Below are 144,179 nucleotides of genomic sequence, written 5' to 3' on the forward strand. Positions count from 1 at the left end.
TTGTTGGATTGAATATTCAGTGCAACTTTAGTCCAATGACAGACTGGAGGATACTCGTGCTCAATAGCTGCTCACATGTGTTTATATTCATACATGTAAATGAATTCTGTCAGGATTAGAGTATGTTGTGATTAGGGATGGCTCATTGCTTCAGGTAGACCATTAAACAACACAGTAAACTGTACCTATATTTCTTTAGACATTGTGTTAATCTTTAAATCCACATTCGATTCCAAAGACGACAACTCAAAGCTAATTAAAGGATTTTGCTCTTCTTACCCTTGCTTGAAAACCCACCACCTTAAGCCGGTCCGTTTTGAGAGGCCGCCTATTGATCACAGCTGCGTTTGTCAAGTGTGGAGCTGTGCTGCCGATGCAATCACTCCTGATATAATGGGCCCATGCATTTAATTGGTCCTGGCCTCAGTGTTCCTCTCTATTGATTGAAATCTCTGGACTAAGCCCCTAATCAAGCTCCAACATCGGTCAGACTATCACCACCTCCCAATAACACGTGAGAGGGTTTTTATGAGAATCTTGTCATATGTTGAATTTAAAAGGCCACCTTATTCTTTGGATTTCTTAGATAACACTGCAACACTTAAAAATTTCACTTTTTGAATGAATTGTAAAAGAATAATCAGTCTGATTAAATTACATCTAATTCAAAGAGCAAGTCCCATTTCACAAGAGCATTAAATAAAATGATCAGTTTGACGTACGTTTATATGCACCAAGCCATTCAGATTCTGTCAGTGGGCCAGCCTTATTAAACTGCACATTAGTTTGACACATGACCTTTACCATGAGGACCACCAAATATCGATGGTGAATTTGGCAGCTTGTTTTTCCATCTGTTTGGAAATTACAGCAAACATTCTGTCAGGACCGAGGGTGAACCCAAAAGCAGACAACTCGGGTATCCACAGGGATAATCCAAAGATGGGTCAAAAACACAGCGAAGCAGAGACAAACGCACACTGACGACCGAGAACCAGACGCTTCGTCTTCTAATAGGGTTCCATCAGGTTGTATACAAGGAAGTATAATTCATGATTTCATATTTTCACATGGAGACTGTAATGTTCTGATGTAGTGAGTAAAAATGACAGAGATAAACGTGTATGATACTTCAGGTGGCTATGTTTGTCGACTCGCACGCGCTGGGTACGACGGCCTCACAGGGACAAAATGCGCCGACGCTACTGAAGCCCAAGAACAAAAAGCGAACCATTCACAATACATTACAGAGACCAGAAGAGTGAAGAGACTTCAGAAGTGCTTTCACTATGCACCCAGCGTTCTGTTTGGCTCCAAAAATGGATTGAAGGGTGAAAACAGACAGACCCAAATCATAAAGCTCTATATACCACTGCTGTCTTTGCCTCTCGTACTTGTCGCAAACCAATAAAACATGACACACCGATTCTATACTGCCACGCTCACACAGCACATCTGGATGTTTCTCAGGTATTTTCAGACATTCTGTAAGACCACAGTGTCTCAGTCTGGTTAAAACCACTGCATCTCTCCCCACCTCACCTCTTGCTTATAGAAAGTGTGTAAGGAGAAAAGAGGTCTCTCCCTCTGGCCAATAGTCCACTCTTCCTGCCACTGAAGCTCCAGTTTTTCTTTAACTACGCTATTACATTCACTCTTCCCCAAAAGGATGGATAAATCTTTACCAGCTTTTGAAAGCGCTTCCTTTGCCAGAGAGTTTGCAGTTCTGAGCACCATGGAGGAAGGAGGCTTATATACATATGGAAGAGGGGAGGAGACCAGAGACGATTGGACAATGACATAATTGAAAGATTGAGGTGAGGTGGGGAGGGCAGGTGAGGGAACCAGGGAAAGGCAAGGCTACAGGAAGGTTGGGAGACCAGAAGGAAGCAGAGATACATGCATACACAGAGTCACAGAGGTGAGCACAGTGAGAGAGTCAGAGAGAAGCAGCGATAGAGGGACAGGCAGAGGAAACAGGGACATACAGAGCAGAGAGAGAGTCCTGACACGTTCTCCTTATTCACAGTACAATCAGTAAGCAATGAGCACAGATCACTCAAAAAACTGTGTGGCATCAGAAATGTTACACAACAAACATACACAAAGCTCCAACAGCAAGGGTGAAGCAGTCCAGTGAGTTACACCATCTCCTCAATCTGATTATAATTCCAATCAGACAGGACCAGTCCAATCAGGAGAGTGTTCACGATGCACGTTTAATTGGATCTGTGTTGAACTGGAATACTTATGGTTCATGTAAGCTCAGCTAAATGAATCAGGGATGGGATGCTAATCTCAGGGGCCACATGGAAGCTGAGCAGTGGAGGCAACTCAATTCCGCTTAAAGCTGATCAATACCTGTGAACTTTTTTTCTCAATGTTTTGTCTGATAATGACAAATCAATTTTATGTCTGTGAGCACAGCTGCTTGTTTTTTTTCTCAAACTCAACACAGGTTTATGCTCTCCAGTTGAAATGTCGATGGTCAGGGAGTCATGCTGCGCCTCTCCTGAGGTCCATGGCTGTCTCCTTCTTGGTTTTATCGTAAGTATGCTTTTTTTCTTTGCGTACAGGTTTGCGTGATTTCATTTCGCAAGCAATCAGTAATGTCAATTCATGACCTGGCATGTTCCCTACATCATTTACAGTTTTTCTGAAATGGAAAGACAAAAAACCTTTTTCATTTGAAACACCGTGCAAATAAAGCCTTAGTCGCATATAGTAAATGGTACTCGAGGAATGATTATTGACAACGTGTTACTTTTTATGTGTCACTGAAGTCTGTAGTCGCTGTTGTCACCCCTGATATAATGGAGAGTGAAATATTGCTGTCAGACTCGATGAAGACTCCATGAGGCTCACAACAGTATTAAAGGAACACAAAAACAATGTGCTTTACACAAACTTCTTAATCATTTTTACTTCTCATAAAATGATGTTATATGTTATTAAACACTGTCATTTTGCATAGATTCTGGAGTTTAGTGTTTTAGCTCAGCTTGTTATTTTAATGGACATGTCTGCGTTCCTTTTAGAGGACAGAGACCTCGATACACATCTGAATCAAATTAGGTTTTAACCGGAGAGGTCTTATCATCTTAATAGCTGTTAGCTGGCTGCCATGACCGCCATGAATAACAATGTGTTTAAAGTGAAAGAAGATTTCATTCAGTGACATTTTTTCCTAAATGGTTGCCACATTTAATTTTACATTATCCAGTATAAGTAACACCAGGTTTGAAAACTTAGGGAGATGCTTCAGCTGGTTGCCATACTTCTCTCTCAGATAATAGAGTTCTCCTTTATTGGCCATCAAATCACCACGAACAGTTTTTTTTTTAGAAACAAGTCAAGGTAAAAGCTTTTGGAAAATCAGTGTTTACCGCCAAGAAGACGTCACTGTCCACTGCGGACCTCTGAACATGATTACTCGCTGCCCGTAAGCGAATAACGTGCACAAGAACCATGTAATTTATTGGGGAAAGAAAACAATTAGTGCACTACTTGCCACTTGGTGGCCATATGCTTAGAATATGCTCTGTAGTTACAGGAAGTGCATCTATTAACTCCACGCTTTCACTAGTTTATGTGGTCATTATTCTGCGAAAGCTGTTTTTTGCTCAGAGTACACTAATGGAACATTTTAATGGTCTTACTAAATCAAAATGAACTTCTTCGAAATGTACTGTTGGTTGGCTACTGTATTTGTGGTGAATACAGAGTGAGGCTCGCCAGCGGGAGGACAACAGCAAAACAATATGAGTCATGTGAAAAACAAAATAACACAGTCTGCTTGATTTAGAAAAAGGAATAAACAAGCAGTAATATTATGTTATCGCGCTCTGGACACTTATGACAGACAAAAAGAAGCAACCTTCTCATCAATTATTCAACAGCACTTAGGGGAAAATAATCATAAGTGACTTCTGTGAGGAGCGATTCAAAGAACGGCACATTTGTTGCTTTGATGAGCCACTACATAAACACATTTACTGTTGTCCTGATGCTATGGCCAAATACTGCAGAGAATTCGCTGCAACAGACATGGGTAAGACAGTTGCTAATCACTGCCAAAACAACAAACATCACAGCATGTGCGCCTCCAATCACACTTATATTATTGTGAACTGAAATTCACAAGTAGTGACGAGCTGCAATGACAGAACTTATAAAATATGCATGATTAAATTCGTATTTCATATCCTCACATATATAAACAAAGACTGTGTGTCCTGTACAGTGTGTCTAAACCTCAACAGCGGTAAACTTGGTACATTTTTGGAACTTCACAAAACCCTGTGGTAGGTCAGTCACTGGAGAACATAGAGGGAGTTTCTGCTGCCTCATAAGTCACTGAGGCCCAGTTTCAAAACTCTGCAACAGGATCAATACTTCAATAAAATCAAGAGATATTGCACGGTGCACCTGGTGATTACTCCATGCTGGAAGGCTCATCTCGGGTCAGTGTTTTATTAACAGCAGGTGCTTCTGGGAATAATTTGTTATCATATGGGCGCATCTCAAAAATGCATTAGCGTCGGCTTTCTTTCCTCATTAGCTGCGTTGACGTTTTCCATCAGACTTCTTCGCCTGAATCGATTGGGGAAGCTGTCACTCCCAGCCGGAGCCATGAAACATTTTGCGGCCTGTGAGGGACAAAGGGCCTGGATGCAAGCTAAGAGAAATCACAAGCTGCGGCATTAAATCATTTATACTGCAACAGAGAATAATGAGCTTCTTTTTATAGGTGAAAATTCAAGATGAAAATGCAGCAAAGTCAAATTTCATCAAAGTGGAAGTGACGTTACTTTGAAGTCATCCTTGAACTTCAGCTACGGAGCGCACCTCTCAGCATGGACCGCTTCTGTGATGTTTGCTGGCAAATACTTCTGTCAGATCAAATAAAGGAAGCACAGAGGGCAGAGTAAGGAAGAAAAAAAAAAAATATTGGTCAAGAAAGGCTTTCTGTTTTCAGGGATTCCAGCTATCTCCCCGAGCTGTTCCGGGACAATCTTTTTAACTGTGGCGGTGAAGGCAGACGGGACATCTCGCTGTGGTGGAGAATCCCGTCGCCACATTACTGACAAAGACTGACTGCAGCCTCATTTCAATATTCCGGCTGGTTTACCACTTATCAAACCACCTGTGAACAGTTGAAAAGTAAAGTTTAATCTCTCTATTTCAAACATAATGACGGTGTGTTTATGAATAATCGGGTGGTAGAAAAAGTGCTAATGGTGTCAAAATTTCACATTTCCACTGGAAAAGTTGGAAAATTGCAGCTCAAGAAAGTGAATCTGATGAAAAGCCGATTGAGATGAAGTGAGTTACAGTTCCAGATGCTGGAGGTCAGATGTTTATTGGAATTAATTTGAACCAGGCGTAGTTGGGGCTTATGATCCCGTACCAGTATCCAGGCAATAGTTCAAGCCCTGCTGAACTTATCTGACAAAGTTTCTGCTGAAAGCAACCTTTGCAAAATCTGGGTTTGGGGTTACAGATTACATATTTTCTTCTTCTTTTTTTCTTTCTTTTTTTTTTTTATTTATTTAGGACTGACTGTAAAGTCTAAAGTCACAGAGGGAACAAAAGTCAGCCTATCCCAAGTAATGAAAGTCTCCTCTTCCAAAAACACTCCAGTGAGTGCTCCATGAAGGGTTAAACATTCGCCTCAGTTCAACTCACAAGCCACCGGATGGATTCCTTTTCCTCCCCTCCTCTTATGATATAATCACATTAGTCACTGGAAAACAGAATCAACCAAAGTAATGAAAACTTCAAAATTGTTTTTCATTTCAATAAATGCGCCCTTGTTCTATTCTATTCTATTCTATTAAGTAAATCAGCAAAATAGTTCCCTCTCCTGTACAAGTCAATTTGAGAACTTATACCACAGATTCATCTACCTTTTGACCAAAACCCTTCATATCGTGAGACGTTCGCATTGCATTAATAATAATGATGCTCATTGACACATCCTCCATCAATACTGAGGCCACATACAAACTGTTTTTATGTTTGTCACATCTCTGCCATTTGTTTCCGGACCTTTATCCTCTCTGGTGTCTCGTGTCTTCCTCTCCATGCTTCACTTAATCAAAGCCGACAGGTTAATAGTCAGCGGCCTGTGGTAACCGTAATGGCTTTCACATACATGAAGAGCCTCTGTAATGACCACGTCTTCATGCCTATTAGACTTCGACATTTCGCTAATGATCTTCCACTTTGAGCTGCTCCATCTTTTTACACCCGATCCTTTGAAGGGAAGTATGTGTGAGTGGCTGGGTATGGAGGATGTGAAATAATACACAACAGAAAGCGACGATCATTTCCTACTTGTGTGGGTTCAGGTTTCGGTAGGTGATCTTAAAGTTTCCATCTCTTGAGGAGCTTCTCAAAGTTCTTGTCGAGTCGTTTTCAAAAAGTTCCACCTTGGGAGCCATTTACTTTCATTTCCAGTGAAAATATGACACTGGTTTGCCATAATATGTATTCAGCCTTTGGGGATATTCAGTGCTCATCTTCATGTCAGTGAGAGGCTGGTTGCAACCAAATGTTGCTAAATTACACTGTTGAGTCAGATGTGAACATCAGGAGCCTGATGCAAAAGGAGAAAGGGGTAGAGAGTGTGAAGAATAGTTACTAGTGAAATTTAATTTTCCCATGATTTTGTCTAATATGGGATGTGCTGGAGAAATTATTATACCCACAAAAGACAAATGATCTGGTGCTTTTAATGCACATTCCAGATCCAGTCACTATGATAGATGATTTTTGTGTAGAGAAGTGCAACCAGTTTTCTTTTTCAAAAAGTTACACATGCATTTAAACAAATGACTGCTTTACTTTTCTGATGTTTCTTTTAGCTTATGACTTGCACGCTCACTTACGAAAGTCAAATCATAAATCAGTTCTGAGTTAATTCAGAGAACTAATTCAGCATGATATTGGATTTGGTAAATGCATTTTGAGACACATTATTTACAAATCCTCCACTTTGAGGACAACATGCTGCAGGCAGTAAATACATTTTTTTTAAGACTACATAAACACCAAAAACAAAAGAATCACATAATTATCAAAACCTTACACTCACGGAGCAAAACACGGGACCAGATTTTCACCACTATAAACACAAAGTCAGCCTCACACTTCTTGCAGAACTATACACACAGTCATTTGCAAAACACTGAACACACTTGTATACATTAGACACAGACGTATATCATGATGTCACTTCCTTGCAATTCCACAGCACTGATGGACAAATCATCACACCCGTGAGCCATTTGGTTAAACACCCACATCAGGTGTGCAAACACAGGATTGCTTTATTGTAGACACACCAATCAGGTTTGAGCACTATTAAAATGCAACAGGTGAGTTCACCTGCTTTCCACCAAAATGGAAGCAGCCGGAGGAAGACGAGTGAGGATGAGAGGGGGAATCCGTGGAGGACGAGCAGGAGGTAGAGGCAGAGATCGAGGAAGAGGAAGACCTGAAGCAGGAGGAGAACACCCTCAAAGAAGAAGAGGACCACATTTGTCTACTGAGATTCGAGCAACACTAGTTGATCTCGTCATGAATCATGGACTGACGCTGAGGGAAGCTGGACTAAGAGTTCAGCCAAATCTTAGCTGATTTACAGTAGCATCTGTCATAAGGACATTTAGACAAGACAAGAGGTTAAAAATAAAGTTGCCAACAGTTACAGTAATCAGCTGTTTGCTGTATTGTATGCACCATATTGGCACTTTTGATGCCTCTTCCTGTGTAATTTTACAATAGCTTCCATGTGGTTTTTTTCTACATAGGATTGAAGGGAGAAAACGACAAGGAGGAAGGAGACCTATTCACACCAGAGCAAAAGACAGAAATCTTAAACATGGTTTTAGCCAATAAGGCCATTAGGCTCAGAGAACTTCAAGCCAAAGTGATTAGTGACAACACCATTTTCAGTAATGCCCATCAGGTCTCCCTGACAACAGCACGCATCCTGAAAAAACATCAAGTTCACATGAAACAACTGTATGTGGTTCCTTTTGAGAGGAAATCAGAGAGGATCAAACAGCCGTGGCATGAATATGCGGAGATATGCATTGTTCACTTTAACATTGTGATGTTACATACTGCACACATAATGTTTACATGTAAATTTACTGCATACAAGACCTATGCTGAACTACACAATTTGTCTTTCACTGTATTTCAGAGAGTTTTACAGATGGATGCTGAGGAGATCCCACATGAATTTATTTACATGGATGAGGCAGGGTTCAACCTCGGTAAAGTCAGAAGGAGAAGCAGAAACATCATTGGCCACAGGCTAGAATTACTGTAATGTCCCAGGGCAACGTGGGGTAACATCACCCTTTGCACAGCCATTTCCCTGAATGGGGTCCTCCACCGTCATGCTAATACAGATCAAATGATCAGATTTTTGGACAGATTGCACAGCCTCCCCTCAAGTAAATAACCAAATGCACCAGGGACAGGGACAGTGTGTCCTTCCATCACTCTGCTCTGGCCCAGAACTGGTCTCAGCACCGTCCACTGTTTGCAGTCCTATACCTTCCACCATATTCTCCATTTCTGAACCCCATCAAAGAATTTTTCTCAACATGGCGGTGGAAGGTTTATCATCTCCGGGCTCAGATTCAGATGCCCCTCGTTCAGGCCATGGAAGAGGCTTGTGACCAAATTGACACTGCAGCTGTGCAAGAATGGATCCGTCAATCAGGATGGTTCTTCCCACATTGTCTTGCCAACGAAGATATTGCCTGTGATGCAGATGAAATTCTCTGGCCAGATCCAGCTAGGCGAAGAGATGTTTAGTATTTATTTTACTCAGATTCCTTTTTGTTTTCTTCATTTTCTTTAAATATTTTTAACCTGTACTGGTAGTACAGTATTTTTATGTTTCTATTTTATGGGTTTACAGTGTTGGGATGTGTTTTCTTGTGATTGTCTATGTTGACTGAATGTGGTTGTATAAAAAAAATTAAATCATATTTTCAAAAGTCTGCAGCATTGATCTTGTAATGTGTTTGAATTTACTATGTTGGATATTTGCACTTTCTCTGTGTACTTCACTGACAGTAATCCATTGAGGTCCAGAGGTAGAACTGTCGAAAGTGTTTTAAGTTAAATACAGCAGTGTGTAACTGGTTCAAACAGAACTAAGCCTTATGAAATGTGTGTTTTTCAAATGGTAACTTAGTATGTTTTTTATAAACATGTGTCTAGTTTTTAGAATAGTGTTTCATTTTGCACAGGATCTGCAGTGTTTTCCATATAGTGTGTGTGGTTGTGCTAATTGTGTGCAGTGCTTTGAAATTCCGAGCCCTGTTTTCTAAATCGTGTTTAAGCAATTGTAAGAAACTGCAATGGAGATCCTCTTGTCAGCTGAAGTAACTTACAATAAAAAGATATTGAGGCATACAGTTCAGATTTGGAGATCAAATTAACTTTCTATACTTTTCAAAGGTTAATCAGATACACAGTGAAATGCTTCTGGATCTGTTCAGTCATCCCAGCATTTCCTCTTCACTCTTCCTGTTTCTGTTGCCTGCTGTGAGAGGAGCCTTTCAGCTTTGCTGATAAAAGAGAAGGGGCATTTCTAGACAGTCTGGGGACCCAAAGCACTAAATCAACTTGTTTTTTTTTCCCCTCAGCCACATTACTTTTCCCAGGGTAGTTCAATCAAATTCGACAATGAGATTATATCTAGCTTTTTAGTTGGATTGACTTTTATGTCCTCTCTGGTGTAACAACAAGCTCTATTCAACAGCAAAAAAAGCTGTTAAGATGTGACACACAGGTTATTCACCCAAAAATAGTCTCCTAAAGAATAAGGGATCAAGAGTAAGGACTGGCTCTGACAAACTATTCACAGTACACAGTCAAGCTGGAGCGCCTGTCACCTCAACGAACGAATTCAGAGAAGTGGTCCGGGTTGAATATTGACAACCCAACTCGTGCCATGAAGCACTGCTAAAAGAGGTGCTGTGGAAATGAGGCTTTTGTCTCCGTCTAGGTCTCGGTCTTGGTTTTCGTCTGGGTGATAGTCCAGGACCAGGTGCAGGGGCTGGATCAGATTCTGAACCAGGTGCGTGGGCAGGTCCAGGTTCTGGTTCTGAGCATGGTCTGGGTCTAAACGGCTAATGCTGTTTCCCAGCAGACGTCATAGTCTGCAGTACAGTGGCAACAGTGTTTCCAGTTTTGGCCTGTTGTGTTGGAACAATGTCTGAATTATATCTCCTCATGTTCACTTTTTGAAACGTGTGCTGTGACTGAAAAGTGTGTTCAAATGAGCAAAAAACGTGTTCAGTTTTTTGCTAAAAGAGTGCAAGAGTTTTGAAAACTGTGTGCAAACGATGGATAGTGTTCAAGGTTTTGAGCAGCCGGTTGGCTGTGTCCACTGAATGGAATTTAGTGTTTTATTAATCCAGAAAAACTGTAGCGCCAATTTGAAAACATTTAATTGTTCAATTAAATCTTTTAAAATTAATTTGAATACATTCAGTTAAATCATAATTTCAATAAATGCAATTTCTTTCAATTAAATCATTTCAATTAGATGTCATTTTTATGATTGAAGCTACATAAAAAATAATCACAATACATAAGTGATAAGACTGATTCAACCAAAATTCATTGAATTAAACTGATTTGATTACCAATAAGTTGAAATGACAGAACAAAAAGTGAAAAACTTTTTTGTTTGCCTGTATTCTTGGTAGCAAATTACTTTCATTGAAAATTTCAATCTCGTTTCACTCTATTCTATGCGCTCACACCCGGGTTTCCATTTGTTGGACTGGCAGGTGCTGCAGGTGTATGAAAACAAAAACAGAACAGGCTCAGAAACAGTTTCTTTGCCAGAGACAAACCCATCCTTAATTCACACATTCACTGATTCACACACATTCTGCACGTCACTACATGTCAGCCATATACTGTGAAACAACTGTGAAACCTGTAGCTGCTGCTTCATTCTTTGTTATATTGCACTAGTTTCTGTTATATAGAGGAGGAGCTGCTCCTTCATAATGATAATGATGGAAATTCTATTCTATTCTTCTGTGGGTGAAGGCGGGTTGCCAGTCTACCACAGAGCTCTCATTTTATTTATTTATTTTATTTCCTGTTGTTGTTTCTCGATCTTGATCTGTGTTGCTTCTATCGGCATGAATGAATCACCAAAAGAAGAGTTTGACCCACAGATATCAGTGGACGTTTTGTGTCTTCAGCAGGCAGAATGCGTCTCAGCTGGACAGAAAGAGACCGGCGGAGCCAGCGGAGGATACTCCACACCACTTCATACTGAAAAGCTCCTTGGCGGCTGCAGGTTTGCGATCCGCTTCCAAGATGAAACTTGAGACAATGAGCTTTGAAACATTTGGCTGAACATGCGCACAACTCGCTGCTTTCATATAAATATGTGTGAAATGATTCAAACATGTGAAGGAAAGAGTGGTGAGGGATGTTTGGTGAAGAGGATCGAGCTCGAGGAGGGAGGAGAGAGGCTGCCGGTGAGGCAGAAGCTGGGAGGTCAAAGGTTGAGCGGCAGCAGATGTTTCTGGGCAGAGGTGTGGCTGGAGACATGACACGACACGGTGGAGGAACAACCGGAGGTTTCCAGAGGTCACGGGGAGTCAGAAGTTAGTTGGAAAGGCCGAAGCTCAGGAGGCACAAAGTGGAAATTTCACCGAGAAAAGCCTGCCTCTCTCGATGCATTTCTTCTTTTGTTTCACCTTTTATTTTACATCCATTCGAAGTAGATATGTGGAAGATCTGTGTAGCATCTTGTCAGAAAAAAAGAGAACTTTGTTCTTTACCAAAACATTTCACTGTTTATATGGTGAAGGCTGTTTGGTCCACTTTGTTCAATCACTAATCATTTCAAAGCACAGCCATCAAGATTTCAGAGATAACATTACCAGTTTGTCTCACATAATTTAGCCAACCGCTGCATGCAAGCAACTAATAAATTACTGAACCATAAAGCATAGAGATGTGGATTATTTTTGGTGGATGATGAAGAAACTGCAGATCCCTGGATGAGCCGTCGATGAGAGGGGAAAAAAAAACACTGACTCTGATGTGAAAAGAAGCCTTTGGAGCACTAAAAACCGGTGTAGCAATGTGTGTGTGTTTTTTTTTCCGCATCTTGAGTGCTCTTTCAGTGAATGTGGGACATGTAATTAATTTCCTGGACACTTCTTTGTATCGTGCGTCGGCTCTTGATACTCTGACTCCAGTTTAAGATTCTTCTTATGAAGCTTCTCCAGGCTCTTGGCTGAACTCTTCCTGACATTCCTCTCAGCTCTTGCCTGCCGCTTGTTCACCGCTCCCTGCCACACTTTATTTTAGTCAACTTTCATTATGTGCTTTAATGCCGCTGTGTCAACATCACCCCTTTCAACAGTTATTATCCGAGACCCGCTTCCCCTTTAGTGTGAAATGAAATTGACCCGCAGATTGATGGAATTCATACCGAAGAAATGTTGATTTTCTGAAATTTGCCATGCAGTCGTAACATTTGAGATATAATTGTTTTTGAAAGGTGCACAGGTCGTAATTATCAAAGTAAAGAAATGATCGGAAATGTTTAAATTAACTGTGTAATATACAACTAAACAATAATATCCAATTTACCAATTCTTATCATTTTATATGTTGTTGTGAGTTATCCAAATGGCCAAGATGAAACAGTTCTGTAAATCTAACAGAAATTTGAATTTTCTACCTGAAATCAAGAAGTTTTCACTGAAAATTTACCTTGAATTGCAGTATAACATCTGCCACTGCTTTGGCTGAGTGTTCTAGCAGAAAGACTGATCCAAACAAGAATTGCATTGCACCTCTTATTTGCTACCAATGTGTTAATTCCTGTGTGTGTGTGAGTGTTTTATAATAGTTACTATGTGTCGGGAAAAGGCTGTGATGGAGGTGTAAGGTTTAGTTGAAATAATTGACAAGAACTGAAAAGAACAAGGATTGTCTCGCAGCCCAAGCGGTGGGTGATAAAAGAAGCTCTGGCGCTGAATATAAAGGCATTATGCAAATTTTAGCATTTTCAGCATTTAAATATTGTGGGGGAAAAAAGAAGGCGACATTGACAGATCTGGCTACCAGTGTCATCTTTGCTTCCTCGGAGAACAATATCCTGCAGGATGGGGAAAACAAATAAGCCTGCGTTGACGGTGGCGATGAAGCCACAGGAGCAGGTGGAGATAAGGAAGATGGCTGAGGGGCATCGTCTGACAAAACAACCAAGTAACAGTTCAACACTCAAAGCCTCGATTCCCTGAGTAATGAATGTTCACCAGATAATATTCTGCAGAGGTTACATTAGTTCTATGAAAGCGAGGAGGTTTCATCAAATTACACTGGCCGGTATTAGACATGGAATGCTGTAACTATACATATATAGACTCATTCCCGCCGTCACTTTAAGCGCCATCATTGTTATTTTTCCTCGGCTCCATACTGTCTGGGGACGCATTGTGCTGCAGCACGGGCCGCTGCACTACCGGTTTTCCACTAACTTAATCAAAGTCCGAGCTTTTTATAGTCCTTGAGATTGAAAGTGCTTGTTGAGGCTGTGGACAGGCTGCAGGGATAGAGTCTTGCACTCTCGTGCGCTATTATGGGATGTTTAAAGTTCAGCAAACGAGGAGAGAAGTCGGAACTCGTGTGAATCAAAACTGTTGTGAATGCTGTCTTTCAAAAGCTGAAACCAGGAGTGTATGTATAGTTTTAGCAATTTTGTGTGGTTGTGCTGTCTTTAAATAATAGATATATTTGTCAAATCTGTAACTTACAAACAAAGTGGAGATATTCAAGCGGAAATGCAAACACTTTCTTTAAAACTATTCAAAGTTGAAATGCTGATATACATTTTTTTTTCTCACATCAAAGTGAGAATGCAAAGGTTTTGAAATATACTGAAGGTATAAGATAAAAAAAAAAAAGCATTTGCAGGACTTTTTAACTGCTTTTCTTTTAAGTCACAAACTTCAAACACCCACATGACTGCATAGATGGAATTCTGCTCTAACAGACTGGAGAGATCAAGGGACTTTTTAAAGAGGACCCACTTGAAAAGGTTGTATTTATTCCCCGGTGTGAACACGTTGCTTAAAGGGGAACAATTCCAAATATTTGTAAAACCATGTAAAAGTTCCTAAGTTCCTGTTGGCCATGTTGCCAATATGTCTCGCTGCCATATTCATTCAAAAGGTGCCTTTTCTACAAGGTCAGTTCTCTCTCTTGTTAGTTGCATCTTCCTTTATTCTTTCTTGTGCTTTGTTTTTATCTTATTACATCTTACTTTTACTAAAACGTTCATGGGCAGACAAGCTGCAACCCAAATACACAATTTCTTGGAATGGAGGGACAAAGTCAACACAGCAAACATGTCCAAAAGGCCAAAGTAAAGAGTAAAAACCTCAAAACAGGTAGAATGTGGAAGGCAGTGTTTCCACTGAGGTTGCTGAAGTGAGCCTGGAACCACATGTCACAGATTTAGATGTATTGACCAGGAAGACGTGAAAGTAAAACAACCTCAGAAATGGCTCTCCTCGTACCGCAACCATAGAATCACTTTTTCTTAAATTAAAAAAAAAAAAAAAAAAATCTATCAAATGTCAACCAACAGTCAAAATAAAAAGCAAGTGTTGAGCAGTGACAGTGGGAAAACCCGACATACTGCTGCAGCACGATTAACCAGGCCTGTGAAAAGACGAGATGGAAGCCTGATAAATGAAATTTGACAGACTGCACGGACTCTATCAAAAGAGATGTTTGCATTCAGGGAATTATATGAATATCAGCTTTGATGAGACATTTAAACTGTTTGCTGAGAACTCCAAACACTATATCCTATAAATACCAGTGTTATCATTCAGTGGATAATGTACAGAAAAACACACTCGCCTCAGCAGTATTTTTACTATGGCGCTTCTGAGGCAGGTATGAAGGATTGGCCAGATATAAAGAAACACAGACCGCGACACAGTTTCTTCAAGAAAATTGGTTTTAGAGTGCAGTGTCATGTGACTTCAATGGCAGTTCACTGGAATTTCTGGGATGTCTCTTGCTGTCCTTGAGGAACCCAGTCCAATATTACAAATATTAAAACCACATCTCTGGAGAGTCCTGAACACGGCAGTTAACAGACTTTTCCCATCGAACCATGCGACATTTGGAAGATTGTTCCATTTAAGGTAAATGAGATTAACACAGAAAAAAAAAAAAATGACTGATTAGTGGATATTGACTTGAGACTGATGTGCGCCATCAAAAAATGTGTAATATTTGATGGTATCTGAATACCTAATTATGCCAGACGATAGTTCCACTTCCAGCTAGTTCTACTGACGCATTGATTCGATTTCTTTGGACAACTTTGAAAGGCTTTGGCATCAACCACACAAACCTGTAACGGATGACGAACCTGTTTTGATCAGTTGTTTGGCAGTTTTAAATTCATATAGTGTAGATACTAATTATTATGCACAGAAACTTTTATGATTGAGAAATTAGAAATTAGAGTTGTCTGTCCGTGGAAGTGACAGACTGCATTAACTTTGAAAGAAGCTCTTCACGGGATTTTGAAATTGCCCTGTGTTTAAAGGAAACCCAAGCAGTGAACATGATTGGCCATGACTGCAAAAAAAAAGAAAAAAAGAAAGAAAACCTTGAATATTATCGTCCATAATGTATAATAATGTATTCTGACTGATTACACTGTTCAAGTGTGCTGCTGGAGAGAGTCAAGCCAGGCTGCAAAATTACTGGTGACTCACCTCAACGGCATTATAAAATCAGAGAACAGAAAACTAGCAGTACAGGATAGATGCAGAAATACTTAGATCCCCGGAGTTCCCCAAACCACTTGAACCTCTCCAAACTTAACAACCAAGCAGCGCAGGGTATCATCAGGACTCACCTGTATTCACGCTTCTGTCGAACTCAGTCGCATCTGGAAATTGCAGGAAATATGTTTGGGCTAGTGGAAGTTGGACCCAAAAGGTGAGACAGAGATGAGATGGGTGAATGAAGGGTTTGATGGTGAAGGTTGGATGAGCGGGTGATGGTGAGGAGAAGGTCGGTCCGAAGAGACGATGATCCAAGAGCGAGCTTTTACTTCCAGGGTGGACCAGCTTTCACATACAAGAAATGAATTCCCTCTTCCTACTATGACATTGGAGTTCTTTCTTCATCTCTTTGCCCTCATATTTTGAAGTTGTCTTCGACGACTAAGTGGCCACTCTTCATCAAAATGATTTTTAGCTGTGCAGTGCGCACTATAAATCCTCAGCTCTTCTCTTTCAGTTCATAGTCCTTGGCCCCCTGGGAGACAATTAGAAAATGTAAGACTTCACCTGATTACTCTTTAATTAGCTCCCTTGAGTGCTTTCCTTGTTAAATGAGCCAACAGTAGATAGAACCACCACTTGAGGCTTCAGTGGCTGCTCTCGAGCACGTGACAGCGGAGGCCTCGTCCACAGATTGGAAGCATTTGTAGCGTTTCACCCATATCACATGTGTCTAAGCGGTAGATCGTACCATTATTCCTCCCTCAGGTGCCTCCCTCTCGACTATTTCTTGAACTGATCTAAATAGAATTAGCAGAGAGAGGTGTAAACGATCCACTCTGCCGTTATGGAAAACACTTCAAATTGTTCTCTCTCTCTCTCTTTTTTTTTAATAAACCTAAATGCTCGACATAAATCCTGAGAGCTAAAAAGCTTTCCAACCGATCAGGCGAGCAAGACAATTGAGACAAGTGGTAGAAAGAATAATTACACAACGCAGGTTAAAGCCAACAGTGTGAAAGTGATGGATGGTGTTTCTCTCGTCTTCCAAGAGGTGCTGAGAGTGTGCGGTTGAGAAATTCCTAATGAACAGTAGGAGAGCGCGAGAGCTGCATCAATCTGCGCTCTACCTCCAACACTGTCATGTTAATCACGGGCTCACCGTATAACGTCTTCCTCTTGCACCGTTCTCCAACCTCGCTGTGTGAAAGTTTGCGAAAGTGTATTTTTGCAGCACAATTCAATATGAGCACAGTGTGCCGCCTGATTGAGACAGATATGTCGAAGGATGAGAGGGGAAGACTAATAACCCTCTCCCTGGGAGACACTGGCGGAAGTATCGACAACATTCTATTTTCTTCTCTTTTATATCCACAAAACTTAAATCAGACATGCAGTGTATCTGAGGCGTTGCATTTGCGTGTCAAAGTTCTTCCAACAAGCACAGAAAGCTCAACTTATTCATATTTTTATGCCAAAGGTAGAGCGATATATAGAGAGAGCAGCATGATGTGTTTCGTGCAGCTCTCTGCATGAATTTATATAACATTCGTGATTTCTTTCTCCTGTGCATCTGATCCAAGGGCATATTTAATCAAAACCATTCCATGACATGTGTCACATTTACTTTGATTATTACTAGCATATGAGTTTAAAAGTTTAAATCAAAACCCTTTTCATCAAAAAGAGAGAGAAAAAAAGAACTATTCACTTTTGGAATAAAAACTTCTTCCATGATAATAATAAAAATACATGGATTTTGCACAGCAGCCTTGAATACACTCAAGACACTTTATAAGGCAAGAGATAAAAAAAAGAAACAAGCAAAGAGTGTAGGTATGTAGGTAGGTATGTAATATCATAGTAATAACATATTAATATCTTTAATTAAAAAAACACATTCAGCCTAAACTTCCTACTTTGTAGTTGGTTGCTTGCATTTCACTCTTGAGACGACAGAAGCTGCAGCTTTGTTTTTGCTCAGATTTTAAAAGACATTTATTGATGTGTTTTGGTGAAGTAGTTCTGAAGGCAGCAATATATAACGTCACGTAAAACCTTTCTGGAACAAAAAAAGAAAAAAAAAAACTTTTCCACTTGAGTTATCGTACATATATGGCCCGTTTGTAATGTTTTATCAGATCGACGAACAGATTTTGGGACCTGACGCTTAATGTCAGCACAGTACTGTTAAAGCCACTGAACTAATAGCTACAGAAACCCAGTACAGATTCTAGTTTGCTCTGGACACAGGCAAAAGATTCCCATGCAGCGACAGACGGAGCCGGATCGTGTCAACCTATCAGCTGGCTGTCGCCTCCAATTAGTTCCCATCACTTTGGTGGACGCCCTGTCTGGTCCTCTGCTCATACAATATGGATCACGTCTTCATATTACTATTTTATTAGACAGAGTGAGACAGGACCAGCTGGTATTCCTGCCGGTCTACAGCAACAGAAAAAAAAAAAAAAATAGCAGTAAGATGAAAAATAATGGAATAAGTCTGAAGCGAGTGGCAGAAACCGGGCTGCCGCCCTCCCCTGTTGAATGTCAGAATACCTGCAGTCAATCGATAATTAGGTCTGCGTGATAATTATGTTAGGATTGAAAATTAAATTAGGGAGGTAAGAGAGCTGTGGACGTCAGTCGAACCCTTTATAGCTAATTAACTGCCGCTGTCTGAACCTTCCAATCGGCGAAATAATCCACAAGCATACAGTCTATTATGGGCAAGATTAATTGGTTCACTGACGTCCTGAGGCATGAAAGCTCCAAGTGAAAGAAACACACACACACATACACACACACACACACGCAGTTTTGCAGATGCGGTAGACTTCACATAAAGAGTGGAATGGAGGATGAGTTGTACTTTCTGTCGTTTGTAATTTCAGAAGCATTTGTACACAGTTTCCGCTGCTCACAGCCTCCGTCTGCTGACAGCACCGGCCTCCTTCATGTGGAAACTACCTGTTTTGACAGGCACGAGCTCCGAAAACCTGAGAGTGCACATATAAAAGGAGCGATTTTCGTTGCAAACTGTCGAAGAATAATTACTTAGAATTTATCACTCACAATCTCTCAAAGAATTATCCTTTTTTTTTTTTGTTTTGGTTTTTTTCAAGCTCAAGGTACTGTTCAAGGTCCCATTCAAACGGAACTATAATTATCCGTCTCTTTGACTGTCAGTCATTTTAATGGTTTTAATTATGTTGCAGTTTTTAAATAGATATCTTTGAAACAAAGAAGTTTATCTCAGTTTTACATCCAGAAATCATCATTTTTTTTAATTCCTCTATTTGATTAAGATAGGTTGATGAGGGAAAAGATAAATGACTCCAGAGATAATGACTTTTACCCAAGAGCCAATATGGGAAACAGAGTTTGGAAAAGTAGAAAGAAGCTGAGAATGATGCAGCTCCAACATTTTCAACACAGGAATCCAAGTTTGTGTGTTCGGAATATGAATGGGTGAACAGTAGAAAGCATTTTTAGTCACTTTTAGAGATGGTAGGCGATAGAAGTAAAGTCCAAGAACAAAAAGAAAACAGATATATAACAATTTGAAAACTATGTTGATTGTGTTTTCCTCTGTCTGCATGTCGATGCACTTTGATGAATGCTTTCTTAAAACATTACCATCTACTTTTTTACGGGGCATCCATAACTGGATCACTTTATTTCTGACTTTTGGTGAATGTATGCACCAATATTCAATGTCTCACTGAATTGGAAATGAACTGGATATGATGGATTTACGAGTTTCCTCGACGCACTTTCTTACCAAGGTGAAACATTGAGCTTCAGTATTGCATCGATGTAACACAGTAATACTTTATTTCTTTATATCTTGAAGGTATTATACTGATAAAGCAGAGGAGAGTTAGAGGTGGTAGTTTCTCCCAAATATTAAAACAAATTTAAGACTCATATCTTGAGACAGGCATTTTTTTTTCAAATATTAAATCACAAACAACAGAGCACCAGAATTGCTTTCTGTTGATAAAATTGTATCCCGACTTTGTTCAGGAATATTGTGGTCTAGCAACTGACTTCATTTGAGGCGCCTTTCATTAAAACTTAAATATTGCATTATTAAGAATCCATGAAAGAGTGTCATTTTCACAGCGCGGTAATATTCATGCAGCTTATTCAGTTCAGCAGAGATATTACAATAGCATGAGAAGGGATGCAATTGTAAATGTGAAGGACTTTCTGTTCCCTCGCGCTGCATTATTAAATGAGATTAGGTAAACAGCTCAGAACAGGACCGACGAGAGGAGAGCGAGGAAGGAAGCCGGACTGTTAATGACCTGCTCGTGGCGACCGAGGCTGGCAGATGAAGACCGGCTAATTACATTTCCCATGGCAACAGTGTGAAAGGGAGATGCAGCGGAAATATGGAAACTATTAAGACTGAAACACAGTAAGATCTCCGCACCTCACAAAGCACCATTTATCCGGTTGAACCGGCTCAAACTTTTTCCAACGATCAAAAAGACGACACTCGTCTGCCATTTCCCATGCTCAAAGCGTCCAGTTCTCCGACGGCACGTCGAAGTCAGAATCAGTCTTGTGTATACACACTGTATACTGACCCCTCACCCTGTTCTGCTTCAGTTGGTGCTCCAATGCCAAAAAAAAAAAAATAATTAAAGTGAAAAGCCACTTCCCCTTATGGTGTAATTACAAACGAGGAGAAAGAAAAGTAGCGGTGGATAGAGAGGCCGGGGTTACGCTCAGCTCTGACCATCTGTCCCCTCTACAGGAGCCTCTTGATCCATTCCATCAGAGGGGGAAAATAATGGAGCCTGAGGGAGGGTCAGCAATCTCGCAGGAGGGCGGGTCGAACGCGGTGGAAAGGTTGTTAGTGTTGCACCGCGGTCTCCTGACTCGGCAGGATTCGCTTGACCTCTGCTTGGCATGATGTGGGAATGCGGCCTTAGCAAGAAATCTAACCTTACATGAGACTTCTCCAGGAAGCGAGTGCTTAGGTGAGCAATAAAATAAGTCCATCATGTCTCTCATGACTCGCCCTTAGAGGGCGAGTCATGAGAGACATGATGGACTTATTTTATTGCTAAATCAGGATCTAAATCAGGTTGTAAACGTGCATCTTTTCAGAAGCCGGCAGGTGTGACTGTCAATGGGAAGAAGTGATGTTGCCATTGTAAGGTTTAGTCTGACCTGCCAGTTTCACACACTTCACTACCTTTTTGTGCCTAAAATACATAATGACATCTGATTGAGCAGTTCGTCCAGATTTTCACTGACTTGCAGTCATAATATCTAGCACTATTCTATACATAATGCTATTTGTAACCATCATGACAGTTTTTACTGGATGAATGAAAATGGGACTACTTTGAGGAAGTCAGCAAATGCCGTTTCCCAAACTGCACCATTGTGATTGAACACAATTAGATTCTACAAACAACGCACAATGTGTCCTCATCATTGGAGCATAGATTTTCACTGAAGCTGTGGTGTGTTTGGTTTCAGTTTAATTAGATTCAATTGATGCATCGCTTGTTTTTTGTAATCATTTGAATATAAAAGTAAAGTTGTATGAATTCCAAACACGAAAACTGCATCATACGCTGTACCAAAACATCTTTCCTTATAAAAGAAGAACAGCTGATCGATTGAAAAATCTAAATCACAACAAGTCTCTCAGATACAATCAGCCCATGCAGCGATGTGTGGTTGAACCTTTGAGTAACAGCTGGAGAGAATCTTTTTCTTTTTTCCAGCCACTCATCCAACACAACAAAGCTACAGAAATCCCCGCTGTTGCTAACAACCCAGTGATTGTGTCTCTCGTCACAAACGCTTGTCCAGCTGGGTTTTCCCTCACTGTTATTGAATAATCACATGTTTGGATGCATGTCTAAAGGGAAGGTTGCTTCCTGGAGATGGAGGGGCTCTCAGCTGCGGCGCCCCGGCCGGCAGCGTGAGTCAGCAGTCTGCACGCTCAGATCATCCTCCTCCTGATAAAGACGGCGGCCTTTTGGCCTTGGCCGGCCACTTGGGGACAGTCAGTGGAAAATTTAATAAAAGCGGGTTTGATGCGGTCGCTCCTCTCTGGCCCAGTCGCTGTGGCTGGAAATGGTCTAAAACTCATTGAAATTAAAGTGTGAGTGTAACGCTGGCGAAGGCCAACAGGAGGTTAGCTTCAGCCTGTGTCAGCACTTCCTCTTCTTCTTCTTCTTCTTCTTTTTAATCTGCTTGATCCTTTTAATTTGACTTTCCCAGATATTTTTAAAGATCACTTTACAACCTACAAATACATGCATGTATCTCTTCCTCTTCCTGTGTATGCCGGACGATAGAAAGGGGAATATTTTTGGGTTTGTCAAAGGGGCAATTTAGAGTGATCTGAACGATCCATGTATGTGGATTATGGGAAAAATCCAAAGTACCACTACCCACAGACAAAAAAACTGGTTCACCTGGATGTGACAGCAAACGACTACAATGTTTGTGGCTGTCGTCGTGAATTCACCGTTTGGAAATTCTTCAGGTCGCACCAGAAATGTCCAGCTTGGCCACAGACAGACGTAATGCAGCAAACACCATAGGAAATGATTTTATTGTTTTATTTCTAAACAGGCTGAAAAAGAATCTGCTGAGACGTCCAACAAAATCAGTTTCCTACATGTATTCGCAGTTCAAACATGTCCAAAAAGTCACTTTGTAAAACTTATTTGACCTGATTATTTCCATAATGACTGTCTATGATTTTCTAGGAAACAGAAGGTCCTCAGCCTGGTGTTACCGCCACTCAGCCATCCTGCAGCTTTCAGGTACTTTTTTTTCCAAATATGTGCTACATGAAAGCTAAAAGCAGCTTTTTCATGTTGAGTTCTAACTCTGGAACAGAAAGCCGGTTTGATCCGGATGACCTGAGAGGTCTGGATGGCTCGTGACATAACATGAGATCTTAGATGTATTTTGGGCCGAAACAAGCCATTGACAGGCGTCCACGGGGAGGGAGGGGGCGGAAGTGAACGCTTCAATAAACTGATCAGTGGTGTTTTCAGTGATGTACCTTTTAGAGATCTGTCTGTGCAGGTAGGATACTCTCAGAGGAGACACGGGAATGATCAGAGCGTTATCCATTACTGTAACCTTGGAAAGGTGAAGGCCCGCTGCTGTGATTACGTCTAATGTGTGCCCCCTGTTGTGTGTGCGCTCCGTCACATTCTCAGTCTTCGCTGCGTAAAAATGATTAGTCTTTGTAATAATTTCAGTACATAATAAGCCTTTGCCCATTTCCCTCATTAAAGCATTGCGTTATTCCCCAGATGTCTTATTTTAGAATGAAATGGAAGTACCTTATGATTCACAGGGGGGAATTCTGAATATTCTGGGAAATTGTGCCGGAGGAAGTTCAGGTGGGGAGTGTAATTCCTCTCCTTTCGCTCCTCCGTCAATACAGTTGGATGGTATTGGACTGTGTTTTGTCACTTCTTAGTTTATGTCCATGGAAGTCAAATTATTACTGTTGATTTATTCCTGCAGCTGAGAGATAAACAGATCTATTGGCTCGCGGCCACATCAGTATTGGAAAAAGGAGAGAGATAAGACTCAGAGACTAAACTAGTAAAATTATCCAATCAGCCGGGAAAAGATTCACCTAAATGGAATTCAGTTAGTGGTATTAAATAAAAATGTATTGCTGTATAGATTGAAGACCCACTGAGCATTGCTGGAACCTGGAAGCCTGAATATGTAATGATTTTCTCATATATCCTCTTTTCCAATATGCAGCAGGTGTAAAAATACACAATGCTATATTATTTTGTATCCCTATATTGTCCTGCGTTCTCATTCTGTTAAAAAAAATAGATAAAATTTAATCCCACCAGGGCTCGCGGTAGCTCATAACCAGACTGGTGAACCTCAGAGGTTTCAGACAGTACAGAATAATTCTTTTTTTTTTAGATGCAATAAGAGTAAGATTACAAACCATTAGACACTCCTCACATGTAAAACATGTTGGCTTTGAATCAGTACCAACTTAAAACAGCCACTTGCCAGACTCAGCTGTTTTAAACCAGTACGTGGTCCGTTCTGTCTGCGGAGAAATGTGACAACAAAGGGAAACAGTGTTTGATTGTAAGTATGACTGATGGGTAAAGGATGTGGCCAGAACTGATCTTGCCGCTGAGACATCCGCCAGCTGTGTGACTGACAGCGTGGGTCCTTCATTACTGCACAGTGCACCCGAATCCTGCCTGATAATGGTGCCTGCTCTGTATTTTAGGTGGGCATCCTCTAAAGCCTGCTTATCTTTTTTGCAGCAAGCACTGAACCGAATGAACCTGATCCTCTTTTATCCTCAAAGCTCTGTCACCTGCTCCATACCTGTTGTGATGGCCACAAGCTGCGGTCTTCACCCGATGGATTTATCCAACAGGGTCACCATAGGTGATATATATATGCTTATCTCTAATCTCTGGGCCTACGTCTGTCTGACACATTCCTGCAGACCAAAGTTAGGCTTTGTGATGTTATAAGGAAGTTAAAGTTACTGAAAATGAGAATGGATCAGGCGTGCGAGTTACGTCACCAGATAATTTACATTCATATGAAGTGATGTCTTTCCGGTTTTTCTAACCTGATGCTATTTGGCTGCTACATTAACAAGGTCTCTCTTGGAAGACCTGTGCAAATGACGGAGAAACAAATGAAAATTAGTTTATTTCCAATGCATGTGATTTTTAATGACCCAGTCATTTTGCACTGTTCACATGACGGACCTGGAGAAGAAGTTGCACAAAACAGTATTCGGCAGTTTGGCTAGTTTGACTTCTCGATAACTCTTGAAGCATTTCTTTTCAATCCTTTGTAATTGAAACTTGGAGACAAAATCCATTCGATCTTGTCGATCTGTTATCTTTTGCGATGTTAGTCGTGGCGGTCTCTCCAGCATGACCACTCAGCAAGAGGAAGCCTTCAGTCATTTAAGGTCCCCAGTCCTGAGACATTCAAATCCTGTGCATAGGGCAGCATCTGAGTGGAAAAACATCTTGTTCTCCCTCACAAGCAGAAATGCAGCCTCATGAGAAAGGTGCTGCTGACCTTTGATATTTGAGGTTTTTAGCAGCCACAGAAAGCTGCCTGCCTTTTAATCTTCAACCTCATGTTTTTTTGGCTGCAGGATCATTAAGAGGGTGGTGAAGGGAAAAGGTGTGAATTGAGACAGCCATTGTTGCAGCGTAGCCAGTAAATCACACCGTGCTCAGGTGAGAAATGACTTCTTTTCTCCACATCACTGACATTCCACGTCAATTCCATGTCGGTAAGAATACAGATCAAGTTGAAGGCAGGATCCAATCCTTGCTCCTACTGGGAATAACAGTTAGATGAACGAGTGATGGTTGAACTAAAACTGATCCGAGGCCCATGAAGGACTGAATACATGCTCAATCCTGTTACGACCTCGCCAGACTTCCATGCATCACAAACCCTTCAAACCTAGTTGTGACGTATTTTGACCGACCAGCTGTCCAGCCTTGAAGATATGTGAGATGCTCTTTGTAAAACTTTAATACACAGCCTTGCTTATCCTGGGAAATCATCTCCACATCCTGCAGCCTTATATCCTGGAGTCCCTGGATAGTTCTCTTGATCTCTGAAGGCCCGGCGGTCTGGTTTGTATGCTCTTCCGTCACTGTCGGACCTGCTCTGTCTCACAGGTGGAAAGTGGCCTTGCTTGTCTCCATTTGGGGTTGTTTGGTATTCCAGTGGTCATGCTGCATGGCCTGCAGCCTGCCTGTGACTTCTCGAGGAGATTTTAATGCCGAGGGATGGAGCGGGAAGTGACAGAATCTCCCCGATGACTCTTTATGGAGTCTTCCTGAAAAACAAAGTCAATAAGGCTTGGAATGTCGAGCCACGGCTATCGATTAACTGTCCGTGGCTATGAGGCAGGAGGGGTGATGCAGCGAGGGAGAGCGAGAGCAAGACTGAGCCAGATTTGAGTGGAAAACAGACGGAGGGAGGTCGAGGAGACTTTGATGCTTTTTGGAAATTGCAGACATCAATGAGATGAAGGTGCTGGAGGGGTGGAGGGTTACTGTTTGCAAAAGGACGGATGCAGAGATCACATCAGCGTGGAAAAAGTGTGGAGCTCTGTGCACTATGTGGCGCTTCAGTTGTCATTATCTAACTTTATAATGACAGTCTTGTCTTCTAACATTTGGATTATCCATTTGTGCATGGCATACCAGTGAGTCTTGAACTTTATACTCTCATCTTGCTAAACTAAATGCACCAGAAAGCAGCTTTCGAGGGAATAAATTGGATGCTACTTTGATTGCGGCGTCCAGCCGACCTAAATGCATCTGCAGGCCTCCTGGGCAGCCGGCGCACAGGGAGCTGTGGAGCGCTGGCTCCTGCTGTGCTAATGCTGCGCTCATGCTGTTACCCCTTCCCTCCAGACACGGTTACCACTTGTCCAGCGGGAACAGACTGGTTGATCATCGGCAGGATGACATTATCAGCGCCATCCAAAAATACTCTGGCGGTGTTCTCAAAGCACAGCGGAGTCAAGTGCGAGCAGCACCTGAGGTGGCCGTTTTCGTGTTGCAAGCGGCAGCAGATGACGGACGCTGCGGGAGATATTTCATCCCCTCTTTTAACTCATTTTTTGTTCCTGAATACTGCTGCGTACCCTGCCTTTTAACACATTATAACCAAACTATCCTCAGGAATCTTAGCTGTGCTCTGGCCTCTGCAGCTCTAGCTGGGATAATGTTTAGCAAGGGCAAATGGACTTTTAATTTGATGCTAGTTTTTTATAATATGGTTTTCTACTATGACACTTTCTTCTGCATTATTTGTTTGCAGTCAATCAACTAAAAGGACGAGTAAGAAGGAAGTGGATCTCTCTGTTTTGTACTGTGTCTATGAAACACCGGAGAACCGTTTCAATGTCAAGGTGATGAGATGTCACGGGATGCTATCGCATGTGACATGTGCTACATGATGATTAGAGCATGAAAGCACATAATGCAGGTTGGCAGCGACGTCCAGATGACCTGCTGAGCGCGTTGCCTCTTGATCACGACAGTATCTCATAATAGAACTAAGCTGCTTGTGAGAGGAGAGCCTCTGATAACATAACCCAGAGAAAATCATAGGCTGGTGTGCGAAGTCCAGCAGCGTCTCAGAAGTCTGATTAAAAAGTGGACTCTCATCCCCTGGAGATGGGTTGGAGGGTGAAAAATAGACCAAACAGTGGCTTTTCTGCTGTCCATGTGGGTGTGAAATAAGAGTCAACAAAAGGTGAGCTGATGTGAACAGAGACTGTGAAGGGGAGAGGTGGGATGGCCCCCAGGATTGATCTGCAACGCTCAGCTGCAACACCATCTCAAGAAGCAGCAGTAGCATATTGCTTTTGCTAAAATGACACAGCAGCTCTCCTCAACTCCTGTCTGTTTTTTAGCAGATGTTTCTCATAGTAATATCAAATGTAAATGAAATGGTTGCTGCCTTTCTGTCAGCTTAACAAACTGCTTTAAGTGGGAAACGGATTCCCTCACATAGAAACAGAGGTTTGAAACACTGCATTCAGAAAAGAAGACTCTTGTGGAGCAGAAGCCCATTTTACTGGAACCATTAAAAAAACTAGAAACACAAAGTCCTCAAGATCACAACAGATAAGAATGAGAAACTGGCAAACACAGATGAACCAACAACCAGAGAATTCCAGATTTATACCACAGACACCAGGTGAAGACAGTCACAGAATCAGGCACAGGTGAAACACATCAGGGGAACAGCAAGCAGACACCAGGAGGGCAAAAGCAAGTCGCCTGAATTAAGATTCAGAACCAGAGAAGGAACACATGTACTATCACAATTCTTATACTTGTTGGTATTTAATTTAACCAGACTGAATATTTCCATGCTCTACTCTCTTGGTGATTTATCCCGCCACTTTTTAGTTGCAACTGTGTGTTAGTTTCTTACCTAAAACATGTAGACATGCTTTGCCCTAACTGAACTTCGTGTTCCCCTTCCTGTGCACCTTCCTCTTCTCTCCACAGGCAGCTACTCTCTGTTTTCCGCTGGTTGATAATCTACTTTCTTATTGCAGTTGAGTGAAGTGTGTCTGCGTTTATATCATTTTTCTGCCTGACAGCGACACGATAATTCTTGTCTGCTTGCATGAAGCACACGGTGTGCCTTCGTACAGGCGACACTCCTCCAGCACATAAATGAGTCTTTAAAGCGAAGTCTGAACAGCCTACTTGAGATTCAGTAAAATTATTACAAGAATTTGAATTTGAATAAGGTCCTCTCCCTCAAATCCCATGATGATGTTCAGGTATTTCCATAAAACTCAACCCATTTTTATTAGTCATATAATGTTATGCATCTGAAGTCTCAAAATCCTGAGAGTACCTCAGAGTGGAAACATCTCTATTGCCTTAATGTTCCTTCTGCACCCCATAATGTTTACCTGCTTCACGGCCCTTAACCTGATGTCTGGAGAAATTTGTGTAATTTATCGGCTGGCCTTTGGGAAGTGAAGCTCAGTCCATAAATCTCCTGCAATAAATTATGTAACCATAGGTATTGCCAGAATTGGATTTTGTGCAAATCACATTCCTTTGGATTCATTTTACACTTTTCTTTTCTTTGCAGTAAAAGTTTTACACATTTTTAAAACTTCAAAATGTTTTTTTTTCTTATTTTCTGATGCATAATGTTGGCACTACAGTGAGAGCATGTTGTGCAGTCTGCCTTTTAACTGCAAATATTCAAGAAAGCAATGATCCAAAATTAAACTCTCCTTACAATGTACACTGTGTGCATCTGTAAAAAAGCCACACAATTTTGTTGTTTCAATGTTGGAGCATTTGTGGGATGAGCAGCAGAGCTTTCAGTTTGCATCCATTAAAGATCTGCCCTTCCTTTCTGTACTTTGCTTAGTTTGGATTGAAATTGATTTTAAAGTAATTCATTTAAAAATTCTGAAATGGGATTCTTCACCAACGTGTGTGTACGTGCACACATGCGTAGAGAGTGGGGTAATTATGTGGCAGCAATAATGATTTTCCCTCCTTCTATTGAATTATTTCTGTTTCTAGGCATTTGCAATAGTAAGCAAATGTCTCCTGTTGACATTCATTGAAGCCCTCACTCTGATGCCGATGCATCTCCGCTCCTGTGAGACTTGACCTTTTCTGTAACAAGTTAAGTAACACTCCCGGGAGTTCCACTATATGGGAAAAAAAGCAATATTTCCTCTTCCCCCTCTTTTCCTCCACTATTATTAGGCATGACTTACAAAGGGCTTTAGCCTGTAGTTCAATTTATTCTTGCTTCATAAAGAGCAGTGGTAAGGCACAGCTTGTGGAGGGATGAAAAAACACTCAGTGCTGCTTGATCTGTGGGGGGTGAGGCACTGCGGTGATCTCAGACCGAGAATCCCCCATCACTGGAAGGCGAGGCTTCCCTTGGCTTTTGTTTGAGGCACTCTGCTCCCTGACAAGTAGCCCCCCTTTGATGGTTTCCTGGAAACATCCATCCTTGAGCATCCAGTGTTTGTACACTTTTCATTTCACCTTTATCCGTACGGACAAATGGAGAACTGGACTCCAAGCTTCACTTGCAAACCAAGAGATTATCAGACGTTTACGTGGTTTGTGAAGGAGGTTTCAGAGTGGCCTCAGATCTTCTCTATTTCTGTGAGAGGAATATATTCAGAAGCCTCTGGCATTGGGAATCAGACATAAAAGTGGCTTTATTGTTATTCCAGCCTCTTGGTCAGGATACATTATGTACAGTCACATGAACAATGTGCGTCAGTAGGTCCTCCGATCATGTTACTTTGTGTGTCTGTAAGAGTCCAAGATATTTAAACACATATTAACACGCAAAAAAAAAAAAAAGATTAAAGCCAGCTGTAAGTGCAAAAGCCATTCAAAAACTGCATCTTAATTACTGCCGACTTCACACAATGATGGAAAATTAGTAGACAGAAAGACTTCAGACTGTCTACTGTGAGAGAAAGAAAGGTCTCAGAAGTTCGACAAACATGCACTGTTTAGCATACGTGTTCAGGTGCGTGTCCAGTGACTGGTACTGAAAGCATGACTGAGAGCTGCTTTATGTTCTTATATTATAAAAATAAATAAATAAATAAATAAATAAATGCATAAAGATTGGATCTTTATGAAAACAAAGTTTGGTTTGAAAATTTTTCCAAATATGGGCCCTCTTATCATCAGGTTCATTTATTCTTGGACCATCAGAAGTAAAAAATCAGTGAAACTGAAAGAGTTTTGCCAGATGAGTCAGCTGGAGGTTATCTGTGGGTGACGGTGAAGTCGTGGGATTGTGCTGTCGTGGGCTTTTAGCCTGACATTGGTGAGAGAATCAGATGCTCCTTCGGCACAAGCGTATGTTCAACAACGACCAACAGAAATGTCTTTTTATTTCGGGGAGCGAAAAATGAAGCATCACCCTTTTGCACTGTATTCAAAGAAGCAATCAAAAGTCATAACAGGGAAAATGCTCTTTTTTCCTGTGTGATCGAACATCTGTAGCAGAAGCATTTCACTAAAATCTCCTCCTCCGAATATCTCCTCTTCTCAGGTAATAATCCTGAATCTGACTGGAATCAACTCAGCGTTCCCAGCGCTCTTTAATTTACAGGTTAACACAGCAACACCGACTTAGGCCGTGATTGCACATTGACTTTTAAATTCATTGCTCATTAGTGCTACTTATTTGCCATTATGAGACCACTCCAACTGCTTTATTGAAGAATCGATTGTTTTCCACAACAAACACAAATTCTATGCTAATTTAGCATTGATTTGTTTGGATAAATGTTTGGATTGACCTTTTGATTAATGCCTTCAGCTGGCCTCGCTGTGTAACGTCATTAGGCATTAAGGTTTGAGGTGATCTGAGGTCGGTCGGTCTTTAAAAATAAATATCACACACCACACCCACTGTAGCGATCACATTGTTTCTTGGTCTGCCAAAGTCACGCTCAACAGATCTGTTTGTCCCAGTTCTGTCAGAAAATACTTAACTTTTACTTGAGGGCATAATGCCTCTGCAACGATTTTCCAATCTCGAGTGTGACCTGCTCTTTCCAGTTTGGAGAAAAGTTGACGAAGAGAGAGAGAGAGAGAGAAAAAACTGTTCAGTCTTTCGCTTGGTGAAACTCAGAAAAGCACAAGTAAATCCGCAAAAAAACAAGCTGCACGTGGCGGACTGCTGTGGGACGGCGCTTTCAGAGAAAAGGCACTTGGCGTCCCCGTTGGCCCCCCTGTGGTTCAGCCTCCGCCGCTCTTCCACTCAGCCTGCACCATTAATGCACAGCTTGCTTGGGAGAGGATCCAGAGGAAGAAAGAGATGTGCGATGTGAGCAATTAGGACTGTTGGTCAATGATTTAACATATCCTCTCCAACGGCACCGAAAACACACACACAAAAAAACAGCTGGGTTCTTCCTCATACGCACCCACACACACGTCTTACACATCTTTAAACTTTGCATAAACATAGTGCAAATATTACATAAATTATGATTAAGCACAGTGGTAGATAGGTTATTGTGGAAGAGACAGATGGTGTTGATTTATAAGCAGGGATTCATTCAATGATGGCATTTGGAAATGGTAATTTTCACCGTGTGGATTGATAGTGAAAATGTCAAAACCGTATTTGTCATATGGATGATAGTGGTGAAAGCAAATGTGTTAATATTTCATGTTTTCCAAACTAGATTGTCTTTGCTCACAGTTCTTGTCATTCTTTCAGCTTCATTATGTCGATAACCAGAAGCGTGTGATTGACTGAAAACTAGTCCATGAGTAAAACATTTGTAGTCTTACAAGTTAATGCAAATAAAAATTATTTGGATATTTAGTCTTCAAAATCATTTAAATACAATATTTTATCCATGTAGTCATTCTCTATAAAATTTCATCAAACTTTGGTTCATGCTGCCGCTCAAACCCTGTTTACATGACAACGTTTTCAACTGAAAACAGAAACATTTCGTTGCCCCATAGCTATTCTGGGAAAACAGCATCATTTTTCTGCTATAGGGTCTGTTATATTGTGTTTTCTTGGCATACACTTAACTGCAAATCTCACATGTGCCAAATCCTGACTTCCAATCTAACAACAAACAGAAAATGATATTTCCACGCATAGAAACAGCCGAAACCCCGTGATGAATGTATCAGAGCACCAATTACCTTTCTGCACCGTGAAGATGCTTGCTTGAGCTAAACACTATAGGTTAATGACGGGAGAAACGGCACTAAACAGAGACCATATGGAGCTCCAGTGTGTGCGTTAATGTCCTTATGTTTTCACCACGCAGAGACAAACTGTGCCACTGCGTGGTGAGAAATGTTTCATTAGAGCTCATGTTGCCGCGCAGGGAAATGGATCATTAGTGGTTGTTTAGGTTTCCATCATTATCTCAGCACTGCTTGCGTTAGAGTTGTTTGGGAGACGTTGATACGATATGTAAACTTGTGATTTGAAGATCCAACATGAGCCGGGACTCTAGCGTTGGCTGATAAATATGGCCCGCAGGCAGAGAGGCAGGGCGCAGTTACTTCATACACATTGGAAGGAGATGATGGAAATGGCACGGATGAGGGGTTTGTTGAGCTGGAACAAAGGCGCCGAGGTATGATTGTACTTGGCTGGTTGGAAAAGACGTGTATGAGTTGGGCTGTTTGAATTTCTGCACCTTTCCAATAACTTTCCCATTGTTTTCCCCCTCATGTCACAGACGAGTTGTCAGGAATTCATGAATTATTGCCTGCTCATGTGGATTTCGTTGTTTTGTGCACATGTTACAATATATTTATTTCACTATTGTTGTTAGAAGCAACTTTTCCATCTCGCGTTTCGGATCTCACCCACTAGCGGCACGCTCAAGTTGACTGTCGCTCTTTCACTTCGACGATGTCTCGACCCATTCAGAGGACAGCGTGTCGTGCAATTAAGAGCTCAAATCCTACAGTTTGAAAAACCTTAAAAATAATTAAATATTACGAATTAAAACCAAGGAAAACCATTTTTATTTTACACCATTATTTGACTTTGGTGTAATTTCGTTCTACAAGTCCTGCTGTCTAAGATTTCACAAAACAAACTCATGGAAAAGAAGAAAAAAAAATGTAAAGAGCAGGCAGTGTACATGCATCTCGTTTGACGTGAGCACAGAACAAACATGCTAGTTCAAAATCATTTTCCTGTTCATTTCCATTCATTGTGGACCTGGGTGTAAACACCAGAACAAATCGGAAGCGTCCGCACTGGGCCCCATCCAATTTCCACACTGGTAAAAAGCAAACAAAATAGACATAGCCGAAGGATGACAGCTTACCTTGCAGATCAGTTCGGAGAAAATGGCATTTCAGTTAATGCAATTTGCAGACAGAACTTATTTCCTGGACCATTTGCAGCATGAAAGTGTGCCATAAAATATTCATAACGCTTGTTGTTGCGGACGAAAATCTCTCTTCTAAAATTACCCAGGCAATCTTTATGCATGAGATCTGCAAACAAGTTCAGCGCATATACCTGCTGCTGCACTTCGGATGCAGTGATTTAGTCCCATTCATCACCGCAGCCGGCTGGACGGCACGGGGGTGGACAGCGGCGGACGGCTGGCCGGCGGACGGGGGCCGCCGGCGGGAACGCTTCAAGGTTACACGGGCTTCCTCCGCTCTATTTACTAAGTGACATTTGTGCGGCGTTTTACGAAGGGGTGACCCGAGGTGAGACGTGGAGATGCATCGCGCTGCGCTTCAGGTGTCACACTGAGCTCGATTATGCCGTGCTCACATTTTGAAGGCACATGAATCAATAGGCCCCCTCCCATCCTCCCCGCCCACCTTTTCTTTTTTTTCTCCTCTACTCAAATAAAAACCTTCAGATCGTATTTATTTGTCAGGTACCAACCTGTGGTTTTGGCAGATGTATCCGTGACCTTGTAGCGTCAGACTGCCAGAAATCCTTATCGCTGGAATCCTCCGCTCAGATTGCAGATAGAGTTTCCCAGACACAGTGAAATCTGCTCATTTTACTTATCTCGCTGATAAAGTCACGGCTGAAAAGGCTGCGCGGTTGGACAGTGATAGCCTGTTGATGCAGCTCCCTCAGAGACACTGCAGCTTGTTGTGATTTCACATTCACATTTCCACGTCTACAGTTAATAACATTTCTTTGTCGCACAGCTTCCACTCGATGTCGTCTCTTTATGAAGTTCACTATTTGTAGTTTAATTTATATATCTAATCTTATTGAAGGCCACCACTCCATCCCTGCTGATCATCTTCGTTTGAATCATGTCATTGTCTATCGAGTACAGACTGAAGCTGCATTTAAGCACTCGAGTGTCGTCAAATGAATGTGATTAAAAACTGTTTTTTCCTCAACTTATGCAATTTCTCGTGGATAAATTCAGTGTTTGTGTTTTTATTAAACCTCCAAATTGTGTCTGTGTGAATTTTCACCCCAGAGCAGGAGTCCGAGGCTTTTTAAGACATCTGATGCAGTCACATTTCCAGTTGAAACTCAGAGTAATGTCGAGCTTTTAATTAAAAAAAGTGTAATGATTGAGACAAGATAACATTTGGCATTAAGTCAAGATAACTGTTTTTGATCGTGTTGAGAAATGATGTTCAAAATGTGTGATGATTTGCTGAACCGGATTCTCTGTTTTTGTGTCTAATTTTTATTTTCTTTACATATTCTATGAATGGTTTTTAGCTTATGTTGATGAGAAATACTCTGCCAAACCCATCAGGACAAGAATGAAAAAGTTGATGCAGGATTACTGTAAACTGTAAGTTCAAACACTTTTGAGGCTGTTACATTCCTACAAAACACTGTTTAATTAAACAAACTGATGTAATTCAGCTCAAACGGTCATTTACTGTTGGACTCTCATCAATGAGTCGGCTGCCTGAGCGATTCGATCAGTTGAACGCTCCCCAGCTTCAAACGTTCAAACTCTCACAACTCCTGCGAGACGGAGTTACGTTCTGGTCTTGATTCCTCGAGTTTTTCTTACACCTCAAGTTTGGACCTTATCATCCAGAAAACACAAAAAGGCTTTTTTCAAACCAAACTTTTCCTCAGTCTGACTGTGAGGATTAGCTGTCAAGAATTACATTTTTGGCCCAAATTCAGTCTGAAAGACAACAGGTAAAGTTTAAAGCTTCACACTAACAAACTCTCATGTTCAGCGTTGATAACACTTCTTCACAGGGAGATATGTATTTAAGTTTTTTTTTCTTTTTCCTTAAGAGAGATTAAAGTTTCTGCTCGTTTTCATGCTGGCGGCCTGCAGCGACTTTCCTCGCCGGACAGAGCTATCTACAGCAGACAAGAGGTTATTTCAACGCCCAAATCTCTCATCACACTTAAGGTCAAAGTCGGCGGTGCTGCGGGAGTCCTTGTGCTGAGATGAGAAGTCGGGAGACGCTGGAAGGAGAATCGATTGAGGTGCAGAGGTGTTGATGCAACGCGGGGCGCTCTGCGATCGGCTGTTTGGAAACTGAGCGGCGTTTCCCCGCGGGGAGCGTTCGGGGGGGGAGCTCAGCCGTTAATAGAGGCGCTTCACAGGAGGGAAAGTCAATCATGCAAGGATCTCTTCCTCCGATTCTGCAAAAACTCACAAAAGTTTAGTTAGAGCATCATTAAGCAAGAAATGGAGGAGAGAGGTCTGTTTAGCCGAGAAGAAATAAATTAATTCAAACCTGATAAAAGAGCAAGATGATGCAAAAACTCATTATTTCAGTGACGACCTGTAATTTCCCTCGACTGAGCTACATGGTGGGGCAGCGCTTGGCACTCTTGGTTCACTACTTGTTTTTTTTTTTCCATCATAGCTGTGCTTTTGTGTTACAGACTTGTACAGCAGAAAGAATTGCTAAACTTCATTTTAGATCATTCTCATTAATTTAGCGCTTCACATACAGAAAAAAAAAAATCCCAACCAATCTCTGTGTTACATAATGATGCATTGTTAGAACCACAATATGGATATTTTAACTCAAATTACAATATCTGAACAGCTTCTTGTAACTAATTTAAGAAAGTTAATAAAGGTTAATGACAAGAGAAAAGCACAGGAGTCACAGAAGCACAAAATTATAAATTAAAAAAAACAGAAAGCTTGATTTCTTGCACATCCAAGTTAAATTCAATATAACTGCAACTACTTTTCAGCATGATGTGAACTTCCTTTGTCTCCACAGAAGAAGATTGCTTCAGCATGATTCATTCATTGTTGCAAATATGAGCAGATTTCCGCTGGAATTGCTTCCTTCCTTAGGTAAAAATACACAACACTCATATGTCGGAGTCACATAAATGACAGTTAATGCAATAATATGCTGATGTGATTGCATTCTCTGGACACCCAGATGAGCATTTTATTGCCGCCTGACACATTATTCCAGCATCCAGCAGGTTGCATTTAATTGCTTGTTACAGGGAGGGAGGAAGAGTGACAACGGGCCAGATACTTATTAAGACTGAGCAGAGGTGAAGCTAAATAACGCTTGACTGACTCCAGTTTCAAAACTTTTCAGACAACTTTGCCACAGGGGGGTGGGGGTGGGGGGGGTGTTACATGCCAGTAATAACAAGAGTATTAATGCAGCCTTCTTGGAATGAGAATGTCTGTGAATGCAGAAAAGAGACAGCAGAGCCAGATGATGGATAAGGCTTGCTTTTGGAGGGATTCCCATAATAGATACCAACACTTGGTTGAAATCTGAGACCCTGCACCCCCCACCCATCCACCTAAATGCAAGCTTCTTTTTTTTTTTGACAGGACCTCCAGTATCGTCTGCCGTACCTCTATAAAAAGACAGAAAAGTCTGCTGCAGGCCGTGTTCAGGCATAAAAGATGATGGATAGACTCACTGTGGGGTTGCTGGTGTGCAAAAGCTGCATTAAAGGAACCGCAGGGAGAGAAGAAAACCAAAAGAAACGAAAAAAAAAAAAGAAAACTTCAGAAAAACTAAAAGGGGTGACTGCCCTGCAAAATGAAACTTTGGCTGCAGTTTTGGGAATAAAACACTGACAGTGAAGGTCGGGGATAAAAGAAGAGAAGATAATTAGCATGAACGCTCCCAGTAGCAAGCGCAGTCACAAAAACCAGAAATAGCAATGAAAGTAAACACATCCACGTTTCTCCTTCTGTGTGCATCAAACTCCTGCTCCTAACAAAGCATGCCTTTCCGTTTGTCCGAGGCAAAGCACAATCAAACCGCTAATTCCGCTCAAGCGACAGAACTGAGTCTGCACGTGTTGGCATGCGGCGAGCAGTTGCAGCATATCAAGACACTGCTTCCAAAGCGAAACCCTCCGGGGCGTGTTTTCTGTTCTGCCTCGTGTTTAACTGGATTTTCATGTTTCCAGCCATGCCAGCAAGCAAAGGATGGTGATGTTGCCCACATTGCCCAGCTGATAGGAGCAATGTTCCTTCCACTGAATCACAACAATCTATAAGAGTTTTTGTAGTTGTTGTAATTAGTGCACTTGTGATTGTATCGGATCATTTTAGCTGTTGGACTGAATAAGACTAACTGTGGGTAACTATTTTGTCGTTCATAAGGACAACATACAAACCCACCATGTTTAAACAGTTTTCATTGACACTGTTTCATATCATTTTCATGATCCTGTCTGGTGTAAAACAAAGAAATGTCAAAAAAAAAAAAAAAAATCTCCTGTAGGTGTTGCTTTATACATGTTTTTACAAACTCATCCTGACAGCATGGTTTCGAGGTATCGGTGTTGTGTTTTGTTGTGTCTGCAATTCTGAAGACCTCTCTAAAGAGGTCAGTGTTTTCTTTGAACATTTTCTCATTTGCTTCGTGGTTTATTGGGTCGGTTTTGGCCCACGAGCCTTATTTTTGACACTTTGGGTTAAATGCTTCAGAATAATTTGCTGTGGCACGTTAGCTGAAACACTTGGAAACATCTCATGTGCTGACTGGATTAGTTATACACCACATTCATATATTTGATTTGTTCTTAAACATAAAGTGAAATATCTTTAGCCTTCTTTAACGTATCCCTTTTCATTTTAGCATATACAAAACGAAAACCTCAAAGTATTATATGTGGTAGGTCAACTTTTGTCAGTAGTTTTGTATCCACAGCCCGTAATGACCACTATCACAACTGTACAAAACTGTCAAAATAAATATAACGGATTTCACTTTTCAACACAGAGCTGACGGAAGTGCTTTTGATTCTATATGTTTTGAACAACTAATACTCTCAAGTACAGATGCTCACTTATACTCAGTTATAATTAACAAGACGATGAGTCCACAGGAAGAAAAAAGTCTCTTGTAAACACACCGTCTCATTTGCTACAACATTTTATGTTAAAAATGTTTCTGTAGTCCAACACTGAGCATTGTTCAACTTTTGCAGGACATAACAAGGACAGGTATGCTCTTAACAAAATGAAACAAAATGGGAAGTGATGGTGCAGAAATGGAAAATGTTCTTCAACAAACGGCACAAAGTAGCTTTTCAAAAGATATTTTGACCAAGGTCATGCAGAGTGAAAATATCCTTACACCTTGAACACCTACATATTTTCACACGGGCAGATTTAATTGGTGGGTTATGTGTAACACAACTAAACATTACCACTGTTTTCAGCGACTAATTGTACCACATAGCGATGCTAGAGGATGGTGGTGTGTGCTGAATCCTTTTTCCAGGTACCACAGACTGTACTCGTCCAACTGCAGCGAAGCATAAGGAAGAAAAGCAAATCTGTAAACTCACTGCTCAGTCCCATGCATAATGTATCCAAACATATTCCGGTGCAGAGGTGCAAAATATGGGACTGGAGAATGGAAATTTACACAAACAGCTGCCACACCCAATTTATTTTGCTACAGCGGCACAGATCACATCTGAAATGTAACGTCTGGGGACAGCAGGTACAGTCGCAGCTCTGTTATCGAACACATGCAGAGAGAGAGAGACAGACTGAACCCGATGAGAGAGAGAGAGAGAGAGAGAGAGAGAGAGAGAGGCAGGCACTGATTCTTCATGAGTCATGCTGCCATTAATCTTCTGCTTAAGCAGACATCATCAAAATCTAACAGCTTCACACCCGCCCACCTCCTTTTCTTAGCTAAAAAGTTTAGGGGAATTTTGTTTGTTGGCCTCACCCACACCCCCGCCCCCCCCACCCACCACACATAGAAACACACACACACACACACACACACACACACACACACACAGACATGCACAGATGCACAGATGCCAGAAAAAAAAGCACAAAACTGGTCTTTTGCTGTGTGTGCATTCTCATTGCAAACAGAGGAACTGCTGTCGATGTGGTGTTCGTGTCCTAAAATAGCATTGCACCATTTGAACTGTGGGCTTTTGGCACGTATTTAAAGTCGCAGGTCTAAAACGACAGTTATATTTTGTGAGCTGAACACCTCAATACATTTTATTGTGGAAAACCACAATAAAATTAGTCTTGGTTTATCAACATTCTGAGTTTAGGTTTATCTTTATGAAGCTCTTATTGCAGAAATGATGTGATTTATGGAGCGCAGCATGGTGAAGCTCAGAATCACAAAACTGATTTCAAGCTTTTTTTGGCGAGCAGTTGATTAGGTGAGTTAACACCCCAATTACATCTGCCAACACCAAACCTAGACATATTTTCAAGAGCCGCACGATGCCTTTGTTTCTCATAGCTGATTAACCAATCTGTGTGATGGCTGACCTGCAAAGAGTGAACCCTGCCTTCACCCATCGTCACCTGGGATTAGCTCCTGAGTGGAAAAAGAAGGCGGACAGTTTCAGATTTGAAACTTTAAGCCAGAAATCATGGGTTCAAATACCAACTTTTCTGTGAGCAGTTTGCATGTTTTCTCAGTGTGTGTCTGCAGGTTTCCTCTGGCTGGTCGGCTTCCTCTCACAGTCCAGAAATGTGCATGTGAGGTTAAATGGTGGACATAAATTTCCCCCTAAGTGTGCTTGTTGTGTCTCGCTGTGTTTGACTTGTGATGGACAGGGCGCACCCTGCCCTCGCCCTCAGTCGATGGGATCGGCTGTAGAAGAGATGGACATGAAAGACATAAAAGCTTCCATCTGAGAGAGAAATGATCAATGTTACTTTGACCTCCGGTGCCACTGTGAGGACCCTGGGAGTTACTTATGTCCAGGACTTTTCCTTCAACTCTCACATAAAACAAGTCTACTGGACTGCTTCCTTTCTAAAATCAGGAACATAATAGATGATGAGAAATGCATCCATGCTTCTAGAAGATTGTAACTTTCTACTATCATGGTGTCTAATTAACTTATTAAAAAGTCTTCAATTGATTTACAGTGCTACAGTGAAAACACTGACATGAAGTAGCAGGAGAGATAATGTCACTCCAACATGAGCTTATAATGACTGAGTTTAACATACTTATTGCCGTTGATGCTCTCAACAGCCAGCTTAAACAATTCACATTTTTCATTATTTTTTTACTTTTACACCCAAACAGGAAATGCTTCTCAGCACCAAGAGAAAGTTTCCTTCAGCGTATCAATCCCACCGGTGCATCAGGAAGCAATAATCTCTGTGTGGAAAGTAGCCAAGAATAGAAGCCAGCTGATGGACGTGATGCATGAATCAGTTGACGGAGTGTTGCTTGTCTCAGTGGAAGGAAAGTTTCAGTTTGAAAACCTGTGGGATGGAAGCAGGAACTGTGCGCTTCCTAATGTAACGTTTACGCAACATACAATTATCGACAATGGAAGAGCAGAAATAACAAAAAAAAAACAAAAAAAAAACATGCCATTGTTCTGTAAACAGGTGTGAAGTCTATCAATTTATTAATCAAAATCAGTTTCAATTGGAAAAAAAGTGTTTTTCTTAAATACTGCAATTGAAATGAGATAATTTGTGATCCTGTATCTATAGAAGAGGCACTATTCCTGTCATTCTTATCGTGTCATCTTTAAACGTCACTTTCTGTTTAATAATTAAACTTTTTCTTAGGATCAGAATTAATCAAATGAAATCGCGATAATTTTTTCTTTTTCCAAGTGCACTGCATAATCTTTCCTTCTGTAGAGCACAGCCTGATTTGAGTTATGTGACCTATTTGCAGATGAATTAAAACGAACTGCCCTTGTGTGGTACGTGGCTTGATAAACTAAAAGTCACGGTACACGTGAAAATATCTGCGGCAGCTACACAAAGTGAAAACAAATGGACGTGAACTCTTGTTAAACACAGACCTGGAAATGTTCCTTCTCTTGAACACCTTGTTCACTGTGACCAAACAAACTGTGATAATACCAATCTACCTTCTGTACAACATCCAGGGGTTGTCTCTCTTGAGCCTCCGGCAAGTGTGTATCGTTGTCTTATCTTGCAACGCTTGCCCCTTTGCGGAGATTATATTTACTCTGTGCTGCCGTAAGCACCTTTCCTGACAGATTATATGAATTAAGGCCTTATTATGGGCTCTGGCCAGGAGCTGCATGTACCGGCGATTTGTAATAAGGGCAGCGCTGAGGTGAGTCAGCAGCGACTGGCCTGATTACAGCAGCTGGACCTCAGGAGTAAAACCCTTGGCTCATCCGCAGTAAACAAACACAGCGAGGGAGAGAAAGGACACCCCATTAGCCTCTTTGTACTCCGTGAGCATGCACAGTAAGGCAGCGCTCTCAACTCTGAATGATCAGCTCCAAAAAATTAATCAATAACAGAATCCATTATATGAAACAAAAAAACAAAACAACTTGTGTTGTGTGAAGAGAAAACACACAAGAGTCCATTTGGTTCATAGGAATTAGTCAACATTTTATATTTTTTTGTAGCAAAATGTTTTCACACAGAAACAGTTTTTTTTTTTTTCTTGTTTTTGACCTAGAACTTTAGGTGAGAGTCATGACTATGTCAAGTCAAGTACACACTTAAATTTATATTCTTAGTTAGCGAAATGGAAAGGGACGTTACATGTCAGTAGAAACGACAAGCTAAAAGGGTCGCGTCACTCAAGTTGCTGAAATACACATTCATCCATGAATCCTCGGAGGGAACTGCGAGTTTCTTTATGTCAGTCTGGAACGTGATCTTTCCTCCTTGACATGTACTGGATGGAATTTGAACTTTGAGGTTCAGACAAAGAGCATCGTGTATTTTGGCACCAGCTTCAGGAAAAAAAAGAGGTTCTTACAGTTGTGGTAGTTCAGGTAGTTACTGAACTTCATTGATTTCATTGGTCCTTTTTCAAACTAAACAGCTTTACCGCAAATTTTTTTTCTTCATATTCTTAACAATTAAACCAATGCACGAAATGTGCCCATTGTTACATTTCTAAAACATTGATTGATTCATTTTTTTCTAGTAAGTAAAGTCATTTATGAATTAACTCGATTGTGCAAATAAAGATTGCCGATTACAACTCATTTTTTGTTTTGTTTTGTTTTGTTTTGAACTTTCATATCTGGCCTCATGGTGGCAGTGGCTGACTGGTTAAATCATCAAAACGTAGATGCAACAGGTGTTTTGCGGCTGCAGGAGTTCTGCCAGAATTTTCAGATCCAGGGTGGACGGCATTGCCCTCTTGGCATGCGGTCACACAGCCTCAGGGGATTTGTGGCACAGCATTTGGCACGGCAGTTCCTTGGAGCGTGAGCTAATACCTTGCTTGAAGTCCCAAACAGACTTTAATGAATCCAACAAAACTTTGCAACACATCTCATGTCTTCAGTTCAAGAAAAAAAGAAAAGCAAAACTGTCGTTCGTCATTTCGGTAAGCCTTCCTGACAATGCGTGGCTGGCGTACCCACTGATGATGTGAATGGGAACATCTCATCTGCATCTACCAAAGAGTTCGACATTTCACAGGAAAATGCATATTTTTCGCTATTTGAGTGATTCGACCGATGTTCAGAGAAGCCATTCCTCCACTTCTTCCCTCTTGTAGTGGCACATAAAATCCCATTTCAGTAAGCTAACTAACAATGATCAATTTGGTACACCACAGTAAAGCACCTTCTCACTGTTTGCTTCACATGAAAACAAAAGTACTACTGAACAATTTTCCCCATCCCTCCCAATTACATTCTGACCCAGTTATTGTACAAAAAAAAAAATGCCAATATACAGAACGTTACACCTACTGTGGAGAAGAAAACAATAGTAGAAAACAAATGACAACCCCACATGTTGAAATGCAGCAGAGACCCACTTGATGTCGAAAAAGGCATTAAGATGTTGAAATGATTCAGTCGTTTGTTGGAAGGAATCTCAAAGTATGTCAACGCAATGTACAGTCCTGCATGAGAGAGAACGGTGATGGATGTTGTTTTTTCGTTGTTTTTTTTAACTTATTTTTTGATGGATCAATTCAAATAAAACCTTAACCAAGAGAAGATCTGTATCATGCAGTCTGGTGAAATATAATTTCAGAGTTTTCAGTGGTTTGGCCTCTTCCTGTTTTTCCATGTGACAACCTCTGAGCATGTTTTTGACCTTTATCAAGCTAATAGATGACAAATTCTTCCATTTAACCTGGCTAAATGAGTAATTGCCACGCTCTCTGTTTCTGTTTGTGTTTGTGTTGCCTGGAGAGAATCGCAGCCCAATAACACATCCTGCTGTGCACCGCTTTGGGCAACTGATTAGGTGATGAATTTCAAACATCATTCACGTCCAGCTACTGTAATATGTCCTGATAGCTTTCTGGGACCATACCCTGAGGCAAACACTCTGTTTACATGAATGGTCCTCTTCAGCCAACAGGGACCACTGTCACCAGTGCTAACCAATGGGGTGATTACCAAAGAAATGAAAAAGACATCTGTTTTTTTTTTTTTTTTTTTTCAGAGCAGGATTGTGACCTGAGCTGGAAACATACTAAATTTGACTGGTTTGAAACAACAGTCTTGTAGAGCATTCGTAAACAACGGAAGGACATTTCAGAGCAGTTTGTCATCCATCTGGGGCATCGGTTGTATCACCACTTGTTTTCGTCTGGAAATAACCTCATATGATTCATTACTTGAGGTAGAAATACAAGAGTTGCTTGTTGTGGGTACGTGTTTCTAATTTTTTGAGCATGAGTCTATACTAGTTCAAATCTTGAATCATTTTATCAGTTACAATTGGGCTGACCATATTTGGGACGATTGTTGAAAAGAGTTAGTTTCTGTTTGCCTGTGTGTGTTTTGATAGAAACGTGTTTCAGAGCGACGGCTCTTCCTACTGATGACTTGCCTCAAATAATAAATAGTAAAAATGATAATAAAAAAAATCCCAAATGAAAATAAAAATGACTTTGTCTTAGTTTTCTATCAGCTCCTCTGGACTTTCTATATACTGCTGCAGTAGTCGCTTTTCATGCCAAGGGTCCTCGGCATTGCCGTCCAGTCCACCACTATTGCGGCAAATCCCTTTGGCATCCAGTCCTTTTGATAAAGATGAAGTAAATCCACATTGAGTCTTTCATCTTTCTCTTCCCAGTTTTCATCAGATATATGGTCTCACTTGTCCCATAGATCAGAAATTATTCCATGTAGGCCTTGTCCTGGAGTGATTTTAAAATGGGAACATTTTTCAAAGACAGTCGTCAGAGTTGAGACCATGGCCAGGGATCTATTGATTTAAGCATCTTTAAGTATTCACATGGGTGACCGTCATGCAGGACCGAAAGGCAGCTCCCCTGTGGAACACCTCTTGTTCGACAATAGTTTGGTTTCTGATTGAGCTTTGTTGTCTGACCATGGACCTCGCCAACTGTGTGTACTCAAACTGTGCTCTCCATTACCCACTCGGAGCTCTCAAATGTGGGCTTCTCATCCTCACTGTCATCATACTGCAGCAGCATGCCGTTAACAGACATACTGCGCTTAGTCCAGATGTTGCTGATCCTGCGAGGGTAATTGCTGCGGCACTGTGCTGCCCCCACATGACCCATGTCGAACGAATGGCTCCTCTTGGGTTTGCCCTCCTGGGGCAACCCCAGAAGGCGTCCCAACATGGTCGTGGACTCTGCCCGCCCGAGTAGTGGTTCTTTGTCAGATGGTTTTGCCACAGCCACTGCCACTGTAGCACTGGTAGCTGTGGAGGGTCCAGAAGCTCCTGGGTGGTCCCTCGCCACTCCTCGCAGCTCCAGTGAGGTGAAAGCCCCTAAAAGATGGTCCAAGTTCGGTCGCGCTTTGGTGCCGTGCCTCCTGAACTTACTGCTGGGCAGGGTGCTGCACTCACTGCTCTGCATGCTGTACCGATCACCAGCGCCTCTCACCGTTTGGCTGTCCAGTGAGTTTGAGGAGGACGACGACGAAGATAGGCTGCTCTGGAGGGAGCCACACTTGAACTCGACCATTTCCTCACGCATCACGACGACTGTAGATTTGACCTGCGGCGGGGCGCCGTTGAATCGGTTCAGCCCACCGTTGGTCTGCGAGTATGTGTTGCTCATAGTGGGCAGTTTACTGGTTTGGATTCCGCTGGTCACTTTATAGCGAACCATCAAGATGATGATGAACACCAGCAGCGTGGCCACAATGATGCCCCCGATTACCAGGATCATGGTACCTCCCAAGAAGCCGCTGTGGAGGGATTGGCACTGTGGGTAGTCCTCCCGTGTGATGAACTGGATACAGCCAATGATGTTGGTGGCAGTGAGGGCGGTGGCTGTGTCATCCCAAATGGCCAAGACGCACAAGTCGTACTGCATCCCTGGGACAAGATTTGTAACCACAAAGGCTCTGCTGGTCATGGGAATCATCCTGAGAAAATAAACAGAAAGACAAAGCATTGCAATTACAAGTCACAGGAGTTCAAGACAAACCGAGAGAACTTCAATGTTAAATCAGTCTTGGATTCAGTTGGTTATGCTGAGGAAGATCAAAGAAATGGTCCAAATTAAGCATGCTAAGTAGCTATTTATATGCATGGAGTAATTCAGAAAGATGACTCCATTGCCCTCAGTATAACCCATTTGAAATGCATGAAGCAAACATTAATGAGATCAGCGTTGAATGGTTACTTTATGAAAATTATTTAGTCTGAACGTACACTTCCTGTACGTTCCATCTAACATGTACTATGTTGTTTCAAGTCAATCCGTGAATTTTTCTGGCTCTTTAACTATGACTAATGAACTAGTCTTCAAGCCTTTTGTAATAAAAGTAAATGTAGCAGTGAGTTCATGATACAGGAGGTGTTTCCAATGAGTGGGATGCTTTCTTTAACCATATGTTTGCTATTCAGATGGCATCTGTCAGAATCTCTTAGATCCTTCAACCAATCTACTTAGAATGGAGTCCAGAGAGATTTTTTAAACTGTACTTGTTCAAGACAAGTGCTCCACGAACTTAGTGGTAAACACAATTAGTTTGCGGTGTAGACCTACAAGGCAGAAGTCCCATTAAGCTACAAATTATAGTTAATCAACAGGCAATTTCTTAGAATAACCACGTCAAAACCTCAGCCATCTGTTTGAGAGGATCAATCTAATGAAAAAAAAAAAGTGGCTGCTGATGAAAAAAAAATCTGTGATATTAAACATTCCATATTCGAACAACATAGATATTATAGCAAACAGATGATCCCACTGATGTTTGAGAAAATAGTCCTTTATGAATATCAATATGTGCCACATATTACTGAATACTGCTCAGTAAAAAGGAGACTATGGCAAAAGCACCTCTTTTTAGTGAAAGATAATATTACTGATTCCCAACCCTTCTTCTCCCTCGAGGGGCATCTATTAATAGGTCAAGAAAGGAAGGAACGTGTGTTCTAAATGTGGTAAATGTCATGGAAAAAAGGTCCCTCTTGAACAGATGTGATGCATTTTTCAAAACAGTTTTTTGTCAGACAACCAGTACATTAGCATCAGATGAGACCCTCTCCCCTATCACAAAACTGTAATGGGGCTCAAGCTGTGGGTGACACATTAGCCAGTCGTCTGCTACCACGGTCAAGCAATCAATGAACAACTTCGATCTTGCAGTCTTTCCTATTAGATCAGGGTTAAGGAGAGCCCGGAGGGGTTTCGAGTAGCTGGCCTTTAAAATCCAAGCAAGGCATATGTACACAGCACATTTTTTTTTGTGCTTACAGACTTTCTGATCATTTGCTTTTTTTTTATTTATCCCAAAAACAGATAAAAAAACAAATACAATGCTCACATGTAATATTTAATAGCATGTTGTTTTAAAATCTCATTGATACTGGTTCACTTATCTATAAATAGATTTCTCAGTCACCCATCCATTGTTGGCTTGCTGTCCTCCTACACTGCACACATCCAGAGCTTTGATCCCTCTAAAGCGTCTCCACCACAGAGCAACAGTCAGCAGTGAGGCTACAGTTCATTATTCATCCTTAATTGCCTTTTTGCATAACCACGAAGAAGCTGTGTTTCCACATGCGTTCTTTAGCCACTCATACTATCTCTCTCCCGCCCCACGTGGCTCTGATTGATTTTTAATCGCGCCACTGCTTGAGTGCAGGCGTTGGAAAACTGTGTCGGCAGACGAGAGGTGCACAGTAGGTGCGCACGCATAAAGTCATACCAGTTGGAATTCAAAGACAGTAGTCAGTCTGTGTGTACGCATTTATCTATCCCGTCCAGCACCAAAAACAGCTTCTTCCATGCACCTAAATTGATTGCTTTTAGGACCATTTAATTGACTCTATAAAAGCAACATTTTACATGAAGTGGTGAAGAAGTCTTTAATATCATTAAATTGTGTAACTAGAACTAAAAGTTAACACTCGACTTTCAAGTTTTTGGCAACCAGCTGAGCGTGAAAGTGGCATTAAAACCAGAATATCAGCATAAAAGCAGCTACACTGACGATGAAAAAACTATTTGCCGAGAAAAGCAGCGTATGTTTGCAATGCCTTAAAGTGGCATTCAAAACAAATGTATATGTAAATGTAGATGTTGTTATCATAATGCTTCACTAACAAAAAAAGAAAGTATTTATTAGGGAAACATTTCTAGTTCTGAAGACTAACCACTGAAAAACAGAAATTTGACATTAGTCTGATTTTTGCTATTTTGTTGGAAATAAAGTGAATTCAGAAGGCAGTTTAGTAAAAATGCTGATGAATTTCCCCATGTCTATCACTGGGAGAAAAAGAAACTGATGCTCACAACATTCATATTGTTTTCTTTTCTTTGGCATGGAAAGCAGGCACAGAGTGTGAAAGCAAAAGGAATCAGATAAACAGCTTATTACTGAATGTGCTGAGATTGTGACGTGCATTAACGGAGCTTGGACAAAGCAATATCTTGCTTTGGTACTGTGAACAGTTTTAATATTGGACTCTTTTGCCATCCTGTGTTCAGCCAATTATTGTTCAATGAACAGCTTGTGCCAGGATGCAACACGAAGGCAAATAGTGTCAGAGTACTGCTCACAATAAATGAACACCATGTTAGGGGCGGAAAACACTCAGCAAACTAAATTTTAACTAAAAGCATGATGCAAATTTGTGCTGATATCCAGACCACCGATTGTTATATGAATTTGATCCCATAATTCCGTGAACATCCAGAGGAGGGCTAATTCCCAGCAGGGATTTGTTATTTTGAGTGCATTGAGCTCAATAAGCCTGAGGGGATACTTGGTAAAAAGAAAATTGTGATATATAACGCAAATGCAGTCTTAGGAGCTGTCAAATCAAGCATCAACTACAGACCCATCTTTAACGTCCCTAACTGATCTATCATACTCACTGTCTTCTGTACTGCCAACCAATTATCTCGGCTGAATGTTCCCTGCCTCCACTGTCTCCACCAACATCGGAAATTGATTTCACAAAGCTGAAAGATCTTCAGCTCCAGTCTCCAAGCTTTCACCTTATGGACTTGAGCAGCTTAAAAGGGATACATTAAAATGAGGGTCTATAATCCTTTTTCTTCTCGGATTTCTAATTAATGGTTCGGGGCAAGGATTTTACTGTGGTTGTTACTTTTCCTGAAGAAAAAAAAAGAGTGAAACGCCAATTGACAATTTGAAGGAAAAGAAAATACAGAGGATTAGAAAATATGAATGACGATCTTGGAGTAACACTTCAAAAGAAATTGACTGTCTTAAGCACTCACCCAGCAAAAAATTAGCAACTGACTAAAGCGAATGGGCTGCAAGCATTTTGACATTGAATATTACACCAGGTTTAATCTTTCCGTTTCACTGGGAAAGCTTTTGCTTATACTCGTAATAGAATGTCATCATTCACTCTTACCTGTAAATGAGGACTTCATCCTCGGAACAATTGTACTGCAGCTGGTACATTTTGACCTTTGGAGTTGATTTGTTAACCGTCCACTTGACCAGAGCAGAGACAGCAGTCACTTCTGATACGGACACCACCTTTTCTGGGAGAGGTTTCGGCTCCCCCTTGCTGATCTTGGTTGAGCTCGTTATATCCGAAAGGCCCGACTTGGACTGTGTGGTGCGGTTGGTGCCGTTACTCAGATGGGGGAGTTGAATGATTGATAGCTCGATGGAGGCAGTAGATTCCCCTGCAGCATTAGCAGCTATACAAGTAAAAATACCATAGTCCTTGGACGTGGTGATCGTTAGATCCAGTGTGCCATTTTCATACACAGTGGCCCGGGAGGAGTTGCTAATCAAACGGTCGTCAGGAGCAACCCAGTGCACCGTCGGCATTGGATCACCGACAGCTTTGCAGCGCAAGCTGGCCGTTTGACCCTCTAGAACGAGCAACTTGTGGGTGTGCTGTGTGATCAAAGGGGGCTCACAGACAAACTCCTCCTCACGAACAGACCAAAAGTAGCGTCCCTTTAAGCTGGGAGGAGAAGCACAGGTTTCCATATCGTCCTCTCGCTCCAGCCTTCGTAGCCACAGCACCTCGCAGTTGCAGTGCAACGGGTTTCCACCGAAGCTCAGAGAGAGCGGAGGTACGTAAGGGGTGCTCATCACCATGCTGCTCTGAGAGCGTCCAAAGATGGGATCCGGTGGTAGCTTCTGCAGACGGTTGGAGGTGAGGTCCAGGCGAGCAAGTTTTTCCAAATCAGTAAAAGTCCCTTCGGCAATGAAGGAGATGAGATTATGATCCAGACTCATCTGATGGAGGTTGACCATCTTTCTGATGGCTTCCCAAGGCACACTGCGCAAGTTGTTGTATGACAAATCCAGGTCCTCCAGTGTCAGTAACAAGTCCTCAAAGGCTGTTTTTGAGATGCGACTCAGCTGATTGTTGTTAAGGATTAGGTGCTGTAGGTTGACCAGTCCTCGGAGGTCGTCTGGTCCCAGTTCGGTCAACCTGTTGCTGTCCAGATGCAGGGATCTCAAAGTCTCCAGGTCAAGGAAGGAGAAAGGCTGGATGGCGCTGATGGTGTTGCGGGACAAAGTGAGATCTACCAGACCGGTCATGTTGGCAAAGTCCTGAGTGGTGATCTTGAGGATGAAATTGCCGCCAAGCCGGAGCTCTACAGTTCGCCGGTCAATGTCCGGTGGCACGAACAGCAGGCCTTTGGAGGGGCAGAGGGTCCCCAGAGACTCTGAGAGATTCTGGCAGACACAATATTTGGGACATGCATGGACCATCGTAACTGCGGTTCCCAGGAGCAGGAGACTGATGACCACTTTGTCCATGTTAGTTCATGCAAAGGGGACCTGCAAAAACAGAAGAAAACAACATATCAGTTAAAAATTGATGAATTTAGTTGAGATCTAACACTTCTGTTTGCATTAGTGTCTGTGAGTCATAATCGTGTCAAGTGTTTGATGTCAGTGTATACAGATACCACGCTATCCAGGTCAATTCAATTGGGGTCCCTGGACTGTATAGCTCTAAACTGCTTACTTGATGAGAGAATCTTATTATCATCCTTGAGGATCTTTCACATTAATATTCTCCATTATAACCTTCATATGCATGTACTTTGCAATGCAAAGAAGGTGGGAGAAATCACATGAGGATTGTCTGAATGAAGCTCAGGATTAAGCAGCACTAAGAAGCTATTTTTAATGACGCACATGCTTATAAGCTGCACAGATATACTGACATGCAAGCAGTGGAAAATAGCTCCATAGCGAGGCATGTGTTCACATTAAGCAGCTATTTTGTTCTTCCCTGTCAATAGAAGTGTGAGCAAGTAGCTGGATCAAGCCCCTCACGCTCCGTTTACTGCACACACTGGAACAATATTTTCTTCTTCAGTCTTTGAATGTCTTCATCTCTTTGTCAGTTTTGCAACATGTTGCCAACGTGTGTGCAGCATTTTGGCAAAAAAGATAATAGGACAAGGGATATTTCTCATGCTGCAGGTGTTGGACATCAGCGGACTTTGCTGACAAGATCAGCACGCCTCTGTGAGCGTCTTAACAGCCCTCACACCTGGCTGACTCCCCCGAATGGATGGCCACACTCGGCTTCATTCAGTGAGCTTTTAATTCCCCCAGACATTTGTATCATTAATTCCTAATACACTCAAACTCTGAAAAAAATCAATTTCAATCATCTTTCTTTTTCCATTCTTTTTTTTTTTTTTTTTTTTTTGGTCTCACGATGAGTAGTTTCCATTAATGGAAATCTCTTCTTTGCCCTCTGCTTGGTTCTTTTTGATCCACGTGGGGGTTCTTACAATGGCCTCCTCTTAACCACATGCTTGTGCCATCCCTCATTACTATTCATAAGTATGTGAGATGCAAGTCACAGCTTGAGGACTTATCTTTGCCAGCCCTGCAGCACCCCGACATGTGAACACTCTGCTTTTCAATAACTCATAATGACAAGTGCTAAAGTGAATGAATAACCTCTCCTTCTCCGAAGCAGCTTGTTAGCTGTTTGTGAAGTGTTTCTGCTTGTGCTCTGCGTGTTATGTGGGGATAATTAGAATAAAATTACAGGTAGGAAAACACAGCAGCGATTCATAGGGAGTTTGAAACAATTATTAACACCTAAGAGATTATTAAAAACAGTGGAAACCATGGGGGTTCTACCAACATCCACAGAAATGCTTAACACACCTGAGTTGAACATACACGTATTTTACCACACAGACCACAATGAATCAAAAATTAGAAAAAAAAAAACCGATTACAATAATTAAAAGGCAGCATGTGACGGATAAGTCATATTATGAATTTTAAGTATTGTGGAGAAGGATGAACAGAAGTATGGCAGAATATGAGAACCCACTCAATACTGTAAACCAATATGAGTCAATATGAGCTGACGAGAGCCCTTTTCCCAGTTTCACCTCCAAGACTTTCAATATCTCCAACTTCAATAAGCTCAATGTTATTCTACAAAATTCCTAAACACTGTAAATCTTTTTATATAGTATTTACGAGCTTCTCCATAAGGCAGAAAACCCACACTGACTCGGCTGACTGACTCCATATGTAAATCGGGGCACGGATCAACAGTTGGCTCGTATTAACAACGACACCCTGAAGGCCACGTTATGTTCCTGACCGAAGAGAGACAGTGTCATAACAAACAAAACAGTGTTTCCATTTAAAGATCGCTGTTTACAGAAAAATGATGGTAAAGACAGGAAATACATATGGGACTGGATGTGTCACAATACACACATTATTAACTTTATTCTACAGATGCTACTCCACAGGTTAAAGCAGCCGAGCAGCACGGTTCTTAGTCAAGAACACTGTTGGCCATTAAAGCAAAAGGTTATGTTCAACACAGTTTTTACACTGATTTTCATCCATGTGTGGCACGAAAACAGTTTTATTTATTATTACTTAAAAAAATGTATTTGTAACTCACAGCGAAAGTGATTGAGAGACATTCAGGCATTCGATTTGAGTTCAAGTGGCAATACATGTTCTGCACTAAGCTAAAAAAAATAATTCAAATGCATTTGCTCAAGTGATAACAAGTATTTAGAATGAAAAGAAAATGTACAATGTACATGTACATCTTATAACATTGTGTCTGTCATTTTAAAAGCTGGAGATTGAATAATTTCTCATTACCTGACTTAAGAAGTTGACGCTAAAGTTTTTCTTATCATGATTACTGCCAACAAAAAATATAGTTCATTCTTCTGGCGTTAAACAAACAGCTGGAAAAAATGTAAAATCTCGTCGCTATAATTTGAATGAAAATCAACACTGGGGACAATTGCATGAAACTCTATGCAAAAGATTTTATTTCATCCAAATGCTTGCCGACTTGATGCATACTCTTCTGGTCTCCTTAAGCACTCCAATGCTAATCCCCACAAGGCCTCACAGCAAAAGCTGTCAGCGGTGACAGACGGTTTTTCTCAAAGACTCATTTGAATGGATGGCATCTCGAAACGGAAAGCTCTGAAAACCAACAGAAGCTGCCTTATTTATTTTCGTCAGATCTTCTCCCCTGCTGCAAAAGAGACAATTGCGGTTGGCGAGCAATTCACAAACTACTGACCTGCAAAAAACTGGAGAACTGATTGGATGCAGCTTTATTTTACTTCCTTTATTTTATTCCATTTTCATTTTCCTTGAGGCGCAGCAGAAAATTTCAATAAGGCTCCCAATCTCCAGGTTTTCCATGGAGGAATGTTGCATTTGTAGAGAATGAGGAGCAGATGTGACCTTTCAATGGAAAAAGGAGTTTCAGTAACTGGGATGAGGACTATAGACAATGTGTAAGGCCCACAGTAATTTACTCATGGCCTTTACAAGGCACCACGGCCATCTACATTTCAGTGTGTGGAACAGCGTGGAACTATCAACTGCCATGCATTTTCCGCTGTATATCATAATGGTGCTGACAAATCCAGCTGCCTCTGGCTTCTGGCTTGATCACATTACCTGACCTCAGGAAGGCAGGAGGAGTTCTAAACAACTTCATTTTGAGTGTGGTCATGGTGTTTTTAATTCAGAACTGGTTTATTCCAAATGAAGTAATAATTCCAATTACATTTATGAGCTTTGTGTTTAAATTAGAAAAACAAAGAGGATGCAAAGCGTTGTGATTGGACAAGGGACGGACGTGATGTACTTAAAGATAAAAATATTGATGTTATAGCTTTAAAAATGCCAGCATTGCTATGCACCGTTTTTTTCTGAAGCTCCTGTTAAATAAATCGTCTCCGTACGAGTCGAACCCAGGCGCCAACCTCCAATTGTGAAAAATTAATCCAATGCGGAAGAGCAGAAAAGTTATAATTCCATGGATATTCCAGCAGGAGGCGATCATGTTGGTTTCAAAAAGAGATCGGGTCTCATTGGAACCCATTCAAAAATGCCACATTTCAGAGTGCAAATAAAGGTATAAAGCGCCCAGTTTCAGAACACGTTCTGGTCTCTATCACTAGTTTCCATCGCGATGTTGACTCGACCACACTCTGATTTTGATATAAATCATCTTTTGATTTTATATTATGAGTTAAAGTTTTGTATAAATCACCCTATCACAGTGCTTTACAGATTGCACATTTTACAGCTAATCGGCTGTTATTGGCCGTTGGAGCCGACCCATATTAGTCTATTTAACTGTTCTCTTTGGGCGCTGCGCCTGATGTTTCAGCACGCTGTATTATTCCTCCCTCTCGGGTCTTTACATGTTGTATGCCATGTATGGATGCATGTTTTATGTTTTATACTTCGTTGCAACACTAATTGCCCCATGGAGACAAAAACTGAACTTCATAGATTTACATTGAAGTATAATGTCTTCTTTCTCGATTTTGGCAGCATCTCCATGTTGCTTGTTTTGTACCTCAAAAGTATTTGAAGTACCTTAAAATACTTGATAGTTAAAGATATATTCCAAGGTTTTTTCTCTCCTTTCCACAAACGGTACTCAGTACTAATACAGAGTCATTTAATACGTGATTGTGGGTTTCATCTAAGATTACATGTGTAACTCACACCTCCCCTCATGCCTTTTGTCTATCTTGGCAGCTCCTGGCTAGACAGTCAGATCTGGCTAATCTGTGATTGGTGCGAAAGTGTCGTTCACGCACTTCAATGGAACCCAAGTAATACAAGCTTTTACGTGGCACAGAGAGCCGCTGGAGTTCCTTGATTTCAGCGCCACAGATCAGTCATCGCAGCACTCCATTCCCTTCTCCTGAGTCTGAAGTAGACGGCAGCAAGGAGAAACTCGAGCTGACACTGATCAATTATATTCATTCGTTTCCTGAAAAGGAACATGTATTTATGGAGCTGATTTCCTGTCAGTGGGAACAAAGCAGACAGCCGTCTTATTGACTGCTGATGGACATTGATTGTACGAGTCGAGCTGTGACTTTGTGAGTTTTGCAGGTTGTGGGTCTGAGCTGGCGTGAAGACTGAAGGTACTAGGCTGAAAATCAAACCACACACACACACACATACATATCATGACAGGAAATCTCGCTGAAAATTACATTGATTTTGTATGAATGGTGTTTCAAGTTCATTGGGCATCGAGGGAAAATGTTGATTTACTTTGAGAGGAGAAGGAGAAGCTGGTCTATGTCTTCATTGAACATTAAGCTTAGCTTGGTGTATCATGGGAAAGATGCCAAAAGACACTTTTAAATCTTTAAAACTAAGTTTACATTTAAGAATCCAGCTCTAATCCATAATCTATGGAGTAAGTTGTCATAAAACAGATACATTATTAGTTATTATATTATTATATATATTTTTTTTCGTTCTGACTTGACCGACTTCCTCTGATTATAGGAGTTTTTCTGTTCCATCCACTGGAGACCAACAAAACCATTTTCTCCCAGACAACATGTCACATCAGCTCTCAAAGAAATCTGAGTTTAGAATGTGGAAACACAACATCAAGTCTGGCGAAGGCATAGTGTGAATTTGTCATAAACAAGGTGTGTTTTGTGAGTGGGAGTTTGTCGTACAAGGGTAACCTTGTCGAGTGAACATGTCTTCACAGCTGCGTTGCCATCTGCTAGACAAAAAACCAAGCGTACCATAGACTGAGCAGACCCTGAGTGAGAGGACCGTCATTCTCATACCACTTTTTTTTTTTTTCTTGGCACCAACTAAAACCTCAAAACTTTAATGTGTAACACTCCCCGTTGTGTCTATGCTCTACGAATTTCTTCTCGCTGCAGTTTGTTTCCACTGAGAACCCCCCCCCAGAAACACAATTCTTTTGTAGTTTTGTCCTTTTTGCCTCAGCTGTCAGCCATCTGATGCTTTACGGCTGTCTTTTCAACAACACACAGTGAGCCCACCAAACAGAGCTGGACTCAGGAGCATTGCTCTTTCTTCACTTTTTTTTTTTTTTTTTTTTTTTTTTTTGCTCCTCTTTGATAAAATGTGTCACGAGATGACAGCTCAGTAAACCGGAGCTCGCCGTGAACAACACACCCATGTCATGCCGAATCAGTGGCGGAAGTTTGGACGACAGCTCTTCCCTCCGCTGTTGTTTTGGCTCCGCCTTCATGTGTAAAGTCGCAGCTCGCAGCTGAAAAACGACACTAATGACTCTTCTTCCTCCTCACATGTGAATCACGCACAGTTTGGTGGAATTGCATTTAAAAGCAAACGGAAGTGGAAAATTGCTCGCCGGGGTTTTGCAGGCTGAATCTCACCGACGAAGAAGAATCTTGACAAAAGATGAAGATTATCGGAGCGGAAAATGGAGGCGGCACACGTTGGCTGGAGCCTCCTTTGGATCGTAACCAAACTAATCTTTGTGTTCAGTCAAACATACACGAGTAAAAGTTGAACAGAAATGTCTGTATGTGTGAAATACGAGGAGACTAACTGAGTGGTTCTACCTTCGTCGAGACGGGCCACGACTGAGAATCACATCGAACTCAGACTCCGCTCACCTCTAAAGATGAGCCTTTTAGGAAAACCTCTTGAAAATCAGTGCAGACATTTTTCAGCTTTGATCAAACATGGCTTCTCTGTGCTCTTCTATTAAAGATGAATAAAGCTAAAGGTTATCTTTTTTTATTATTATCTTTGTCTATGCAAACTTCCTACAAGATCACACATTTTTAGGAAAATCTCACGGTGAAATATGTTGAAAAATAACGCTAAATAAAAAAAAAAAAAACATGTTGGAGCTACTACGACAGTCAAATAATTACTTTTCTATTCAAGCGAGACCAAACCAAGCTACACTGTGCTCATGGCAAGAGACCTGTGCCACACTGAACCAGTCCAGGTCATTTAAACTTTATAATGGCAAAAAAATCAAGTAAAGTAAGTCCAATCCACTTTCTGCATGTTCGTAACTGATTACTATTATTACTAACACAATTGGGATTATTAAATTAAGCTTGCATTGCTACGGCGCTACAGAGTTCCTGTTGTCTCCCTTACCTGTTGACTTTCATCTGAATTTCATTTTTAAAGCAACTTCATATTACATTAACTTCAGGATTCCAGCTGCTCAGCTGTCAGTTTCTTGTTGATTTATATTACACAGTAACAGATATGTGCCAAATTAACACTCTTAAGTTCCAATGCTGTCAAAATTCGTACAGAAGGGCCTTTCAGATTTAACCTGCAATTGATCCACCAACCATTTGGAGTCAATTTGAGTCTCCACATAACAAAGAAAGACCCAACCTGCTTCATCTTAAGTAAGCCTGAGCCCAGAAAGGGTGACAGCACTTGTGAATTTTGACTATATGGAATTTCTTTTTTTGCACGGTCCAGTTTCAACTTGGATTTATGAATGAAGTGACAAACTATGTTCACAGAAAAGCGTTTGTGCGTCTGTGCTGGGAATTCCATTCCATAAATGTTTCTGTCTTTGATTCAGGACTGCCTGAGGGCCTGAAGATCACAGGCTTCCTATATTGGTTTTCAGCCTCGTCCATCCAGACTCTCTTTTATCAATATTCTGTCTCACAGATGACGAAATCTACATGTTCCTTGTGACATTGCATTGAGAGACTGAATTCTTGAATTGCTGGATGGTGTTGAAATTCTCTCATGAAAGCCTCTCTGTGATGATTTCTTTATAGCCGGTCATGTTGCTGATCTGCTGCCAATTATCTAAACTAGTTGTGAGCCGTTTCTTCAATATTCCAGCTTTTCTGGCCTTTTGTTTCCTTTTCTCAACATCACTGAGGCATGCTGCTGAGATCAATAGCAGAATGACATACATTTCAGGAATCTGAAAAAAAAATCCTCAGTGATGTTTTTTTTTGGTTTGTTTTATTTCAATCAAATATACATTTGCTCAAAAAGACTCATTTCCATTCACTTGTGATGTAATTTCCTGTATTTTTTTGCTTTTTAATTTATGTGTTTAACAACCTGATGTAAGATAAAACCCGACAGGCATAATTGCTGTTATTATAATTAAACACTTATTACCCAATTTTTTTTAAATTAGCAAAATTTCACACTTCAATTATGTCTCCCAGTACTGTTTATGTTTCCAACTCTAAGAGTGATGAAATACAATTTGCACATGAGAATTTAGAGAAGAAACGGCTGCAGAATCAACATTCCACTGGATTCTTATGTTGTGTAACCTCGTTTTGTTTTCAATCTGGATCACCGACAGACAGTGGATGTGTGTAGGTGAGACACCACCGTCTTTAAACCTTTTGAAATTATTCATCTGCCTCTCTTTCCATCGGTTTCTTTGTCTTTTAATATAGACAATCCTTCATTTAATTTTGTGCACGGTCCGTGTGTGACGTAATCTGACTGAAAGACCCAAAACACTGGCTTTATTTAAGTATCAAAGAAACAAAAAAAACAATAGATCATTTGTTTCCCACAAGACATGTGAAAAGTAAACAATCAGCCCCGAGTTTGATGGTAAATACGATTTGTCTGGGCGAGTCTGATAGCCTCTGCATCGCCCTGTCTGCAGTCGTGATATGGCTGAGTGGGACTGAGCAGGATGCGGCTGAATGTGTGTGTCTGCACTCTTAACAAGAGAAACTGGAGGAAATGGGTCTATTCTTTGTGGAGGTGAAGCCACACTTCTAATGGAGAAGCTGAACTTTGACTGTGACTCAGACCTGCAGGATGGTTTTTGTTCTCTTCCCTCAAGGCACCGCTAAAACTCTGAAATACTGTTTGTCCATATCAGCTGTCAGCTGAAAGCGAGGTGTCAAAAGGAGTCAGGGAGTTAGCTTCGCCTTCAAAGGCTGAATGTTTATACTGAAAATGACTTTACAGTGAAATAAGCTGTTAGCTGTTCATGTTTTTTTTTTGTGTACCCACAAATGTAAAGGCACTTAGCTTAACTTTAAAAGCTGCCAAAACTGGCCTTTAGTGCATCAGGATGAAATAACATCAGATTTTGACAGTGTAGACAGTTTACCAACACAAATCTTTCTGGCCTCTGTTATAGAAGCACGAATGAACCACCAAAGTCATCAAAAAAAAAAAAAAAAAAAAAAAAAAAAACCTCTTCAGTTTACTTTCCTTCTTGGGCTCAGTGCATACGTGCTTCTGACGAGAGGAAGCTGACGCAGCGTCACATGCATGCTGATTAATCGCGCCGCACCTCACAGACCCTGCTTGGCATTTGACAAAGTCCTCCCCGTGCACATAAATGAACGCCGGCGGCGCAAGAGAGGGGTGCCGTCTCCACATCCATAAACAGCAACAAATTAATTGATGCGGCTTGAGGGCCTGGAATCTTTCTGTTTTCCTAAAATCACATTTTATGACCTAATTAACCCTTATCGAATCCATCTTTGCCCATTTATCTCGGTAGTTTTCCTTGCTTACTGCCATCTCCCATTTTTCCTGTTTGTGTTGTGCTAAAATTTTGCATTTATGTCTCAGTGTTTTTAAAGTTAGACGAGTGATTCAGGCGATGGAGTTGACCTTCAAACGAAGAACAACGATTGAAAGCAAAATGTTAAATTTTAAGAGAAGTTATGATGCATGAGTCGACAAAATCCGAAGGTTAATGGCAAAAATAAAAAAAAAAAAAAAAAAAAAGCTGGTACAAAACGCATGGCTGTGAGTCAGCCGAGGTAACGACGGATCGGGTTCACAGTGAAACGCTCCGAGCGTCCTGCAGCAGTGGGATGTGCCAGAAGCACGGCTGAGCATGGCGGCGCACGCTGCAGATGGAGTTTCAGGCTTTGACAGGGTTTCATTTTCTCCTCAACCACAGCCACCTGGAGGTTGTCGCACAACTCCGGACAGCTAAAGTCACTCCTGTGAGGTGGAGGGATTATCCAGCGGGTCTGAAATCACAGCTGGTCATAAACACTTTGTTATTTGTAATCACTTCTTGCATGCGTTGCCCACTGACAGCACACTCGAACGTGTGGAGTTATCGCTGTTGAGACAAATGGGCCATAATCTCTTGGAACTGATGACGGGCAGAATGAAACGCTTGCCAGATCCTTCGAAGACTGCAACGGTGGAGTGGCAGCAAAATGAGGAAGAAATCCAAAATCTACATGTTGGCAGTCTGACAAACACACCGAAACTTTCAGGTTACAGTAATATGCAACAAACTAATGATCTGACTGGTATGAATACACATAATCTTCTGAAACTCCTGCTATTATGATCAGAAAGAAGACAATACTTCATTCACTTATTGAAGTAGAACATGCAAAGTGACCCTGTAATTTCTGGTGACTGAAAAACTTCTTCCAGGTGCAAAGCATAGCGTCCATCGAGTTTCTTGGAACAAATTCTAGCATTTTATCACTGATCCTGAAAAGCCATCAGTTGGTTGAGATTTTAGGTCGATGATTTTACATAAAAAAGGTCATTAAGGATTCTGAGCTAAATTCCTTTGTATGAGAATTTAATCAAAGCCATGTCTAAGCTCTCAAGTAATTAGTAAATTCCTCCATGAATAAATGACTCTGCAGCGGTGAATAAGTGTTCCGTCAGTGATTTTATTATTTAATCTTGAACGGAGGAAAAAAAAATGAAATAAACCTGAGGAATGGGTCAGTTTGTGGAGCACCTTGGACAGCACACACACACGCACACACACACACACACACACACACACACACACACACACACACACACGCACACACACACACACACAGTGAGACTGTATACATTCCAATGGTGAATCCACTCCTGCATCCATCACTTGACGCCTCCTTTACCTTTCCAGGGAAGTCACAGGTTCCGCTCCGTGTCAGAACTAAATGGCTAAAAGACAAGTCATTGCTCACGCCTTCCGTTGATCTCTTTATCCAGACGGAGATGGAGAATCTCACTTGTGCCACTTATTCATTTCATATTTAGTTGGCTCACTGCCCAGCACATTACATCGTTCCTGACCGCTGAACTTTCCGGCCAGATATCCTGAACCTTTCAAGCATGAGATGGAGCAAAGGGTGAGGAATGCAGGTCAAAGATTCTTAGCGCGTGTGTGTGTTCACTGTATGTGTCTGTTTGATCTTACAAGGAAAATTGAGATTCAGAAACAGAAGCAGCCCCGAGGATGAGGCACGATCGCATATCGAGAGAGTTGATCTGGCAGGTCGTGGTACATTTTATGGTGATTTCACTCACAATGAATGAAAAGTCAAAGGGAAAAAAACAACTGCGTGTTTCCAAAACTCCGCTGAATCTGATTCATTTATTGAAAGAAATTCAGTGAAAACATAAGAAGACGGCAGTTTTTTTCAGAAATGTTCTGTATATATGACTTGAAATCAAAATGAAATCAAAATGAAATCAATCTGACAAAGATATTCGCTATTAGGTAACGAAACATACTTTTTCCAGATATAAGCACAAAAAACAGTAGTTGGCACTAAAGACATGCTGTTCAATTGCTCACGGAATAAACAATGCAATTGGCTGTCATTGACAAGGTTTTCAATCTGCTGGACAGAGATGTACTTTTCCTCCTTTCTACTGAAAAATGGATGAGAAATAGATGACATGGTATCTCTATACATATGTCGCACATTCATTAGATGCCTTTAAAGGTGCTGTAGGCAGGATTCGGCATCTCCGCCATCTTGCTGAGGGTTACCTAAGCAAGATGGCGATTTGACCCATCTAAGATGGCGATTTGAAACCCAGCACAGCCAATCCTGTCCTGTTTTCTCTGACATCACGCCCTTACGCGAGTTAAGCCCCTCCCACAAAAATGTGCTAACGAACACCCCTCGACCAATCACGGTTAGAGCCTCAGGGGCTCTTCTGATTGGTCAAAGATACCTGGAGCTGTCGAGATTCCTTTTCAGCTCAGAACAGAGACAGATGGAAACCCTGTGCCCTCGTGGTAGTGCAGTTATGCTACACTCCTAAAGGATTATCAATGGATACTCTAACATTTAATCCAAAGAAAACACAGAAAAATTTGCACTGACTAGCAAAATCCTGCCTACAGCACCTTTAACATTATTTTCATTTTCACTATTGGACACTTTTTTTTTATCACATGAACAAACCAAAACCAAACACTAACATCATCCCAAAAGCAAAACAGATTTTGCAATACAGCTAACTTTCAATTGAAATAAGTGTGTCAATCTAATAGAAGATGCACTTTGTGAGTTTGATTTCAAAAGACCTAGAAAATTGCATATGTAATCATTTAAATAGGATGTTACAGCACTGAATATGATGTGGTATGTGTACAGAACTAGCATTCTTTCTTTAAAAAAATGCAAATAGATTTCACTTAGGTAGCAGTCCCCAAAGCACCTTATTCACCAATAAACAGGTGAGGAAATCACAGGTGAGACATGGAACCCCGAAGCCCCAATCCTTAGAAAAACAAAGAATCCATCATATTTTTCTACTCTGACTAGTAAAGTCATGATCAATCATTGGCCCATATTCCCCTATGAGACCTGACACACAGATGATTACAGCAGTTAAGTATCTCCAGCTCCTTCCCCAGAGGTACATTTGGAATTAATTGCAGGATGACAAATAATGTTAAATTCAACCCAAGTGCCCTTCGGTCAAACAGAAAATGAAGCGAGTGGATAACGTGCAGCAGGGGAGAGATTTCCATTAAGAAGGGGGGCGCACGCTATTCAACAAAGTAGGCCTGGGAGTCAGATAATATTTATACAGATGTTACCATTATTCGTCCACTGAAATAAGCAATTAATTTCAAAATCTCCTGGAAAGAAAGATTCTTTCCCGAGATAAAGCAAAACCAGCAGCTGGGATTATCTGTTCACAATCGGGACCTGAAGCACTGAGCGAGATTGAGCTGTTCTGGCTCGACGGGAGTTCCAGGAAGTGGAAGCAGTATCTGGATGATCTGGACTTTCCCGAGGCATCGTCAAAGTCTCTGTTGTTCTACCAACAAACTTCAGCGATAGACTGAAGAGCTGTGGTTTCATTAAGCGATACCAGTTAAAGTGTGACTCTCATGGTGGATGTATAAAACTTCGATTTTGGCCAAACTGAGATGACACGAAGCAAGATTACAATCATGGAAGAAAAAGGTTACATTATAAATATGAGGGGATTTGGTCAAATGGATGTTTTAGCTGTTTGTAGAAGCCAAAGTCTCTAGTGCACCAATTATGGATTTAAAAATATCACCCGTGATTAAAAAAAAAAAAAAAAATCAAACAGGTGCGTATTGTATACGTCTCCATTTAATTATTTTTAATGACAATTCCGGTAAATCTTTGGTCTTTTGAGTGGAAATATCATCTTCAGTGTTCAGTGACTTCTTAAAGCGACACTAAGGAACTGTTCAACTTTAATAAAACATTTTAATATCTTTTGTGGTGATACATCGACTTACAACTAGTTGAATGACCCCTCCGTCACGGGCTGAGGGCATCAGCATTGCTTTCACTTGGACTAAGCAGCTGTGAGGAGGGTGGTAGGAACCCTGCACACTAAAAAACTCCAAATGTGCGGACTGCTTTACGGCACGCTGTGTGTCACCAAGATGGCGGAGTAGAGGCTGGGCTGCTCACAACTCTCCCTGTTGAATCCTCGATCAATGCCATATTAATACTATTTAAAGACCTCTAAGCGCTGCTCTACTCCACGGATTTTGTATATTTGCTTCTGCTAATCAGTATGCCAGCGAAAAAAGGAGCACAACCTAAAGAAACTGAAAGTCCAGCTGCCGTAAACGCCGACACCTCCATGTGTGAACTTACAATGGCGTCCCTGGAAGCTACTTTGCACAAGTTCTTTGGGGAAGCTGAGAAACAGTCAAAGGAGCGTTTTGAGCGCTTGGAAACCCAGCTGGATTCTCTCAGGAAGACCCTCGACAAGCACACTGAAGATCTGATCACCCAGCATACGCTGACAACTTCACTGCAAGTGCAATTAAAGCGTGTCGAGTCATCTGCTACTGAGCATCAGGAAACAATCAAGAAACTTCAAGACAAAATGACACTGATGGAAGATCACAATCGCAGAAACAACCTCCGTATCATCAACTTGAAGGAAGGAGAGGAGCAAGGTAATGCTATATCATACCTGATTAGCAACTTTCCCAAATGGTTCGCTGAATTGAAAGATTGCTTACCTGAGATAATGCGAGCGCACCGCATCGGACCTCCGCGCAGAAACCCGGCTGCTCCTCCTCGGACTATGATCCTGAACTTTCTGCGATTTACGGACCGCGATAAGATCCTGGGAATTGCACGGAAGACTCCGGTGGTCATAGCGGGGAAAGAACTCCGCTTTGCTGCTGACTTCAGTGATGTCACCGCTCAGCGCAGGAAATCATGCTATCCCGTATTGAATCGGGCCCGCTCTCTGGGATTCCAAGCCTTTTTGCTCTACCCCGCGGTCATCAAACTGGCGCGGGGGTCCGACATACGACAGTTTGAGGATCCGGATGAGGCAGCCAAATATTTGGAATCCATCGATCCCGGCTCTGCCAGTGCGTCCTCATCCTGAAGGTGATGCTACTGTCATGTTTGTTTACTTCCGCGTGTGCGGTCTGACGCCCAATGACTTTCGACATCCGAAGTGACTGACAGGTAGACTTAATTTTGATTAGTTACTTGAGCAGCCCAGATTTAGAGGTTTGCCCTCTTTGATTTATTGTTTGCAGTGGCATATATAACTGCTACTACACTGAGTTAGTCAGTGGAATTATACTGGTTTTCACCAAAAAAAAAAAAAAAAAAAAAAAAACTAAGTAAAATTAAAAACTGAGTATTTTCTTATTTTTCTCTATATATATTATTCTGCTAACAAAGTAGCGTAGTTTAAAGTGAGGAGAGTTTTGTGGGATTTTTTTTTTTTTTTTTTCTCTGCTAATGCTTCATGAAATTTTCTTATGTGTTATTTGGTCTGTTTTTTGTGGTATGGTGTGTCTGTGTATGACTGTCTGTGTGTATGTGGTGTGCTGTCGTGATTACCTCCTTCTGGTCACTTCCGCTACCATAGGCGGGACATGCTTAGCTGATCAATGTTTGATAAGCTTTATTTTTATATCTCAATAAATGGGTAAAGGTCTCTATGCAATCCATATCAATATCAATAGCTTATTGCATAAAATTGATCAGCTTAAAGCTTGGCTTGCTTATAATGATCCAGATATTATAACAATTTCTGAAACGTGGCTTAATGAAACTATCACAGACTCTGAAATAAAAATTGATAACTATACTCTTTATAGAGCTGATAGAGGTTCAAGATCTGGTGGAGTTGCAACCTACATTAAAATTAACCTCAAATCTGAGCTAATTGTTCCCACAGTAATGCCAGACCTTTTTGAAAGCATCTTCATCAAATTAACTCTTAATGGAAACAAACAGCTTACTATTGGCAATATATATCGTCCGCCCTCATGTCCTAAGTTAGAGTCTGCTAAAAACATTATTGCCACTGTTTCATCTCTGAATAATACAAGTGAACTTATTCTAATGGGGGACTTTAATTTAAACTGGAAAGACCCTACTATGTCATCAATACAGAATTTATTTAACGATCTGAATTTAACGCAGATGGTACAAGACCCCACTAGGATAAGTAAAACTTGTAGTTCTCTAATTGATCTAATTTTCGTCACTCATCCTAACAGAATAATGAAATCTGGAGTTCTCTCTGACTGCTTGAGTGATCACTGCATAATTTACTGTGTTTGGAAAATCCACACACCTCATCTAGCACCTAAATATATTAGGGTTCGTAACTCAAAGTCATTTAATAATGATCACTTCATTTATGATCTGCAAAGGATAAGTTGGTACCGAATTAATCTAATTCCTGATGTTTCTACAGCATGGGATTTCTTCTATACAGAATTTATGCAGGTATTAGATAAACATGCTCCTTGGACAACTGTTAAGGTCAAAGGCCACCATCTGCCTTGGATTAGCAGCGATCTTATCAAGCTCTTTAAACAGAGAGATAGGGCGTTCGATAAATATAAACAAACAAAAGTACTGGCAGACTGGGAGGAATATAAAAAATTAAGAAACACATGTACTACACAAACAAGAAACGCAAAAGCTGACTATTATAAATACAGTTTGACAAACAATTTTAATAATCCTAAACAATTTTGGCAAAAAGTAAACTCTTTGATAGGTAAGTCAAATAGCTCTGCAAATAATATGCTGATTAATAATGAAATTACTAATGACCCGAGTGCCATCGCTAACGCTTTCAGCTTGCATTTTTCCCAAACACCAGAGGTTTCTCCCCTTTCACATACTCAGTCATTAGTTCATTCTCTGCCGTGCATTAGCTCTTTCATGTTCAAGCATGTCACCTCAGCTGAGGTCCTGGAGGCAATAGGCAAGTTATCTTTAAGTGCAGGACCTGGCCCTGATGGCATTGAGAGCAAATATATCAAACTTGCTGCAAATGCTCTCTCTCATCCTCTAGCTGAACTTTTCAATATGTCCTTTTCAACCTGCACAGTACCTAATGCATGGAAGGCTTGTAAAGTTATCCCCGTGCACAAAAGAGGAGATATGCAAAACATTAATAATTATAGACCTATATCAATAATTAATTGTGTAGTAAAACTTTTTGAGAAAATTGTCTTTGATCAGTTATCTAATCATCTTGCCAGACATAACTTGTTGTCTCAATGCCAGTCTGGGTTTAGAAAACATTTTTCCACCTCTTCAGCTCTTCTGAAATTTACTAATGATATATTTCATAATTTTGACAATAGTATGTGCACTGGTGCTATTTTTCTCGATTTAACTAAAGCTTTTGATCTTGTAGATCACTATTTACTTCTAGACAAATTACATGCCATTGGACTTGATAGATCTTCGTTATTGTGGTTTAATTCCTATCTACACCACCGCAGCCAATCTGTGTCATTTCAAGGCACTCAATCTAATTTTATTGGAATTGATAAAGGGATTCCCCAAGGTTCCTCTCTTGGGCCTCTGTTATTTTCAATATTTATTAATGACCTACCACTTTGCTGCACAAAATGTGATATACATCTTTATGCAGACGATACAGTCATCTATTGTTCCAGACCTGTTATCTCAGAAATAAATGAATCCCTGCAGTACGATTTCGATTCTGTGCAACAGTGGTTGTCATATAATAAATTACTCCTTAACAAAACTAAATCATTCTCTATGTTGTTTAAGCGATGGTGTATAGATACTCTGGAAAATAACCTTAGTCTACATTTTTTGGATTTCTCTCCTCTTGAACCCACAGACTCCATTAAATACCTTGGAGTGTGGCTGGAACAAGATCTCTCTTTTAAACGACATATACAAAACATTACTAACAAATTGAATTATCGTTTAAAAACACTATATCGATCTATAAACTGTTTCACTTTTCAAATTAGGAAAAGAATAGTTACACAATTGCTGCTTCCCGTGTTGGACTATGGAGATATAGTATATTCAAATACGACTCAAACTTATTTGCACACTTTGGATGTTGTTTACAACAAACTCTGTCGTTTTGTTCTCCGCTGTCCTTATCTGACTCATCACTGTGAGCTGTACGAGCAGCTGTCATGGCTTGCTCCTTCTCAGAGGAGACAGTATCACTGGTTACAGTTTATTTTCAAATGTATACACCTCAACTACCCAATTTATTTGAAAAGATACTTAGTGCCTTTCAGTACTCCTTATGGTTTACGTCATCATGACCAAATTTATCTGAATGTACCTAGAACCAGATTAGAAATTGGAAAACTAGCTTTCAGCGTAAAAGCTCCTCATGACTGGAATAACCTTCCCAAACATATTCGCTCAATAAACTCAATTCAAATGTTTCGAAATTCTGTTTTCTCATTTCTTCGGAATGTCTGTTCATGTTTATAAGTTAGATATATCTTGACTGTCTCCACACTTCAAGGGGAGTGCAGAGGCTTGGCTACACTACTCTACAAGTCCTCACTTCCCCAGTCAACCCTCTCAGGTTTGGGGAGGGTTCTGGGTACTTCATTCCCCTTGGTCACCCTTTGCTCATTGGGCAGGGGGGAGGCCTGCAGCTGTGGATCCTCTGCCCAGCTCACAATAAACCCCGTTCTATTTAGCTTTACTTACTTATTCATTTAGTATGCACTGATGCTTTTGTTACTTAATCTTGTTGTGCTTGTTTTGTGTGTGTGTGTGTGTGTTTTTTTTCCTTATATTCTTACATATCTGTGTTTTACCATCTATTTTATTTTTTTTTTATTATTTATTTATTTATTTATTTTTTTTTTTTTTTTAAACCAATGTTATGCTGAAAACTGTATTATATGCCAAAAACAGACACATTTGTAATATAATGGAGTCTGATGGTTCCATATGTCTTACTTTGTGCATGATGCGGTGGTGGCAGTGGCTGGGAGGTTGGTTGATTCACGACAGCTGTGTGTGTGTGTGTGTGTGTATGTGTGTGTGCGTGGTTATTGTTGTGTTTTGTATTTTTGGTTTTGTTTAGTTCTCTTGTCAATTCATTGTATTATGACTATTATGGTTGGCCCTTTTTTATGCCATGTTCCTTATGTTAATTGTCATTTCATTCAGAGGAACCCCTTGAAAACGAGATGATGCATCTCAAGGGGTTACTCCTCTATAAAATAAATGTTGAATCATGATATAACATTGTTTACCCACCATTAGATTCATTACCTCGTCGCTATCCATCCCTCACACAGCCACTGGAAACAAATGAAGGCGAGTTCAGTCCGACAGCACGCCACCGGGAGCAGCATTTTACGACGCCACGCGCTAGTCCTCATGGGAACTGTAGTGTTCTTTCAGGCAAAACACTACCGCTTTTGTCCACTGGTGCCGCCAAAATCAACGAAAACTGAAAGTTCCTTAGTGTTGCTTTAAGACAAAAGTAGTTTGATGCTAGTTTAGATTTTAGTAGGCGAAATGAGTCAGTCTGCAGTGTGTAACGTGAACAGGGTCATATTTGTCACGGTGAAATCACAAGAAATCATGACGGTTTTGTCCGATCTGTACTGGGTCTTTGAAACCCTTTTGATTCAATGTTTTCTTTGGTTGGAAACAAACAACAGATTTTGTCATTTCAAGAGAAAGTACATAAATCAGCCCACCTGTTCCTATTCCCTGACTGTATATGTCATGGACGTTCCTCTTTGGACAATGTGATTAAGCTCATCCCTTCAATATGCACTTCAGCTATTTCAAGACTTAATAAATTAACAGTTGGACAAAACTCCACTGAAAGTTGAAATTTAGCTCAACATTTTTTTTCTAATTAACGTTGGTTAAATATGGCTCCAAATACATGCCGCTGTTTGTCTGGCTATGTAATTATTGGTTCACGATAATTTGGGTCATATGTTGGGATTGCAGCCTGTTGAAAATGAAAACTGTCACAATACAAGAACACGTCCTCACAAGGCATTTCAGGGCACATGTGGTCACCGTCTTAACCTTGTCGTCTAAATCCACTGTGAAGTGTTTTCGAGACAACGTCCTTCAGACACAGTAAAAACCCCTGGCCAGTGGCCCCCCTGAACGACCCTAACTCCACTCCGTTTATACACACACAGACACACACACACACACACACACAAAACCGCTCTCAGAAGGAATAGCACCAGCTAACTCGTTCCCTTATCAGAAGCTGCCAGATGCCAGCCCACAACACCATCCCACACACACAGCCTGAAGGTGCACCACAACGCGAAGCCACTGCAGTGGGGGGGGTGGGGATACAGTGAGAGAGAGTCGGGAGGAAGAGGAAGAAAGAGATGTATAGCCTCGGAACATTCTGAAAGGAAAAGTGGATCACGGTGCGGAGGAGGGTCGATTGGAGCAGGAGGAGCAGTGTCGGAGGCCATTTTCTGTCTATTCCTCCCTCTTGTGTTGTAGCCCGAGAGGCCAAAGACCAAAGAAAACGAGTGAAATGGCTTCAGATGTGTTCTCAGCGATAGGTTACAGTGAAAGAAGCCGAGATGTTGGAGGGGGAAAGGAAAAAAAAAAAAAAAAAAAAAAAGCATGCCGTTTGTGTTGGTTCCCACGGCAGCTTTGTGGGAACAGTCAAGATGATGCAAAACACTCATGAGTAACAAGCTCCATCCATCACACTTGTTACGGCACCGACGTATGGCTTGGGGCGAAGGCTGCTAAGTCACTCATGCACGCAACGTATGCACGATGGGGTTGGGATGGGGGCGCGGGGGCTGAGCGCGATCTGCCGCCTTTCACTGTGGGTGGATGCTTTTCTTTTTTTTTTTTTTTTTTCATTTTCAAATTTAACATGTCTAAGGCAGAAAACCTTTCCACCACATCCGCTGTCTGATCAAGCCATCTGTGATTAGATTTTGACAGGCTGCTCAAAGTGTGCCGGTTGACAGCCTCAAAATCCAATTTTGTTTCACTTTCTCGCCTAAAGACAACGATCGGCGGTGACATTCAGACGTTCACACACACACATGCTAACTCGTACGCGCTAGCTGGCAGCTGCTCGGCGCTTCAACTTCTGCCAGTGAAAGCTGATTACTAGTGCCAGTCGTCCCCCAAACAAACAGTAGAGAGCTGGCCGACTTACGTGAACAGAGCGTTTGATTTAGAGAGCGAGAGAGCAGTTTATATGAGGAGGATGGTAGAAGCCGTCATGAAAAACATAATGCAGAATGTATTATGCACAATTAAAAAAAAAAAAGGAGAAGGCACTGCTTCGAAAGTACTCCAACCGGTGAGGTGATTAATGGTGACCAGCAGATAAAATGTCAGCTTGCTGAAGATACTGCCACGATCACTTGCATGTTCCTGCAAAACGTGACCTGAGAACATGCAATTTACATATTCTATACCAGTGCCTCATTGTTTAACACCCACATTGGTCCATATGAAAGCTGTAGGCAACCTCGCTCATCTCTGATTTGCAACTGGAGTATAGAAAACCCAAACAAGGCTGACACACAGCATTTTCTCACGCCTTCTCTTGGTTCAAGTAAGTGTGTTGTTTTAGTTTTATATATATTTTTTACAAGCTTAAGTATATAAACATCATCCAGTCCCATTCCAAGAGGCCAAGCCTGTCGAGGTGGAGAGAAAGTGACAAACAATTTCTATACTGACAAGATAATGCTGAGATATTCTCTTCCCCCTTGAGCCAGACTCTAATTTACATATCATAAGCATTTTACATACAGAAGCCTTTAATGTTCATGATGTAAAATGCTGCATCGAAGATTAATTTTAATCAGATTTTACTTAAAGGAGACACTGTTTCCAAAGCAGGTCCACAGCAGCACCTCACAATGCTTTTAATTCCGTAAAGTTAAAACACCAAAGTGCTGTTCAAACTTTTCATTTAACCTGGCTGAAGTTTCACTGAAGCTACTCAAGCGACACAAATATCTCCCAAATGTCTAAATAGTCAAACAGGAAGTGTTTGTTCAAGGAATTAACGCAACCATCTGCAATTCAAAACTTTTCCCAACAAGGAAAAGCTCTAAGGCGATAAACCCCACCCATCTGTTGCTGCATGAAGATAAAACAAACACGGAGAACTGCAAGCTAACATAAATTTAACCCTGGTCTGTCCACGGAGCAAGGAGGAAAGCAATCACAGGAGGTGACAGATATGATGGCGGGTGATTCCTTCCCGCCGGCGCTGCGCTCGCGCTCGCGCAAGCAAATTGTGTGTGTTTATGCAGAAGAGCGTCCATATGGAGGACTGTTATATAATTCATATTGCAGGTGCTAAAGAGCTTAAGCTTCCTGAATGAGAGACAAGCGGCTTTGAAATAGGGGCCTGCTTCTATACGGCGCGCCTGCATGTTCACAAAATGGCTGACAGGTAGAAATGGTTGAGGAGAATTACGCCCGGGACGAGAGGTACACAATGACAAGGGAGTGTGAGGGGTGCGAAACCAATCACGCCGACTGTCAGCCGGCTATTGCTTTGTCAAACATGCCGGGCGCAGGGCTTCCTTTGCACAGAATGTTTCAAAAATTTGTTTTGAGGACGAGCTGCGCGAGAGGAGATTCTGATCAAATCAGAGTATAATCTGTATGTGGTTCAGTCAGCCAATATTCTGGCACCAATAATAGGATTAACTTTTGTTTCCTGCTCAATACGTGCCTTGCTTTCAAACTCAGATAAGGGTTCCTCTTTTAATTAGTTTCAGAAATAATAAAAGATGATTAAAAAAAAAAAAAGGAGTCCAAGCGACACACGATGAAAACAGGCAGTGATTTGAAGATACTGAAAGTTCCCTTTGATGCGTGATGTATATGGCGGCTTATTCGGTACAATCAACTATCCCGTCACAGAAGCAGATGCTGCTGCCTCCCTTTGTCATACGAGCGAGGTAAATAGCAGGAGATCCCCTGTCAGCGCGGCGCCAGCTGGTGATTTGTAGTTCTCCTGGAGCCACTTCAGTGCATCTGGAGGCTACAGAGGATTTAAACTCGTACTTTCTTTAATCTCTGTAGACTTTTTAGTATCACCAGGATCACCAAGTGTACATTTGTCGTTTGTGGTTTTAATGCTCAATTACGTTATACATGCACAGGGATCTGCACAGAGCCTCCGTCTCTACTCCGCCTTCCTTAAATCCATAACTCTCTGCTGTCGAGATCGAAGCGAATGTTTGAACATGATCTGTGCCAAACATTCAAGGTCTTTAATGGCGTCTCAGACCACTAAAGCCATCAATGCTGCCTCTGACTGTGCCTCCAATTCTCCGTATTAATGTCAGTGGGACTTCCCGCCATCATCGTCACATCAGTAACGAAAGACTTTCTTCCTGTCTCTGGCATGTTTTTGGATGCTTGATGCACATCGGATGCTTTAATCTTTCTTTTGATATGCTGTGTAGACCATTTTTCCATAACTGGCAACTCTTTAGCTTATTCTTTCAGCCAAATTCGTGAGAAAATAGATTCAAATTCTTCAGCGTTTAATTGAGGACAATGAATGACAGAAACTGTGCCTTGTTACTTTGTATTGAAATAACTTTTTTGTTTAATCAGTGGTGGTCTTGGTTAAAGCCAGTAAGCTACTTTGTCACAGCCAATGTAAATTAGGGACTGTTGATATGTGAGGACCTTATCACGGACTGTGAACTTTCCAATCAAGCAGAGTCTTCATACAATAGTTATCTGATTGCTTTGACTTTGGTGCAAACAATAATTCCAGTTAAAAGACTCACAGCTCACTCCAGAAACTCTGAGGCCGAGGGCATGGCGCCACCGTGACTCAGCACTGATGTATTTGTTTTTCTATGGTTCATAGCTTTGGCAAAAAAAAAAAAAGAGAAAAAAAAAGAAAAACTAAATACTTCACAACAATACCAGAAGACAAGATTAGCATGGATCAAGTACAAAAGCGGTGCGTTTAGCCCAGTGTTCTCCTCCACCTCTGAGATGAAACCACTGTCAGTATCTATAATCATTGAAGTGGGGATAGAAAGCATGGAGCATGCTTGCCAGTTTCAATGCTTCTTGCCATCGGAGCATAATAATTAAAATCTTTATATTCTCAGCTCCGTTTCACACCACCATTAACAATGTTGTTGGATTTCACATGTGGCATTAGTGTCGCCATGAAAAAGCGTTTATGTATAAATTCTCGTTCTCTTCTCAGATCATTGACGCCGAGAGTTTTAGCAGCACTGAAACTGGAATGGGCTCAGTGGAACAGCTGTGCTGACCAGAGACAGCCGACCCCCGAAGCCCATTGATTGAAACACAGCAGTCGAGGAGGAGTGTCAGAGAAGGGAGTGTGTGCGCCGCCAAAGTCTGCTGGGCTTTGCAGCTCCCCGAAATCCATTTATTGATCTACCTTGTTGGCTTCTCACTGCTTCCTTTGACAAGGTAAGATTCTCAGAAGGACACCAATGATGCACTGTACTCCAACAATCCTTTACTTATGCCCCCAGTCCACAACAAAGGGAAAGACGGCAGGAGAGCGCATGTGCCACTATATTACTTGCAGAGGACAAACTGATTTGGCTGAGATTTGTCAACCGACACATTTTGTCTCACAAACAGGATCTCCGCGCTTAAAATACAATAGAAACTGGGGGGCTTCTTACCACACCACCATGTGACCCTTGTGGGGAAGTTATTTTGTAATTCTACATGACAGCAGTTGTTCAACATGTGTTTTATTTGCAATTTATTATTCCATGTGAAAAAATAAATAAATCCACGACAGTGGAAATGCTGCCTTGGATATGGCCCAGCTTTAATCTGGTTTGTGACGCAGCCTTGTTTGTTTGAAAAAATCCACTTCCATTCTTCCACGAGGGGATAATTCGATGAGCCCGAATAGCACCTGGGTCCTCCAGTCACTTGAAGTCATCATGTTTCCCTTTTTCCTTCTTTTTCTCTGAGAGCCTTATCTGTTCAAATCCAATGAAGGAACTGTTGTAGCTGAAGATTCAACACTAACTGTTCTTTGTGAATACAAAGGAACTTTTCATTTGAATCAATCCCTCATACTTTCAGACTCTGGACTTAATAAAGTATTCTCCTGAAATTTCTCGGAAAGGAAAAGGAACCGACAGATTCCGATTCTCATGCCTGCGCCACAAGTTGAAATTAAAATATAGCAGGTACAAGCATAGGGGGGATGGCAGAAGGATATCATGTCGCACGGTGATACACAAAGCTACAAACACATCAGGGAGGGAAGAAACGAGAGGCATGGTCTTGTTTGCAAGACAACTTTTCTTCCTCTTCAGACAAAACACACCAGACAAAAGCATGCTGTGGTTTCCGTGGCTTCTTAACAGCATTAGTTCAACTCCGGCAGGTTTGTCTCATCGAATTGGGTGCAGGGAAAGAGCTGATTTAGCTCAGTGTGCAACACAACACGTCTTGACCTGGACTGGTTTTACTGGTGGGCTCTGCAGCAAGGGAACTCCAGTTTGTACACCGAAAGGGATTAATTCTCACGGCAAACAGAATATAATCCCAACTTAATGAGCAACTTAATCAGTCAAGTAAAGAATTGTGTTCTGTTGTTTCTAGCTGAATGCTAGAGCAGCTGTGTTCGTGTGCATTGATCCAGCGAGGAGATCTGAAGAGGTAAACTTAAACATGGGCCTGTGCGTTCTCCGGCGCTGCGCTGAGGAATCCCTGCTGGGCTCAAAGGAAGAAAAGGGAAAATCAATGAGGGAGATTTTGATTCACACTTACATAATGGATGCATCATGCTGCCTGCCGCATGTCAACTTGCACCATAAAATGTCATACTATATAGAAGCAACGGTGTGGGAGTGTTTGCAAAATACCTATATCAAACGCACTCAGCACCTCCACACTCTTATTTTTTTTTCCTTTTAAGAGGTGGGCACTGCCTGCGAGTCTGACATCGATTTGTACACCTTGTAGGCTTGTTGTTGATAAACCTCACCTGTTGTTGGGTCACAGCAGACTTAACGGTGCTACTTGGAACTCCTCCTTTGCAATTATGGAAAGTTCACGCATTGCTACGCTTAAATTGAGGGCTTACGTTTACAAACGTGTTATTTTATAGCTGGCTGCCAGCACTTTGATGGAGAACAACAAGCTCGTGGGATCATGTGTGAATTGAAACAATTTCTTCACAGTGACACTCACAGCATATAATCAACTGAGCATCTCATGTCGAGGAAACATTTGTTGCTTAATCAAGGCTATCAGGAGTATTCACGACATAAAAGCTGGTGGTATAAACTGATGTTTTCTATATATTTTTGATCTACATTAAAGATAAGACATAAATTACAATAGTCTTCAATTTAATGCCTTTTAAAATCATGAGAACTACATTAAATCCATAGCAAAAAAAAAAGTCTTGAACTCGTTTGTAAATATAATATCACCCACTTGATATCCGCAAAAATAGATACAGAGGTTTGCTTCGTGTATTTTCACAATTTTACAAATTGTACAGCTACAAATACGCCTACACTGATGTTTAGTGTAAATAACCATTAAAAGCTTGGTGGGAATATGAAGACATGAGAATTTCCACAATTAGGTTCACTTGCCAGATGAAATGTTCAGTGTAAATAGTGAAGAAACAACTTCAGCGTAGCTAAAACTAGACGAAAATAAAGATGTGAATTTCTGTGGTTTGCCTGCTTACAGCACTGATTTCAAGTGTTTTCAAGTTAGGCAAATACATCATTTACATAATTTCATTGGTGTGTGGGTTTTTAACTTGGTGTCGACAACACTGTCACTTTGATGCAAATACGTGCGGCACACTTTTTTTTTGCTTTCTTGTTTCCGCGTGAACTTGGAGAAGTGCCTTTCATAAGTGGAAGTTTTTCCTCAGTTGAACAAACGCACACAATAAGACTCCACAATCACATAGTCACCTGCTGAGAGAAGAACCTGTGGCGATTCTCGTCACCCAGCAAACATGAAACGTCAAATGAGTCGTGAATTTGAAGATCGGTCAGCACAATTTCCTCAAGCAACATGCAAACAGTACGGCACAAAAGAAACACACAAAACACAGAACAAAGTTTAGAGAAACCCGCTGTACACAAACATGGAAAGCACACAGATATGGGAAATGTTGAAAAGGCTTCAGACTGCTGCTTGTGTGACAATAACACACCAATAGCGAATAATAGGAATATTGAAATGAGGGGATGATGGAGACGCTGCCTCTATACATGTCCCTCAATATCTTCTTTGGAAATCACCAAGTGGAACAAGGCGCAGATCAGAACATGTTGAATGGCGTCAGCGGAGTAGAAAGAGCTTCTGAGCCTGATATAGATACTGTAATTGGTTGATCTCTGGCGTGTAACACGGCAGTGAAAAATCCTCACGGCAAAGAAAAGGCAAGGAAGGCTGGAAAAGGGCACCTGCTGCAGCCAATCAATGACAGGCTGCGTGAATTAAGAAATGAATCAAACGGTAATTGAAGGGGACAGCTATGACTTGCTGTGCAAATGAACCGGATGGAAGACGCCTTCGCTCCTCAGCAGCCGTCAGCGTTGCGTTTGGAGTTAACAAAGCCATAAACGCTATCGGGGAAGTCTGTGGCGATGGTTGGAATTCTAATGGACGGTGTCATTTTACAGAAACATCTTTATGGAAGACTGCAAAACCACAACATGGCAACACAGCCTGCACTGTCAGTCTATTAAACATTCACAAGTAGCTGTGTAAAGGCTTTATAGCTTGAAAAGCTTCCGGTGAAACCCAGAAGTGGCTATGCTGTAATGATTAATGTGGAAGAAGCCGTGGTTCTCACAGAAGAATCAGACTTCCATCATTGAGGATGGCAAACAAAAATCAAATCATGGTCATTAGTATGTGGGTATTAAGCAGGTCAATACCGAGGCATGAAGCCACTCAGGCCATCCTTACCTCATTATGCAACTCTATGAATTTATTTGCCGTGCATTGTGTCAGGTTCGACTTTTCCTCAGTGTTGGAAACCGTATGTTATAAACAGTGTTGGAGAGTAACGGATTGCATGTAACAGCGTTACGGAATTAGGATATCAAAATGTAACTGTAATCTGTTACAGTAGATAAAAATATATGTCATTTCGCTACAGGTACATCTGATAAAAACACGGATTACTGAGCGGGATTACTTTCGAAAATCAGGATATATATAACCATATATAACCACAATTATAACAGACGTACACGCCGTAGACAGACATTGCGACACTTTACTGCACAAATCGTGACGTCACCGTAGATCTATAAACAATAGACGCTGTAGATATATAAAGGATAGACGCCGCAACGACCGCTATCTTGGAGCAGTCGCCCACACTACTGCTGTATGTTTAACCGTGAATGAAACAACTCGCGTTGCCATGGATTTTACCACCTGTTGCTGGAGTCATGGCTGCTACCAGGGAGAGAAACTCATTCTTTGGCTGGAAACTTATGCATCATTTTGTATTTAAGTCAGATGAGCCTATAATGTCACTGCACAATGTAAATTCTGCCTCCCAACTGTGAAAATGCTCTCAACATCCAGGGACTCATCATCAAACCTGAAGAAACATGATACACAAGTGAACTCACAATGAAGTGTTATTGGCCTGCTAACCTGTCAGTAACCTGCCTGTCAGTAACCTGCGTGTTGAGAACTGCAGCCTGCAGTTCTCAACACGCAGGTTACTGACAGGTTACAGGTTACTAACTCCATCAGAAGAATCTGATGGAGACAATAATATCTTCAGCCTGGATGGAGGATTTATTGGAGACTGCATGTTTCCTTCTGTCACTGAGGAATGAATCAACTCTGAACGCTTGAAAAAACATTGTGCATGGCCTACCTGAACACAAAACCCTGCTCCTCACTACAGCAGTACAGCTAAACAGCAGGCTGAGTATATCATATAAATGTCTCTTAACACTGTTGATACGCTCCTGGTGCTGCTACTGGACTGTAGAACTACTAGAGGAACACAGTCTGAACTGATGCAGCTGATCCTGAGTCAGAAAGAAAGTCAGATTCTCAGTAGGTTAGAGGTTAAAGGTCATGTTGTTGGTATTAACTGGGGCTGAACACACAGAGTTCAGCAGAGTTCGTAACACTAAGAGCATTTAGTGTTTGCTGTGTGTGGAGTCGTCAGTACTCCGTGAGGATGACACATTGGATTTGTCTATGTCTGTATTTTTATGTTTGCTGGTCAAGTAATCCAAAAAGTTACTAAAAGTAATCTGGTACATTACTTTAATTGAAGTAATTAGAGTAAGTTACTGATTACATTTTTTGACAAATAACTTGTAATTGTACCAGATTACAATTCTAAAGTAACCCTCCTAACCCTGGGTATAGAGTAGCACTATAACAAAATGATTTCAGTGAGTAAGCGACCGTCGTGACGAAATGATGAATCAGAGTTATCCGCAGATGCCGCTGGTTCACATCAAATTCCTCTATCAATTCCTCTGCCTATTAATTCGTGCAGAGATACAATATGATGCAATATCACCTTTGGCATTTCTTGGCTTCGCAGGTTCAACTTTCTGATTTAGTTCTTGGTCAGTTGGCCACACTGTGCTGCTTCATGAGAGAGTTCACTGCTGAAGCTCCCGTCCCAGAAACAACACAGAGGTGAGCAAAAACTGATTTTACAGCTGGGACTAGAAACACAGTGCAGACACAGCAAGTCAAGTCTGACTATTTTTCGGCTAAATAACAACCTCAGATTGCTCATGTGACTGGCTTAGATAAGTCAGAAGAATTACCTTTGGGTTGTTATTCAGGGGTAGTGGAATAATGAAATGTGCAAAAAAAGTTGCGTTAAACATGAACACCACGTGTATATGTTGTATAATGTGAAGTTAACTTCGATACATCTTAAACTGTTCAAACCAAAAGTGTTCTGCATGAAGAATTGTTGTACTTTCACCTGTTATCTCAATCATTATCGACGCCAAGAGTGTCAAACATATGGCCAAAGGGTCCAACCCAAAAGTGAGATCACAAAGAAAACAACAGCTTTTTTTTTTCTGTAAATGGAAATACTGTTGTTTCTAATGTATTCACTGAGAATCACGCTGTCTCAGAAACAGTAATAGACATACAACAGCAAGGCGAGACATCAGTGATGCAACAGCAAAGGCATTAGCATCAAACATGAGATCTTTCACAAGAGTTGCCAAATGAAGCATAAAGTCAGTCTTTTCATTTTTATTTTTTTGGGGGGATGCAACATTGGAGAAAAAAACAGTTACTGAAAATGGAAGACATTTTTCGCACTTTATGTGTTTCTGTGTTTTCAACAAGGGGCGTCAGTAAAAACAGGAAAGTGGTGAAATTGCACATATTTTCCATCTACTTGAGACTGAGGTTCGTGACAAAATATTCAATGGTGATGTTTTTTATATTACTTTCAGTGAAATAAGCAGTTGCTGTTTTTTAAGGAGTTGTGCAGTCAGTGCTGCTGCCAATGCCCACTGAATGAGTTTGACACTCCTAGTTTACCCAAACCTAAAGCAGGAGGCAGTCTGTGACTGTGTGCTGCAGCTGAAGTATACGGAAGTGTTACTATTCTTCAATTTCACAATTATGAGGCGTGTCGTTTTGGTCTATCACAGTAAAATACATATAATTTATACTTACAGTTGATAAAAAGTGGGAAAGTCCAAAGCGTGGGTGCACACTGGACAGGTGATTGACTCATCATACTTGGAATTCCAACCCTAAAGGAAGCAGAATTTGACATTTCTGCTGGTTGTTGGTTTAAAGACTCAGGCATTCATGTGAAAAGGGAACTCAGACTGGTGATCTGACTCAAACCTGTACTTCCAGTGTGACGTCTTCATTTAATGCTTGTTGAAAAACACATTCTCTTGTGAATCTGTTTTCAGCCCAGGGATCTTAAAATGGTATCTTATTATTCCTGGTGTCTACTCATCATTAAAAATTCTCCCTCCCACTCATTCAACACCACTTCAAACATTTACCATTGTTTGAAGCCAGAACACATGAAAAAAAAAAAAAAAAAAGAAAAGAAACAGTGACAGTACACTGGATGACTAATTTAACTCAGTTTATATGGTGCTCGGTGGTTGTGAATCGCACAGCAGCTCCAGCAGCTGACTACCTTCATTCAATCTTTGATCACTATTCTTTCATCTTTCGTGAGCTTGGAGTTGGCACAAAATTGCTGCATGGTGTGATATATGACATTCCATCTCGGCAGCATATGAAAAATAAATTAGATTTCCCTATATCGCTTCCTGATCAACCCTCTCCTCCCTGCTGTCAGCACACCTTCTCGCTTGATGTCCATGTATGTGGAAGACTTTGAGCTGTTTGTAATCATGGTGTTACCTTTTGCTTTCAAAAAAAAAGAAAAAAAAAACCTTCACTTTGGTGATATCGTCAGTACAAAAGGGAAACCATGATGTTTCCCCTTGAGGTGCTCATCATTTACGAGTGGTGGCGGCATGATGTTGTCAAGGTACAATCAATCACACGCGGCTGTGGCGGCTCCGGTCCAAAAATGTACTGTTGATTTCATCAAAGCAGTCAAGCTGTGTTCAACATAGGTAGCTCATTACATTATTGAAAAGGAATATTAGACTTCTGATTGGAGAAAGGCTCTGAAAATATTACAGATAAACATACAGTTTATAAAAACAAAAGCAATGACGAAATTTCTGCTTTATGAAATGTCTATAAGGTAGATATTGATGACTTTGCTGTAATGTGGAGTAATTTCTCGTTGTCTCTTCTGTTCTCGGTGTCGTGAACATCCAGAAAGTTGCTGGTGCAGAAGTGGGCTCTGATGTTCGCTGGCCTGCGGTGTCTGAGGGAGCAGCCTGCTGAGTCCACCTACTGAAACACAGCCTAAGCTGAGAATGCTCTTAACTTTCCTCTGGCAGCGCCGAGCGTAAATAGTCCGAGAATAAGAAACAATGGAGCTCGTCATGTCTCGCTGTTTCACAGCATGCTGTTGTGTTGTATTGCTGGTTGTATAGTTTCTCTCACCACACAAGTACAGCTGGTTTTACAATAGAAATCGCTCGTTTGTTCAAAATGCCTTGGGGAAAGTGTCTTGAGCTGGAGGGAGTTGCAGGACACGCAGATGTTTGGCCTCCCTCGCTGTTTATAGTGCCACCATATGAACCAAGTCGGAAAAAAAAGAGGGATGGATGTTTGACTTGTAGGGTCTTGATAAACTGGAAAACATATAAGCAGTTCAATCGTCTGCAAACAGATGTCAATATTCCTTTTATTAACTAAAAATGTAATTAGTGTCGTGTCCACTTTGTCGCCCTCGTCGGCCTCGAAAGCACTTCAGCAAATAACAATCAAAGGAGCAGCTTGACAGCTGGGGCCATGTGAGCAAAACAACAGTGCACAGAAATATCCCTGTGATCCCTTCCCCAGTGAAACTAATCTTGCTTTTGTCAATACCAATACAATACCATTCCGAACACCCAGTGGGGAACGGGTCCTGGAAATAGTGTGTTACTTTTCTCTATGATATAAAAGAATCACATTTTCCTCATTGTTTTTTGTACCGAACCTCGCATCACTCAACTCGAAAAACAGATTTCATTACATGTCTGGAGACTTTTAAAAATGCCACATCTTTTGGGTTTTTCAGTCAGCTACATTTTCTATCATTTAAAAGCAGCTGGAGGAAATGTTGTTTGGTGTCACATTTGAGAACGAGGTGGGTCGTTATCAGCTTACCTAAAATTGTGTGAGACAAACTTAAAATGTAAAACATGCTTTTACCTCCACAACCTCGATGTCTATCACAGCTTCTTCACTTCCTGAAATCAAAACCCCACTGAGTCGAGTGCAGACCACAAAAAAAAAAAAAAAAAAAAAAAAAAAACACCTGTCAGGCTCTCAAACAGAACCAAGATCTTATTGATGACTTTTAAGGTTCTTCGTGATTCTTTTGAATATTTTGTGTGCCTTTGAATCCCTTTGGAACTCCTGCATACTGTGAGATCCTCGGGCAAAGGTCTGCTGTCTCTTCCAGAGTCCAGGCTGATAACTGAGGAGGGACATTTCTCCATTGGGGCCCCCAAGGCTGTTTAACAACGAGGGTGATGCAGTTTGACTGTGTGAGTCAGAATTGTCTCAAAAGTCAACTTTCACTTTGGAGCTTGCCCTCATTTTGTTTGTCTTCCCTTCACAGCTGGTGAAAGTTTGAGGATTTAGCCTGATCCACTTCTGGAACGAGTCCCATTCAGTTCACCAATTTGTCCTTCATATCTCTGATCAGTCATTTTCATGTATTTCTAATTTATATATCTATATTTTACCATAAACATCATATTCCTGGAGACTTTGAGAAACGTGGGACACTTTCCACTGAACTGCTGCAGCTCCCTGAATAGTAAAGAGACATTTTAAGGCTGTTGTGGCCGGCGATTGTCACCATCACACACTGTGGCACCTGCAGCCTCCTCACGTATTTATATCCACATTTACAGGAAGGACTCCTGAGCCCCTGAGTTCGCCCGTATCTCACAATCTCATGCTACCCCAGATGGTCTGTGCAGAATGTATGTGTTCAGCCAAACACCATAATCTCATCAACGCTCCATTTCTCTTCCCATACAACCTGTCAGATTCAAGACACCTTTCAACCTCTCACTCTTTCAATTTTCTCAATTTTTTATTAGATATAAAGTTTGGCTAATTGCTTTGATTTTGTATTGCTTGGCTCATTTTCCACCTTGGCGGTGGAAACCACTGGGAAAAGCCAAAAAATAAAATACCTCATGATGCTCTGTTCACATTCGTAAAACATGATGGTTCAAGTTGGAATAAATATGTAAATTTTGCATTGACATGGTGGCAATTATTGCGACTCCCCCGATCTGACCCGTCCATATGTCTCAGTGTCCTTGAGTGAGACACTGAAGCCTGAAATGCTCTCCATGCTGCCATTAGTGTGTGTCTGTGTGTGGAAAAGCTTTGAGAGACTGTCGAAGGAGTGAAAATGCAGTAAGTGAATTCTTCTCAGTATTTTCATTCACAAACCTGCCGGTTAAACCTTTTGAAGGTCTTAAGCACCCAGTTTTGTTTCTTTTTCTTCTTTCGACTTTGATGCTCACTTTAGGAATGAATGCGTCACAATTAACACTTTTAAAAGGTTAATATTTAAGTTGTGCTGTTTGACTGGAGGCTTGCGCGCCCCTCTCTGCAGTCTGGAGCTCAAACTCAACCGATGGCAAAGAAAATAGCAAAGACAGTGATGACAAAAAACAACAACACAAGGTTGGCCATAGATAATTGTGAGTATTGTTGAGTCAGAAGCATTATCGTGGTTCAGCTGAGAACACTCAAGTGTAACAGGTAAAAACAGCAGATGATGTAAACACGGTGTCAATGATGTGGAGCTCGAGACAAATGTTTGTCATTACTTTGAGAATAAATCTAATTCCAGTGGCTGCAGAACCTCGGAAGACCTTCAGTTTGATTTCACCCCCAAGATAACAAAGCCGGTTGCTCATTTTGTCACTTCAGTCGTTTCTACTCAACCACAGCAGACTGTATTCTATGGCTTTTGAGGGCGGGCAAACAGATTCACCCTTAAACTGCGTCTGACGTGAAATAAATTCCTCCCAATGCCATCGTTCTCACTGAGTGCACTTTCATGGCAAGCAGCCACGTGCGCACTCTAGTTTGTGGACAATTTGTTCTGAATGTGAAGAACTGAATGACATTACAAGGGCTTTCTATTCCAAACTGCAGAAAGGCTCCCTGCAGGGCAACAGAAGACAAACCGAGGCGTTCTAATGATGAACAAAATGTCCTTTTAGCTCATCAAAATGAAGTTTGTGTAACTACCCAACCGCCTCTCGAGTTACAAGCTGCGATAAAACTCCCCATAAAAAACACCATTTCCATTCACGATTGTTATTATGGCAGGCAGTGAGTTGTGCCAGAATACAATATATCTAAGTTGATTTAATTCACCTTTTCACCCATAAGCATGAGATATTTCGGGACGGCAATGGAAAGAAAAAAAAAAAAGAAGAAAACAGGCTATGATTCTGATTTGCGCCAGGTTTCTACATACGGCAGGCAGGTGTTGAACTGATGTTACATTTTCATGAAGCGCTATAAATGTATCATCAACCACGCATCCAGCGATTTAAAAATCTGCAACTATGCAAATGTACTATGCCACAACAGTAAAGCAGGGGTATCGAAAATAAGGCTCGTGGGCCAAAGTCAGCCTGCCACTCAGAAAATCCCAATCTGTCCTCAGAAGTCTGATCATTTAACCATTTACACTTTGAAAGAAATCCATTTACGCCTGGATATATGTTATGTCTTTCTGACTGCAGAACAGCTGCCGTGCTATGAAACTGGTGTCCTCGTACATGGCTGCAAAGCAATTTTCCCAGACCTGCGGCAGCGATAATACAAGGATAGTTCCACCAATCAGCTCCCACGGGATCAAATTTCTCAGGTTTCCTTCACTTTTATCATGTCCACTAAGCAGTCCATGCTATTCCAGAGGCCCGAGGTTACTCCGTGCTTTGATAAGAAAAGGTCAATGTCTTTTCTGGAGTAATTTCATGCCTGGAACAGACAACAATTGAGCAGCAGTCCAAAAAAAAAAAAGAAAAACCTTACCTATATTGTGGGGTATTGTGCCATATGGTCCCTCGGAAATACCTCAAGGCCACACATTCACGCTCAAAGAGCCAGCTCAACAATCGGCCTGCGGGCAGAAGAGGAAAGTACATTCTTGTTTTACAATGCTTGAATTTCAATCATTTATTCATCACCTTCATACATACTACACCTGGGCGATAGTGATAAAGACTCATTCTTCACGAAGAAAGACACGCTTTTCATCAAGCTCCAGTTGGTGCATCGGTCCTGGAAAACTCCCTCACAGTCTGAATGAAAAGTCCTCGAGCGCTGCACTTTTTCCTCTGCTATCGTCTTTACTGTCTTGACCCAGAAAAGTCCCTAAAGGTAAGGCATAAAGAGTGATCCTCCACGGTACCCTTAAAATACACTTAAGGGGGTGAATATCCGAGTGTATCAGGTACCTCTCAAATACTCCATACTTTCCAAATTTGGGGCGAACAGTTGTTATTCAGCAGAAATCAAATTATGTTGTGAAATAAGGCAGGGTTGAATAATTCAGGTACTAATATACAAATCCACTGTGAGCCAACCAGGCCTCGTAGCTATGAAACCTTTTATAATTCAGGCTGTGTTATTATGGTTTATAAGGAATTATCTGCTCCTCAAACAAAAGCACATAAAATCTCCTTAAAGCACCGTGTGGGAGGGAGGAGGGGGTAAAGATTACATTGGCTTGTGGAAAATTATTGAAATAAAGCGCAGCAGGGTGTTTGCGCAGGGAACCCGGGCTCTGGTGTGACATTATAATCTCAATGATGACTTAACATGCAGTATTTGTCTTCTTTCGCCTGGGTTTTTCTTTTTTTTTTTTACGGTCACTTTTTTCCTGCAAGTTGCTTTTTTTAAATTTCCCCTCCTGAAAACACGAGCCTGTGAGCAGTACAGTTTGTTTACTATACCAAATGTGTGGGAGGAGAGGAGGGTGTGTGTGTGTGTGTGTGTGTGTGTGTGAACATGTGTGCATTTAAAAGATGTTTCATGCAGGAGTATTACTGTGCAGGGTCATGAATTTAAAATAGAGGCTTTTTTTTCCTGTTTTCTCACAGGGAGTGAAGCATATGGTTCATTTGAGTCGGGTTGCAGTTTTACGGTCGGCTGGATTCAAAAGAGAATGAAACCTCTTGATTTCTTTTTGATAGTAAACATCTTCGGATTCGTGTTTGAGGTGTGTGCGCACCGCCTCTCATGAGCTTCCCCTCCCACATGAATCCCACATAATCTAACCGTTCCCGTCTGCCGTCTCCCTTCTTCTTTCCCTCTCCCATCCACTGCTGTTCCCCCCTTCGCTCCAGTCGCCTGGGACTCATGACGTACAGATTCACCCTGCTGCATCTTCCCATCCTCCCCCATGATGGGAGAGGTCACTGATCGGAACTTTAGCAGGAGGAAAAAACTCCCCAGGGCCTCTGTTTTACCTTGTCCGAACATTTTGGATATCAGCTTCCTTTCGTCATCGCAGGACCGAACCTCACGCCGAAGCCTTTCATTACTGGATTATTCAAAAATAAACGATTCTTGCAAGGTGGTTATTGGGCTAATCATTCAAGATTCCCCCACTGACCGAGCAGTTTATTAGCATTTAAGGCATAACACCAGCAGAATGCAAATCCTACTGACTCGCTGTCATTAACCGTCTTCTCTCAGATCCCATTTAAAGACCGTTCTTAGAGCAATAACCTGCTGAGATGCACATCCTGGCTACGCGAAATGACTGAGGGAATTGAGACTCTGAAAGATGCCAGGAGAGCACGGTTTCATTATAACAACACAACAAGCCTATTAATAACACTCATAGTGCATCTCAAATCAGTTTCTTTATGTCAGGTACCATCACTTTGATCTGTAATTGGTTCACTTACGAATATGAATTTTGTGCGTTCGTCAAATCAGCAGCTGAATGAAATGGGGCCGGGGTAAAGTGTGGGAAAAGTTGCCGTGTTTTCGGGAATGGGATCCAGCCCAGTCAGTCAGTCAGCTAACAAGCAACGCCGAGAACAACTCGGGGTCAGAGGGGCTGCTGACAAATCGATGAGGAGTAACTGGTAAAGTGAATAAGTGAGGCCCGACCTCCAACCTCTGCAAACCTTTGTGGTGTATCCCAGAGTGTCGAGCCAAACAGTTACATCCACAAGATGTTTCAAATGGCCATTCGCCTCTTTTCTGGCTTCCTTTTTTAAAAAGGCTGCTGTCTGTGTAGTATCAGCACGCAATGTTGCTATCACATCATGTAGTTCAGTTGATTGTCAGTTAGAAAAAAATATATTTATCTCCACCTCCAACCATCTCATCTACAAATATGCTGCTTTAAGGCATTTACTCCATTTGCTGAACTCGGTAATTAAGTATTACTCAACCAAAATTCTCCGTCATCTTTGAGAAGTTGTTTTCAGGTTATTCACAAGATAAACTATTGCACCGGCCTGCTAAATGTCAGTGTTGCATCCGTTTTAAATGAATAAATCCAATTCGTTCTTCCACCCCATAAATATTGAGAAGAAGAAGGGGAGTTCTGGCAGAGCAGATTGCCTCCTGCCAGGAAATATAACAAGAGAGCAACTCCGCACGAGTTAAACTCCAGACATGACCTACTGATTGGAAGCACCTCCCAACACGTGACTGTCAGTCCGATCACACATGTGAAGGACACGGAAACCAGAGGCAATGACATCAATTTGACAAACAGGAAGTTCAGGTAGAAAAATACCTTTTAAAAAAAAAAACAGATTAAAATATCTATTTCCTCTCTGTTAAGAAAAATGTTTATTCCACATCATAATCACTAATGACATTGAAATGAGCTGAAAAGGATCCACAACAAAAATACTAACTCTTCTTTCCGTTTTAACTACACTTTCTTGGAATTTGCAAAGCAAGCAAAGCAGCATACAGAGAATGGTTAAAACAGTGGGAAAAGAAAACATAATGCAGATTGACTGTGTTTGTTGGTAAAAGTAAAGTTTTTTGCTGTATTCCTTTGTATACTCAAGTGAGTGATGTTTAATGTTTAGAGCATGGTATTTAGTCAAGGGGAGCATTCAAACTCGTAGTGAAAACACTTGATCAATCGTAAACATTTGTATCTTTTTTTTTTAACTGAAGAAAAAGACAGAAGTCATGCTGAAAAGCTGGTGTGATTTATATTCTCCATGCGGTATCTGACCATAAGATGTCAAAATAATAAGAACAGTTCCTCCACTGTGCACATTAGTGAGGATCTGCAGTGAAGATAAGTCGTTGGTGAAGATGTCATGTCCTGTTCTTGGTTTGAGACGAATTGCATCTTCAAACAACATGTTTACAAGCAGACGGGGGGATATCTAAGTAAATTTTAGTTTCTTATTTGACATGCACCAGGGCGTGGTAATAGACCCCATAAATGTAGGAATCACGCCAGGATTTCTTCTTTTGCTGGACATGATCTGTGTGAACCCAACCTGAGAGGCTTACCACAAAGGAATGCAGGAAAAGCTACTGGAACAAGCGACAAAAGCCAAACTATCCTTGATCAGCCTGCTCTGCACCCTGGTTAGCAGCATGGCGATGGAACATGTTTTGAGAAGTCTCAGGAACCTTGAATGGTGACTTTCGGGTCATGGTCCTGTCTGTCTGAATTCCAAGTTTTTCAAATTCGAGACGGTTGTTGTCGATGCTCATACAGCTTCACAAGAACAAGAGAAATGTGGAGTCATGCTGGTCTCACCCCTGATCTTAGACCAAAGAAATATGACAGGTTCACATGTTTTTGCTTAAAGACCTTGACACAGCACTTTTAAAAACCCTAAAAATATAGTCACATAATTGCTCATTGATCAATAACGGTTGTCAGTAAATGTTGATATGTCGGTTTACACGTTTTGGTCAAAACATACCCTTGATTCGATAACCCAAAAACATAAAGAATGTAAGCGGTTATATCAATTTACATCAAGACACAGTGTTAAAGTAATTGTCTGGATTTCCTGCACATTCATGATCCGGCTTCTTGACTCTCCTGTGGAAACAAAGTCTCCAGTGAGGCTGAGCCCAGTCAGACAATCCTTTGGCACAAGCAAAATAATATTTTTGAAGCACAAACGTCTGCAGTCTTCTGGGATTACACCCACTGGAACTGTCTTATTATTCATTTTATCTCTAAAACATTTGAAAAAAAAAAAAAAGTCACAGCGGTGTCACCTTGGGACAAAACACATGCAAGTAGTTGCTGATTTGCGCCTCCAGCAGGGCCCCTGTTTGAACTGGATGTATTTCTTGCCATTCAGCTTTCCAGTGGGAATCTTTCCAAGTAATTACAATCGAAGTTGAATGGGTATTTTAAGTTGTATTTTTCGTAAACCCCGAGTATATTCTCCAAGCTAAGAATTCCATTTATTTTTCATTTGCACAGTGGTGTTCAGTGTCATACACTCGTCTTTTTTATTTTTTGAGGAAACTATATATTTGTAAGTCATTTTTAAAGATTTGTTTTCATTAGAAATCAAAGAGAATATGAAAGCGCTGCCAGACAGACATCCTGGTTGTCGTGTCTTTCTGTAAGATTTATGAAGAAGACAGCCTCGCAGTTGTAAGCCTTCACCAGCCGGGGGAATTACAGGCGAACATAATGTCTGCCTGGCTCCACTACACTATGAATACAATAAATATAATATGTAGAGGTAATGGTTAGGGACTGTGATGAAAAGACACTGCATCAGGTTAAGCAGAGAATTCATAGGTGACAAGTACAAGGACGTCTCCTCGAGGCACGTTAGATTAAAGGTGAGGCTGTCGAACTCTTCTGGAATCTCTCTGCACTTAAATCTACAGGCTGGAATCAGTTTGACCCATCGGGAACATGCAGGCCAGATTTTAATATCTGTCCTCCAGGGAATAAGGAGAGCGATATCACGAGAATGAGATGCAAATAAAGAAAAGCCCACAACCCTGTTCACGTGACAACATTTTCGAGTGAAAGCAGGAAACTTTTGTTGCGCTTTGGGCGTCTGTTTGCGCAACAGCCCCAAAAACTGTGTGAAGGTGTCAAAACAGCAGCATCAATCAAAAGACTTTGCAGAAAACAGCATTCAGTCAGGTTAAAGAAAAAAAAAAGCTATTCACCAATTGCGTTGTCATTTTCCTGACCTGGCCTATTCGAGTTTAAACTGCAGTTTGTGGTGACTGGACTAAAGTGGATGTGACGCCGCCGGTCCAGAGCACGTCTCAGTAAAACGCAGGGCAAAAAGCCAGAGCACTTCCTGGACAGGCTGCTATTCCAACGCAGGGCTGCGATACAGAAAGACCATCCTTGGGGCAAAAACACACACAGAATCACTGTCAACTCAACAAGCAAGGCTTTGGCTGGTTTAGAGGAGCAGGAAAACCTGTGCGGACGGTTAACTATCTGGACTCAAACCCAGATTCTCTTGACAGGCGTCAACACCAGTCCTACTTTAACCGAGCTTGCATTTTGTGTTTTTTCTGATTGAGTTTGCTTTATTGAGGAAATAAAAAGAAAAATCCTTCCAATCACACTTGCACCTGTTAAGGACAGTCAGAATGAGACATATCAGATATCAATGTATGAAACGTTAGCACACTTATTTTCTGTTAGTGGAGCTGTGTCAAGGCCAGTGGATTTCTGATTTAATTTCTTAAAGAAGCGAGACATCTCCGCCATGAATGTGAGGTATTTTAACGAGCAGTCATCGAACTGTTCCTTCAACCATAAGAGAGTGACTCATTTTTTACCTCTTGTTCATGGAAATATGTTTCAGTCTTGAGGTTGTAATCAACAGTTACAAGCAGAAACTGAAAATCCTGCTCCGCGAGTGGAAAATGCAGCTTTTTTCGCCACCGCATTTCGATTTCCGTCAACGTTGATTGTCAGCTTACATCAAAGAGATCGCAACACATGCCGTAACCCACGTTACGCACCATTGAGTCATTGATAGCAACTCGCTCGTGCTGAGCTTCAAAAGGCAGGCAAGAAAAACAGCCAACCTCGGACATCACGCACGTGTCAGGGCCGTTTGTGGGTCGGAGGTAAACGTACATCTCGGCGACGAGCCCCGCCCCCGTTCCGAACGGCGGCCCGCATGGTGCCTCCTGTTGGGAGGTGTAATCACATTTTCCGCGATGGTAGTCCTGGCGCCCGTGAGAAAAGGGTTTATCAAATCCACACGCGCTGCCACAACGCAGTCTGTGTGGTTTCCCCCCGTCGTATCTGTGACCACTCATCCAGCCGCAGCAGTTTAAAGAGCGTCAAGGCCGGGGAACGAACGAACGAACACACACACACACACACACCTATCATTACACTGTGAGTGCTGGGGATTCCACATATAGAGGGAAATTACAAGGCCAGTCAGGGATGTGGATTGAATTCGATTTGCTTGCTTTTAAGCAGACACACAGCGACGGCAGAGTTGGAACCTTGAGGTGTATTATGTTATTTAACGGATATATCATTATAGGCATCGCACAGATTCAGGAAATGATTTTTTTAAACCCCGTGTCCACAGTAGACTGGGCAGGGCAGCAGTTTTCTTGCTGATCCGATCTCTTAAGGTCTATTTTCTCGACATTTTCAAATGAAAATGGGAAACGTTCGTTGCGTTTTGGGTGACAGCAGGACTCTGAGCGACTGAAAACGTAACTTTTTGATTACAGCTCCCAAGGTGGGAGTTTTCGAAATGCACTAACTCCGACTCATTTCTGCCGTTTCAGTGTAAATGAAAAACTTCAAATAAGTGATGAAATACTGCCATCTTAATGGGTCTTTAAAAAAAAATAATAACATTGCATGTTTAAAATCACCATTTAACCCTGAACTATAATTTGGATTATGGGAAACAAGAACAGACAGAAGAAAACTGATCACACAACTTCCACCTTTCTTCTGCTCCAGCTTTAGAAGTAAGCTGATAAGTTTTCTCTCCTCACCATGTCATTCTTGGCATATATGTGCAGATGAGAACAAGTGTGTTTCCTCCATTTTGGATGACACAGGCGGATTGACCATCTGGAGCTTTTTTTATTTCCTGTGAGGCTGGTGGATGCGTTCGCTCGCACCGAGCCAAGCTAAGTTTAAAACATGTCCCTTAGCAGTTCTGGCCGCTGCTTGTCATGAATACAGTGCTGCTTTCTACCCCCAGGCGCCGTTTTCTTCGGTGCCATTCACACACTGCGCACATAGTAATATATATAACACACAAAAAAAAAATGAAATGTAGTGTAAAATTGGAATGAAAAAAATAAAATCAAGAGGAAAAAACATCACATCCCTGAGGCAGGAGTGGCCTCGTGCCACGAATTGATTTATTTACTTGGCAGGACATCAACTGTTGTCGGCACAAAACTGCCCACAACATCCGTTTGCAGCTGCATGCTGTCATCTGAGACTTCATTTCTCAGCCTTTAGAGGGCCCCATACATTTACTCCCTCATAAAAAAAAAAGTATTCAGACCAAGATCTGGAACTTGAGAAGAAGACAAATCCCGATTTCATGCGACACACTGAGAAAGGGTCTGGCGATGGGTCTGGGTTTTGATTTATTGGAGTGAAAGCAACTGCAATGGTTGCTTTTCTGAATGCTTTCAGTGTTTACCTGGGCATTAAAGGGCATGCAGCGCCAATATTTTCTGCTGGCCATCATCACAAAAATCGCTTTTCATTGCCAAGTTTGTTTGTTTTGCAGTCCTACAGACAGCATTTATGATTTCAATGAATAGGTAAAAAAAAAAGAAAAGAAAAAACCCATTGTGGACTTCATTATGGATTTGAAAGAGACACACACACAAGCTTTGCCTTGACCCTTATTTTAAACCTTGCTGTGTTTCGCACACCTCATTGTGTGACCTATGGTGGTAGAAGAAATTACATTTTTTTTTTTGTATTCTTAAAGCTCTAGCATATAGCCAGAGCCGGTGAATAAAACATCTTGAGAATTCACACATGCCGCTTTGTGAAAGAAGGAAAGTTCACAGAAAATCGGCACAAAAACAGGGTTATTGCAAAATCATAACTTTTACAATATATTGTGAGATGAAAAAAAAAAAAGCACAGTGGCCTTTTACAGTCATATAACTTATGTTTCTTAAAAGAAAAAAATAACAGCAGTGTTTTTCATGTTTTACATGTTTTCTGTACTGATGAGGTTATGAAACTTTAACAGTTTTAGCGCTCCAAACCAGGGTGTCGTCTTACAGACATGAGGCTGGGAACCTTTTTATTCTGTTTTATATTTTCCAAGGAAGCCTTTTTCTGACGTTCATTACTGTCGTGCAATTCTGGCTCTAGAAGAATATAATAAATAGTACTTGATGCTGCCAATCTTGTGTCCTTTGCTTTTTCAATGGACAAAAACGGCACCAAACAACGACATTGTGAATAAAAAGATTTGGGCTTGTGGGACACTTGGGAAGCAATTCCAATGCCCAACACCAACCCTCGTGCTGTTCGTCTATAAACTGTGGTAACTGTAGTGACATTGAAGAAGTGAATTGAAGTTTGTGTATCTCCTGTCCTGCTCTGTCCAGTTCAAGCTTGCACATCTTCGGCAGCTGACTGCAGGCAAAGTCAGAGAGCACCGTGCTCAGGTCTGTTCATCACAGTGACAGTTGAATGGTGTTAAAGGGACGATGTGGCGAAAGGAGAAGACCAGGTATCCATGTCCCACATGATGCTCCCCAGCCCTCCGAGATCCATATGCTCCAGATATAGACCTGGGGTGGCCTGAAAGCTTCAAACCTGTTGCTCATCCTGGTACATTTTTCAGGCCAGGGCAGCCTGAAGGCGTCAGAATCCGATGCAGCAAAACCTATAGTTACCGTACTTCCAGGTGATAGAAATGACGCCCAGCAAGTTTAACTGTTAAAGAAAATTATTTAGGCTTCTTGCAAGTTCTCCTCATGGCCCCAAATTCAAAATAACAGTAAGTTTAAGGATGTAAACTGGCAAGTTATGAAAGAGTTTCACCCTAGATAGATTCTGCTAATATAACTTGAACTTGTCCCAGACAATGACCAGTTCCCTTCCTTCCACTGTGGGGAGAAAAAAAAAAAAAAACGCTCTGACACATTTGTAGATCCTCCATCCCTTCTGGAAGAGGTCATACCAACTTCCTGCATTTTGGATGTCGCCTGTTTTTTTTTTTGTTTTTTTTTACACCAATATTGAGAGCAGAAATACATGATGCACAACAGTAGGAACGACTGGATGTTAAACGCTTGTCTGAGGAAAATTTGACACTGGTAGACAACAAACTCAACCAAACCTGCCGTGCTATAAGTGAGTGTTGGAAAAAGCTACAAAATGCTGTTCTTTATAAAAGAAACTTTTCTCTAAAAGCATACATTTTCATCTGAAACTGAAAATGAGGCTTCTGTGGTACAATGTCAAATCAAACTTCACAACGACGCCGAGACAGACTGAGTAGGCATGTGAAAGAAGAGTTGAAACAAACATTTTTTTCTAAGTTGCTCCCCTGTTGTGACTTTCAACAACAGAAGATCTCAGATTGATTTATCTGGATACACACTGTGATACAATTTTGTGGTGGGAGTTTGAATTCTGACAGAAATTGCAGGAGTGAATGAGGAGCAAAACCACCACATATCAATAATATTCAAAATACAGTCAATTTTCTCAACTACGTGGAGACGTGGGTATGAAATCTATCAGCGTTTACATACTCAGTCCTTCAGTCATGACTGTATCTTCAGCAACCTCCATTTCTCATCCTGTTGCACTTCTTTTTTCTGTTTTGTTCACCTCAAAATACTTCCATGTGTAATCTGTTCCAGAAACATGTTTTTTATTTCACAACTACTACTTTTTGAGTGGTATACTTATTGTTGTGCTCCTTTCCAGACTTATTTGTCTGAAACGTCCTCAAAGTCCTTCAGATTGTGCCAAGACAGGCTTCTCCTGTTGTGTTGACTATGTAAATACAGTGAAGGTCTTTAAGGTTTTTTTTGCCTCACATTAACTTATGTATTAGCATATATTTTTTATTACTCATGAATAAAACATTTTTTGTAGGAACACTGTCTTTTGTATGAATTTATGAGGTGTAATCTATTTTTACCCTCAATTTGCACAGTTTCATCCTACTGATAATTTTCCTCCTCCATTAGGATCTCATTAGCCCAAAAATCCTGTTGACACTGACAGCGCCAGGCTCAGACGCTATTTCTACAGCAGTTTGTGTCAATGTTTTCTTCTACGTTTTTTTTTTTTCTTTACATTCGAAACAGCATCATGTTTGGATTATTATATTCCGGCTGAAGCCAAAGGACATCCTTACTTTTCAAGATAATTACAATTATTGCAGTATTTCATAACTACCCTGAGCCAGCTACGATAAAATTGGTCATGGACACTTTTCTGAAATGCTGAAATTCTGTGGACCTCACGTATTGCACTGACCTTCATTTCACTGCATACTGTACTTTTCTACCTGAACAAAGCGTTGTAAGATTTCTCCGTCCTTGGTGTGTTTCCAGTGAACCCACCCAGCCCAGACTGTCTTGCATTCTTGTTTCATTGGTTAAAAATTCCAGCAGCGTTTGAGGTGCTTATTGTCGCTGGAACAAATTTCTGAGTGTTCCTGTGGGTCCATGCTGCTAAATTGGCAAAATCAAATACACTTAAGATAATGTGCACGAGCGTCGGAATAACTGGATCTGAATGTCACGTGTTCGCTGAGAGAAAACACTCGTAAACTGCTGCCATGATTGTAATTGCTTCACAGTGGGTGCAGCCCATTTGAAAAGTCGGCTTGGTTCCTGCGCACGACAGCGTGACTTCCATTGTCCCTTCTGACCTTTGTTTTCTTCGTCTTCCAGTGTGGTTGATGCTGCAATGTGCACCCCGTTACTTCTTTATGTACGGCAGCATGTTGTTGACAAGCTCACCAAACTCCAGTCTGTGGAGTTGTCATTTTCTGGAACTCTTTCTGTCAGCTGCCAAATGCTAATGTTGGTCAAAGACAAGCGATGCAAAAGAAAGACAGAGTGCACATAACATCAAGCAGTCATTTCTGCTTCAACGCTCAAAGCAAAATTCAATTAAAAAGTGCAATACACTTTTTGTACAGTTGTGCTGCTTAGAACTGGTGGACTTTTAGCAAACTCTATTCCTGATTAATACCCTTTTCTTTGAAAAAAACACATTAAGAAACTATAATTATTTAATCAAACATAATTAAGGAACTTAATCAAAATTAAATGGAGGCACTTGTACATTCTGTTATGGCTCTGTAATGTGCAATCAACAACCTGCTCCTTTTAAAATGAAACAGAAAACCTGAGCGATCGTGACGTACACCCACCTGCTCAAATGCTCGGGGAGTTCCTCCAGTCCCAGCAGGACCGCTGGTGCTACCGAGTCAAGGTGTTTGAAACATTCCTTACAGTATTTGACGACTATATTTAGTCACCTTCTACATCCACTTCACACTTTTTGATCGGGTGATTGGACAAATCAGCTCGAATCAACTCGGAAAACACACAAGTCGATGTGCAGTGATCACTGTGTTTCACCAGCAGATGTACTTGCCACTCCATTAGGTGCAACATGCATTTTGGATGTGGCTTATGCCTGCAGAACATCTTTAATTTGTCAGAGATATCATCAATGTCTAACAGGAACATTTTTAAAAAGCACCAATTGGAACAATGACGGACGAACATGTTGCATAACTGAATTTAATAAGTATTCTGCCACATAGGAAGGGTAATTAAAAAGAAAAAAATGCATTTAACTCGAATGAAATGCAGGAGTCGGCCGGTGTGTTTCGATTTAAATAAATGCCCTTCAAGTTGCCTTCACGAGTTAAAATCATTTTTGATGCAACGTTCCAGATCACTTCTGTTCGAACATCATTAAAATCATTACATTGCCTTCATCTATATGTTAAATAATTAACAAAACGACAGCAGCAACACGGAAATCAATCATCTATCAGGTCTGTTCTCTCAAAGATTCTTTTCCCCAAACCTACCCTGCAGATAAAGAAACCTGCTGAGCAACGTTTCTGTGGCATCTCTGCTTTCTCAATGTTCCATCCTGACATATGAAGTTTCCCTGAGTTCGGTGCGTTATACCTTCACCCCTCCCCTTTGGGACTGAACAAAACCCTTCACTCCAAGTCCAACTCCATTTATAGAGCGCTTCATCACTCTGAGCATGTTTTTTTGATAAGAAGCCAAAGCAGCTCAAATTTTGTGATTCAGTCTCACTCCACATGATTTGTGTCCGTTTTAGCTCTGGATTGTCAGAACGCGTTATGCGATCGGACGTGGCGCGTGGCGAGGATTTCCGGGCCCGGGATGCTGCGGCTTCAGTTTGTTTCTCGGATGAATCAGAAAAAGATTCTTAATAAGTGGATCTGAAGGAGCTCACAGGCTCGTACGGGTAACTTCAAAGAGAGGTTAATATAGATCCCCGGAGCGTTCGTCGCTCTGCCACAACCCTTACACGAGCTGAAGAGCGGACAGAATTACGTCCTGTGCAGGAAACTCAATTTTTTAAAGCTATAAAAAGTACATTTGCTTTTGCAGTTGTAGAACTTCGGGTTGACTTTGGTATACAAATACCGCAATGACGCTGAGCTGAGAGAAATACAACGGCTATAAATGTGCAGATGGATGCCGCCCGCAGGCGTAGCCTGGATTACCAACGCATAGGTAACCATCCCCGCAGCCCGTAAAGTTGAGCTATTAACCCGAGGACAGTGGGAAACACTTCAGCCACGGAGAACGGACACAATATGAGATGAAGGCGTGATTTGAAACTACAAAGTGTGCACTGATTGAGGGCCATATGAGCCTGATCTATTAAATATTCCTTTGAGATGAAGCAAGAGCAGCTGCCTTTCTTCCATGCGGTCTGGTCCTACAGCTGACAGAGACATCAAAATCCCGACAACACGTGATATTGCACATGGCAAATTCATGTCATCTGCACATGCTGCCAGAGATGAAAGCCGTGAGTCTGGTACAAGGCATGTGGGAAAAGATGTACGGTAACGAGAGCCTCGGGGGCCCTGCCTTAATGAGGAGGATTAGTGAACCATGATGAAGCTCTCATGTGCCGCTGCTACAAAAAAAAAAAAGGGAGGGGATCGGTGAGGAGGGGTGGATGGATGAGGGGGCGGCGGTTTGTCAGGTAGAGGACGGGCTCACCTCGGCATGCTGGCGGCCCTTAAATGAGATGGAGAGGGCGTGTGGAGACCGACAGATGAGGGCAGATTGTAAAAACTGACAAGCACAATCAATAGATCGCGCGGCGATATTAACTGGCTATCATCGTCTCGATATCCTGCTGAGGTGGGAGGAAGCAGGGAAAAGCAATTCTTTCTCGCTGCAAACCTGTGAGATTAATTCTTCCACCGCAAATATGACGTGACCTCGGAGCAGATCTATTTCTGGTTAATTACTTAATTTTAGAGTAAGAGTGGACTACATAACAAATGGATCCAGATTGCCTTGGAAAACATTCTTAAACACTGAGCAGTTTAGGAGCTTAGAGCATTAGAACTGAAAACGCATGGCTGAAGATCAATACCAGGATGTTTGCCTTGTTGAATTAGTTAAGTTTGCTGGCTATATTATTAATTTTCCCTGCATCTCCTTCCGTGATTACTTTGTATACACTGCCGGTCTCTGCATTAAATTCCAGCATTGCCTGACTCTTTTTTTTTTGGTGTGCTATTTCAGAGTAAAGGAGTCCTGACAGCAAAAGCTGTGTGGCCCTTATTATTCTTTCATTATTGTTTTAATCATTGACTCCAAGTGAACCGTAGGCTAAACTTTGGGTCATGCGGTGGAGGTCTCAGAGGCCAATTCCATCCATGCATTAAAAAAATGATCTTGTATTGGGCAGTCTAACGTAAATTGGTATATTTCCCTTTAATGCTATTTTTTTAAATCAAATGAAACAGAAAAATGAAGCTTTTCAAAAGGGTTCATCATTCTATTCTGTGTGGGGCAATGCTGTACAAACGCTATAAACCTTTGTTAGTCAATGCATGCACCAACATAAACATCATGTACAGAAAGCATCACAGGTTTGCTTTTCCTTTGAGCAGATGCAAAATAAATCAAAAGTCAAATGATCGTTTCCCAGCACTGACGGCTCTCGGTGATTTCAAAACGTGGATTTGAAACAGATGATTGCCAAACAGCCATTAACACACGCCACACAATATGCAGCAAGCATGAATACAGATTCCATGTTTGTCTACCAGGAGGTGAAAATCTGCTTGATTGAGACACAACTGTCTCTCCGATTGAACCAATCACAACAGAGCTGTTAGAAAAGACGAGAAATCGTTCCTCTGAGGAAACAGCAATCTATGGTAAACATTGCACGAGCCATTAATGCATATAGTTGAGCACAAACAGGTTTTGGTATGAAGCATGAATGATAAATAGTTACTAAAAACAACCAATAAAAGCATCCCCAGGGGAACGGGCCAAAATCAACAGTGCAAACAAAAGAAAAAGAATCAAAGACGAAGATGGATCAATAGATATTAATTTGTTAGAGGGACAACCGATTTCATTTCCAAACTTCAGTTGACGAGTTGACGAAGGCTGACAGAGATCCCTCAGATCGCAACATTGCTCTGGTAAATTGAATTTGCAGGCAGCTCTCAGCAGCAAAGTGAATCTCACTTTAGCATCCCTTCAAGAAAAAAGAAATCTCTCTGAGAATTCACACATGAAGGTGTCTGAAGACGACGCATGGAGAGAACTCTCCGCAAGTGACGTATTTGCTGAACAGTGGCAGATTATCGGGGTTTCAGGTCTGAGAGGAAACAAACAAGACTCACAAAATAGTCATTAAAAACCAGCAAACATCAAATTAAAGTACAAGTAAGGGTTGATATAATCTTGAACCACATATTTTTTGCCTATTCACTCATCTCATAATCATTTTCCTTCCACAGGCTTTTTTTGTCATACACACACACAGCAAATTTTCCAGTGTTGAATTAACTCTGAAAGTGTTAAGACTGGTCTCATATATACACTGTTGTAGTGTTAAATGTAAGTGTTAAAATATACACTTTAAAGTGTTCATTCTAAGAATTAACACTGTATAGAGTTAAATAGGAACACTGGTCAACAGAGAGGAATATTAATATAACTCTACAGAGTGTCAGCATTAGAAAATTAACACTGGTCAGTGTTGAGATTTTAACACTACAAAAGTGTATATATGAGACCACTCTTTAACACTTTCAGAGTTAATTCAACACTGGAAAATTTGCTGTGCACACGCCTCCATGCACACACACAGATGGGTAACACACAACTTGAGAAATCCTACCAAAATGAGAGTTGCAGCTTCAATTTTGATGAAATTAGCTGATTTCATGTATAGTTGAATTCAGGTCCATTAATTGTGACACTTTTCTTTGTTCAATCAGTGAAATAAAGTATGAATGGATCTTGTGGGTTTAATTGTTCAAATTAAATTCGATGGAGCCAATACATCTCAGAGCCATGGATAATAAAATACTCTGAATCAAGAGTAGATTTAAGTAACGTCAGTGTAGTTTATGAGGTGAGAACTCACAGACTGACTAAGAGGTAAATGTCTCCCTCACAAACAGCAAACTGATCAGCCATTTGAAATTTCATTTCAATTCATTCTTTGCTTTACCTGGAGTATAATCCATGGTCATGTGACCATTGTGATGAGGTTCTGGTGCTCCATGATGACCCAACCCGCATTTAACTGAAGTTATGTAACACAAGTATTGCCATTTGTTTTGAAGTGTGAAGTGATTACTGGATAAAATAAGCATAATGCCTGAGATAACTGCAAACACAGTATGGATGGTTACCCCCATCACGCAGGTTCAGCTGTGCCTTTAACAAAGCCTCTTTAAATGACACACACACACTTTGTGGTTTTCACTCGATTAACATATCACCATCCTCGCCACTAAAGCTGCTCTCCCAGGTGTCCTGATAGGTTGTAATTAAGCAGTCTTAGTGTCAGTTTTGATGTTTCCTGAAAAGCTTCTCAAGTGCTATGAAATCTAAGCTCAGGCCTCTGTGGTGATTGCAGATCTCTCAGTAAGAGGGCAGGTCCCTCTGCTTGCTTTATTCCACAAAATAATACATTTTAGTCAGTCTACCTTCACACAGTGTGTGTGTATGTGTGCGTTTTTAGTCTTTAGAGGAGCTTTCCATCAACCAAGCCTCATCGGTACCTCCCCCCTCAACAAGTCCCTGGAATTCTTCAGGAAATCAGCCCCATTTGTGAAGCAGATTGCATTTTGTTATTGTTTTGTGATCCGTTTCAATCACAGACGCCCGTTTTTATTTTCCGGCCGGGATATAGCGCCGCCTTGCCATCACTTACCTGAACTCCTTATCTGTTTTCTCCCACCCCGAAAGCAAAATTGAAACAAGGAGGGATTAACTCAATGTCATGGCAGCTTTGTCCCCGGGATAATGGGGGACAATGAGCTCTGCAGTGACAGCAGTAAATGATGCCAATTTTCTCACAGAAAGAGGGAGCGAGACAGGAGGAGGAGGAGGAGGAGAAGAGTTTGGGGAGATAGCTTAAGACTCTAATCCAACTTTGTAAATCGGAGTGCTTTGGCTTTTTTTTCTGCTGAGTGTTTGTCCCGTTGAAGTGATTCGTATCAGCCAATCACTGCAGTGCAGGCAGCACAAACACAGGCTGGGGAAATGCAATGTGGTGGGTTTTTTTAAGAAGATTAAGTTAATGTCACGATCCTACAGAGCAGAAACTGTAACATATATTGTTGTAAATGAGGTCAAAGGGGTTTGGGTGTATGTAATGCGACTTTTACACACTTGTTCTTGCACACCTGTGTACTGATCGGTTGTGCTAATTATCCTGTATTCATTGTATAAGTAATTGTGGAAGTACCAGTTATCATCTATGCAAGATCAATATACTCGGTTGAGTACTGAGCAAGTTTGGTTGCACAGCACTATGTGTCATGTCTTTGACCATAAAGAAAGGTTTGGAGACAAAACCAATCATTTGTCTTTTTCAGTTTTCCAGTAGAACGCATTATCAACTTTCAATTTTAAATCAATTATTGACAGCAATGGATATAAAAAATATTCTAAAAGACGTTAGGCACCGGGAACTGTTTTTAATTATCTACCTGAGGAGCTGCACTGCTACCACATGATTGCTTTATCTGAGGACAGCATTAATATACAGCGAGACAGAATTGCACCGTACAAGCCCGAATTCAATTTTCCTGCTGAGCCCAACTGCTCTCCTTGTCCACCTGCTTTCCCATTGTATAGAATCCACTTTACAGAATTGAATGGTGCAACCAAATAAAGAACTACAACCTGTCTCCTCCTGTTATTTTCTCCATCGGGTGCATATGGAATGAGGAGAGAGCCGCAGTTTGAAAAGCACTCACAACAAAAAGCTGATGCACAAACTGGTCCGGGCTGACCAATCACACAAAAAGTTTTTTTTTTTTTTTTTCCCTTTCCCTCGATAGAGTGACTCACATCTACACATGAAAACACAGGAACGGCAGCCTTTCAACAAACCTGCGCTTGATTGTGTTGACAAGTAAACTACATGTCTTAGAAATGCGGTGGAACAGGACTGTACAACCTGCGTACATCACTGAAGCAACCTGATTGCTGCAGCGGGGCAGTTTTAACAGCACTCTTACCGGGAGGGTTTTATTTACTCCCAGTCACTTTTTGCTCATTGAAGAGTACATCTTGTACTAAAACCACAGCACTTTTGATCAAGTACTCATTGGTTCAACCTGGAAAGTAATTCTTAAAGGCATTGCGATTCAAATGCTGTAAGCCATTTGAGAACACAAATACTTTTGTTGCAAAAACAATCATTTCTACCTTTTGTTTCATCTCTTGTTAGATTCTGTTCAATCATCAGTGACTGCTCTTTCACGATGGTTCACCTGCTCTTATAAAAGTTGATAATGTGTGTTTTACTTGGCCTTAGCGCAGCATTAACAGCGGGAGTATCTGAAAGCTTGTGCTTGAGGGAAGATCAATGAATGAGGATGGATTCATAGTTTCGGCTGCACGTCATCAAAATAAAAAAAATTCGCAATGAGACAAATTATCAAAACAGCCAGGAATCTACAGCTGTCAGAGACGATCAGTCAAAAAGAAAAAAAGCAGTAGTTAAGATGTGTTACTGTCACAGAAAAATGATTCAGAGCTTCAGCTCCCAGACAGCACAGACACTGACTTCAAGACTGACAGACAAGACATGACAAGGTGGAACTAGAAAGCTCTTTTCCTGTGCAGGAGAGAGTTAAAAAAGGCCACAGTGATAAAAAGCCTTTCTTTTAAAAACAATATTGGGTACAAGTGTGGTCTAATAGTAGGGTTCAACATCAGTTTAAAAGCATTAGATGTGTTTGGAAAAGCAGGAGGAATGTGCCAGTGTGTGTGGAGCTGAAGAAAGAGCTCCTCATGTTTGATTTAGTTAAAAGTACTTGTGTTTAAACGAGGCTTCGTGATAGGTAAGAATCTTGCAGATGAATTTATTCTCTTTTCTACTGTGAGTACGTTTTTTCTCCCCCTTTTGTCAATGAGAGCAACAAACAAAAAACACACTCGACAAACACAACAAAGCTTTCTTTCTTTCTTGCTTCCCTTGCAGCATGGTAGATATATTTCATGAAGCATCAAAGCCTCTTCAAATCATCTTGCTCTGGTTCTCAAACGGAGATCCATTAGGGCCTTTAACTGCTAAACATGCTAAATTCGTACCAATGAGGCCATTCATGTATCCCACGAAATGATTTTCTGTCTCTCACGATATGAACTGAAGCCATTAAAATACTATTCAAGCATGGCACTTGGGTAAAAGTGCTTTTCACCACTAACTGAATAAAAGCAGGGATTTTTCTCGACGGCTGTAAATGGTCTTTTCATAAAATATGTGCATTACATTCCTACTTACAGTGAAAAGATGCGCCGCAGGATCAGGTCAGGTATCCAAACAGATCTCGATTCATGTCGAGAAGATGGCCGAGTCTTACTCCTCTTCCGAGATGTTATTTGTCACATTTGTTTTAGTCGAGCCGATCAGGTCACCTGAGGAAACAGAAACAGAAGTTTGTTTTTTTTTACAGAAGAAAAGACGGCAGCTGTGTGCACGGCCATGCTGACTCATCAGGCGCAGCGCAGAATGATCGGCGAAGCACAAAAGAAGCCCCACTTGACATGTATGAAGAACACTTGACACTATGTATGACTTGATACAGTGAAGGAATTTGCTTAAACCATTTAATGAACTACACAAGATAGTGTCATGCTGACGGTTGCATCCTTAAAAGCTTAATATACCATAACAAATCAGGACAGCAAACTCTGAAATGGCCTTAAAATAAGAAAATCCATCTTCTGGAGCCCGATCAGGGCCCTGCAATACTTCCAACAGAGATAAAGGCTGCACAATTATTCAAATTTTGATCAATATTTTGGCTGCCTTGATTAAACAGTTCAAGAATGTGATCTTCGGTCCACATCAAATCAAATCCTCTCCCATCGGGGGTTGAACGGGAGCTTAATGCTTCATTGAGCTGCATGATTGACATTGACAGAACCGAGATGTTCCGGCTAGACGCCCGGATTGCAAATAAATCACACAAGACGCTCATATGCAGTTCTAACCACATCTGTGGTGGTTTTAATCATACACATACATACATCATAAAATAGGCAAGTTCATGTATGATTCGCTAACCTTTTTTTTTTTTTTTTCTATTTCATTTGATAATGTACGGTTGCTCATTCTACTGAGCTGCAGAAGACTTGTCAATAAGTTGAAATGAGATCAGAGATCAGTTCTCAGAAGACTCATCTGACCAGAAGGAGCGCTTTAAGAAGGAACGGTACAGACAGTCCTATAAACGTGGTGCAGTCCCAGGCAGCCACTTGAAGTTATTGCAGCACCAAAGGAGGTTCTCCTAAGATTTAATCAAGGGTTTCCCTCCTTTTATCCAGCAGCACTGTGGATATTAATGGCTGTGTTCAATGAAGGCATGAAATATTAAAAAAAAAGAAAAAAAGAAGGTGGAATTGGGTTTAGGCACATTACTTTTCTCTCTGGGTTCTCCAGTCTCCTCCTTCAGTCTAAAACATGCATTTAAGACAGACTGGCTGAATGAGAGTTTCTGTGTCAGCACAGTGATGGACTGGTGACCTGAGCAGGGTGGACACTCCTCGCTCTATAGTTAGCTGGAATTTCCTCCAAAGTTAAATAAAGATGCAGAAAAGTCAGACATTGTAAAAGCTTCACATGCATTTTTCTGCCACTGTATTATTCTATATGGGCGACGTCGAGTGCGATAAGAAGCGTTGCTCCATGAAATGCAAGAGTGACAAGACCCTGCATCCCTCAAATAACTTTAATTAAACGATCTTAAAGCATACTTAAGAGAAGACATGAAGCTCCATATTAGGGTTAAACTGTGGGAGATTCACATTCACGATGACCTAAGATGAGGTTTGAAAGGACAAGGTCTGATAAAATCTGTCAGCTTTACCCAAGGAGGAAATGGCGACCGGCGGTGTAATAACACAGCATGAATACATCCCCTCATTAAAATTCTGCGACCATGTCAGAGCACATGGAGTCCTAGAACCCAGTGCCGCATCTCATCCTAATGAGATAAGATAAAAGCGCAGAGAGACAGGGGAAGAGGGGAGGAGAGGGAGAACGGAGGTAGACACAACAAGGACTCATAATATTTATTTTGGTAAAAACGGTGTACTCTGTGCTGCAGGCTGCGGCGTCCGAGGTGAATAAACAAAAGCAATTTCAAAGTCCCACTGCAATTAGTAGTGCCTTTACTGAACAATACATCTCTCCACGAAAACACGGCTCTTTCTTAAGACGTGCATCTGCCAGACAGCTACCTCTGCCAAATCAGATGGTTTGAGGAGAACACGGAATGAGACAAAAATCCCACTGGGCGAACCCAAAAAAAACCAAAAAAACAAAGCTTCAGCTTCAGTCCTATGGCTGCTTCTGCAAACACCGTGTTAAAAAGTGCTCGGGTGGTACTGGATTAATAGGCGCTTTAGCAGAGCGGTCAAGGACTGTGGGAAATTAATGGTTAAAAACTACCAATTCCATCAGCATCAGTAACCTGTGACCTGGAACAAGTTCATCAGCATTTGGTGAGACAGGTTTATAGACACTGCTTTACTTTGACTATCTGTCCAAACAGGTTAGCTGAAAGCTAAATGACTAATGGAGTCATTCTGGTGAAACCACAATAAACTTCAGCATTACTTATCCAAATATGTATAGAAATCTGCATTTTATCATTTAACTGTTGTACATTCTTAAGTGTATTGAAATCCATACCTCAATGGGTTTTTTTTTTTCTACCTGGGTAAATAAAAGTTAAATAAAAAAAAAAAAAAAAACACTATATACAGTAGAACAGTAGTCGTATATTTGAATTTCTCTCAATTTTATTAAAATATTACAGTATAATGACAAATCTTTTCCAATTTACTTGCTTCTGTTTTGGACCAATCTGAGCCTCGTTCCCTCTTTATTTTCAGATCCCCTAAAATGTGGTGAATCTGCACGGCACAAGTAATCCAGTGAGACATTTACACAAGGCTGAAGGCCGCAGTCAAGGGAAGAACAAAAAAAAAAAGTTCCTTTAATGCTCCTGCAAATGCCGAAGAGATCTGGAAAGATCAGTTAAAGAAAGAAAAGAAAAACAGAAGATGGGACCAAGATATACAATATGAAAGTAGAACCAAAACAACAGAGATGAAAACTCTGGTGGTGAATCCAGACTGAGCTGTACAGTGTTTTTGAAGAAGATTTGCTTTTTTCCACAAAAAAAAAAGAAAAAAAAAAATGCATCTTCCACACAAACTGAAAAGGTGTCATTAAAAAGTGACCTTATTATTCAGAGCCAGGCAGGGAGTCATGGAGATATTTCAACTCGAGGCGAACCATCTGCAGCCGGGGAGCGAACGGCCGCTGGGTCTCTGCCTCTTGTTAGTCTTTCTGCTCTGCCATCTAATGCGTAATTCCAATTCCCATATTTCCTTTCCTATCTGTTTCCACAGCGACTGTCTGCGATGAGAAACATGCTTTAACATGAACTAGCCCATAATATTTAAGTAACGTGGTCGATGTGGGTTTTTCTCCACCACCTAAATGCATTTAATTAGCCTCATTAAGAATTCATCCCCGAGTCTATAAATATGCAAATATGCTTCACTTGGAAAATGAAGGGGCTGACACGTAGCGCATTCCTCTGAGTATTGTAGAGTCCATCAAGAGTCTCCGTGCCCTTGTGGTTACACAAGTCTTTGAAATGTAAGCTAAACCGAACAAGGATATACCATCCATCAAGTCAAAAAAAATGAAGATTTTTTTAGAAGATGGTTTAGATCAATTTCATCTTGAGTGGGAAGCAACAGAATCGTGACATAATAACCTTTAATTCTAAACTTGGTGATGAAAATGTCTATATTTTCACAGAAAACAAGCAATTACTACCAAAACATGACTACAACATTCACATAAAGCTAATTTTAATGATGCCTTCTGGTGCAAAATACAGTGAAATGTCAATAAAAGTCTCTTACAGCTGTTGCATTATGCATGTTGCATATGGTTTTACGAACTCGTCCTGACAGCGAGGCTTTCAGACAAATGCTAGTTTGCTCATGGCGAGGTAGCTTGCTTTCATGGCAGCATCACCGATCTCTCAGTTTTGTGTTGTTTCTGCTACTTGTTCTTTAAAAAAAAAAATCTGTCAGAAAAGACAAAAAAAACTGTCTCCTTGAAATTTTTACCATTTGCTTGGTGGTTCGGTGTGTCAGATCGGAGCCTCTTGCTGCCCTGTTTTGGCCCACGTGCCTTACGTTGGACATTCCTAGATTAAATCCAACTTTTCTGTTTCAAGCATAAAAGCATAATTTTATACAGTAAAGCCCTTGAGGGGCATTAAAAAAAAAAAACATTTAAGAAAAATGTGTTTTTAAAAGCACAATTTGTTTTTATCCAAATCCTATTTTGGGCCATAATACCCGCACCGAGTATTCCACTGAGAAACAGTTTGTACTCGGCTGTCTCAAGGGTCACATCAACCCTTTCTCATGAAAAATAATAATTCTTTCTTAGAAAAAGCAAAACAGAAAAGGTTAGACTTTGTCCCTCCTTAAAAAACTTCGGTCAACACAAGTTGAATTACAACTGCAAAAAGAATGACCTGTTTTTTTTCCATTAAACGGTGATAAAACATGTTGTGACCTTTATCCAAGTCTCAAGACAAACACAATGTGCTTAACTCAGCGCGCCCTCGGGGAAGATTTCCCTGTCTCGTCGCAGCCATTTGCAATGTTCCTCTCTCTTAAAGCTGGATGTGATGAGATTTTACCGTCTCACAAAGACATTTGTGTGGACCAGGACACATTAGACAGACTTTAAAATGGACGACGGCCGCTTACAAAGTCGCAAAAACAAACGGGTCAGGTGGGTGTTTTCTTTAAATACATCATGTCTACACTTATATTTCATTTTTTGTGCTTGCAAATTACATACCAGAGTTTGATGAACACTTGGAATCCTCACTTTTTCTGTGATAATTAAATAAACCACCAGAGATCGTGACAAATCTTGTTTCAATTTGTGCAACTTAGATCTTCCTTCTTTCTATACTGAAAGAGTTGACAGTGGCCACTGAGTTCGGCTGGCAGGGTTCAAATTTATTGTCCAGCGGGAGAAACACAGATGTAAACTGTCTCCATTCAAAGATCATTTGTCCTACTGTAGAAATACTAAACGCTTACAGATAACTTTGTATTTCCTTGGTGCAAAAGACCGATTCTTGATAACAAGTCTTCGGAGATCTCTTGTCTGCCAGGAGTTGTTCACATCAACAGATCGAGTCCAAGCAGCTGCAACCCACAGATCTGGTCTTTATCTATTGATTGGACTCTCACCCACACATGGTGGGGGTTGGGGGGCGACTCAAAGCACTGCCTGCCTGAGGTTGAACACTGCAATCCTTGCACTGATCATCATGTAATTGCAATTGTTATTTTTTGCTATGACTGAATAAGACTCAATCATTTTGTCTGACGAGTGATTCAGTTGTTTCCTGTTAAACGGCTGGTTCACAATATAAAAAAAAAAAAAAAAAAAAAAAAAAAAAAAAAGAAAAGGCTTGTAAAACACTGGCCGTGACACCGTTTCACTTCCGAGAGTGAGAGTCAACCTGTCACTCACAGGAACGCTCCGGGCTTCGCTTGGAACTGTCACCTAAAAATTATACTCAGGTTGAATAGGTTGAAAAAAAAAAACAACAAAAAAAAAAAAACAAAGCGCCGGGCCGTGTTGTCATGTGATTTCTGCCTCTGTCACAGTGACAAGCTGCAGAATATCCCCCCTAAATCCCATTGACAAGCTCCTTCTGCAATGTGAGGTGTTACTAAGCCGCAGAGATTTCCCGACTCCCGGTTCGGCGTTGCCAAGTACACCTCTGCTTTCGCTCTGGCATCACAAAAAAAAAAAAAAAACGCCTAATGAGATTCCAGCGCCTGCAAGCGGCGTTCCACATCTCTCGCCGTAAACCCACCTACAACAGCACGGGTGCCCACGCTGCCTCTTGGTGGGCTAAACCATTGTTCAAGTGCAAACAAGCGGAAAGTTGTGAGAGTTCAGATGATTCTGATTTCAGGCCGTACAGCCGAGGAGCGGCGTTTTCCGTGAATATGTGTCACGCAGGTCATCAGTGGGCTGCCACTTCGGATTACGGTTGACGTAACACGGTGAAACTTTGCACGCTGTGTAATGGATTGATTCTTCACGGACACGGCGTTCTTACTTCCGCGCACCTTGTTGTAGCGCTGTAGCCCGGCTGTGGCTGTCAGGTTTCAGGTGGAAAAACAAAAACGAGCGATTGGTCGTAAATGTGGAATAGCCGGGAAAAAAAAAAAAAAAAAAAAAAAAAAGTTGTATTCTGACAAACAGACAAGAACATGTGGTACTTTTTTGCAATTTGTAAATGATCACTCAGGCCAAGCCAAGTGAAATGACGCCACGGATGTAGCATTGGAAGCCAACAGGGACAACATGTGAGTTGTGATGCCCACTGCAGCACAGAAGCCCATCGGATAAATGAAAAGTTAATCATCAGATCAGAGCCACTGAGTTTACAGCTGGTCTCCCAGCAAAAGCAAGAAGTGGACTTCTGCAGGGAGAAAGAGAGAAGATCTCCAGTTTCCTCTGGAGAAAGATCTCATTAGGCTTCGATCACATTAATCATTGAGTCCAACGTGCATTTAAAATAAGCAAGGGCAGGGTTGATTAGTGGGCCCAGATCAAACCGTAAACTCTCATCACATTCAGGGGAAATGAAGCCGCGTGAGAGAGAGAGAGAGAGCACTTTACGTTTTCCAGGTGTGTGCTGCTCCCGGCGTTCAGGGAACACTGAATGTATGCATGCAACATACTGACAAGCGTGGATGATCATGCCAGAGCTGTTTATGAACACACAATGCCCCCCAGAGCATCATGATTACCAGTCCGTGAACTCACCACTGTTAATGTTTATCACGCATTGTTCCCTGTTTATGTGTGTGGACTCATGACAAAACCATAACAGCATCCACGAGGGCACAACATGAAAACTACATCAGTTTCAGCATTTTTGCCACATCGGTGGAAACTGACGTTTTCAAAACTTTGCTGTGTAAACGTAATAATTTTCTTAAACAAAAGCACAAAAACGATGTATTTTCACTTGAAATGTGTAAACAGAGTCTGAAATTTCCCAAGACCCCCCCAAAAACATATGATGTAAAATTTCATGTTATTGTTTGATTTTGTTTTTATTTATCTATATATATATATATATATATATATATACACACACACACACACATATATACATATATTTTTTTTTTTTTTTTTTGATCACAACAAATCCAAATTGTACAAAATATGGATGTGTTTCAGAACAATAATATATAACTGAATGCGTTGTTACGGTCATTGACTTTTTCAATCCATCTTTTTTTTTTTTTAAGGTATTTCAGTCTGAAACATGTTAATCAACCTCTTGTGTGCATGAATGGAAAAGTTGATTAAAACCACTCAAAATTCTGAAAAATCTTGAATCACACAAACCACTTATGGCCTCTATATTTAGCGGTACCAGCTGTTTTTGTTTTTCAGCTAAATAGCCTCTAATGAAAAGCGTGATTTTGTACATTGTTTCTGTCGTAACTTCTTAAGTCATTGTATCAAAGCAACATCGTCTGATTGAGATTATTCACCAAGTAAAGAAGTTGAAACTTCCTCTAAATACTGTAGACGTCAACAATTTTACAAAGTCAGCAGGTTTTTTCCTTATTGCTATGGTAAATGTGTGAACCAAAGATTCACAGCAGATCATCCTAACTAGATATATCAATACTACCTTTCCATTGAGCTGCCCGACCAAAAACACATATACTGAAGTGTCTACATCTCACTCTCTCATCCTTAATCCAATGATCACCTCAAGAAAACTTTGATAAAACCTGAATAACTTTCCCCAGCTCTGCAAAGCTCCTGCAGAACTACAGACACCATTGTACAGCCCTTTCTCCCAGGTTCAGCTGTACCATCGACGACTGCTAAATCATTTTGACATGTAAAAGCATCAGAAGTGCCTCTTTGACTTTCGCTCGCAGCTCGCTCTGTGAGTCAGACGGGTCCTGATGGTTGTGCAATCCAACATTTGAGAAATTAGGCAATCCATAAGTCTCTGAGAGTTCCGGCTGACTTTGTCTCGTCTTTGAAAAGTCTGTGCGCGGCCTACATACGTACTCTTTAGCATTACCGCCACCTGGATGGGGATCATCAAAGAGCCGCCGTATTGTCCTTCTAAATCACATTCAATCTCTCTATGCAAACAGGCCTGTCATGGCGACATGACGGGTTGCAGAGTATTCCATGACATTATCTATCTGGGGGGATTTGCACCTGACACCTGAGCTGCAAACGAGGTGTCGACGACACAGGGAATGCTGATCACGTCCCTTGGCCCTGCTGTTGGCAACGTTTTGATCCCCACGCTGGGCGGCTGGACCAGAGCTGTCCTTTTGAATGCAAATGAGCGAGATCTTCAAAGAGGCTCCCTCAAGTCACCTTACGCCGTTACACAATGCTCCGTGTGGAGGCATGAAAGCTCCAGCTCTGTGTGAGAACAACATGTTGCGTGAGAGAAATGGATTCTTAAGATTCAGCGGCCATTCTGGAGAGGACGCCGTGCATTCGAGAGCACGCAGCTCTGCTGTGGTTGGATAAAAACTTAGAATAGAACTTTCGAAAAGTTTGAAAACACGTTGCTGCCACTTCCTCTTCCTCGCTCAATCAAACACTACCACTTCAGTTCACAAGCTCACACGTTGTCTCACCCACTTGAACAGCTATTTTTTTCCCAGTATCTGCCGGCCAACTGTGCCATACATGTTTGAAAATAGATATCGCTCCTCTCACTTCTCCCAGATGTACATGCTGTGTGTGTGTTATATTGCTATATGCACAATGTGCTGGGAAAGAGTGATGACAAGTCATTAAACATACTCATGCAGCTTTTTTTTCAGCATCCGCTGCTCTGAACCTACTGTGTTGTTACAACACTGTAGGCTCAGCGCAGGGGAGGCAAACTTGACCTGCTGTTGGCTCTATCTTTAGCTCGGCAACACTCTGCAGCTCGCAGATTGTCTCGGCAGCCCCCTTTGGCTACATAATTCATATGTGTTTGAGCAAAATCAGCTCGAGAGGACTCAGTGTTACCCCGGCTCAAACCACCAGCCGTTCAATCGACATTGTGATGCCGAACAGTCGCAACTGGTCTCCTCAAAAAAAAAAAAAAAAAAAAAAAAAAAAAAAAAACTTGTAGGTGGGTGAGGATCGAGGGCTCCACAGTAAATCAGCTTGTGGGGAGAAGCTAAGCCGCTACGGTATAATTTTTTCACAAACTGAGGAAGGAAATGAATAAAAATTAGGGTCTTTTGACATTGACAGTAAATTCTGATCACTCTTTTTAAAAAAGTTTGCCAAATATGTTAATTGACATAGAGAGCTAACATTTAATAGGACCAACAGTCTTAATACTATTTAATTGATAATTTCTAATCTGAGATCTAACTTTCCCCATAACTGGCCGAGCCGTATCTCCACACCGGCACACCGTGTTCTAATCCTCAGGTTTGCTGTTCGATCCCCGTCTCACGAGTGTGTGTGAAACATTTTGCGTGTGAATGGATGATGGTGACTAATCACCTTCAGCATGTTGAGTTTACTGAAGCTGTAACGTGCGACTGACCATCGTAAAATGAAGAAACCTGGAATGTTCTTGCCTCCAAGGACACAAATAGTCTCCCTAATAAATGCTTCGTACGTGAAGTAGGTTATCTTACATTAGTTTTAACTGATAGGTGAGCTGTCTCCATAAATTGAAGTACGCTAGATTTAGGCTAATGTCATCTGGGAATATTAGTCCCCTGGGAGAGCGTTTGTACGTAAAGTGATCCAGTTTAAGTGAGTAACGTTATGTTTCCTGTGACCTACATCCAACACATTCCACCTGATAAAAATGAGGCAACAATGACAGCTGTTGTCACATGGAAAACAGACATTTGTCTGCTAGCTGAATATTTTAAACAGGTTACTGCTGTTACTGATAACTTAAACATTGACTGATTGAACACCTCCCACACAATGGCATGATAAATCTTAATACATTCCTTTTTTTTTAAAAAATATGTTCATTAATTCTTGCTGTAGGGCAAAATGTATATGCGAGCACACGTATAAAAAACATTTTTTCCCCCGCCGGCATAAGATGGCGACACTGGAAAAGACAGCAAACTGTTAACACCCCGACAGGCTGATGTGTCTGAGAGATGAGTCGGGGGGTATTTATAGCCTCATTTGCATGCAAGATATATGATGAAGCCGCACACAGTAATTGACTGTAAGTTGAGCCCTGCAGTGGCGTGCAGAAGATGGAATATGTATGTATAACCATTATGTATGCGAGGGCAACAACACATTCCAAATTCCAAAATTCTTTGTTGTTGTGAAAATGTGTTCAGCGTGAATATTGAGGAGAAGCACTTACATAAGGAGCCGAGGCCTTGAGCCAGTGTTTGTCTGCTGTCAGGTTGTAGCTCGCTTCTGTTGTGCGGGATCTTTACAGTAAGCTGGATTACACCCAAAACAGGCTCAGAAAATAAGCTCGATACGACGCTATAATCACCAGCCCCATTTACACAGGGAGATACCTATTCCTTTGGAAAAGAAAATCTGGCTGTGAATTTGTTTTCTTGTATTTTTCTCCCCTGCAAGAAGTTCCTGGTAAACGTTCGGAGTTGTGTTCGTAGGTGGTGCAGCGGTGCAGCTGTGAAAATTGCTCGTCTTTGGCAGAGGGTCAGTCCCCGATGACAGAAGATGGCATTTTAAAAGATCAGATGCTGCACTATGAATACTGTGTAACCTGTCTTCCTTATTACCCTCTCCTTCTGACACGCTGTTTTTTTTTTTTTTCTCTCTGTGCGTTTCTTTTTGTTCTTTCAATAACAGCTGTCAAAGGGGACAGCATCTCTCCAACACAAATGCATCTTTTAAGGATGGATTGTGTTGCAAATTACGGCCTGTCAAAAGAAGGATTGAGCACAGGTTTAAAATTTATGAGAAAATACAAAAGGGTTCCACTTTCATATGTTCTTGCACATCTAATCGCACATTAGCATCAATCTCAGAGATGTCACTTCACGATTCAACACATCCATCAGGACAAAGATGAGATGTACAACAACAACAACGGCAGGTTGGATAAAAAGGGAAAAAAAATGCTTGTAGTATATTTATGAAGATCTCAGGATAACTGAAGAACACATGTGGGTTTGTGAAGTTATTTTTCAGTTTCAGGACCTCAACAGTTTGAGATGTGATCTGAGACAGAAAATTAAGCTTATTAGTTTTATGCTGAATATCATTTTCTGTGCTGAGAATAATCTGCAGTGACCTTCAAGAAATGTTCCTTTGGGATTTAAAGTGTAGGAAGAGAGTAAAGCTGTAATAAAATTAACAGAAGGTAAAGTGTCTACGTCAGTGGTGTCGAACAAAAGGCCCGTGGGCCAAAACCAGCCCACGAGATGCTCCAATCCGGTCTGCCAAACCACCAAGCCAATGGTGAAAAAGACAAGGTTTTTCTTTTAAAAAATGTATCTTAAGATTATCTGTTTTTGATGGAGCCTTTGATTTTACTGTTGTTAAAGACTCCAGATACTGAATAGAAGCCTGACGTTATGCTGCCTAACACTGACACATACTCCTGTTGAAAAGACAAACTCAGATCTGTAAAGCATTCAAATACACTGGAAAAATCTCACTGGGATTGTTTTTTTACAGTGCTGCACTCAAGCAGCTGTACACAATATGTTAAATAGCCTTCACACACACACAACAGTTGCATAGATTTGTCAATGAAGCAGAGTTCCATTAACGTCAAGACATTTTTATTAACATCAAAAACTCAATTAAGTAAAAAGCCATTTGTTGTCCATTATTGGGGAAAAAAAAGGGGGTGTGGTGTAATTAAAGTTATGTCCTGTCAGATATGGATTAAGTGTAAGTTGAGGAATGTAAGTAGTTCACTGTAAGTAGTTTTGCAGTCCAGGAAGTGCTTCGAGTCAGACAGCGAGGCTCTACATTTACCCTCCTGTCAGGGTTTATCACAAATGATGAGGAAATTTGGGACACTTTAACGTCCGTGTCTGTAAACAAAATCCTCCAACCTTTTCACATTATTTTTGATGAGGGGAGCATCGCTGTCACTCTATTTCTTCTCTTTCTTTGTTTTTTAACACAGGAATCAAAGTCTTAACAATGAAATATGAGAGAAGAAGCTTGGAATCTTTCAGAAATTCACAATGATTTTTTTTTTGTTTGTTTTTTAAGTGGAAAAAAATTCATCAAACATCCCTGCAGGGGTGTTTTTCTACTGTGTATAGTCAAGTATTCCAATCCCACACATTCCTGGCTTGTTTTTATTCTGGTTCATTCTTTTTACTCGTAATTACTTGTAAGGATCACATCATTACGGGATGTCTGTGCTTTCTTTTGCTTGCCTCCATAATGAAAATTATAGGAGTCAAGTGTCTCCTATAGTGAAAATGAAAAGAAATCTTTGCCATTGCTGAGTGTTGAATGACAAAGTGGACCTATGCCTCGTTACTCTGCACTAAAATGCAGGCTGCATAAAGTAGAGAGGCAAATGAGAGGAAGTCTTTAAGATCCAGACATTAAAGTCCTGAGGAGCCGTCAGAGAAAAGCCCGTTTTCCACAACACTACCCAGCTCACACTACAGTGTTTAAGTGAAAACAGAAAACTTTCATTTAATTTTCACTTGAAATGCTACCAAGTTACACTTCATTTTGTGCTTGCAAATGTTTCATTCCTATTGCTTTTTTTTGGACTTCAGTGGAAAGAAAAAATAGAGCATTAGCACAATCAAGTGATAGCATCAACTCCCAGACAGCAGACTGCAGCAAAGTAATGTAACAAAGTAAATTCACCGTTACCGAGTTCTTCTGGCGTCCATAACCATGCCTCTGTTACACTTTCAGCTATGTATAGTTTTTCAAGATTATTTTCGAGGTATTCTAAGCTTATAGGTTGACTGAAGGAAAAAAAGTTATCTGCAATTAAATTTAACAGCACATTATAATTTTTTTACTTAAGAAAGGAAAACCTGTGTCACACTGAGCGACACAAAAACAACATAATAACCAGGTATTACCATCAGAGCAGTCAATGATTTTTAGTGGAAGATTTTCTGTGTTGTACCCTTCCTTTATTCTTTTCTCTTCTGTTGCTGTTGTTTTTGACACCTATATTGTATTTCTATTTTCTTTTTTTTCTCTCCTGAATCCAGATATTTGCACTGCTTCAATACATTTGATAACTTCCTCCAACATGTGTGATTCCATAAAATCTCTCAATCCCAGCGTAAAATGGTCGAGTCCAACCTGAAAAGTGCAAATAGGGAGACGTAAAATCAACCATCCACACATCGACAGTGATTTCCATCCATGTCCGGTGTGTCTCCACAATCTAAAGCTTGGGAAATCCTCCAGAGCCATTCATGAGACGCCCGGATCAATTCAACCGACTGGACCTCTGGAGATCCTGACAACTGAAATTTGAAAGTCAGCAGAGGAAACCCACTTTGCGAAGTACACTTTCATACTGCAGGTGAAGAATGGTCTACGTGAACAGCTCTTTCGGTACTTTGAATACATTAACTCTGCTAAAGCAGTATTTTTTTTTTTACCTAAATACCTGAAACGTTATCACGCTACATTACCAGCCTAATACCTGACACCAACAAGTATTTCATCACAGCTGATGAATTCAGTTTCTTCTTGTAACTCTCAAACCAGTGGACAGAGGCTCCATAACATGCTTTTATGTGCAAGTTTTGAGCAGTCAAGTTGAAGAGTGATTGTTCCTTCTCAAAACCTGCTCAGGCGAGATTAGCATTACAGGGCGGAGAGATGAATTATTCACTGTACTCCTCTGTAATTTAGGTCATTGTTCCAGATGGGATTTTAATCACCGGGCAATTACAGGATATGGCCTGTAACGGGCGTGAAAGAGGATAGGGAAAGAAGATAAGTAATGTAAAAAAATACATCTGAAGAATTAAAAAAAAAAATGAACTCGAAGAACTAGTGGACTGTGTGCACTTTGACGAAATCGATCTCTGAGCAAACAACGCAATAAACCTTGAAGACGATGGGCTACAGCAGCAGTCCGTCACAACGAGTGTCACTGTCTGTCTTCAGGAAACCGCCGCTCCAATTCACACTGACTTACCGAACCGGCCGAACAGAGTGCTGACCGTTTCTCATGCCGTGGTGGGATTGGGCTGAGAACTTGGTGGAAACAACAAGACAACATAGATCCATCCTGCCTGGTATCCATGGTTCATACTGCTGCTCCTGCTGTGCGGATGTGGAAGATAACCGTGCGAACAGCACCAACATCCCTTCATGTGCACACTGTACCATCTTCTGATTACTATTTGTCTGATTTCTGAGAGGTTTGATCATGCAATGTAAAGTGTCTTTGAGTGTCCTGAAAAGCGCTATATAAAACCAATGCATTATTATTATTATATTATTATGTCAGAAAAGGGGGAAAACTAGTCTAACAAGGCTCACTGAGGACTATATCTGATTTAGTATATTTACATTTAAAAATATGGTGCAAAATACTAGAAGAGGCTTATTCTATTAGATTAGTGTACAGTGCACAATGTGATTTACGTTTGTGTTGATTATGATTGATTGATCTGTTTCTGATGCGATTTGGCTCAGGCTTAAGCCTTTCTATGCCTTTTATTGATAAAATATTGTCCCCTTTGAAAGTTCTTTGGCTTTGCTTTGACTTAATGACAAATTTCTCACTAATATTTCTCGTTACAGTCATATACGGAGTTATTTGCTTCAGGATTTCTCCACCAACATGTCGGACATCACGGTATCACATTTGATTTTGTAACATGGAGGCTCAGGCTCTAATCTCTCCATCGCAAATGCCAGCGAGCGCAGAGAGAAACAATGTCATTTAAAGCAGATCATTCTTGAATAAACAGGATCTAATGCATGCAAAGCCCTCATTTGAATACTGATGTTGGAATGTAATGTCATTTTTGGCATTATTCTGTTGATCAAACTCAAAACCGCATGCAAACCAGAAGCGCAATCAATTTGCACAAGCGTGCGTCTCAGAGCCCTTCACGCAGGATCCCTTTCGATGAGCCAAAACACCGTTACGTTTTGCTTCTTGCGTTCTTCTGGAAATCCCCACTCTCTCATTTCAGGCTGTTTGCCTTCCCGTCCTTGTGTCCGACTGCTTCCCCTCCACAGCCAAAAGATCTTAGAGTGCCATCGAGATGTGGTGAAACAGGAGACTCGCAGTGTGATGGACGGCCAACAAATCAGGAGCAACCGCACTGTCATCTCCGTTTGAGGTAAAATCTCAGAGGAATGGTTCCTGTGCTTTGGTGGATCTCTGCCATCAAAAATAAGCACAGCTTTGAAGGCGAAAGTGGGATGATCCTGCTATTAGAAAGTAGTTCATAATGCTGTGGTCTGAGTGTAGATTTAAGACATCCGTCCTTCTGCAGTCATTCTGCCACGGGCCATCGTGACCTGGAGAGAACCGTGACTCAAGATGACTCAGAACTGGAAATTGCATCTCGTTCAACAAAGTTCCCAGACACGAGATCTGATCGATGTCGATAGCAAACTGCGTCCAGAGGTGCCGCGAAACTTTCATCACATCTGATTAACTTGTGGAGAACATGCATACAATATTCCATTAAAAATTCACAATGCTGTCAGTCAGTGAAACACGATCGCACCACTTCCCCTCGCTTTCATGAAGGCAGAGCTGTTTGTTGACGGCGCGCAGCATTCTGTTTGCCGAACGCTGTAAATCTAGTCGCTTTTGGCGAGGGAGAAATAAATAAATAAATAAAAAGACACAACAACATGCTGAAATGCAAAAATATCAAAAACACCCCAGAGAAATACGAACGGAGAAACAGGGACGGCTCTAAATTTAGCGTCGGTGGAGTGAGCTTGAATGAAAAGTTGCTCCACATTTGCATGATGCGGGATTCGTGTTGTCTGGCAGCACAATATATGTCATCAGTTAATTAGATGGAGAAAACAGCGGTCTATCAATAGCTCCTTTGATCAATAAAACATGGAGTTTTTTTTTTTGTTTGTTTTTTTTTTTTAACAGCAGTCACTGTCTCAAGAAACAACCGTGAACCTTTTTTTGGTCTTTTATCATTTACTGAAACCAGAAGAAAATATCTTTCAGGAAGTTGCTCTGAAGAACATCTTCTGTACACAATGTTAGTTTAATTGAATCAGGTGTATTGATTTGAAGCGTCTTATTTATTTTCTAAGTCTGTGAAAGATAATTGTATTGACTGCAGTGACTCAACCATTGGTTCAACTTGATCCCAGCAGAATGAATGGACTGTGACGGATTCGTGTTGTGAAACACTGAAGTGTGTTGAATTCTGTTTCAATGCAAGTTGTATTTATGGATCACAATCTGAACGAAAGGTCAGAATTTTAACTTGAATAACTGTGATTAAGTCAGAAAAAACATGATGAACTAATTAAATAAAGTCAGTAGAATCAGAGTTGTAGTTATTTTCTTGCCTGGTGGATAAAGTCAAAGCCACAAACACAACACAATTAGACAAAAACTACAGAAATTACAAAGCCAACAAAATACTCCACTTTTGAAACCCTGTTGTGCGGAAAAACCTCATTAGTGGCAAAAGAAAAAAAGAAAAAGAGAACAAGTCACCTCCTCGAATTGTGCATCATTCATTGCACATTGTGTTCATCAACATTAACACATATTGCCTGTTTATTAAAGGAAAACCACGGCCTTTTCTCCAAGCACTGCTGACAGAGACCCAATAGATCCCAAACCTTGATTTCAATAATCCAGAGAGGACCCTTTGACTCTTTTTCCATGAATTTCTAAAAGCTGGATTCCTAGATTTGGCAACTTCATCCTTTTCTTTCTTGGAAGATCCTCTCAAGCGCTTTAGGATTGAATAGGAAGCGCCTGTAAACTGACATCTCTCCTCAGATGCTCCATAAGGTTTAAGTCGGGCTTTGGCCAGTCCACTTGAGGACAGTCGGAGACTTATTTTCTTGATGCTGCTCTGCAGTTAGAGCACCATTATCTTTTCTTCTTGTTGCTGAGGTGAAGCACCATTCTCGTCTCAGCTCAGCACTGTTATCTTATTTTCTTCTCAGGGCTTCATGGTGAGAATACTGTGAAACTATAAGCAGTGGGGAGTGGTTTTACTTTGTGCTTTCTTAAAGTCCTTTACATGCCTCCCAGCATAAGTAACATCTCTCGCTCGACTCTGTCAGGAGAGAACTTCAGAGGCCATATAACACTTAACCTTCAAGTCGTGAAGTTGAACTTTTTCCAGCTCATATGTGTTGAAACCGCTTTGCTCCTGGGAACGCTCAACATTTTCAAAATGGTTTTCATATTCTTGTCCTGTCCCGAGAGTTTGCTTTTTTAAATGATGTACCACCCTTGTGGAATCCAATGAAAGACGCGGATAATTAGATAGATAGTGTCTCTCCAACTTTTATCACAGAGGACAGGAAGTTTGATTTCTTTCCTCCAGCATTAATTGTCCTGAAGCAGATTATTTTAGCGCCAACAGTGCACAGCACTTAAACATGTATAATATGTAGCATATAAAAGAACAGAACTGCCAACTATTTTTTCTGTGCTTGATAATCCAGTTGTTATTATAGGTGCAGTTATAAAGACTTTGGGTTGGTATAATTTCATTTTGTTAATTTCATTAAATAGACAAGTACAATCATGGTCAACTGTAAGAGGGAAATAATCCAAACCAGTTGCTAACTTCTCAAGCCGTTGTTGAGTTTTTACGCTGCTCTAGCCATTACCACATTTTTTCTTTATTGATGAACTCAGTTCATCAATAAATACAGACCATTTCCAAAAAAAATTAGGATATCATGGAAACCTTTATTTATTTCCATTCAATATTTCCATTCAAAAAGTGAAACTGTCATGGCCAGCCCCCCGGCCTCCTCATAGGGAGGCCGTTTGTTTGTTTTTCAGGTGGGCGGCACTGGAGCGGGTTTTCGGAGGCGTGGTTCCAGCTCATCAGCCAGATGAGGGTCAGCTGCTCTCGTCCCTATTTAAGTGGCGTCCTTGGCTGGAATCGGCGCTGGATCTTAACCTCTGCTACAGTGTGTTAGACGTGCCTGCTTCGACCTGCTCTCGTGATCTGTGAATTCACCTTTTTTTCCCTCTGCTCGCAGTCTGGGGATCCGCTCCGCCTGCCGCTCCTGCCGCCTGCCTGCTCCTAGTTCCTCCGGACTCGGATCCAACCTTGGACTGAGAATCGCCGAGAGTCATCCCGGACCCAGCTTGGTCCGGCTCTGCTTCTGGGCTCACCTTTTGTTAAAATAAATCCATTTTTTGCCCGCCATTCTGTTCTCCCGTGTCGTCTGCGCCTGAGCCTCCGACCCCACCCGTAACAGTAAGATCCAGCCAAGATGAGCTCAGCAGACGGCAACCCCGGGAGAGACCAGGTACCTTCGGCTCCGCAGTCTGTGGCGAAGAAGCTGGCCGAACACGACAAAGTCCTGGGAACAATGTTTGGCCAGGTCTCGCGTTTGTCCGAGCAGGTTGCTGGGATCGCCGAACACCTGGCTGCCTCATCAGCGGTCTCCGCGGTGGCTCCTCCCACCGCCCCGGTCCCGGCTCCGGCTCCGCAGATGATGGCTCCATTCCGGGAGCCGAATGCGCCCACACCGGAGCGGTACGCTGGAGACCTTGGTTCCTGCCAGGCCTTCCTCACGCAGGTTTCTCTCGTGTTTGAGCTGCAGCCGCTATCTTATCCCTCCGACCGGTCCCGCATCGCTTACCTAATCGGGCTCCTCTCCGGCCCGGCAAGGGCGTGGGGAACGGCATTGTGGGAGAATCAGTCGCCGGCTTGTCGGACTTATCAAGCCTTCACGGAGGAGATGAAGAGGAATTTTGACCACCCGGTGAAGGGCAGAGACGCGGGGGACAGGCTCATGATTATCCGCCAAGGAAGCCGCAGTGTGGCCGAGTTCGCCATCGAGTTCCGGACTCTAGCCGCGGGGAGTGGATGGAACAGCAGCGCTCTCCAGTGCGCGTTCTTACGGGGCCTGCAGGAGGACTTGCAGGACGAACTGGCCACCCGAGAGCGACCTCCCGATTTGGACAGCTTGATTTTTTTGTGCACCAGCATGGACAACCGCATCAGAGAACGCCGTCGGGTGCGAGCGAGCCGCGTCCCGGCTTCCGTAGTTTCTGCGCCGAATCAGCCAGCGGGAACGGGGGCGTCGGTCTCGGCTTCGGAGCCAGAGCCCATGCAGATCGGTCGGGTCCAGCTCTCCTCGCAGGAGAGGAGGAGGCAGCGCCGGGCCGCGAACGCCTGTCTCTACTGCGGCGGCACTGGACATTTTGTCGCCGAGTGCCCCAAGCGGCCGCTAAAAGATCAGGCTCCCCTGTAGATGCGGGGCTGCGGGTGAGCCGAACTTCCATCAAGACCCCTCAACGATTTCAGGTAACCGGCACTCTCTGTTATCTCACCCAGTCTGTTCCTGTTGCTGCTCTGGTGGATTCAGGTGCAGAGGAAAGTTTCATGGACATCCAGCTAGCTCGCCAGCTGGACATTCCCTGTGTTCCGCTGGAGTCTGAGCTAGCTGTGAGGTCGCTAAATGGGCTCCATCTGGCTCAGGTCAGCCACAAGACCTGTCCGGTGGATTTGGTGCTCTCTGGAAATCATCATGAGACTCTGACCTTCCATCTCATTGACCACTCGCAGCCCCCGCTGGTGCTGGGTTTCCCGTGGCTGCGTAAACACAACCCCCGTATTGACTGGATTAAGGAGGAGATTGATTCCTGGAGCCCATTTTGTTTAAGTAACTGTTTACGTTCTGCACTCACTCCACATGTCTCTCTGCAGTCCTCCCCGCCAGAACCGGTAGATCTGTCAGCAGTCCCTGAGGCGTACCACGACCTGGTCCAAGTGTTCAGTAAGAGCAAGGCCCTCTCTCTGCCGCCACACCGACCTTACGACTGTCCCATCGATCTGCTTCCAGGAGCCACATTGCCCCGCAGCCGGTTGTACAATTTGACCCGGCCTGAGCGCGCCGCCATGGAGACCTACATTCAGGAGTCCCTGGCGGCTGGAACCATTCGTCCCTCTTCTTCTCCGGTGGCAGCGGGGTTTTTCTTCGTCGGCAAGAAGGACGGCTCTCTGAGACCCTGCATTGATTTCAGAGGTCTAAATGACATCACCGTAAAGAACCGCTACCCGCTGCCCTTGCTTAGCTCGGCCTTCCTTCCCCTGCACGGCGCCACGGTGTTCACGAAACTGGATCTCCGCAACGCCTATCACCTGGTCCGCATTCGTGAGGGGGATGAGTGGAAGACCGCGTTCAACACTCCGCTGGGCCATTTTGAGTACTTGGTTATGCCATTTGGACTCACTAACGCTCCTGCGGTTTTTCAGAACCTCATGAATGATGTGCTCCGAGACTTCATTGACCGCTTCGTTTTTGTGTACCTTGACGATGTCCTGATCTACTCCCGCAGTACTGAGGAACACGTCCAGCATGTCCGTCTGGTCCTGGAGAGACTCCTGAAGAACCACCTGTATGTGAAGGCCGAGAAGTGTGAGTTCCATCAGTCCACTGTGTCCTTCTTGGGTTTCATCATCTCACAGGGAGAGACTCGCATGGATCCAGCTAAGCTGGTGGCGGTACAGGAGTGGCCTGAGCCGGAGAATCGGAAGCAGCTTCAACGGTTCCTGGGTTTTGCCAACTTCTACTGCCGGTTCATCAGGAACTACAGTAAGGTGGCCGCACCCCTCACTGCTCTCACGTCCACCACTCGTCCGTTTGTTTGGTCCCCAGAGGCCGCGAAGGCCTTCCAGGAACTCAAGGTTCGCTTCACTACAGCTCCCATACTAATTCAGCCTGATCCCAGTCTCCAGTTTGTGGTGGAGGTAGACGCCTCGGAAACCGGTGTGGGAGCCATTCTGTCCCAACGCCCTACCTCGGACAACAAGCTGCACCCCTGTGCCTTTTTTTCTCGCCGCCTCTCACCAGCAGAACGCAATTATGACATCGGCAACCGAGAGCTTCTGGCGGTCAAGCTGGCGTTGGAGGAGTGGAGGCACTGGCTGGAGGGAGCTGAGCAGCCATTCATAGTGTGGACTGATCACAAGAACCTCGAGTATGTGCGCTCTGCTAAACGTCTGAACTCCCGTCAGGCCCGTTGGACTCTGTTTTTTGGGCGTTTCAACTTCACCTTGACCTACCGCCCGGGGTCGCGTAACATCAAGCCAGATGCTCTGTCACGCCAGTTTGCCACCGAGGACTCCCCATCTGAACCTGGTTCCATCCTTCCCCAGTCCTGCACTGTCGGATCTCTCACATGGGAGGTGGAATCCCTAGTGCAACAGGCTCAACAGCACGAGCCAGGTCCAGGTAACGGCCCCGCTAACTGCCTGTTTGTGCCCAGCTCTGTCCGCTCTCAGGTCCTGCAGTGGGGACACTCTTCCCAGCTTTTCTGCCACCCTGGAGTCACCCGCACATTGGGAGTTCTACGACGGAGGTTTTGGTGGCCATCGATGGACAAGGACACGCGGGAGTTTGTGGCGGCCTGCGTTGTCTGCGCCCGGAATAAGACATCCACTCGGCCCTGTTCTGGCCTCCTTCAACCCTTGCCAGTGCCCAGTCGGCCGTGGTCCCATATTGCACTGGACTTCGTCACTGGCCTGCCTCCCTCCAACGGTAAAACCACAATCCTCTCTATTGTGGACAGGTTTTCCAAGGCTGCCCACTTTGTCGCCCTCTGTAAGTTGCCATCGGCCAAGGAGACAGCAGACCTGCTCGTCACTGAAGTGTTCCGCGTTCATGGCATCCCTGTGGATATCGTGTCCGACCGGGGACCACAGTTCACATCGGAGGTTTGGAGGGCATTTTGTTCGGCGTTGGGAGCCAAGGTGAGCCTGTCTTCTGGTTTCCATCCCCAGTCTAATGGTCAGACGGAGCGCCTAAATCAGGAGATGGAGGCCCTGCTCCGGTGTGTTTCTGCGGAGGATCCTGCGGCCTGGAGCACTCACCTGCCGTGGGTGGAATACGCGCATAACTCGCTGGTTAGCTCCTCCTCAGGCTTGTCCCCGTTTCAGTGCTCCCTGGGGTACCAGCCCCCTCTGTTCCCATCCCAGGAACAGGAGTTGGCGGTTCCTTCCGTTCAAGCTGCGATGAGGAGATGTGAACGGGTCTGGAAGAGGGCGCGGACCGCCCTGCTCAGGTCTTCCCACAGAATGGAGCAGCAGGCCAACCGCAAGCGGACTGCCGCTCCCACCTATTCCCCTGGACAGAAGGTCTGGTTGAGGGCCAAGGACCTGCCCCTTCGGGTTGAATCTCGGAAGCTGGCCCCTCGCTTTGTGGGACCGTTCGAAGTGGAGAGGATCATCAATCCCTGCGCGGTGCGTCTCAAGCTTCCCTCGTCCATGCGCATCCACCCCACTTTCCACGTCTCTCAGATCAAGCCTGTGGCCGAGAGTGACCTGGTCCCCCCTGTCCGTGCCCCGCCTCCGCCCAGGATGTTGGATGGCGGCCTGGTTTATACGGTGCGGCGGCTTCTGGATGTGCGCCGCCGGGGTCGAGGGGTTCAGTACCTGGTGGACTGGGAGGGTTACGGACCTGAGGAGCGTTCCTGGGTCCCCCGGGGCCGCATTATGGACCCCAGTCTCGTCCGGGAGTTTCATCGCCGCCATCCTGGGCGATTGGTGCGTGTGCCTGGAGGCACACGTAGGAGGGGGGGTACTGTCATGGCCAGCCCCCCGGCCTCCTCATAGGGAGGCCGTTTGTTTGTTTTTCAGGTGGGCGGCACTGGAGCGGGTTTTCGGAGGCGTGGTTCCAGCTCATCAGCCAGATGAGGGTCAGCTGCTCTCGTCCCTATTTAAGTGGCGTCCTTGGCTGGAATCGGCGCTGGATCTTAACCTCTGCTACAGTGTGTTAGACGTGCCTGCTTCGACCTGCTCTCGTGATCTGTGAATTCACCTTTTTTTCCCTCTGCTCGCAGTCTGGGGATCCGCTCCGCCTGCCGCTCCTGCCGCCTGCCTGCTCCTAGTTCCTCCGGACTCGGATCCAACCTTGGACTGAGAATCGCCGAGAGTCATCCCGGACCCAGCTTGGTCCGGCTCTGCTTCTGGGCTCACCTTTTGTTAAAATAAATCCATTTTTTGCCCGCCATTCTGTTCTCCCGTGTCGTCTGCGCCTGAGCCTCCGACCCCACCCGTAACAGAAACTTTCATAGATAATAGATCCAGAGCCCAGAATTCAGATGATTTCAAGTATTTATTTGTTTATTTTACTTTATTTTGTTCATTTGTGTTGCTCTACACCTAAATGATGGATGTGTGAAAATTAAAGTGCAAAACCTCAAAACAATAACATGAACAAAATAATATGCAAAGCATAGCTTAAAGAAAAAGAAAAGAAAAATGCTAAACACATTTTTGATTCACCCTGCGCATATTTCAATCACTTGTCACGTTATCGCTCAAATTCGCACTAACGTACACCTCCAGCAGCGATACCGTTCGGTGTAATTAAGAGTGTGTAATCTAAAATGGTCACCTGTTGAGTTGAACAGTGTTTGGAAAATATTCTTTGTCTGTTGACAATTGCTGAGCATCATTACACCAAGGCAGTGATTTGATAGAAATTATTCTCATTATGGTAGTTAGCATAATTCCAGCCCCCGTGAATCCGTTTAGAGAACTGTCCCGAGAGAGCGGTTGATGTTACACCTTTCTGCTCATCCGTGCCGTATTTCACAAAACACTTAATTCAGTGTAATTCATACTGAAAATCCTCTGGATTTAATAAAACATGAGAAAAAACGAAGCTCCACATCTTCAAAACGCTCCAGACGATAAGACGCAGTTCTGATTCTGAACAAACGACAAGAAATAATCAACATCACGAGTGTGATCACACTCCGTAAGTCAAATATCAGAGTGTGAAAAGCTGAATCAGAAAAGATTCACATTTACACAGCAACATTTTGAAGACGACATCAGTTTACATGCCAGGCTGTGAGTTGGTGCTGTTGGTCGTTTCTGTAGTCAAAGTTCACACAAACACACGTACAGACTACACTAAAAATAATAATAGGGAGTACACAAACATTCAAATGGAAACACAGCAAATTTCGATTGCTATTACAGGTGAGTGTCGGCTATAAAGCCATCAAGTCCCAGGAGTATATGGACTGGGAGTCATGACTCTCCGGTTTCCACCATTGTTTTTGTCCCTCTACTCAGATTAACTATTGACTCTGTCTGTGGAATTCACAGGTAAAAGCAATATTTCAGAAAAGCATTTCACTAGGAGCCCTTTCAAAAAGTTCCACCTTCTTAGCAGTTTTCAAAAATTTGCAGTGTCAGTGGCTTTGAGCACCATTGTCATGTAAATATACACCCACAGCACAACAGCATTTTGAATTTTCACTTAAATGTTGTTGGTTCAGTGTTAAACCCATCTGACCGGAGAGCATAAGAAAGGGGCTTGATGCAGGAACACCTGTTAAATGAACAACTTATTGAAACTATTCAACAAAAGAAAGCTAACACTAAGCTCAAAATAATCAACTCAAATTTAAACAAACCAAAGTAGCTGCCTGAAAGGGCTTCTAGGAGGGAGACGGAGTGCGCCATCTTGGATTCACCAAGCGATTTAAAGGCCACAAGCAGGTGAAGCCACTTGGTAAACGAGATGGGAGGGAGAGACAATCAAGGAGGCTCTGAAAGAGGACAGCAGAGGCAGGAGTGCGGAAAAAAAACACTGATCAACACTGAATATTGTAATATTATTAAGGCTTCAGCATAAGTATAAACTCTTGCTTCAGTTCAGCATTATTTCAGTCTAGATGACAGCAACATGACATCAGACAATCAAACACAAAAGTAGTAACGACGAACTGTGATCGGATTCTATCCCCTCAAATGTGAATATACCATCCTCTTTTTTTTTCTCTCTCTCTCAACACAGCTGAGCCAACAGGAGATAAAAGACAACGTCACATATCAGCCCCGACACAACACAAGTATTTAACACATTGGATAAATGTGAGTCACATCGGCTGGGAGAGAACAAACAGCTGTCCGATCGTCACTGTCAACTGCGCAACCAGGGACTGTTAGTCAAAACTCCACTGGAGAGAGTATGTGTATGAGTGTGTGTGTGTGTGTGTGTGTGTGTGTGTGTGTTTGTGTGTGTGTGGGCTGCAACGTCTGCGTCTGTTCCGACTGTTCACACACGTGCGTGACAGCGAAATGCTGTCGTTCAGCAGACTTTCTGAGTCTTTTTCACTGTGAAAATCATAGATGGCTTTGCATGAGAAAAGAAAGGACTGGCAGCAGAGGAAGGCCTTGGACTTTCAATAGGCTGAAAAGTAAGTGAGAAAGAAAATGCAGGTGGAAAAGAAAAATCTTCAAAAAGTTTTTTTTTTCCTTTCTGTATCTGATTTCCCTCCCAAAAAAAAAAGCCTGCTTGTCTTTTCCTCTGCAGATACTGAGAGTATTCCTGAATACCAAAAGAGTTTCAAAGGTCACTCATGTATTAAAATAGAACTAAAATCATCACTTCTGTACAAAAACATCGACCGGAAAAATCTGTTCAGAACATCGTTGTTCAATGATTCTCAAGTTTTAAAAGTATCAGTGCCAAACAAGTTGGCAACCTGCCTTCCCACTCCAGAAACAAGGCTGATGAGATGACAAAGCGGTTGTTTGATGATAATTGTTGTTCACAAGTTTCGTGTTTAATTACGCTTGTGTGATTGTTTGGATTCCTTTGTGTTCAATTAATTGCTTTGCTTGCATCCTGGATTCAGGAGGAACATTCAAAGTCTGCTAACAAAAGGAACAGATGAGCGCCGAGAAACGCAGCAAGTATTTAATCAACAACCACAAACAGGGTCACTACTTCGACATGTTTTAGTTTAGTCTGTCTCGAATGTATCACAGACGACTGTGATGATACCGTATGTGTCACAGTGAAAATCTGCTGTCTGATGGAGCGCAGTGAGTTTCACGGACGTCACGCCAACAGCTTGAAATAATCATCTGAAAGAGTCCGTTACACAAAGGCCGAGTCACCGCACGCCACAGCAAACAGCCAAACCGAAGTGGAATTTAATTGGTTGTGACGTGACGAGGGTTAGATTTGTCTCGATAAACCCTGCTTTGACTGTAGATTTACCCCTAAATGAAGACAGCTCAACTCAATATGAAGCATACAGGAATGATCCTCCATCTGTATTTTTGTCTCCTCCTAAACAGTTGTCCTCAGTTGGAAAAATGTAACTTAAATTTTAGATATTAGTTGTCACACTGATTGAATTTTTGTAGTTAAGCTTGTTTTGTAATTTTGTCTTTTTTTTATTGTACATATTTTCATATTAATGCAATACTCATTCCTTTATCTTAATTCCTAGTGAAAAATACTTCACACTATAATAATAATAATAATAATTCTGGAAAAAGTAACAATGTGTCCTAATGTTGTGATGAAATGGAGAAACGAGGAATAAGTTTAATCCTCCACAGAAGAGCACTTCATTTGCATTATCAGCCACAGAGTTGGGCAACTGATGATATTTCACACTGGATTGAGGAGCTGTGTCCAAATTGGTGGTAAATGACCGAAGCCAATAGTTACAAGCGAAATTACTACTAAATAAAATCCTGAAGTAAAACTGATTCAATTTACAGAGCTAATTAAAAGCGAGGAGTCACACTTTGTGTCTGGTTTCACTCGTTAACTTTTTGAGACGCATAGCACAAAAAAAAACAAAAAAAAAAAACAGAGTTTCGTCTTAATCTGTGCTTCCTGTGTGCCTGTAAGAAAGCTAATAATTTAGGAATCATGTTTGCGCTCAGAGGCCCGGGGAGTTGAGAGGGTTTTTCTCTTCCTCCCACTCTGCCAGCAGGGTATCAGTGCAGCACTAACAGCCCTTTTACACCAACGTGTAAACTGGCAACATCAATTTATTTCAATGGAACCCTCGCAATCAATGGAATAATTAGCCGCAGTCGCATTTATTTAGCCCACTTCTGAAGCAAGTCCAGCCAAGAGCCACTCTTTTTAGGCACTTCCATGACTTGAAGACCAAATGCTTGTTTATTTTTTTTCCAACCCAGGACTTCTTTCATACACCCTGACCTTTTAACTTTATTTTTACATTGTCTTGAAATACGCATGATTATTTAGTTTAAGTTAGCTGTTGGGATGCTTATATATTAAGCCAAAATAATGCAGACCAGAGGATGGAAGTGTCTCAGGCACACAGCGAAGTTGTTATAGTGGGATATTTTCGATTTAAATCAACATGCTGAGGACATATTTGTTGTTCAGCCAACCAAGGAATTGGCATCATGACTGTTCCCTTGACAATCAGCACATTGGATTTCTGAACACCGTGTTCAGACGGATCCTGAAGACAAGATTTTTGATACATAAACATTGATTGAAATATTTTTTTTTTTTTTTTCCCACAAAGAAAAAGACAATTTGAACAATATCATTTTCGAGGCCTGACAAAATAAATTGAAGAGTAAAGCTCACTGAAGCTCACCCCTGTCTGTGTTGACTTTATCCTCGCCACAAGACTTCCAAGCAGTGAAAGCCATTTCCTCATAACACAACCACAAAAACGCTATAAAATGATCAATCAAGCTTTCGGCTCAAATCATTTGCAGAAAAAAAGAAAGAACATTTTCCTTAAAAATACCATCAAAAATTATATGCCAAGTTTAATTTCCATGTGAACCAAACATGCATGACCATGTCTAATCAAACAGCGACCGATGGAGAAGATATTGAACCACAAATGGAAGCATTTGGTTGAAATAACAAGCCCCATTTCCCAACATCCCTCATGGTGTGTGAGGCAGGAGGATTGGACCAATGAATGCGGCAGTTGTGTGGAGGTGAAGAGCGAACATGGAGGAGTAGCTGGGCCGCTGAGGGATTCTTGAGTAAAGGGGGGCTGACGAGATCCCGCTCTGAACCCTTACCTCCCCGAGGCTGGAGCTGCTGTTCATCAGCCACCGTGACAGTTTTGGGACGAGTTCATAAACAGCTGCAGTAGGAGGGTGAGCTATTCACGGATCTCACCATTCAGACATTTTCTCATCAAAGCTCAATCAGGGAAGGCCATGGAGACAAAAAAAAAGAAAAAAGCAATATAGGACAATCTAAATTTCATCAGCCAGTTTTTGTATAATCTGCATAACTGTGGGATGTAACAGATTTTGTTCGACTGTCAAGTTTGGTTTGGGTGTTTGAACTCGGTTTCTTCGGGCAATCTTTAAAGCACATTGCATGTTTCCCTGTATTTCTTTCACATGTCTGTGAAGAGAAGGTTTCAACACACCCACTCTCTCAGGATAACTGAACTAACAATGCACCTCCACTTTATAGAAAGAAATTAATCACACACCACTTTCATCTCAGAACTTCATGAATCTAAACGTTTTTTCTTCCCAGGATGTGAATTCGATCTTTTCTCTCTTTATATAGTGATGTTATATTAAAATGTCCAATGGAGCAGTTATACTGACATACAGCAATGAGCCTCAACATTATGACTGATGGGTCAAGTAGATGATCCAAAAACATTGTTTATCATACTGTATGTAGCAAAATAAAACCCTGCACCTGTAGCAAACAACAACTCAAGATTACTACTGATTTTCTTCATCAAAGCCTATTTGAACCACACTAATCACGTTCTTTCAATAGAATTATGGGATTGGATTCTGCCAAATGGCTCGTAAATGTAGAAATTCCATTTAAATTCAAACATGTTCTTTGCTAATGATGGTGTCTGAATAATATGTGACTTCAAAGGCAAAAAAAAAAACAAAAAAAAAAACACGAAAAGCAACAGCCAATCAAATTAGCAGAACTCATTAGAGGGGAGCGCAGGCAGTCTGTTTCAAGTTACATTTGACGTAATCAATATGGTGAGGAGTGACATATTGAGATCCCATTAACATTCCATTTTGAAATGTGTGCATGTCTTATGCTGTAGAGAGATTGGTTCTTATCTGGCTGATAAATTTGTCTCTTAGTGTTGATTGGGGGAAAAAAAAAAAAAACCCTGTGGTGTTAAGACAAAAATAACTGGGAAGACCAGAAATCGATGATTTTGATGAGATTAGAGAGATTTACTGATTGTTTACCAGTTGGGATCACTGATTGATTGGCTTTAATTTCAGCTGCAATGAAAAACAGCCTGTGTTCGCATGAATTAGTGCCAAGCAGGCGTGTTGGTCTTAATATGTGCTGGGGTTATTTATGGCAGTCTTGAGGCAATAGTGAGCAAGCACATGAATGACTAACAAAAATATCCCCCCACAAAAAAATAAAAAACAAAAATTCCAATATCATTAGCCTCATGCTGCAAGTTCCTGAGTCATTTTTGAGAAAACAATAAAAAAACACAGATATGCAAAGTCAACGTGATGACGAGAGATTTTGGATTCAAAGAAGCGTTCTGAGGGCACAGGCAGAGTGGTGCAGCAGCGGTAGATACCATGATGTTGCAAAAAATGACTTTGGCAATTATTTTATAAGCTTTCTACAAGCTCTTTGATATTATCCAATGGTCTACAGAGCGTTAGTGCCAGGCCGTCAGAGGACCGCTGCTGCTCAAACTCTATCATCAACTAAGAGCTGCACAAGTTTGCCAGGAAGCGACGCAGCGTTGCTTCAGACGAGGAATTAGGGAAGGCAGTTCAGACAGATGGGAGGAAGGAAGACTGGAAAAGAATCTGGGGACAGGAGGAAGGAAGAAACAACAATGAGAGACATATGGCAGAGAGGAGGGGAAAGGAAAAAGGAAGAACACACCTAAAGTTGAAGGATGAAAGATGGTGGTAAAGATGGAGGATCAAAAAGACGGGAGGAAGGAGGGGTGTATGAAGTGAAAGAAGGAAATGCTAAAACCACAAAGAGATGAATTATAGACATGATTAAGGTAGAGAGGGAAAACCAAGAGAACAATGAAGTAATGGAGAAGAAAAGATGAATGAGGAAGAAAGAAACAATTCTAGATCAAAGTCATTCATGCAGCAAAACTAGTCATGATAATCACTGTGTCCCAATTCGGGGCCCAGATTCTTCGGAGACTACTGAGGTCTAATTTATGGAGGATTAAGGATTACCTCTTCCACATACTAACACTCACAATCACACATGATGTGTATAAATCCAATGAAACCCTGCATATTGGCAATAATCATTATTCAGATGCCATTCACATCCACATTTCCACATGAAGTCCTGCACTGGACAGACGAGCAAAGCTCAGCTCTCAACTCAACTCGAATCCTGTTCTTACCATGACTTTTTTAACTCCTGCTTCGAACGAATAAAGAGTGAAAGAGACGGACCTCAAAGCGAGGGGGATGCGGAGTTTTATTTTTAAACTGCATTTAAACTTCAGCTCAAAAACAACACTGCTGCAGCAGCATGAACCTGCAGCGAGTCGGGGAACAGCTCCATATTCCTGATGCCCTGACGCTGGCACATGTAGGCCGACTAAGTACACAGCGAATACTGTTCTGTCAGGACGGCTCTGCATGACTGACACTTTAAAAGCTTTTTGAAAACTGTTGTCAATATTCACAACGAGCAACCAAACACTGAGAGTATCACTCCATCTCTTCTCTGCAGCTGAGGCTAAATAACTTGCAGCATGGAGCCGTGGCAGCACTCAGCGAACGTGTTCCTCTCTCTTAATGCAAATAACCCAGTTTCTCAGCAAGGATAAGATCTATGGGGAAGCAATTAAAATCCAAATTCTTCCTAGTGTGTGGACTTCATGTGGAGAAAAAAAACAAAAATCCTTGGACAGCGCAGCGTTTGATTGGAAACACTGATATTAATCTTTTTTTGGAAAAAAAGAGAAGCGTTCGGGCGAGTGGCAAACACAAGATGGAACAATGATTTGGGAGTGGATGGAATGAAATGGAGGAAAAGGAATGAAAAGAAAGAATGGAAGGAGAGAATAGATACAAGCGATGGAGGAGTGTTGCAAAAGGCAAGTGAAAATTAGAGTTAAGACGAGGGAAGAACACTCTTTGAGGGTATCAAGAGGAAACTGGTAGAAATTGAAGGGAAAGAAAGGCTGAAAATGACGTGAAGATCAATTATGTACCTATTACACCTGCTGAAGTGTCACTGATGTCGTTTGTTGACTTGACTGCTTAATCTCTCCCTCCCTCTCTCCCTCCCTCCCTCTCTCTCAGCCCCCCTGTGTGAATGCGGATGACAGCTTCACGCGCTGACCTTGAAATTGTCCTGCAGGCAGCAAACAATCGTAGGTCTTCCTCCTCCTCCTCCTCCTCCAACGCTGCGAGGTGACGTCTCTGTGTGTTTGTGTTGGTGTGTGAGGAAGAAGTCCTCCTCCTCATCCGATCACTCGTTCACCTGCAGGGAAACAACCGGGAGAGACGCAGAATGACTGAGGGCCTTGGTCTTGAACAGATAAATCTCTCCTCATGCTTTTTACACTTTTGAAAAAGCTGAACAGGACCAAAGCCCCGAGATGGACAGTTTTGGTTTTCAGTACTTTTTTTTTTTTCAAAATGAAGTAGCAAGAGTTGGCATGAAATTGAGATTCCCAATATTCTCTGCATTTATGGGACTTTCACAGTCTTAATTCCGCTTTTTCTTCTACCCTTTGGATTTTTCGGGAACATTTACGCCAACCAACGTGTGAAGTGAAACCTTTCCAAATCCAAGAGATTAGGCTTGAAAAACTTTCAAGCAGACCTTAAATTATCATAATAACCAAGGATGCTTCTAAAACGTGAATCATTGTGTCAATCTGCTCATCAACGGGTGAACACAATGAGACAGACTGATAATCACGGCGAGTTTTTTTGTTTTCTCCATTAATGTCAAAAAGCATCTTATTGGACGAATAGAGTTCATCACAATCACTGAAGAATTTTTCGAGGATTTAAATATTAACATTACAAATCTGGAGGCCAAAAATTGCCAAGGGGTTTTGTGTCAGTGGACTAAATAATCCAATTCACAACTGACGTGACATAGATAACTGTGTACTAAAGTGAATAAGTAGGGTCAATAAGTTACATTTCCGAGTATATTACTTATAGACGACACCGTGAGGCAAACTGTAATCATTTAAATCAAGTCATTGACTTTCTTTAGTTGGTTAGGAAAAAAAATAAAACCTGACAGAGTTACTGACTTTAAATTGGTCCTGTAAAACTCTCATTTATGATGAACGGTCATTCAAAGTATTATTTTAGAGGGTAATTTCAGTGCCATGAAACAGATTCAACCGTGCTGAGTAGGTCATTAAAGATAGATATCAGCGAAATGTCACTAAACTCCCCCTCTGGTTGTCGCTGCCTGATATTTCCAGAGCTGTTTCGCTGCTGGAGTGCAGGTCTCCTCAGACCTCTGGCCCGTTGTCTCACTGCGTTGCCCCGTGAGCTATAAAACCGGGACGCCTCTCGGTACAGCCTTAGGTCAACATTAAAATTGAGGCGGGCTCCTTTGTGTCACGCTGACTTCGCAAATCACTTCGCCATGTTTTCCAGGCAGGTGCCCGCAGCGTACATCACTCAGCCACCAGCCAGCTTCACTTGGAGCTAAGTGCTGTGCCAATTATTGCATGACACCGCCATCCATATCTGTTCCCATGGAAATTCATAATTTATGACACATCCTCGTGTCTGCCTCTGGGGACCTGAACGCTATTATCCTGCTCGAGTGAGATCTGATTGGGCTGCTACCATCGCGGTCGCTCCTTTGAAGTCTTATTTTTTTTCGAGTGCCCCTCTTATAGTCACTACCATGTATCATCGCCCTGTGCCGTCCAGTGAAGCACAGCAACACCACCGATCATAAGGGACGCCAAAAAGCTTGAAACCAGACCTCAAATCAGTACGTTTGAAACTATTCATCTACAGACAGAAAATCAAAGATTCCTCTGACATGAGATTCTCTGAAATATACATATCCTGTTCTTTCGGCAGTGAAAAGTGAATGACACGGGCATAGGAAAAGATGCTAAAAAAAACACATTTATGTGAAGGATTTCAAAGCCAGGTTTATCACTTTCCAAATTTCCTTCAGGAAAATGTTGAAAACAGTGCAACAATAATTACCTTTTTTCCTCATTTAACTTAAATCATATCTGTTAACAATCGAATTTCTCATCATATGTGTTTCCAACCTTACTGACATTCATTACTTTGCAAACTACTTTTCTTCTAAATTGATCAAATAATATCAATCCTGATAATTATAATGAATTTCAAACATTTTTTCTGAGCTCCATCAAGGAGGCAAGTTCTAAAAGTCTCCGGTATGTTATGTTCACAAGAAGTCAGCGAGCGCAGAACCACTCATCTGTGCTGAAAGTTTCTAATTAAGAAGCACATTATTTGCCAGGCAGTATTTTATATATACATAGTAGTTTTCAAGTTTCAAGAGAGCATAAAGTTGTGAAAGATAATTAAATTGCCATCCGGTACTCGGTGACCTTGTGCGGTTGCTTTAGTAAAAGCTTGATTGTGCTGCATGATTCATCAGAACGTCAAACTGCCACAAAGCCTCTCGGTTACAGTCCGGCTTCGGAGAGAATCTGTGAAAAAAGGCAGGCGGCGGAGATTTTCTCCATCGTACCTGAAAAATCAAACTGACACTCATAATCTGGTGTGTCGACACCTGTTAAAAGAACTTACCTTTGTGCTTTTCCTTGTCTGCCCTTGGTTGTTACTTGAGTAAACTGCGCTTGATAACACTTTCTGAATCATCACACCTGTCAAACCCAGTCCATTTACTTAACAATGCACCTTCAAGGGTAAATGAAACTCCTCTGTTTGCCTGCAGACTGATCAGATGCTTTGTGACGCACACAAGTGAAGGGTTTTTAACTCATGAACATGGCTCCGAATGTTTCAAACAATGCACTAAATTTAGACAAAACTAGCTGAATGAAGAAGGAATTGCTCCACAGACTTTCATCAGGACAGAGTTAACTGCTTGATAATTCAAAAGCTGAAAGACGCTGAGGATGAGCTTTGATTGCTAATTTGTTTTTGTTTTTTTTTTCTCAGCCGACATCCTGTTTCTCTGTCTCTCTGCTGCAATGGGAACTTAAGATGCATTCACCCTTAAAAAATTCGGCCGGGCACCTGCAGAGGCAAATAAACACATCAGCTTGAGTCCCTTCCTGCATTTTCCAGTCTGTTGCCTGTCATTCCATCGCCTCATTTGCGCCCGCTCTCTCTTCTCTGCAGCAGATAGTCCTGTGACTCCATTAGCAGAAACCTTGGCTGAAAATATCTCCCAAGATTGCACAACTCTGTGCTTCTTACTTGTTACTCCCAAAGGTGATGCTATTTCTAAGGAGATTCTATTTACTCATCCCCCAAGAGATGCTCATAAACTCTGAAGAAGTTCCCTCCATAAACTCACAGTCCTGTATTCCAACAAAACTTCAATTTGAAATGGAAGTAGCCTCGATATTTCTTTTTCCCCCCCCCCATGTTTGAGGTGGCAGTAGAACACTTTTGAGGTTTAGTTTAGTTTAAATGAAGCAGCACACTGTCAAGGTAAGCATGTGTTTGTAGTTGTTCTGCTCGGCCACGCTTGGAGGATCTGATATCGAGAGCAATCTAAACAGGTTCCTGAAGGGAAAACCTCTGCTAGATAAAACAGCACAATACAACGAAGAGATAGAGATAGAGGAAGTTGCAGGAAACAGAGATTCATGGGTTCCCTTGCTTCTATACTGATATTGCGACCCCACGCGGACGAAGTGGAAAACTTAGGGTTTTTTTCCGGATGTAGCGACTTCCAATCAATTCCAGCTTCAAATATTCCTGCAAGTATGCAGCCTGAACAATATCACTAAAGCGGTAAAATACCAGCTGCACAAATGAATGTTAACTGGGTGACGGGGTGGTGAGAGGTCAGCCACAGGTGCTCGACGCTGTTTTTAACAAGCTGGTCAGAGAAATGCTTTGGAGGATGTGCTGAGGGAAGAGTGTAATGACTGGAGTGAAACCAGCAAGACCGGAGGGTCTGTGTGACTGGAGACACTGGAGACTCTACATCAAATTGGATGGCAAGGAAGCATGCAAAGTTATGCAAATATTGCACTGAGAAGAGCGTGTGCCTGTGCCTCTGTCTCGTTATCCACATTTAAAATGTTTGCAACAAAGATACATGTTTTCTCATAGGTTCCTGACACAACAAAACAAATGAGAAGAGGAATCGGGATTTCTCACTCATAAAAAGAAAAGCTGTTTGTTGAAGCCAATTAAAATCTTAAATATATGTTCGTAAAAAAAGGTTTCTGTTGATGACCCTGGAAACTACTTTGTTATTGTGAAGGCTATATTAAGCCCATTTGTACTTCTTTGTAGCATTTTTAACAATAATAGTTTGAAATATTCTTTCAATACAGTAACTAAATATGCAGTCTTATTCGCATATGCATATATCTGTATTTTAAAAAGGTGAAATGAAATACACAAATATCAAGTTATGAGATCTCAGCCCACTTTTTCACAGATTTGAGCACCAGTCTTGAAAGGAATCTGTGTTCTTCTTATTTGCATGTTTTTTTCAGTAAACAAGGTTTCACCACATGACAGCCATTCCTATGTATTTGGAGAAATAGTTCTACGAGGGAAATCCCGTCTTTGAACAAGTTTCCCCCGACTGTATAGAGATGATTGAATCGTCACACATTCCTGTACACTTAGTCAACTGCTCCGAAACACAAACCGACAAAGACGGTGGCATTCTGCCAGGGAAAGCATATCCAACGGTGCCGAGTGACACCGCCATGTATTGTGCCAGTGAGGAGGTTTACCTGGCTGGTAAGCTTCTTATCACACCTGCCTGCTCCTTTTCTTGCCTGACAAAATGTGACAACACAATGGGTATTTACACTTAGGTGGTTAATTTTGAGCAGCCAGGCGGCGCAGGGAGGGAATTACGACACTGGCTGGGGAGCTTTTGCAGACAAACACTGAAGTGGATGACGTTTCATTACACTTGCAGTAAAATAGTATCACTTGTTCTTCTCGTTATTAGGATCTCAAAGGGTATTCATATGCATGACGTTTATGTTCTCATTTCGATCCAAGTGACTATACTGTGATACAATAAGCACTAGCCTGCAGGAGTAAAGGGAGTCATCACAGAAACACAGTGTCTTCCCTCCACTTTCCAGTGTCCATCACTGAAATGGTCTGAGGCAAAGCTGCTCCTGAGCTACAGCGACAATCTCACTCTGTGAAAGAGGCCAACGGCCTGCCAGAGTCTTCAGTCCACTATACATCCTCAGGCTGCGAGGTATGGCCGAGTTATCACACCTCCCGAGTGTTTAGTAGATTAAGGTATTTATTAAGACTGAATGTATTGAAATGAATCAACGCATGAATGACATAAATCTGTGCCACTAAGGTTTGAAATACCTTGAAATGAGTCGGGGAAATGCTTTTCAGTTATGTTAATTAGACATTCTAACCTGACTTGACAGTAGCTTTGAAATGGATGAAGTGCCAAAGACGGGTTGACGACAGGCGCAAAATTTACTTGTCAACTAATTTTCACATGTTGAAAAAGGTTAATTGCACGTTTGGAACTGAATGGAATAAATTTCTCAAGTTTCCCAATGCTTTTTATAATCAAGACAGTTGAGAAAAAATCTGAGTTGCTAAATACACTTGTGAAAAGAAAACACCTTCAAAAATGCAAAAAATATTGGTAAAATTTCTCAAAATGAGTTGACAGGATGTTGTATGATTAACTAACTTGAGTTGAATGTGAGTTATTTTGTTTTTGTAGGGACTAAATGTTTTAAATCAAGGTGTATTTGTTATCATGCATTTCTTGGTACGATGCGGTGTTTCAGTTTCACACAATGTTACCGCAGACAACAATTGGTCTATGAAATGGTTCTGCACAAATCCTGCATGTGTTCCATCTGAGAGCGTTACACAGTGTCCGTGTCCGGTCCCTCGATCTCCTGGGTTTGTGGATTAAACAGATGCCCTTGCTTCATGCTGGAAGTTTTCTGATCAAAGCTACACTTTGCACGCTGCACAGGGAGATTTTAATACTCGCTGACGCAGCCGGCCACAAACGGTGATAATGAGGCATGCTGGGTTTAATGTGATTTCCATGTACTGCCTGTCAGCATTACCTGACAAAGAACCCATGGACTCACTTAGAACACACACACCACTCATCCACGAGCGGGTTATGGGCAGATTTTAGCGCTGCAGGCGGGTTAATGGAGTGTTATAGATTTCCACAAATTTACGCCGGGATACTTTGGCAATTCATGTCATGAGTACAACGTTAAAGAGAGAGATCTTGATTTATGGGTTGATACCTTATAGAGTCCATGAAGTTAAAGGTTACATTAGAAAGCCTTTTTGGGGTCGGATCTCAAACTATAACCCGTGTCTTGGTCCATCCATCTCTCACCAGGTATCTGAATCCAAAGTGCCCAAAGACAAATAACGGTTCGGATTTAATGCTTTCACATGTTTCCACCTTCAAAACTATGTGAGGTGGCTCAAAAAAAATATAAAAAAAGGGCACTATGGGATTTCTGCTCGAATAGATTTCAAGGGGAAATAACAGAGGAAGCAGGTCTGAGATGACCTGAGGTCAGAGAATTAATTTACACAGCCTCAAGCTGCAGTCACAAAACACACCACAGCACCATCCCGTCTCCATCCATAGCACTGACGAAACATCAGGCAACGGAGCCTTCACTTGATCCGAACAAGCATATTGCAAATGACATGAGGTACACATGTAAACAACATAAACATGTCAAGATAATGAGTCATGGCAGAGATATTTAACAGTGATCTCGACATGTGACAACCCACATCAGCTTCACCCCGCTCATCTGATGATATGTGCTGCCATCACTTCATGCCATCCTGCTTTGATTTGTATGTCACAGGTAAATGAAACGCACGTTTACAATCAAAATTCAATTAAATCAACAACAGTTTCCCCATGGACTCCAACATCGTCGCTCAGCTTTAAAATGTGATTCTTTTGCTCTGAGAACTGTTCTGTATGAGTACTATTTTGGTAAAGTTAAAAGTCTAAACATCACCGTAGCTTCCAGTGTCGACATGCATTCTTCTTCAGTTTATTGGCACTGTGCCTCAGCTTTAATGATCACAGTGCTATCCAGATGTTCCAGCTTCAAACCCTACATGTTCTCCACTTGAGAGCATTACACAGCATCCACACTAAACCTCTATCTCCTGAGTGTATGGATGAAAGAGATGCACGTACTTTATGGTAGATATTTCGTGATCAAAGCTACGCCTTCCAAATTCCAGAGGGAGGTTTTAATACTCGTCGACACAGCCAGTCATGACCGGCGATAATGAGGCATGCTGGCTTTAATGGGATTTACATGTTCTGCTTGTCAGCATTACCTGACAAAAAGCCAGTGGACTTGTTTGGATCATGCACGGCATACATTTATAAAGGGGTATGGACAGATGTGGGGGTTTGTGAGTGAGTTGAAAGGGAAGACAAAATCTGAGAGTAATGTCAGTCCATCTCCAAAGTGGAACGCTAAAGGCAGGGCAGAAGCTGATTGATGATTCATGATTTATGGGGCTGATCGCCTCTTTCTCCGACCCATTCCAGAGTTTGCTTGAAGTCAAATGCGGTGTCAGGAAGCCATTTGGGTCAGAGCTCAAACTCACAGCACAGCCTCAGCTCATCCGTATCTCATTGTATAACTGAATCCAAATCCCCAGCGCAGTGCGACTTTCCAACACAAATCCATCTGATCTGTATATTCCGCATGCAACAGTCTAGGTGAGATCAACATGTACATAAACACTGACGTGATAATGAGCTTAGCAGTAAATTATGCACAGTTATATTTAAATCTTCACATGCATGCAACAACACAAACAATGACGGCTCTTAAAAAAAAGCTGTTCGTTTTTTTTCTCTTAGAAATTCTTCATAACACGAGGAGCACGTATGTTTGATATTTCAGTTCTTTGTTTTGCCGATTGTTGTCACACTGTTAGAAAGCCTGTTTATCTCCCTTACAATGACTTTAAAGACGTGTGCATTTGTAGCGTGAGCCGCAGCGTATATGTGGGACGCACCGGAGAAAAGAAAGAAAAGAAACTTCGCCTTATAGCTCATATTATAATATATGTATTTTCTTCATAAATCTACAGTTGCAGTGTTTTGCATCTCTCTGACTTCTGAACGTTAAATCTTCCGCTTCCACCCACTCGACCAGAATAAAGCCAGTGAACATTTTCCGGATGCAAGCCGTTCCTCTGCCCTAATCATTAAGACATATGCAATCTGTACGCCTCGCTCACAAAGATGCATTAAGCGGGAAAAACAGGGCCAGTGTCTGTTGTGGCTTTCTCTGCACGTGAGCTTTAAGTCATGTGTCTGGCACACTAAGCTAATTCAAGGCTTTAGTCAGTGGCCGGCTTTGAACTCCAGGCTTAAGAACGCGGCGTAGCACAGAAAGGGTAACGAGGGGTAAATCTACTTTGGGAAGTCATGAAAACATTTCCTCGCTCTCTGGCAAACCTGTTTATGAAGTCAGGTTTTTGCTCACCTGCAGTGACACTGGCAGGAAAAAGGTGCCAGAAGCCACATGCTCACACCCATAAGAGGCCACAGATGAGAGGAAGTGTGTCTTTTGCTCGGTCTGGGCGGAATTCAAAAGCGTCAACGTCACACTTTAACCGGCATGCGTAAAAATCTCAGAAATCTGTTAATAAATTTGTCTTCTTGCTCCACTTGTTTGCACATGCTATCTCACTCTGTGCTATTTTTACGCTACAGGTTAATAGCCACTCTGTTTTCCCCTTTTTACTCCAGTTTTGCATCCATTCTTCCTTTAGGCTACCCAAATTGAGCCAGGCTTGGCCGCCACAGAAGCAATTTGTTAAAGGACTGTTGAGTACTCTCATCTAATGTTTCATTAAATCATCCCCATTCACCCGCCTCTGCTTTGCAGTGCAGCCTCTTACGGCAGTGCTGGGATCCGGAGCAGCAAGGAGTCGAGGTCAGAGGCAATCTGATATTTCTTTCCGTGACCGGCCACTGTTTGCAGGTTCATTCCAGCCAAGGGGCTGCGAGGGTCGATGCTTTCTTTCCGCTACTGTATGTGACACCAGGTCCTCCCAGCTACTC

General features: G+C 41.7%; 1 protein-coding gene across 1 annotated transcript; it reads right to left on the bottom strand.

The window, feature by feature from the left end:
- Positions 1–44,431: 44,431 nt before the first annotated feature.
- LOC115406571 (leucine-rich repeat and fibronectin type-III domain-containing protein 2) lies at positions 44,432–104,250 on the bottom strand. The gene is made up of 4 exons (XM_030116685.1): positions 104,160–104,250; positions 85,190–85,277; positions 49,111–50,507; positions 44,432–45,635 (listed from the first exon to the last, which is right to left on the bottom strand). The coding sequence occupies exons 3-4, from the start codon at positions 50,484–50,486 to the stop codon at positions 44,651–44,653; spliced, it is 2,361 nt and encodes a 786-aa protein (XP_029972545.1). The 5' UTR covers positions 50,487–50,507; positions 85,190–85,277; positions 104,160–104,250; the 3' UTR covers positions 44,432–44,650.
- Between the last annotated feature and the right edge of the window lie 39,929 nt (positions 104,251–144,179).

This window comes from Salarias fasciatus, chromosome 19, assembly GCF_902148845.1.
Source record: "Salarias fasciatus chromosome 19, fSalaFa1.1, whole genome shotgun sequence".
In the NCBI taxonomy this organism is placed as follows: domain Eukaryota; kingdom Metazoa; phylum Chordata; class Actinopteri; order Blenniiformes; family Blenniidae; genus Salarias; species Salarias fasciatus.

Coding starts and splice junctions, on each gene's coding strand:
- LOC115406571 (XM_030116685.1), bottom strand. CDS start 50,486: ATGGACAAAGTGGTCATCAGTCTCCTGCTCCTGGGAACCGCAGTTACG. Junction 45,636..49,110: donor GATGAAGTCCTCATTTACAG/GTAAGAGTGAAT, acceptor TTATTTTCTCAG/GATGATTCCCATGACCAGCA.